The 144,179-nt window shown below is 42.1% G+C and overlaps 1 protein-coding gene and 1 pseudogene across 1 annotated transcript; one reads left to right on the forward strand and one right to left on the reverse strand.

Annotated features, from left to right (window-relative positions):
* Positions 1-47,077: 47,077 nt before the first annotated feature.
* On the reverse strand, positions 47,078-102,216 carry NDFIP1 (Nedd4 family interacting protein 1). The gene is made up of 8 exons (XM_044225468.1): positions 101,985-102,216; positions 69,953-70,040; positions 65,395-65,525; positions 61,453-61,540; positions 60,406-60,530; positions 58,316-58,382; positions 55,339-55,444; positions 47,078-48,138 (listed from the first exon to the last, which is right to left on the reverse strand). The coding sequence occupies exons 1-7, from the start codon at positions 102,045-102,047 to the stop codon at positions 55,341-55,343; spliced, it is 666 nt and encodes a 221-aa protein (XP_044081403.1). The 5' UTR covers positions 102,048-102,216; the 3' UTR covers positions 47,078-48,138; positions 55,339-55,340.
* LOC122889925 lies at positions 76,763-78,022 on the forward strand (annotated as a pseudogene).
* Positions 102,217-144,179: the final 41,963 nt, after the last annotated feature.

Consider the following 144,179-nt stretch of genomic DNA (forward strand, 5'->3'; position numbering starts at 1 on the left):
TTGGTGCAAGAAGCCTAGCTTTTGACCTATCTTGGCTTTGGTCATACCTTTCTCTTGAAGCTTAATCATTTCTAGCTTTTGATTTAAAGTGAAAGACATGCTACTCTTCTTTTCACTTGAATATTTAGAGGCCATTGTAGGGTTATTAATTGGCCTAATTTCAGTATTGCTATGTCTTGGGGAATAAGGAGGCTTGAGGAGTGGGAAAGAGATGGGTAAATGGCTGGTCTGGAGCAGTCAAAATACACACATTTATCCATTAAGTTATATGATTGTGGTTCCTGGAACACCAAAACAATTATAAGAGTAATATCAAAGACCACTGATAATAGATCACCATAACAAATATAATAATAAAGTTTGAAATATTGTGAGAATTACCAAAATGTGACACAAAGACACAAAGTGAGCAAATGCTGCTGGGAAAACGGTGCCAAGAGACTTACCTGTTCAAAAGTGGCAGGACTCAATTTGTGAAAAAAAAAAAAAAAATGCAGTAGCTGTGAAGTACAATATAGTGAAGCATAATAAAATGAGGTATGCCTATAACTGGACTCTGATACCTCCTAATAGGCTTCTCCTTCTCATGGGCATCCTCCCTTCCCACCCAAGTTCTGTCTTCCCATCTTCTCACATTTGGGTTCTCTCTGTACCACTTAGACACCTTCTTTACCCTTCAAAGGCTCTGATATCCCTCCTCTTTGGATGCCTTCTTGTCCCTTTGGGTTCTGACTCCCCATGCCAGTCTTTCTGCATAGACACATTCCTTAAGCCCCATTCAAACTCCAGCATCATTGTGAACCACAACTCCCCTGAGTGTGTCCCTTGCTTTGTCCCACCTGATGGCTTTAGAACCAATTTATTCATGAAGGGATGGGAAAATACAGGATGGCTAGGGAAGGGGACCCTGCCCATCTGGCTGCCAGGTGAAGAACAGACTATAGGAATGCATGAGTAGAAGGAAAGACACCAGTTGAGAGGTTATTACAACAATCCTACTGAGATCATAGAGACTCTGTAGTGGGGAAAGTGAGAAACAATCATATTCTAGATATATTCTAAAAGCAAAGCCAATAAGACATGCTGATGAAATACTTGGGAACTCAAACAAGTATTTATTTTTCATATTCCTTAATCAAGTTTCTCTAGTTGTAAGAAGCAGAAACCTATTCTAACTAGCTTAAGCAAAGAAGATGAATTTAGGGGCGCCTGGGTGGCTCAGTGGGTTAAGCCGCTGCCTTCGGCTCAGGTCATGATCTCACGTTTCTGGGATCAAGTCCTGCATCGGGCTCTCTGCTCAGCGGAGAGCCTGCTTCCCTCTCTCTCTCTCTCTGCCTCCCTCTCTGTCTACTTGTGATCTCTCTCTCTGTCAAATAAATAAATAAATAAATCTTTAAAAAAAAAAAAAAAGAAGAAGATGAATTTATAAGGATTTTAACTCTCTTAGGTCTATCTCTCAGAACCCAAAGGCAGAAGCAGCAGCCAGGCCTCATGACGGGCAGGAACCAAGACCTAGAGAGCCACTTGGAACCAGGGCAGGCACCCATCCTCTCTCTTTAGACACATGATCACTTGTGTACGCTCTTTTGTACACATCTTCTCCATCCTCTTCTCTTGGCAGATCTCCTTCCTCTGTTCTCCATGCACACAGAAGAAGACAGTGATGATGATTCTGAGCTCCTGTTTCACAGGCCCCATTCAAAAGTAATGGGAGGGACAACTGGGTGGCTCAGCTGGTTGGGCATCTGCCTCTGGCTCAGGTCATGGTCCCAGGGTCCTGGGATCGAGTTCCACATAGGGCTCCTTGCTTGGTGGAGAGCCTGCTTCTCCCTCTGCCTGTCGCTCTACCTGCTAGTTTTCTCTCTCTCTCTCTGTCTGACAAATAAATAAATAAAATCTTTAAAAAAAAAAAAAAAAAGTAATGGGAGCCGACTGTCTGGTTCCCAGTCCCAAATTCCCAGGGAAAGAAACTGAGTGGTTCACTGTGGGTTAGCAATCTATCTCTTATGGCCAGGGAAGCAGGGTTACAAAGTAAAAACTTGGCTCCTGGACTTATTCCTGATGGGGAAAGGGTCATTTCTTAGGGATTAGAGGTTAATGGGCAGGTCAGACACACCCCCAAATGTCACCTATTAATCTATCAAATGCAAAGGACTGAATAACTGCTGTGAGTTACACAGAAACAAGTCAGACACAACCTGTTTCTTCAAGCCAACAATCTCCAAAGAGAACTAAGATATGAAACCATAAGAAAATGATTCAAGACAGCTAGGTCATATGGCAGGAGCTCTGAGAAGCGCTGGTGGCCTTCAGAAACAGAAAAGCTCCCACCCATAGCAGGCTCTAATCAGCAGCATCTCAGTTACCAAAACTGAGGTCGGTGGGGAAAGAGAAAGGGAAGAGAAAAGTCTGTGGTTATTTGCACTGGACATGAGAGGCCTGGCAGAAGCCCTGTGAGCCATGCCGTCCTCTGATTCTGAAGGCAGTGGGCCTCTAACAAGACCTTGGATCCCCTCGCCACTGATTTATGGCTTGTGCAGCCAGCAAATTTATACCCTCTGTGGCTTTGTTTTTACAGCATTGCTTCTCCCAAGAGCTGGCTTCATACCTCAGACATATAAATCTGTTAGAGGGTGGTATATAGCCCAAGAGGTCTTTCCCAGGTAGGCAAGACTTTGTTCTCATCTATAGAGTCTTTCAGAGTCCTCTCAGGCTGACCCCCACCTCCACTCCCATGCATTCAGCCTATCTTTATTCACTGAAAAAGCCAACCCAATCTACAATCCCAGTGTCACTGGGAGATGAGGCCTAGCTCCCTCCTGAAGTTCTTAAATGGTCACTGAGCCCCCCAATTGTTTTTAGACCACAGGCTTGGAGAGTCAATCCAGTTTGCCATTTTGCTAATACCCACCTACTGTAGTTAGTTCTACCATCTCTAGGACCTTGGCTAAAGGGGCAACATGACAAAACAGAGGCAGAGTGCTGTTACAAGTAATTCCAGTTGTCATTCAAAACATACATGTTTAAAATCACATTTATAGGGTGCCTGGGTGGCTCAGTGGGTTAAGCCGCTGCCTTCAGCTCAGGTCATGATCTCAGGGTCCTGGGATCGAGTCCCGCATTGGGCTCTCTGCTCAGCAGGGAGCCTGCTTCCCTCTCTCTCTCTGCCTGCCTCTCTGCCTACTTGTGATCTCTCTCTGTCAAAAAATTAAATAAAATCTTTAAAAAAAAATAAAAATAAATCATATTTATACTCTAAAGCAACACAGTGCTAGGGCAAAAGAGGAAATGTTATGCAAATTCTTGATAAAGCTGTTCTTTTCCCCCTACCTTTTCCTTTTGGAATACTGCTTTGGTTGGAGGAAAGCTGTAGTGTTTGTTGTAGGGATGGGGGAGGCAGTGCTGACAAATATTTACTTATTCTGGATAAACAGACACTCCCCTCCACCACACACACACACCTCTAAGCCAAGAAGCACAACCCAACTACCTTCCTTAGGAGTGACCTGCTTCTGTCAGAGATAGAAGGAAGCTTGCGCTGGTTTGTGTGTTGGAGAGAACTTGCTAGAGCAGAAAAATAAAGCACTGCTACCCAGGCTCTCTGAGCACCATAGAAATTGCTCTGTTCTGAGGGCTCCCTTTTTGACTCAGTGACCATAGATTTCATTCACAAGGAAATACGAAGATAATAGGAGCTTCTTCTTGCCCTCTATATAGTTCAGTCTAGATCAGCTCTTTCTAGAGACTGTTCCATGCAACATCAGTCCCATGAAATGTTCATCGACATGTAAGCTTGGACAATACTATCTATCTCCAACAATACTATCTAACTCCAATCTGGGGTTAATACAGTGGTGCGCACTGTGGACGGTATAAAAAGCCCAACAGTTAAGAAGTCTAATGAACTCTGTTTAAGGAGCTTTCCAAACCTATTTGACCATGGAACACATACCACCTATCATTGTTCCCTCTTCAGTAACATCAGCTCTGAGGACACATTTCAGGAAATGATCCTTCTGACAGACCTCTCAGGTAGGATGCAATATATACTTATTTAGTTCCATCCATGAACCCGAACATTGTGGTCCTGAAAAATTATAGCTCTTTTAGTGAATGTGGCCTCTGCATCTCAAAAAAATGATGAAGACATACTTGAAAAATTAAGTGATTAAAAACATTTTAAACATCAACATAAGCCAATCTATTTAAATTGAGATTGAACATGACAAGCAAAACAATATCAAAGAAACATGTGGTAAATCTATAGAAGAAAAAAAAATCTAAAATTGGAAAAATCGGGGCATCTAGGTGGCTCAGTCATTAAGCATGTGCCTTTGGCTCCAGTCATGATCCCAGGATCCTGGGATCAAGCCCCACCTTGGGCTCCCCGCTCAGCGGGGAACCTGCTTCTCCCTCTCCCTCTGCTGCTCCCCCTGCTTGTGTGTTCCCACTCTCGCTGTCTCTCTAGCAAATAAATAAGTAAAAATCTTTTAAAAATATATAAATAAAATAAAATTGGAAAAATCACCTCAAATTCACAGTAATATTGACCATGACCTTCTTTTATAAGCCCAGCTCATTTTGATCTATTTAATAACTTAGGTTCTCTAAAGCTTTGGTTTACCCATTCACTTAACAAGGCTGTTGAAAGGCTCAGAATGGAGTACATACACGTTAACTTTTAATATACTGCAGTGCTCAAGACACCAGAGGTCAAATATGACTCTTAGGTCTTGGTTTTCTCAAAGGGTCCAGTGAGTGACAACAAAGCCATTTAATGCCAAGCATTCCTACATGCCAAAGTAGGGCACTAACCCACAAATTTGAGATTTCCAAGGGAGGTTATCAAAAATGATCTCTTAGGAAACATCCACTTTTTTTTTTTAAAGATTTTATTTATTTATTTGACAGACAGAGATCACAAGTAGGCAGAGAGGCAGGCAGAGAGAGATGGAGAAGCAGGCTCCCTGCTGAGCAGAGAGCCCGATGTGGGACTCCATCCCAGGACCCTGGGATCATGACCTGAGCCGAAGGCAGAGGCTTTAACCCACTGAGCCACCCAAGCACCTGGAAACATCCACTTTAAAAGCATAAAAGGAAAAGACTGAAGAAGTTAGAAATGACCATTCTTCTAGAGAAAATTACTAGGGTCCTGAGGTATCTCTGACTGCTGTTGGCCATTAGGATTTAGCCATGAGGCCGGAGTTAGGAAAACACACAGAATGTAGAGGAAGAAGGAAGTCCATTCCTTCTTACCCAAAGGAGTGTGGGAAAAGGACAGCAAACAGAAGAACTGAGAAGAAATGTAGGCGTGAAAGTCCTAATTTTCTCTCAGAGAGATGGAGCTAAGTCAGCGGAGGAGAAGACTGTGACAGGGAGATTCTTACCACACTTACAATGTGGCCTACAGAAGGGTACCAACGGGGCACAAAGTGCAGGAAAACAATAAGCCACGCAGTATGGCCAGGACGAGAGGGTCTGGAGTGCCATCAACAGCCAGAGGCCTCAAGTGAAACTCCTGCCCAGAGGCCAGAAGGAAGACCAGAGACATAAGAGGATCTACTGAGAGGGAAACAAGTCAGCAAGTATGTCCTACCAGATACCATCTGAGATGAGTAAGAATGGACTCAGATATACAGCAGATACGAGGATGGCCTAGAGACAGGAATGAGCCAACATTCTTTGAGACACCAGCCAGCTCACACCCAAGTACCAGTGCAAGGACAGAGGGACCCTTCTTCTGGACTATAAATTCTCCCACGCTCTTTCCATGCCAAATCTCTCAAACCAGAGAGAAGAGACCAAGTGAAAAATCAAGAGACTGTTTAGAAGATCAGACTATGTTGTAACGTGCACTAGACTGTATTGGCTTTTTGCCTGCCACCCAGTCTATAGGCATAGAGAGGGGCTTCTACCAGTTATACCCTTGAGTAAAGACACTATACTTTGCCTGAACATCTGAGACTGGTGTGAACACAATTTATGTTCCCACCACCAACTAATGGAGATGTTTCTTTTTATTAATGATAAGACCTCTTGATGGAACACAATGAGCTAACCCAGATTAGGCTCAGTAACAAGAACCTGTCTACTAGGAATCGAGATTTTCTTCCAGAAACAGTTAAATGCTCATTTAAAAAAATACTTTTATTTTGCAAGAAATTGCCAAAGGATGGGTCAGTGACTTCATAGTGCCAGGCAGGCAGTGGTTTTGCCATGGACCTTCATCAGAAGGAACCAAGTACGAACACTGAACACTAACATTGTGACCTCAAGCTGCCAACCCCTCCTGTGTCTGAGGCCAAGTACTCACCTCGGAAATGATCATGTCACTCAGCTCTACCTCACTGGGCCATTTTGAGGCATTGGTGAGGTAAAGCTTATAAGTATGGGAGACAGGGCCTGACCCCTGTGCACAGCAGTTAAGCAGTTATTATTTCTGCTCAGTCAGTAAGGATTATTATTATTATTACTATTACTAATATTATTTCCACATCTCTCTGCAGCATTGTAAGGCAAAAGACTGCACGGTGATTCTTCTTTTTTTAAACAAATAGAACAAAACTTGTATATCTAACATGAATGTCATTCATTCACAGTCATCTATATGGGACTGAGACCCACATAAGGCATTACGTTCCAATAACACCCATGCCCATTCCCCAGAGATTGCACTAAGCTATGCCAGGAAGGGAACTAAGCATTATTCATATTTATCCCCAGGGCCCAACGCAAGGCCTAGAACACGGTAAGGGTTACATCAATTCCTCCCTATTGGAGCCTTGCCCTTGTTTGTGATGTTTTTGGCCACTTCTTTCAGAAAGGCCTTCAGGTTCTGAGCCAGCAGCTTTGGTGTAAACCTTAATGATTACAAGTCTTCAACAATGAGGATGGGCTTTAGTTTTGGAAAGTGTGGGGCATATGCAGCTTGAATAGCCAATAAGGTAAAGGGGAACTGGTCAAATAATGTGAACCCATTTTTGGTCAAAGGAACTAGGAAGTCATTCAATATGCGGGACCTGTGGAGGAAGGAGCTCCAAGGGAGGATGACAAGCAGATGTGCATAATCCCCAGAACCAGGGAGCATTCACCAGGAGTCAACAGGTTCACTGATGGGAGGTCAGTTTCTTTAACTCTGTGGCCCGAATTTGGAGGCTCTGAAGTCACTGTGGTGGAAAATTCTAATTCTTTTATTCTAAAGAACCAATGAGTAAGTTGTCATTCGGCAATATGTATGTGGTATATTTCTCAATAAAAGAAGAGAGATGCTGGCTCAGTCGGTAGAGCATGTGACTACTGATCTCAGGGTTGTAAGATCAAGCCCCACCATGGAGCCCACTTACAAAAGAAAAAGAGAGAGAAAGAGAGATGGTATATGGGATCTCTCAGGAAGGATGCACTAGCAAGTGGTAACAGGGTCTGTCTTGGGTGCTGAGTAAAGAGGCCAGGGCAGAGGATTCATGAACAACAGACTCTCTGACACAGCATTTTGTGTCTTTTAGATTTTACACTATTTTCACTCTATTGCCTATTAAACAGCCAACAGCAACAAAACAGGAGAAGCTGGGGAAGGAGCAGCATTCCTTTTCTCTACGGTAAATATTTAACCTGAGTTTTCTCTAAAAAACAAAAACAAAAAAGTAAACCATGAAAGGATTAACAAGAGGCTCATGGTCTCATCACACCTGTTAGCCTGTCCCAGGGTTGTTTGCCGAGACTGGCAAAGGAAAACATTTTATTTCTACCAACTCCAGGTCTGTGGTTGAAGAAAATATGTACCCTTGATCTAAACCTGCACAGATAATTTGCAATAAAGATAATCAACTTTACAAAGACAAATTCTGTAACTGGTTTGTGAAAGGAAGCACTCACTCTCCACTAGCTCCTGCCCTCCCTCCCTTCTTGGCCTTTTCACCACTCAGACACTTTCCCTTAGGGCAAGAAGGCTGGTGATGGGTGGTGGGGTCACATCTGGCTTGTTCCTCATGCACTCAGTGAAAAGAGATAAGCAGACCATATAAGCCATGACTAAAGCCAGGCTCTGGAATTGTTTTTAACTGTTCTCAGACTATCTCGAGTTTTTCGGTTGCTACTGCTGGTCCTGGGATGAAGTGAATTAGCTTTACCTGAGGACGGGTTACACTCCCAAATCCCCTCACACACACGGTAGCTTTTATATCCTAAATCAATGACTATGTTATGTGCAACATGGAGAAGCCAGGGATAGTGATTTTCATCCCTGACCTCCCCAATGTCCTTTCCTCTGCCTTTAGGAAACAGCTCTCAGGGCTTGTCTGGTGTCCTTCCCTCCCCCATGCTCCAGGAGAGGTTCTAAAACTTAAGGCTCAGAGTGGAACCAACATCACATCCTGAGCCAGTCACTGTGCCAGATTCCCTGGGCCACAGGGCTTGTGTCAGAAGTGAGAAAATGGCCATGTGGGGGCCAGAGTCAGTGGGCCACAGAGGCCCTGCTGGGAATGCAGAGCCAGAGATAGGCACTCTGTCCAGCTGGACTCAGACCTCCAAGGATAAGGGGCCATAGGTCACCACTGTCTTGCTTCACTGTCTTGCCTCACTGTCTTGCCTCACAAGGTATGAGGAGATCTGAGAGAAAGTCTAGGGTTGAGGAGTGTCATCCTTCAGCCCAAATCCAACCCATTCCTATCTCTGCCCCTAGATATCTTGGTATGTGATCTAATAAATATATTGTATTTTCCTGCTTAAGCCAGAGTATAAGTTGGCTTTTCTGTCTCTTATAACCAAAACTGTCCTGCCTGACATGCTAGTGTGCCAAGTCTAGGAGACCAAAACTTGGATCCAAAGCTGGAATAACAGTGGGACCGACCTTGACCACTGAATGCCTTTGAAATAAACCCTGGATTATTCCATCAAAGGCATAATTTGCTATATCGTCTTATCTTCCTTTTGCGGGAATGTGGAAATACAAGAGGGAAAAGCCTGAAAAGCTTGTTAACAGATGGTCATTAAATGGACATTTTACTCCCTGATTCAGCCCACTCCTTCCTCATTCCTGCATGAGCTTTTCCAGCCCAGTGACTGGGCTCAGAGTTCAGAGCTGGTCTCACAATTCCAATGAAGTACAGACATCCTCTTACTGGGAATTACAGAGCCCTCTGAACACCCATCTAAGTAGATAATGAGCCCGAAGATTGTACAGGGTTAATAATTTGCTCACCCAGGGCTGTGAAAGCCTTTCCCTCACAGGCAGGTGACAAGCAGCAGAGCTAATGGATGAGGCCCTGAATCAGAGTCCTCATGTACCATATTTGCCCTTCCCACCCTCCCAACCATCACCCTGTTTCTTTGATGGTGCCATGAGCATAGCTGCAAACTACTGTCCAGTACAAAAAAGAACAAAAAAATTTTTTTAAACTTCTCAACCCTTCTCACAGTAAAAATAAGAAAACTTTTCACCTATCAGTTGACAAATATGAAAATAACTGATAACCAACCCCAATGAGGGTATGGAGAAATGAAAATTCTCTCACTGAAAAGAGTATGTGTGGGTTGAAGGCAATTTTGCAGTAGCTATCCAGATCAGAAGTGTGCACACTCTTTGAGCCAACAACTCTTAGGAATTAACCTACAGAAATACTTCTACCTGTTTACAAAGACGTATGAAGAGCAAGGGGACAGACACATGTAGACACACACACACACAAACACACACACTCTTACACATTTATGGCAGTCAGTCTCCCAAAATGGCCCCCAACAATTCCTACCCTCCCTGTACAGGCACACAAGCTGCTCCCACCTCAAAAAGTAGAGCTTGTCTCCCACCCACTTGAATCTGCACTTGCCATGTGACTGGATTTGATCAACAGAATGTGGCAGAAGTAGCATTGTAGAACCTAGTCCCATGAGAAACCCCAGCCATGTGTAGAAACCAGTTAGAGGAGAGCCAAGATGTTCCTCAAGACAGTCAGCCAGCACCAATGGCCAGTCACTAAACCGCCAGATCTCCAGTTCTGCCAACACTACACAAGGCAGAAGTACCACTCAACCAATCCAAGGAAACATGATAAATAATAAATCATTATTTTAAGCCATTAAGTTTTAAGGGCTTTCTTCCTCAGCAGTAAGTAAGAGAAATAAAATTCATTCCATCTTGTATGAAATAAAGAAAAACTGGAAACAACTTCAAAGGCCATCAAGAGGACAATGGTTACAGAAGTGAGGGTCCAGCTATACCAGGAACACTGTACAGCCACCAAGAAGAAAATCGAAGTAATTCTTAATAGAGAAAAGCCTCCAAGGTAGGTTAATGAAAAAACCTACCTTGTAATAGAGAAAAGCCTTGTAATAGAGAAAAGCCTCCAAGGTAGATTAATGAAAAAAACAATTTTTAGAACAATACACAAGTATAATTTTATGTAAAACACATATTATTTCAGTAAATGCATATACACCAAACCATCAGCAGTTATTTTTGGTGAGAACCATGGGTTTTGGTGGCAAAGAAGGATGTGAAACTTCCACTTTTTGATTTTTGCATGGATTTCTTTTTTTGAATTGATTGTGTATTCATGTATTCATTTTATAATCTAATAAAAGATGAAAAATGGACTTTAAAGCCTTTTTAGCCCTGTCTACTGACTTCCTGAGAATTTAGGAGAAGCCTAGATTCATGCTAGCTGTCCTTTCACTAGGCACTTAAAATAAACCAGGCAACCCATGTATTATATTACCTCTAAATTTCTAAACAAACCAGGCAGGTGGGCATTATTTTTCCTATTTCTGAAATGTGGACATAGAAGTTCAGAATGGATAAGCAGCTTTCCAAGTGTCACTCAAGTAAACGGCAGTCAGTGTGTGGACCTGGGCAGGGGGTGGCGGGGGATGTCCCACTCTAAAGCCTGTATACCTTTCCCGGTAAGACTGTAGTCAGCTCCAGTAAGTTGAAGGTCTGGCTGGGAAGCAGTACTCACACACTGAGGAAGCACTCATGGACCTGAGTTCAAATCCCAGCTTCACTCTTGACCATCTGTGAAGCTGTGGACAAGTGACAGTCTGCTGTATCTCACTCAACCTTCAAACAAGCATATACTGAATACTTCCTGGGTACGAGGTACTGCTCAGTCTAGGTCTCTAGCATTTCAGAAGGGAAATCCCTGCCATCGTGGAGCTTAGGATGTCATAAGAGAGCCAGATGTCAAACAAATTACTAAATAAACAAATTACGAAGTAAACACATAACGGAACCATAGAGAGTGATAAAAGGGGATAGTGAAATGCCTCAATTTCCATGTCTATAAAATGGCATACCAGTAGTGCCAACTCCATAGGACTCATGTGCTGAATAAAACATTTCTTTTAAAATGCTTACTGCCAAGCTGAATGCATACTGAATTCTAATAAATGGGAATTATTATTTATTATTATATGCAAAATTGTGTAGGTTGTGATAAAGGGTGCATGACAAATGGAAGCATGCCAAATATGTGTTAAATGAACAGAAGAGGGGCACTTGGGTGACTCTGTTAAGTATCTACCTTCAGCTCAGGTCATGGTCCCAGAGTGCTGGGATTGAGCCCTGCATCAGGCTCCCTGCCCAGTGGGGAGTCTCAGGAGGAGCCTGCTTCTCCCTCTCCCTCTGCTGTTCCCCCTGATTGTGCACATGTGCTTTCTCTCTCCCTCTCAAATAAGTAAACTCTTTTTTAAAAAAAATAAATGAACAGAACAGAACAGAGACAACCCACTGGGCTGTCTCAGTAAAGGAGGACTTCCCAGAGGAGGTGCCACAGGGGATTGTGCTCAAGAAGGGACCAAGCTTTGTTTGCAGGACAAATGCCTCTACCCTGCCCTAGAGGCTCTGGAGTAGCTAATAAGACAGAGAGAGGCAAGGTGACCTGTCTGCCCCCCTACAGTTTGGGCCTTAAACGCAGAGAGGAGCTGGGCCTCAAACACTTCATAGGGGCTGACCACAAGGCCTGCAGAGAAACCAGGCTGGGAATAAGCCTGCTGCTGCCACCACTGTGAGGGCAGTGGGGGTGGGGGTGCAGGAAGGCCTGGGGGAGCACTGAGTTATTTGTTATGGGGTGAAGAGGAAGCTATAAGTGGTCCTCTGTCCTCCATTAACAGCAGGATGGAGTCAGGCTGGAGCCGCCAGCTGCGGAATCAGCCTTGTTTTTTAAACACACATGGCTAGGCCAGGCCTTTTAACCCCCAAACACCCCAGGGTTCCTGCAGGAAGAAAACAGTAGCCTTTGGTCTAGAAACTCTACAGCTGGGGTGTAGCTTGGGGCATTTCTGTTCAGCTCAGAAACAAACAAAAGATAAGAATATTATGATAAAAAGAACTGTACTTTTATAATAGATTATTGAAAGTCAAGGAGTCTGGGCTGCTTATAATACTTTATACTTAAGACTCCTCACTGTACATCCTCAGAACAAAAAGTGAGTTATACAGATGGATTACTTCTGTCTGCAAAGAAATACAACTATTTTGTTTCTACCTTACCTACTCTTAGAAGAATGTTTCCCCACCTATCATCAAAAGTTACCTTTAAGTAGGACATCTACAAGTGTTTAAACAAGCTCCTCTGCGTCTCTGAACCTCATTCCCTACCGTATTCCATCCCCGCCTCATTCCACCTTATTTCTATAGCACCCTGTGACGAAGGGAAGAAGGGATTAAACCAATGATTAATGTTTTGGAGAAATCCAGATACCTTGGGAAGCTCATGAAGGCCTTGCACCCTCTCCCTAGAAAAACACATATGTACAAACCACACAGAACTGTGCAGCTTCAGGGTCCCAGACTCCCCTGCCCGCCAAGCATATTCTAACGCTCCAACAATCCCAGGTTCTGTCCTTCCCAGATCAGGCAGACTGGTACGTTTCCTTTTAGATCTTTCTCCAAGTCCTCTGACTTGATTCTACACATGAGGTAATCTTTAGCATAATCCTTCACAATCAGAGGCTCCTGGTAACAAAAAACCTCAATGGCTGAGAAACCACCAAGAGACTGCCAGAGCTCAGGTTAGCAAGGGGAGAACTGTTAGCTCCAGGGGGACCAGAGCCTTCAGGAAGGTCTGTGAGCAGCAGCTCCCAGCTACCACATGTGAGAGGGGTCCCTGAAACACATGAGGCCCAACAGGATTTCCATCTGCCTCAGAGAGCCCCTGCTAGGCTCAGGAGGAACCAATAAGGAGAAAGAGCTTCCCTAGTCCCCATTGCTTCCCTCCTCTCCAGTAGCTTGGATCCCCACACTCCATGATGCAGTCTGCAAACCTGTGCTGCTGAGCAGGGCCAGCCCTGCCTAAGAGGGCTGTTTGGTCCCCTAAGCCCCAGATAAATGGCAGAAAGTGAACATGCAAATTCACCGTGACTCTCATCCAGCCTTGATTAAGAACAAACGACTGTGTTTCAGCCCAACCCAACTGACTGTGATGGGGGGATGGTCTTTCCCTAAGCCTTCAGTCTTATCAAATCAGCAGTCCTGCTACCTGCCCCAGCACTGCTCCACAAGAACCATCCAAGACTTGCCAGAAAGAAGCATGTTAAGTCAAAACCACTGTCCCAAAGGCAGCCCCTTCAGAAACCAGGGTGATCAGGGCAAAGTAACTTACGTGAAACCAGAAATTAGGACCCATGAGCCTTTGGCTGGGCTCAATGGGAGCAAGCCAGTCCAAAATGCAGGAATGATTACTAACAGACCATGTCCCAACCTTACACATGTTCCATATCCACAAACTGGAAAAAATGTCAAATTAAATATGAAACAGGAAATAGAGATAAAGAGCTGGGCGCATGCACACACACGCCCGCGCGCACACACACACTCCTTCTCTCTCTCTCTCTCTCTCTCCCCTAGTTAGCATGGGGATGAAAGCCAGTGGCGGGGATTGTTAATTAGAAAGGAGGACTAATAGCCACCTCCCAAGATCAAGTCATTCATCTCTGAAGCAACAGGCCAGGGTTAACCATTGCAGCCCCAGGGTGAAGTGCCTTGCTATAAATGGCCCCACTTCTAGCTCCTCAGAAACTGAAGAATCATGAAGACAGACAAGGAAGAAGTGGTGGGGGGGGGCGAGGATAGGTTGAGGTCAAAGAGAAAAGCTGGACAGTATATGGTTGAAGGCACCTGCAGCCTGAGAGAAATGGGTTCAACTCCTAGCTCTTATATTTAACAGCTGCATGACTGTGGACGGCTTCCACTGGTTCTTTTGGTTTCAGTTTTCCTGCCCATCAAATGGAGAAGATAGTATGAACTTAACAGAGTGCTTTCAAGGATTAAATGAGATGATGTATGACAAGCACTAGCCTGGAACATTGTAAGTATTCAAAAACAATAGTGACTGCTACCATTCAATTAATTTTATTATAACTCTTTAGTCACCTTAACCTGTGTGAGGCAGCCATTTCCCCCATTTAAATACAAAGAGCTAAGCTTCCGCCTGCAGAGACTGATTTTTTTTTTTTTAAGGTTTTATTTATTTGACAGAGAGACACACACACAGAGAGAGGGAACACAGGCAGGAGGAGTGGAAGAGGGAGAAGCAGGCTCCCTGCTGAACAAGGAGCCCGATGTGGGTCTTGATCCCAGGACCCTGATATCATGACTAGAGCCAAAGGCAGACGCTTAACACTGAGCCACCCAGGCACCCCCAGAGATCAATTTCAAAGTGTGGGAGGCATAAGAAGGGAATAAGCAGTTGCTCATTTCAAAAACAGATCAATTCCCCCACCCCCATCCCATCATCTTCACTAAGAGTGAAACGTGGCCTCCTGAGTTGTAGAGTCCAGTAGGCTGTCCTTAAGGAAACAGACCTGGCCCCTCTTCCCAGCCCTGTCCCCACCCATCACTGCCCTAAACAGCATTTGATTTTAGAACAGACAACAATACAGGTCCCTGGATTTTCCACTTGTCTCTTTTTAAGTCCACATAAGCAGGAAAAAAGGGGCTTGCTCCTTTCCAATAGAAAAAAAAAAATCACTTAAAGGTAATTATCATAATCAGGAAAGAGCTCTTTGCATCTCAAAAGACCACTTAAACAGCTAGTGCACAGAACAGTGCTAGGCAAATAGAAGCAACACTCTGTTGAGTGGCCAAATGGATTAACGTGACCTGGTCCCCATGGGGGCTACTCTTGAGGCACTCCCACTCCACTGAAGGAGATATAAACAAAAAAATTGCCCCCCACACCTTACCAAGCTTCCAGACACAGGGACATCAAGGAATAACAAAAAGCAGTTAAATTATGACCTCCAAATATATTTCTGATTTTATAAAATTAGTTTTGGAAAGAACTGAGCTTTCTTCTCTCCTCTGTCTCCTCCTCGTCACCTTTAGCCACATATTGTTACTAACACACTGGATCCAAGACCTGGCATATAGCAGGTTCACAATAAACATCTGTGGGATAAAAAGTTAATTAAATGCATTTACTGCTATCAAGAGCCACACTGTTGCCCCAAAGCAACTGTCAGAGAAAGATGGTGGCAGAGCCCTGAGCAAGGCAGCCATGTGAGTTTTCTTCCTTCAGCATCCTGTTCCAGACAGTTTCCTCCTAAATGAGATCACAGGTCCAGACCTGCTGTGGGAGTGCAGCATTGCTGACTCACTCCAGCGATTCACACCATATGTTTTAGAAAAGAACAGTCCACTTTTATTAGTAGGAGAGCAGTGCCAATAGTTTACATTATATGAGCATTTATATGCCAGATCCCGAACTGGATGGTTTATATTCAATACACCCTTTAATTCTTACAACAAGCCTATGAAGTAGGTTATATTATCTCCATTGTATAGATAAAACAACTATGGCCGAGGAGTCAGTTTGTGACACTCCAGGAGGCTCTCTTAGCCCACCTCTCAGCATTGACTCTATGAAGTCCACCAGCTTCCTATCCCACCCAACTGTGTCCAATCCTCAAACACCTCTGACATTTGTTCGAGCACTTTCCTTGGCCTGAAAAGCCCTTCCTGACTTATCCACCATGTAAAGACTCCCCTCATCCTCCAAAACTGTGTTCAAATAATTTCTTTCTGAATCCTCCCTCCATCAACCCCCACTATCAAGGCAGAACAACGGCTCCCTTCTCTGTGTCTTCAGTTCACAGCACCATGCCACAAACCCACTGCACTCTTGGGACAGGTCAGGGTCCAGGGCCATGGCACCTCCAGCACCTAGCAAGGACACCTGCCTATCACACAGCAAATATCCCACAATTAAGTAAAATCAAGCACATCCTCCTCCGAATAACAAAACAGAGAAGTAAACCCCCCACCGACAAGCCCATTTTGGTCCCCTGTCTGCTCCCTAGGAAGTAGGGGATCAAAAAAGTGGCATGTGGGCAGAAAGATGAGAGAATGACACTCCCCAACAGTCCTGAGCATGGTCCAGGCCCAGCACGGGCCAGCAGGGAGCCTCATCTTCCCTCCTCAGGCCCTGTGGTGGGCAAGTTGCCCATCAAGCTCAGATGGTTAAAGGCCATCTGGGCTCTGGGTGATCACCACCGAGCTCTGCTACTTCTGTGGGCCCCTCATATTCCCTGGCCACCTTCTCTCTGTGGGATCTCCAGGATCCCACTTCTTTTTTACACAAGGAAGCCAGGAAAACAAGTTACCTCCTGGGCTTGTCTTCAGGCCCAAGGGCTTTCTCTCTGTCAGAACAAAGGCCATTCCCCCAGAAGTCCTAGCTTTTCTTATCTCTTACCAAGTAGTTCTAAGCAGAGAGATGTGTGTGTTTGGGGGGGAGTGGGGGAGATGGTGAGGAACATCTTTCCACTGAAACAACCTCAAAGGGCTGGGCCCAGGGCCTGTGAGGGAGGCCCTGGAATCTTCCTGTGGTGGAAGGGATGGAAGGGGGCGGCGGGGGGAAGGTGGGAGAGCTCTGCTTATTGCCTTCCAGCAGAAGAATGAACTAAGAGACATCTGGAAATCCCTTCCAGACCCCAAATTCTATGTTCTTTCTAGAGACTGAGTATATAGACCTGTGGTTCTGATAGCCATAATTTATAGTCCAGACCAAGAAACTTTGTAAAATGAAGAAGGATTGAATAGGCATAACTGGGCCTGCCCCTGGCAAACTGAGATGTCTAGTCTTTCAGCCTACAGGGCTGAGGACAGGAAACATTTCCCCAGAGTTCAAGTCTGTAAAACTTCAAACTTTTCCAAAAGAAATGGTCACTTCTCAAAGAGATTTTAGCAAACCACTTCTCTGAGTAACATAATAAGATACATGATAAGTCATAATATAATCTGTCTTTTGCCTAATGTATTCTGGTTCCTCCTGTAGATGCTAGGAATAGAGGTACATGCCTGGGGCCTCCTCTGAGCAGAGCAGACACTCCCAAAGGAGAGGATGAGATAACACTAAATGGCCTGCTCTACTGAATGGCTGAGAGCAGTACACCCTTTCTGAAGGGGGTGGGGGGAGGACTGGGGAGAGGCTGGGCTTTTAACAAGCTTTCCCAAGTAGGAAAGGGGAAGGAGTCTAGTTACTAAACACCAAGTAGAGTTGCTTTGGGTAACATACTTTGGGGTGCCCCTCCATGCCCCAAGAAGATGGGAATCAGACTAAGGTAGGGTGGTGCTTAATGTCCTTTCCCCAGCCTAGAAGGTGAGCCCAGACTCCTGGTTCCCCTTTCTTCCTTCCCTCTGGCCCTGCTGTGGGAGCACACTTGGCCCAGGATTTGGTTTCAGGGTTTGGGGACAAAAGGGCTGCCCACCAACACTTGCTCCATTACTTGGTGAGCCCAAAAAGATGGAGGGCTTCCCTTCTGGCTCTCCTATTCATTAGGGAAGGGGAAATCTGGGATAGGGCCTCACGTAAACTTCTATTACCTTGGAACATCAGGGGCAAATGACCAATGGTGACCAAGAGTCCTTGATCTCCCAGGATAGTTATTTCAGAGGTATGTGTGTGAAAGAGAGAGAGAAAGACAGAGACAGACAGAAAGGGAGAGACCAGAGATCAAAGAATCAGGTATTATGGGGAGTCCCCATAGGGAAGCAGGCTTCTCCAAACTTTAGTTAAGTTTTGCCCTGCACACACACCACCTGTACTCTTTTATTCTACATACTCCACCAAATCAAGTCCATTTTTAAACTTAAATATGTGATTTAGCCTTTACTAAAAATAAAAAATCTATAAAATAATGGATTTTACAAATATTTTGCTACATAAATAAGATATAAACATTAAATGTGTGGTATTTTATTATTTGACTATTAAACTTAAAAAAATTTTATCCACATGCCTCCTAAAGTCACCTCACAATTTGGGGAACACAGTTGTAAAGGAAAAGTGGTCTGGCCTCAGGGCACTGGTAAAAGAGGAGAGGAAGAGGGCAGAATGATGATGGGTATCCTTTCTCCCTGCTCCCTCCCTGCAGAGTCATCTTGGGCTGGCTGGTTCCTTCTGCCAAAGCCACAGCTCCTTTCAGGGAGCCCCTCCACATACCATCCCTTATCAGCTCTTGGTCTCAGCTCACTCTTTGCTTCTTAAGGCCTCAGACTGGTCAGGGTAGGCTGATGCTCAGACAGAGGGCTGTTCTATCCTTGTCAGTTCCCCAAACCCTGCCCACACCTTAAGACATTCCCGGTACTAAACTCTCTACAAAGCATCCAGCTGAGTTAGCCACCTATTTCTTGTCAAGGCCTGACTTACACACAAAGCATCTCCTAGGGGTGCTTGGGTGGCTCAATGGGTTAAGCCTCTGCCTTCAGCTCAGGTCATGATCTCAGGGTCCTGGGATGGAGCCCCACATCGAGCTCTATGCTCAGCAGGGAGCCTGCTTCCTCCTCTCTCTCTCTCTGGCTGGATCTCTGCTTACTTGTGATCTCTGTCAGTCAAATAAATAAATAAAATCTTAAAAAACACACGCACACACACACAAAAACTACTACAAAGATTCCAAGAAGTCACAGACAAAGCTTAGGAATAGGAAATTCATAAGAATAAAGATGAAATAGTAAACCAATGATGGGGAAGTATTCAAACTACCAGCAATCTGAGATATGTATAATAACAACGCTATGGAACAATGTTACACCTTTTAAAATTTATTTATTTATTTATTTTTAAAGATTTTTAAATGTTACACCTTTTAAGTCAGCAGAAAGTACGTCACAAGCCAAGAGACCACCCAGTGCTGGTTGCATTAGAGAAAAATTGCCACCTCACCCATGACTGGTAGCAATGAATGATGTATGGTTTTCCTGGAGAGACATTCAGCAACATGTGGCAAGTGCCCGAAAAAAATAAAATAAATTAAAAAAAAAATATTGAACCAGGTAACAAACTCCTGGGAGTTTTCCTTAGGAAATAAGTCACAAGAGGATAAAAAGAAAATTGCACAGAAAATCTCACTTCAGCTTTTTTAGATAACAAAACCTAGAAACTATCCAGATGAAACCCAAAAGACATCAGTAAGTAAATTATTCTTTATTCTTATTCCCCCAATGGAATATTGGCTAGTCTTAAAAACTAAAAATGTGGGGCACTTGGGTGGCTCAGTGGGTTAAAGCCTCTGCCTTCAGCTCAGGTCATGATCCCAGGGTCCTGGGATGGAGTCCCACATCGGGCTCTCTGCTCAGCAGGGAGCCTGCTTCTCCATCTCTCTCTGCCTGCCTCTCTGCCTGCCTCTCTGCCTATCTGTGATCTCTGTCTGTCAAATAAATAAATAAAATCTTTAAAAAAATAAAAAAATAATAAACTGAAAATGTGAAGACTTCATAAAAGTGTTTATAATGTGTATAAAGCCAAGCAAGAAAACATGAACTAGTATGTGCATTGTGATTAACAGTATGTAGGATTACTGTAGGAGCAAAGATTGGAAAAATATATATTTTTTAAAGATTTTATTTATTTATTTGACAGAGAGAATTCACAAGTAGATGGAGAGGCAGGCAGAGAGAGAGAGGGAAGCAGGCTTCCTGCTGAGCAGAGAGCCCGATTCGGGACTCGATCCCAGGACCCTGAGATCATGACCTGAGCCGAAGGCAGCGGCTTAACCCACTGAGCCACCCAGGCGCCCTGGAAAAATATTTTTAAAAACTGAAAGCACTTTAAAGTGGTGAGATTATAGGCCTATTTTATCCTATGAAGATTTTCGTGGGTGCCTGGGTGGCTCAGTCGCCTGAATGTCTGCCTTTGGCTCAGGTCACCATCCCAGGGTCCTGGGATGGAGCCCTGAGTTGAGCTCCCTGCTCAGTGGGGAGCCTACTTCTCCCTCACCCTCTGCCATTCACCCCACTTGTGCTCTCTGGGTCTATCTCTCTGTCAAATAAATAAATCTTTTTAAAAAGTTTTGCCTTACCACCATAATATATTTAATACATTGCTGGTACGTTATTGACAATTACATCTAAAAGGGAAGAATTAAATTTTCCCAAATCACAAATATCCTGTGGATAAAAACTATATTCAGTCTCCTACTGTCTCTAAATTCCTGTGGTCTCTAAACAACTGCAATAGACACCACGGTGTGATGAATGGAGTATGGGCTTTGAGACACACGGATCTGAGCTGTATGGACTGAAGAGCTGTGTGGTCTTGGCTAAGTTATGTAACCCCTCTGAGCTTGGACTTCCTCATCTAAAGCACTGAATAACATCTATTTTCCAGGGGCACCTGGGTGGCTCAGTGGGTTAAGCCTCTGCCTTCAGCTCAGGTCATGATCTCAGAGTCCTGGGATCGAGCCCTGCATCGGGCTCTCTGCTCAGCGGGGAGCTTGCTTTCCCTTCTCCCTCTCTGCCTGCCTCTCTGCCTACTTGTGATCTCTGTCTGTCAAATAAATAAATAAAATCTTAAAAAAAAAAAAAATCTCTTTTCCAGAGATTTTAAAGGTTAAGTGCCTAATACAGAATAAGTGTTCACTAAATAATCCCTATCAGGCCAGATAGTCTACTAGCATTTATTTTTATAGGTCTGTTTGGGCTGCCAGTGTTCTTTACTCCACTGCCCATGTGTGAATGCCCTCTCCCTCCAAACTAGACAGTGAGCTCCTTAAGGGGTGCCTTGCCTGGAGTTAACCCAAGGATGAAGCCAACAGATGACAGATGAAGCTCCATAAATATTAGATAAATGATGGATGGTTACCCATTTAGCCCAATGTTAACCATATGATGAATGGCAAAAGTAAATACTAGAAACACTTAGCCATTCAGGAAGAAGCTGGTAAAATCTATGATTTCCCATCAGCAGAGAGCCAGATGAAGAACCCCTGAGAGATAATGACACTCTTCCCTCTAAAGGCCCTCCCAGCTCATTACAAAAATGGAACAAACACAGGATCTGGAAATGAAGCTTACTGCTCTCTCCCCAATGCCCTCCTCTATCTCACCCAGAGAGCTCTCCTAGAATGAGAAAAAATTCTAAGTAGAGAGCTCCACTGCTGAGGAAGAGCTCCCAAACCCACACCTGGGGCTTCCAGTCCTCTTCTGTTCTGAAGAATGGGGGGAAGTCACAAGAAAAAGCACAGGAAACAAAGGAAAAGAAAAGCCTAACCCTTAGTCACATTCATGCTTCGGCTTCCTAAAGACCATACAATTTCAATTCTTAACTCTGAAAATAAGTAATGAAAAAGAAAGAATTCAGCCTTCTCCCACCTTTCCATGAGGAACTGTGTTTCAGGGTCATCAGTTCCAGGCAAACAGGACTAACTCCATATAAATTCTAGATAATAAATGTAGAAGAAACAAAAATTAGAAAATCAACTTTTTGCAACCCCCATGAAATAAATGACTCAGGCAAGAACATCAATGGGTGCACTGGTTTTGGGGGAATTGGATATTCTACATGGGACCAAAATATCACCTCACAAATTGTTCACTGGTAGCAGTGCAGAAAAGGAGAAGGTAACTTGACACTGGCAGAATCAGATAGGAACCAGGTACCCCCAGATCAACCTTGGGCCAAGGCACAGAGGGATCCATAGTGAGACCACCAGAAGAGATGGACTCCCTGATTTGGGGCAATAAAAGGTAGGCAGTGTCACCATACCTCAATCTAATCAAGTCTTAGGTCTAACTTCAGCTTATGGGAAATACAGCTGATAGGGAAAAGATTAAACACCACAAGTCAGCAATCAGACCAACCCAGAGGTGCATCTACAGGCAACCTACCTGGTTTCTTTGGTAAGCCCATGTCATGAGGGTGAGGAGAAGTGAAGAGGGAAGTTCTAGAATAAAAGTGTCTCAAAAAGCTTTAACAACCAGATACAGTATGTGGTCCTGATTTGAATAAACCAGTCAGATACTGTTAGGACAACCAGGGACATGTGAATATCGATTGCAATTCGATGACATTAAGGAATTAATGCAAATTTTTCAAGTTGTGATATAAAGTGTTGAGGTTATTTAGGAACACATTCTGATTTCTTAGAGGTTGTAATATTTAGGGAAATGTTGTGATGGTTCCAATATACTTTAAAATACATCAGTAAAAAAAGATCTGGCAAATATGACCAAATATTAGTGATTGTTAAATTTAGGTGGTGAACTTATGTAACGTACCTAGAATAGCTGGGTTCATAATAACGGTAAGTAGAAGGGGAGTTAACAGGGCTGGGGGCGAGGGTGGAATGGGGAGTTTGACAATTCATTAGTTGCATATAACACCCAGTGTTCATCAAAACACATGCCCCCCTTAACTCCCAACACTCTGTTATCCCATGCCCCCCATCCCTTCAGCTTGCTTCCCAAAGTCCAGAGTCCCTCAGGGTTCATCATCCTCTCTCATTTCTTCCCATTCAGTTTCCCTCCCTTCCCCTCTGGTCCTCCTTGGTATTCCTTATGTTCCACATATGAGTGAAACTGTATGGTAATTGTCTTTCTCTGCTTGACTTATTTCACTCAGCATAATCCCCTCCAGTTCCATCCACACTGATGCAAATGGTGGGTATTCATCCTTTTGGATAGCTGAGTAATAGTCCATTGTACATATGTACCCCATCTTCTTTATTCATTCATACGTTGAAGGGCATCTCAGCGCCTTGCACAGCTTGGCTATTGTGGACATCGCTGCTATGAATATTAGGGTCCATGTGCCCCTTCTTTTCACTACATCTGTATCTTTGGGGTAAATACTTAGTGGTGCAGTTACGGGGTTTTAGGGTAGCTCTATTTTCAACATCTTGTGGAACCTCCACGCTATCTTCCAGAGTGGCTGGACCAGCTTGCATTCCCACCAACAGCATAAGAGGGTTCCTCTTTCTCTGCATCTTTGCCTACATTTGTTATTTCCTGCCTTGTTAAATTTTGCCATTCTAACTGGCGTAAGGTGGTATTTCATTGTGGTTTTGATTTTTATTTCCCTAATGGCTAGTGATGTTGAACATTTTTTCATGTGTTTATTAGCCACTTGTATGTTTTCTTTGGAGAAGTGTCTGTTCATGTCTTCTGCCCATTTTTTTTTTAAAGATTTTATTTATTTATTTGAGAGAGAGTGAGAGAGAGCATGAGTGAGGAGAAGGTCAGAGAGCGAAGCAGACTCCCCATGGAGCTGGGAGCCTGATGTGGGACTCGATCCCAGGACTCCGGGATCATGACCTGAGCTGAAGGCAGTCGTCCAACCAACTGAGCCACTCAGGTGTCCCTCTTCTGCCCATTTTTTGACTTGATTATTTGTTTTGGGGCACTGAGTTTGAGAAGTTCTTTATAGATCTTGGATACCAGCCCTTTATCTGTAAAGTCATTTGTAAATATCTTCCCCCATTCTGTGGGTTGCCTCTTAGTTTTGTTGACTGTTTCCTTTGCCATTTAGAAGCTTTTTATCTTGATGAATTCCCAAAAGTTCATTTTTGCTTTTGTTTCCCTTGCCTTTGTAGACGTGTCTTGAAAGAAGTTGCTGTGGCCAATGTCACCATAAAAAAAAACTCAAGTTGTGGGTGTTCATTTTACTACTATTATTCTTTCCACCTTCTCATAATGAATGATTTTTTTAAGATTTTATTTATTTATTTGACGAGAAAAAGCAGAGAAAAAGCAGAAGCAGGGGGAGCAGCAGGTAGGGGGGGAAAAGCAGAAAGCAAGGGGAGCAGCAGGCAGGGGGAGAGGGAGAAGCAGGTTCCATGCTGAGCAGGGAGCCTGATGCAGGGCTTGATTCCAGGACTCTGGGATCATGACCTAAGCCAAAGGCAGAAGCTTAACGACTGAGCCACCCAGGTGCTCCTTTTTTTTTTCTTTTTAAGATTTTATTTATTTATTTGACAGAGTGATACCAAGAGAGGGAAACAAGCACAGGGAGCTGAAGAGGGAGAAGCAGGCTCCTTGCTCCCGAGCATAATGAGTAATTTTTTAAAAAGACTAAATACTGGGGTGCCTGGGTGGCTCAGTTAGTTGGGCACCCAACTCTTGATTTTGACTCAGGTCGTGATCTAGGGGTCCTGGGATCGAGCCTCACTTCAGGCTCTGCAGTCAGTGGGGAGTCTGCTTGAGGATTTCTCTCCCTCTCCTTCTGCCCCCCCCCAAAATTCTAAAAAAGAAATGAAAAAATCTAAAAAAAGACTAAATACTCCTCTGGTGACTCTGATGTCACATTGTCTTTTTTCTACTCCTAGTTATATGCTAAAGCTTTCAAACACCCAGCAGAAAGCCAAAGCACTTATTTTTTAAAATCCTCCTTTATTACTCAAAAGTGAATCTGAAGGACTAATCCTTTTCTGGACCTCTACAGAGTCTGGCTCAGAGCAGAATGGAGAAGGTCACTTCTAGTAAGAGCCAGTGCATGATGAAAGAAGATAAAGGTACTTAGATGGCTGGAGTCCTGAGAAGCCACACCTTGCGCTGAGTGCTCACTGCAGTCTGGCAGGATTCTAAGGCAGCCTCCAGATACCGTGAGGTCAGCAGCATCATCTGCTCTTCTAGCTAGGGAAACAGGCTCAGAGAAGTTAAGTAATTTACCCAAAGCTGTTCAGCTGATGTGTAATACATTTTTTAACAGGCAATTTAGAAAGCAGAGCCTGATTTAACCATCCTCCCCGGAACTCCAAACCTTTTCTGTCTCCTCCTCTAAAACGAGGGTGGGGCTATACTATTCAAACCTATCAATCCCCCCCCCACTGCTGCTGCAGGGTTCAAGGCTGGTTGATTAATCAGTTTAAAGGCACTGACCACTACCTACCATGGACTCTGAACTGTGTGAGGCTCAAGCAGGAGTCAGAGAAAGAATCTTGGTCTCTGGCCTAAAAGCAAATACAATCCATTCGTGGAGACAACACTAAGAAACGTAACTAGCAGAATAACATACTAGATTGTATGGCTCCTACACCAGCGCTACCTTCTGCATGGGGTTCTTCCTGCCCCTGTACCCACACTGCAGTGACGTACTTCAAGAGGATCTTCTGCCTTGGCAGTTTAGTGACAGCGGGCTCCTCAAGCTCAAGGTCTTATCTTGTTTTGATACACTCAACACCTAAAAGGCTGCCCAGGATAGACAGGGTGTGGGCAATACTGAATGCAGGTGGGAAAGCGAGTGACCAGATGTGCAGAGGAAATTATCCCAATCCTCACCTTATCTGCCCAGACCTACTCTTTCCTCTCCACCCACCAATCATTCCAGAATCCCTCCAGATGACCTGGATTCCCTCCACCCCAGCCCAGCTGGGAGAGAGGTGTTATTACTCCTGACAGAACCCTGCACACACATGCTAAGGGCTCTGCTGGAATCTGCAGGTCCTGGCCTGCCTAGCTGCTCTGTCTGTATACAGGTGGGTACCTTAGCAGTGCTAGTCCCCATTTTACCAAGTCCCTGGTTTCTAGTAAACCAATTTTCTTCATGGATGATGGCAAAATCATGAGGCAGAAGGCATCCACTGCCTAAATCCGACCCTGAGACCTGGGGAAGGGGACAACAATAGCACCACAATGCCCCTCAAATCAGGATAAAACTCTGGTTGTAGGTAGAGCAGAGCTGCTAAGACTACCTCCTGTGCCTGCTCTCTCAGCAAGGCCCCTGGGCTCTGGCAGGGCAAGACTGTGACACAAAGCTGGGTGCCAAGTACATGGGTTTCCCCAAGTGTCCCTAGGTGGCAAATCACCCTTTGCAGCCCTGGTACAACTGTCCTTCTGAGGAGGGGGAGGGTGGGAAAACTGGAGTCTTAGAAATAACAGCTGCTCCCAAGGAAACATCCACCCCCAACGTCTGTGTGTCTGTGGGCTGGGATTTTTCAGTGCGTGCAGCATGCTCATTGCCACATTTTCCTCCTTCCTTCCCAAAGATGGTACTGAAAATGCATGATTTCCAGGCTCCAACGTGGCTGTAATGACTCCACAGTTTTTTTTCCCCTGAATGCTATTCATTGACACAGTTTTTAGATCCTACAACATGCATTTGCTGCCAAGTACATTCTTGCCTTCCAAAGCCTTTTTTCATTTTGGTCAATCAGATCAAAATGATTAGCATCACAGGCAAAATTTGAAGGCTGAAAAAAATTTGGAAAGTACAAAACTGGACTTCTGTCCTAGCATGTGTGCATATGTTTTTTTTTGTTTTTTTTTGAGTGGAGAGAATCTTAAGCAGGCTCATACCCATTGTGGGACGTGATCTCACAACCCAGAGATCATGACCTGAGCCAAAAATGAAGAGTCAGATGCCCAACCAACTGAGCCACCCAGGCACCCCTGTCCTGGTGTGTTTTTACAATGATACTTCAACTTTTTGGAATGCATACTCAAAGTCTTGATTGAAGGTTATATATTTACATTCACTCAAGACATTCGAACTAAGAGATTCAGTTCATAACAGTACATATTTGAAACTGCATACTACTTCAAGATACACACACTTCAACATAGACCCCTTGGTCCTTCCTGCTGTGACAACTTCATACAAAGCCATGCAGACAAGGATGCTACCAGGACTTGCCCTCTCTGCCTACGACTGCACTCCCAGCTTTTTTACAAAGTAGATGGCTAGATACCATTGGAAAATGGCATTTTTTCCACAATGACCTTATTTTGTCCTGCCTGTTTACTATTAAATAATTCAAATATTAAATAATTAAGTTATGTGTATAAACCTGCCTAGCTAAACAGCTTTTATAATGCATCATAATGAGGTAGTGTGGCGTAATGGTTTGGGGCAGGTTTAAGAGTCAGACCTGGGCTGTAATCCCAGCTCTAGCTTCCCAGCTGTATGGCTGTGGGCAAGCGATTCAACACTTCTGTACATGAGGTTCCTCTCCTAGAAAATGGAGATGATAACTTGCCTCAGCCTGATACACAGTAGGTGCTCTGAACATGTGCACTGCTTATTTTGTTATTTGTCCTGACCCTGTGGTTTTCCCTAATTGCAACCCCCTGCTGCGATGTCGCAGAGAGAGAACACCGGGCAAAACAAACAGCCAGTTAGCATATCCTTGGGGTCAAAGTCACTGGTGATCCAACTACATTTTAGCATCACAAACTTTGATTTGACATGGACCCACCACTTAGGCCCAGAGGGTCAGTGACACCCATGAAGGGAATGAAGACTCTTCCTCTTCTTCAAAGCTCTCATGCAGTTCCACATTTCACTGCCCTCAGCAAAACACCACCTTGAAAACCATGTCATCCCAAATTAGCTTCAGCTTCCACAGCCAACATTTTCTGAGCACTAGAGAGGGACCTGCTTTGCCATTTCCCAAGGGTTAATCTCTATGTTGTTCTCAAGGAGCCTACCCAGTAAGGATACAACAGTACAGGAGAAACCTAAAGTCTCTTCCCTTCACCTCCCCAAAGCTGGGGGTAGGTGCAGCAAAGCTCACCTGGGCAGGCTTAAACCAAAAGACCCATAGTCAGGATCCTTCCACAATACAGCTTAATGGGAGACGGGAGCAACAGGAACTGGGATATGTAAGGGTCTGCCCCTCCCAGAGGAACTTGCTTGTGGACCCTGAATGTAAGGGTGGGGCAGACTGCGTGGAGACATCCAATCAGTAGGCCGTATGTATATCCGCTGGGAAGGTTGAAATTCAATTGGCCACCTGTGTAGGGGCGGGGCTCAACCACCCCCATAAAGGTTGCTCTGCCAGGCTGCCAAGGGGGGCTCCTGCAGGAGGGCCGGGGGCTGCTGCAGGAGAGCAGCGGCTGCTACAGGAGGGATGAAGTCGGCGGAGAGCGGTGAAGTCGGCGGAGAGCGGTGAAGTCGGCGGAGAGCGGTGAAGTCCGCGGAGAGCGGTGAAGTCCGCGGAGAGCGGTGAAGTGGAGCGGAGAGCAGTGGAAGTCGCAGAAGAGCAGGGGAGTCAACGGGGTGTATAGAAGAGCTGTAACAGCTCTTGTAAGAGCTATAACCGCGTTTGGCGGTCCAGCCTCCAGCCTCCGGCGGCGGCCCCGAGCGCCGCCGCCTGCAGCCTCCGGCGGCGGCCCCGAGCGCCGCCGCCTGCAGCCTCCGGCGGCGGCCCCGAGCGCCGCCGCCTGCACCCTCCGGCGGCGGCCCCGAGCGCCGCCGCCTGCACCCTCCGGCGGCGGCCCCGAGCGCCGCCGCCTGCACCCTCCGGCGGCGGCCCCGAGCGCCGCCGCCTGCAGCCTCCGGCGGCGGCCCCGAGCGCCGCCGCCTGCAGCCTCCGGCGGCGGCCCCGAGCGCCGCCGCCTGCACCCTCCGGCGGCGGCCCCGAGCGCCGCCGCCTGCACCCTCCGGCGGCGGCCCCGAGCGCCGCCGCCTGCACCCTCCGGCGGCCCCGAGCCACCGCCTGCAGCTTCCAGCCTCCGGCGGCGGCCCCGGGCGCCGCCGCCTGCAGCTTCCATCCTCCGGCGGCGGCCCCGAGCGCCACCGCCTGCAGCTTCCATCCTCCGGCGGCGGCCCCGAGCGCCGCCGCCTGCAGCCTCCGGCGGCCCAGCAGTCCAGTCGTCTGTGGTCCAGTTGTCAGCGGTCTCTCGACGCCTGCAGTCCTGAGACATCTGCGGTCCAGTTGTCAGCGGTCCCTCGACGCCTGCGGTCCTGAGACATCTGCGGTCCAGTTGTCAGCGTTCCCTCGACGCCTGCGGTCCTGAGACATCTGCGGTCCAGTTGTCAGCGGTCCCTCGACGCCTGCGGTCCTGAGACATCTGCGGTCCAGTTGTCAGCGGTCCCTCGACGCCTGCGGTCCTGAGACATCTGCGGTCCAGTTGTCAGCGGTCCCTCGACGCCTGCGGTCCTGAGACATCTGCGGTCCAGTTGTCAGCGGTCCCTCGACGCCTGCGGTGCCAGCAGCCCTGCCCCGCACTCCAGGACCCTCAGCAGTGACACAGTGAGAAACGACCTAGATGTCAGCAACCTCATTGGGAGTAGGCTCGCCGGGGTCAAAGTTGTCATCTTTTATAAAAGAAAGCCCTGACCGGTCAGTGCGATTCATGATGCTTGGCGCGAAATAAAGCTTTGCTTGACCTTCGCTTTGTATCAGTCTCGTTCCTTTGATCACGGACCCTAACAGGATACAGCCTACACATTCAATAATAGATGATTAAACTGTAGTGCTGTCAGGTGATGGAATACAATTCAACCACTTAAAATGATTGTTAACTCAAGACCCTGAAAAAAGACGCTCAGACAGATGGACACAAAAACCAGGCTAAAAATCGTTTGTACCGTGTAATGCGGTTTGAAAGTTTTAAAAAAATCCTTTCCCATGCATATGTATTTCTAGACCTGATATCAAAAACATGGAAGCAGACAGACCCAGATGTTGGCAGGGGCAATCCGAGCATGACGGAATTAGGGGCAAGTATCTCGTTGTTGGTTTTTCTCATCAACAGAATTTTCAATAACGTCCACGCATTACATTTGGAAAGAGGAGGAAATGAAAAGTCATTAAGAATGGCCTCACCTCTAGTGTCTCTCGGACTGGGTCACACCTTAGTGGGAAGAGACGAAGGTAGACGCCGCGACGGAGCTCCCCAAACTCGTCTTTCCTCATGCTTGCTTGTGTGCGGGCGCGCCTGCGTGTGTGCGTGCGTGTGTGCGTGCGTGCGTGCGTGCGTGCGTGCATGCGGGCCACTGATGTTCCTTCTCAGCGGCGGAGAATGCGTTTCTCCACAGCAGGGCAGGCCCGTCTCAGGGCCGGGACGGTCGTGGCAGGAGTCACTTTCTAACACGTCCCGACATGTGTTTCCAGTAACGCTGTTTGTGGCCGCTTTTTTCTCTTATCGCTCCTCCCGTGACCTTTGCTGGTTACAGGCTTACAGGCTGGAGCCAGGTGGATTTGTTTGATTTTTGTTGATGGTTATTAGGAAGAGGAAGTGCCAGAAGGGATTACCTCAAGTTTAAACCTATTTCCAGCAGAGTCCTGGGCCTTTAATTACACATCTCGGGTCTGTTTGGTAAAGAAGTGGTCAAAGATGTGCTTTTTATCTCCCTCGGAATCTCCTGTGACTGGCAGCATTCCATTTGTGCCTGGTGTTCCTGTAAACTCGAGACACAAGCTTCTGGTGAAGGAGGGGTAGGGGTGGAGAATGTGATATGAAGTTGAAAGCTGGCGAGAGACATTTTTAAAAGCACCCTACCTGGGAGTCTTGGGTCAGGCCCTATCATTTTGGAGGACAGACAGTAGGGAGAGATGAGGAGCTGGAATTTTGTTTTGGATACCAGACCTACTGCATCTCCTAGAGAAGTGTCCAGGGTCAGCTACTGCTGAACCACAAGGATGAGGATAGTCAAAATGCTCAATGTCCAGACCACTCCAAGAGCAGACTTTATTTCTTGTTGATTTTTTCTGACATCTTGGTATTGAAATACTAACAGCTGAAATCACCATGGGCAGGCAATTACTGAGTCTGGTATGATCAAGATAGCAAATCATCTGTGGGGCAGCTAAAGGTCACTTTTCTCCTACAGGTAGGTCTAGTCTGGGAAAGAACCTTTCCCATTCTGATTTCTCCAGGCCATTGAAAAAAGACAGACCAGGAATCCCTATTCCTCAGAGCATGAGTATGATGACATCCTTTGTCTTAGTTGGTGGTTAGAGAGATTGCCAGATTACAAAATTGCTAAAAATCCAAGACTGGGAAGTTTAACCCATAAAATGCAACTTTACTGGGACAAAAAATTGTGGGTGCTCACTCGGGGTCTTATTCCATTTTTCATATATATAGTGAAGTCAGGAAGTTAGGAATTATTCTTTAGCTGCTTGTATTAAAGACACAGTGATGTAGGTCAAATGTACACACAATTTCAGACAATAAAATTCCAAATCTCCCTTTAATATAGGCCCCAGAGGTTATGGGATTTAGGGAGGAACATCTGGTTAGGATGGAAATAGGAACAACTGAAGTTTAGTTAGAGGCCTTTCATTCTCAACTGGAACACTTTACCACCCAAACTCTGCCCATGGCAAAGCTGTGTCTTTCATAACCCCCAGTATCCCAGCAAATATCCTGCTTCAGCAGGAGCACCGCAATGGAATACAGATTCTGACCCCAGTCCCTGGAATCCTTAAACTCCCTGAAGCCTAACGAAGAAATAGTCTTTTTCTTGGCCCTATTGCTGACTTATTAGAGCCCTGAAAGACAGAGTGTGGTTTCCACCAGAAGAGTGCCTTCTGTGGGGTTGCCCAAGCTCCTTCCCCAGCAGCTCCCAGCACCACTCCCCATGAAGGGGGCCGAAGCCTGGGCAGGAAGGCTGCCTGTGGTGGGGATGTAGAGGTTACTTTAGTTTGCCCATAATTCTGTGGCAGTAAAGGCATGCAGCCTTGACATCTTACACCAGGACTGTTGAATGCACAGTACCAATACACTGATGGTGCCTTAAATGATGCTGGTAGGGCATAAATTTTTCATGTTAATAGTTATGTACTTATTTTACTGTGAACTCAAGAAAAATGAGATTAGCACATCAGTGATTATTTCATGGATATTGATTAGGATGAGGATAAGAAAACAAATTTAATAACATCTAATAAAAATGTTTAATTAAATAGTAATTCAATAATACAGGTGATATATAAATAGGGCAACATACATGAAGCTAATTTTTAGGTGGATGAAGTTTTGGACAATTCTGTGCCATTGGAGTTAACCAACATGTATGAAAAGCTCAGACATGTATATTAAAACACTTGAGATAGCTGTCCACAGTGCTAAGAGCTCTGGAATTAGAAAGCCCAGGTTCAGATGCTAGCTCTATCTTTAAGTTACCTCTGTGACCTTGGACACATCACGACTCTTTAAGCTTCAGTTTCTTCATCTGTAAAATAGAAATGATCATTCTTAATGCGATTGCTCTGAGAATTAAATGAGGTAATCCTTGTAAAGTGGCTAGCAGAGCACTTGGCATAGAGCAAGTTCCTGGGAGGAACAATGATTATAAATGGAAAGGACTAATTTCTAAAGCGGGCTTCCCTTATATCTGTCCTAAAGACTTCCTTCCAAGAAAAGGTAGCCCCAAAAGTACAGGAACACTTAGCCCTTTTGGTCATGGATCAGCTCCCAGGCAAATGTGTGCACACACACTTGCAAGTGCCAAAACTGTGTACAATTTTAGGTATTCACAATTGACACCTCCTTTAACCACTTCCTGAGTAGACTACAGCCCTGGGAAACAGACGGAGAGCCAGGCTAACAGGAAGTATCTCCACTACTTCTGCCACAGGGAGCCCTGGAGTCATCCTAGTTTCTGGAGTCATCCTAGTCATCTAAAGCAGACTCCGGTTCTGTCTGGTGACTCTTTTTTTTTTTTTTTTTTTTTTTTTTTAAAGATTTTATTTATTTATTTGACAGAGAGAGATCACAAGTAGGCAGAGAGGCAGGCAGAGAGAGAGGAGGAAGCAGGCTCCCTGCTGAGCAGAGAGCCCGATGCGGGACTCGATCCCAGGATCCTGAGATCATGACCTGAGCTGAAGGCAGAGGCTTAACCCACTGAGCCACCCAGGCGCCCCCTGTCTGGTGACTCTTAATACACAGACGAACACAGCTTCATTCTCTACATGGGCAGAATGCAAATAAGGTCCCAAGAACCCACACAAACCACTATACTCGGTAACTGGCTTTTTCATTTTCTCGTTACACAGCCTGGCCTTGCAATTTTTAACTCAGCACTGATGGGGCTGGGTAAATTCAAGTGACTAGCAAATGTACATGGAAAACTGTGAGTCCTGATAAGCTGCTGATATGGTGTGCCTGCGCTTCCGCCTGTTCTATTTAAACACTGATAGACCCTTTGGCAAACAAGAAACCTTTTGTATTCTGAGCATCTACAACTGCCATCCGGAGTCCATTCTGGACATGGCCAGAGCTCAGAGTAGGCCGAGTAGGGGTGGGAAAGAGGTAAACTTTTCCTGCACTCTATCAGATAAATGCACACAGGTATGACCACACTGATCTTCATTCCTGGGGTTCCAAATCTTTCTCCCTGTCCCCTGCCACACCTCACAGAGACCTCCCAAAAAGTGAGTGGAAGAACGTGTTTTTCTAGACAATTGACTGCATATCTTTCAAGCAGGACATATGGGCTGCTTCGAGCCATGACCCACACACATCACACCAGTAAGAGATGAATAACCCAGCTTACAAAGAAGCAATGAGAGGAAAGCCAGAGAGTTTATTGTATACACTAATATAAACCAAAAAGGGAGTCAAGGTCAGACCCAGAAAAACTCCACGAAAATCAGAATGCCATGGAGCCTGAGGACAGGTGTTGTTTCTAACAACTACTTGAGTTTTGGGTTATTTAGTAAGCAGTTTGCAATAGTTGAATTTGAATTTCTTTCTTGAATAGTAAGTGGGATTAGAGCCTCCTCGAAGCCTGGTTCTCCAGGATCAGCAGTTTGGGCGTCACCTGGAAGCTTGTTATAAATGCAGAACCTGGAGCCTCAGACTAGACTTCCTAAGCCAGAATCTACATTTTAACAAGATCCCTAGAAATTCATGTGCATGTTACAATCTGAAAAGCACTGGGTAGAGTATTTATGAAGCCTCTATAGAGGTCTATGAAAAGATAGTCAAAGATCATAGATTGTTTCCTCTCATGTTTGCAGCAGATTTAACTTAAACATCAAGTATTAAAAATTCATGTTCAATTTCAAAGGGTGAGATTAATAACAATAAAACTGTTAATATAATAAATTTTGCTTTCAATAATCAGTTCTCAAATCTAAGGGAAGAAATATTTCTCACGAATACCTCAATATATAAGACATCGCTTGGGCAATTTCAACCACCCTTCTCTGACACGAAGACAGAAGTATTTTTAGCCGTCCAAGACTATATACTCCTCCCATGAAGGTTCATAGCTGTGCACATGAGAATTAGTGCCATTTTAAGAGGTCAAAAAAGTACTCCAGATTTAGCACTATTGACAGAAGGCAGAATTTTAAAAATTGGCATTGAAATAGTTCTATCCTGAACATAGATCACCTGTGGGGACCAAAAAGGAGAAGGGGGAAGAAGCATCAATTAGTGGTCAGAATGTCTTGCATTATCTTCTATGTGACAATACCCAAGTCACTGGACCTCTCTGAGTCACCTCCCTCAGTACAAAATCAGGATAATAAAATAAAATGGGAATAACTTGTTGAATTTTTATAAGATTAAAGGATATAATTCATGACAGGCACTATAACAGCATTTGGACACAAAAGCACTAAAGAAATGTAAGCTACTAATAAGTTAGTAATGAAATATTGTCTCAAGATGTCCCTTTGCTTTACTGGAGAGAGCAAAGACCCCAGGATCTTGCCCCGTCTCTGTGCAGCACTTGTCTAAGGGCCTACAAAATCTTTTCATTTGAGCCATGGCTAGAAAGACTTGTATCATTAGCTAGGCCTGCTTTATTGGTTTCAAGGAAGAACAAAAAACTCTCTGGTATGAGCTGCGGAGGCTGAGGCCAAGGTCAGCATGTAAGGACCAGAGGACACCTCGGGCAGCTGTGGAAGGATGGCTGTTCTGGGCCTCCAGGCCAGAATCCCTCCTCTGTGACCCCCAGTGAAGCAAAGTTGGCAAGCTAGAGCCCTGGGGGAAGAGAAAATAAGAGTGGATTAAGAAGGAGCAGGAGAGGGGCGCCTGGGTGGCTCAGTGGGTTAAGCCGCTGCCTTCGGCTCAGGTCATGATCTCAGGGTCCTGGGATCGAGTCCCGCATCGGACTCTCTGCTCAGCAGGGAGCCTGCTTCCCTCTCTCTCTCTCTGCCTGCCTCTCCATCTACTTGTGATTTCTCTCTGTCAAATAAATAAATAAAATCTTTAAAAAAAAAAAAAAAAAGAAGGAGCAAGAGAATAAAAAGAGGGGACAGAAGCAGGTGTGGTCACAGGAGGGCCAGGTGTTAGTTCCATCACTGTTTGGCGTTCAGGCGCCCACAACACAAACCAAATTAGTCTCAGCTTCCCCACATAAGAGCTCCAAGGGGCGTGTCTGTTAACCTCCCTGAGCCTCCCTTTTTTTAACATATGAAATAAGAATAATAGTACAATCTACCTCAAAGCTTTAGGATGGCAATTAAATGAGCTAATGTGCATAAAGAGTGAAGCAGCAACTTGGCAAATGGTAAAAGCTCCATACATAGTCCCCGTTACTGTCTGTCTATGGTAGGCATCTGCAGGACAATAATATACATATTTACTCTAAGTTTAATCCGCGGACACAAAGAATTTGATTTGATGTGAATGTCAGATGTATAGAGAACTGGATCTCTTTTAGACACCCCATCAATGAAAGACAGTAAGTGTATAGGAAGCCTTTATTGTAACTGTTGCAAAAACCTAGTTATTCTCCTTAGCAAAAGAACAGTGGAAGGAAGTATTAGTTGACCTAAAACACACCACCATGGAGGTTTCTTTAGAACTAGATGACAAGGGGCACTTGGGTGGCTTAGTGGGTTAAGCTTCTGCCTTCTCCTCAGGTCATGATCTCAGGGTTCTGGGATCAAGCCCCGCATCGGGCTCTCTGCTCAGCGGGGAGCCTGCGTCTCCCTCTCTCTGCCTGCCTCTGCCTACTTGTGATCTCTCTGTCAAATAAATAGATGAAATCTTAAAACAAAAACAAAAAAAACCTAGCTGACAAGCAGGAAAAAGCACGAGAATCTCCAGGACAGAAAAAATTTAATGGCTGACATACGGAGAATGGCTTAATCCATGACCTCATCTCACTGGATGATACCAGGCTAGGACTACTCAAAATGTCAAAGTGATAAATAGACAAAAACAAGACTGAAGAAGAAAAACAAAACAAAACAAGTTGATTTGGGGGTGTAGTGAAGTACAAATGACTTTTAGATTTGTTGGTTATTTTTTGCAAAGTCAGGATATTTTTGAAACCCCCATAATATCAAGGTAGAAAAAAACAGTATGATGGTCCAACAGCTTCTGGCAAAGTGAGAGATGAGTTGGGGAGCTCACTGAGGGCAGTGGTTTTCCAACCTTTTCTTTCAGCTAGAGAACCTTTTTGTAAACAAAATCTTATTGATACCCCAGTCTATGAAGCAGATAAAATAGTGCTTCTATTCAATTTATTTATACGTTTCAATTTTAATCATTGTTCCACTTCGGTCTGTAAATGAGAGCACAAATATCTACACAGGCTGAATACACATTTGAATAAGGAACTTTTATTATTTTTTTAATGGTTAAAGATGTTTTTAGAAGATAAAATTCCAATTAGAAACTTGCAAGATATCAGTGTTTCCTAGAAGGTAGTTCGGAAACATCGACAGGATTCTAAAAACTGGGGTTAGCCCACCATCAGGTGCTCCTTCATATGGACCTAAAGCTCACCACAGCTTCCTGTAGCAGTCATTTGTGTTCCTGTCAAGTGGGAAAAAATAGTGAGCAGAGGACCTCGTTGTCTCCTATTTAATGACAAACCAAACTCACACAGAAGGGACATGAAAGTTGAGCCCATGGTTATTGTGACCAAGGCCACAGTAGTGAGAAGCTCCCCAAATCCCAAATAAGAGGACAAGACAGATAGGTTGTACCTCTGCTACCCAGGGGCATTTAGGAAAGAAATCAAAGCCCGTAACTTTCTGGCTAGGTGGGGCAGAGGTCAATGGCCAAGGCAGGCAAAAAGTAGCTAGGGTTGGTGTGGCCTAGGTAAGGCAGAGAAAAGGAGGCAGAAGATGGCTACAGCGAAAATGGCTTATCTATGGTTGTAGAAAGAGATGTGCAGGAATTTAGGACCAGAAAAGGCCAAGAGAAGTAGAGTCATGGAAGAAGTACTGGAAAGCTTGTAGGCGGAGGTGCAGGGAGACAGGCAGAGGGGATATGTGAAGAGTGGGGAAAGTAGCAAAGAATTTAAGGCAACTGCAGAAAGAAACAAGGAGAAGGATAAGAAGTTCAAAGGACGCTTTGAAGACCTAAATCCACACAAAGATAGTATATGGAGAATCTTGAAATGTAATACAAATGTCCCAAGAAAAAAGGAGGCCAGAATCTCAGCTTGTAGAACTCAGGAAAGGAAATAAGAATCAGAGTTTTATTGGATTTATAGAGTGTTTTGATGTGACTGAGTGTTGAAAGATTATTTGCCAGGGGGAAAGAGGTGTTTGGTTGCTTGGTGGCAAAGAATGCTCAATAATCCCTTTTATGGTAATCTGTGTGGATCAAATGAACATACATACAAACAGAACATCCTGCGTAAACACATGATGATATTACCAGAAAAGCAAGGGTAAGTTACATTCTCATCTGGGCAGCAGGAATTTAGGAAGGAAAAGAGTGGTCAGACTTATCAGGAATGGTCTAAGGACAGCCTTGAGGAAACAAAGAGTGAGAAAAGGCTGAATTTAGGGAAGCCACTGGTCCTGAGAAGGGAATGAATGCCCTTGGTTTGGATTAAAAGTTTGGGTTTTCCTGTCCTGCCTTTGGACCCAGTGCTGTAGTTGGTTGCAGAGCTCTGCGTGCTTTACCCACATTATCCCATTTAAAACTAAAAACAGCTTCGCAGGAAGATATTCTGGAACGCAGGTTAGGACAACAAAGCTTGGCTAGGGCAACCGAATTACCTAGATTGCACAGCTAGGAAGTGGGGAGTTTGGGTCCAAACCCTGGCCCCATGGATTTGGGCCTACACCTCCCCCAGCAGCTGGTTTTCCAGGTCCCTGCCAAAAACCCCCGACCCCATCCTTGTCCTCCACTCCATCCTTGTTCACTCTTTGGGTAGGGAGGGCTTCCCCAGGTGGAAGTTCTCTCTTCTTTCTTGGAGGGTATTTGGTTTCATTAAGATCTTTAGTGCCTTTCTGGTAAAAACAAAATTAGAGTCAGGTAAATGTAACTTGAAAAGTGTAAAAAACTTCTTCCACCACTATGCAAGTAAGGCAGAGAAAATGATGATGTATTGAGATTCCTGGATAGGAAAGCACTGTCTTGTGTCCTGCCCAGCCCTCACCCTCGACCAGAGGCTCCCTCCAGCCAGGGGCTCTCTTCTACAAAGCTTGCATATGTGACAGGCAGTAAAAGGTCATATACGTCATAATCAGCTAATAACTTTTTAGCCAATGAAGGCCTAAAACATCTATATCCAAGAAGCCAGAACAGTTCAGCTAGGGGAGGTGACTAAGCCCTAGCAGTCTACAGCATGGTGCCCAGCACTAACAACACTGAATCAATCGTGCACTTAAAATTTCGCTAAGAAGATAGATCTTAGGTTAAGTGCTATCAACAACAGCAAAACAAAAAACCAAAATCAAAAAGCAAAACCCAAAAAGGTGATGATGATAAAGAGGGCAAAAAAGAAACTTTGGGAGGCGCTGGATATATTTAGATATAGATTATAGATTATAATAATAGCAGGGCAGGAAGAAACTTTTGGAAATAACAGACGTTTATGGCATCTGAATGACCTCCTTCCAAACTCAAGTTGTAGACATTAAATATGTACAGCTTTTTGTATGTCAATCATATTGCAATAAAGTGGTTTACAACAAAAAGGCCAAGGTGCATGTATTTATATGCTATAAAAGAAGAACTTCTCCTGGGACGCCTGGGTGGCTCAGTTGGTTAAGCAGCTGCCTTCGGTTCAGGTCATGATCCCAGCGTCCTGGGATCGAGTCCCGCATCGGGCTCCTTGCTCTGCAGGGAGCCTGCTTCTCCCTCTGCCTCTGCCTGCCACTCTGTCTGCCTGTGCTTGCTCTCTCGCCCTCTCTCTCTGATACATAAATAAATAAAATCTAAAAAAAAAAAAAAAGAAGAACTTCTCTTTCAAAAGTACAGCTTTATCACTTCGAACACAGGGGACTGAATTTCACGCATCGTTCTCTCAGAGGGGATGAGAACACCATAGACGGAGGGGAAGCCAAGGCCGCTCGGAAAGCCAAGATGCAGGGAGGGAGTCTTGGCTTGTCTTCAGCTGTCTCATGTCACCCAAAGCAGTGCTCTGGAGGGCCAGCTTAGAGAAACTTATGACCTCTGTTTGGCCTTGTGTTTCTAAAAATTTAATGGGGAGGTCACTAATAAACTAAGTGTGTAAATGCTTCACCATCTAGTTAAAAAATAATAACTTCACTGCTACTGGGACTGATTTATACTACTTATTTTCTGCAGAACACATTTATTTACCTTTCCTTCTAATAAAATACACCTGGCAATAAATAAAAGGCAGTAAAAGTATCCATGGCTTGCTATTAAAACTTGATATGTTTTAATGACAATTTTTAGTATACTGTTTTTGGATGGATCAGTATTATTTGGTGAAAAAAAGCACCTAATTAGGAAATGATTGAGATTGGCACCAAGACACAAACACAATAACTTGTTCTAAGTACAGTGTCGGTACTCAGGTTAAATTCTCTGACCTTTAAATTACGTCTCCCCCTGTAAGATCAGATTGCGCTTTAAAATGGTCAATATACTTCCACCAATGAGTCACTTGTATAAAAATGCCATTATAAAACACATTAGTCTTTTTGGCTTTTTGGTGCTTTTGTTTTGTTTTTGTTTTTTTTTTTATGTAAACGACAGTCTAGTGAATTTAGTTCATCACATTTAAAAAAGAAAGGCTACTGTGAAGGGGAAAAGAGTCGTCGGAATTTCAGGGAGTTTTTTCTCTTTTTTTTGAGGAAAACCTCTCAAGAGGGTATCCAACCTAATCATATGTAAAGAAAAGTGACCTGAATAAAGGCGGAATTAAAAAAAATCCTTAGTCCCTCTTTAAGTTTATTCTTCAATGTAGGCCAATCCTCTTTTATAGGGCGCTTCTAGCAATTAGCTAGCAATTTTATCCTGTGAGTCTAAAGGATTAAAGCAGGACCAAAGAACAAAAGGAACTGATTTGCTACCCTCTTCCATCACTCCTTTCTTAACAAATCAGACTTCATTTCCTCTAGGGCCCTCCTTTCCCACCTAATCTGCTTTTTTTCTTCCTTCCCCGTCCCCTCAGGGGAAACATTCAGAAAGGTAACATTAGCTAATGCCACCTAAACAAAATTAAGAATATACAAAAGTTTGAAAATGGCTTCAGAAACTAGGGAGTGCTTGTTTCCTCATTTTGGAATTCTGAACAAAGTGTAACTTTTTTGATCACTGGATCTTAAAACAAGTACAGTAGTAGGTAATAAGCCTCTCAGGTTAGGTTTCCCAGAAGTTTAGACATACTCCTTTCCCTCTTACAGACTATTTATGACAGTGCTCCCATAAGGTCACCACATTAAAACAAGCACGGCCTGGGAACAGCAGACCTGACATCTGTCAAACTTATGGTTCCATCTGTCACTGACGTGGGCCACATACAAACCTCCTAAGCTCCTGGGGATTTTAAGGGGCCTGCTAATCTATTCCTTTTCCTTTATCCCTAAACCATTTCAAACAGATGAATATCCACTCTATTTTTATTTTTTAAAATTAATTAATTAATTTATTTATTTAACAGACAGAGATCACAAGTAGGTGGAGAGGCAGGCAGAGAGGGGGGGGTGGGAAGCAGGCTCCCTGCTCAGCAGAGAGCCCGATGTGGGACTCAATCCCAGGACCCTGGGACCATGACCTGAGCTGAAGGCAGAGGCGTAACCCACTGAGCCACCCAGGCGCCCCAATCCACTCTATTTTTAAAGACCTCCGAGGAAGAGTCCGCAATCATTCTTAACCAAATATTTAGAAATTAATTTCCCTATGGCCTTTCCCTGTTGCTCTGCAAACACACTCCTTCCCATAGTCCTGCTATGAAGAGGAAGTATTGTAGCCATGACCTTTGAAAAGACCTACAGACCCAATTGGAAGACAAAATAATTCTTAATTTTACCCAGCAAACAATGCTCTGAAAATGTTCTAATTAAAATTACCTCTTAAGTATGGGTATACAACTCTGCAAATTTCTCCCATCCAACCTTCTGTGGGAAGTGAAGACTTGAGACTAGTACTTACACATTATCCTTATTTGGAAGCTCTGTGGAACTGGTGCAGAAACCAAGTCTGACTATTTATAATTCCACAGGATGGATGTTAGAAAAATGTTTTTTTTTGTTTTAAGATTTTATTTATGAGAGAGAAGAGAAACAGCACGTGAGTGGGGGGGAAGGAAAAGCAGGCTCTCAGCTGAGCAGGGAGTCTAAAGCAGGATCCAGGGGGTCCTGGGATCATGACCTGAGCCCAAGGCAGACATTTAACCAACTGAGCCACCCAGGTACCCCTAGAAAAACAAGGTTTTGTTTCAATACTAAATCTAGGGAACTGCTAAATCACAGAAGGGCTTAAGGCCAAATACAGGTGGGAGACCTAAATACAGATTAAACCTCATTTCACACATATAGCCTCAGGGAAAACATATAACCATCCCCCAAAAAAGGTTTTTCTCATATACATGATGATGGACACACAGATATCCAGAGTCTGAGAGTCACTGAGTCAAACCTAGAAAAGCATGGACTAATTTTGCTCCACTTTTTAAAAACTATATACAGTACCAAATGATGTTAGCGATAAAAGGGTTTGTGAAAATATTGATCCAAAAAAGTGGCTCCCTTACTAATTTATTATCTGCAAATCCAGTCAAAATATGAACTAGAAATAAATCATTGATGTAAAAGTCCTTAAAGCTGGTAGAGAAGAAATGGAACATGCTCAAGTGACTAGAATGACGACTGAACCCAGCAACGGCCAAATACAGCCTATGAAATGTCCCATCAAAAGTAAGATGTGGGGACGCCTGGGTGGCTCAGTTGGTTAAAGCAGCTGCCTTCGGCTCAGATCATGATCCCAGCGTCCTGGGATCAAGTCCCACATCGGGCTCCTTGCTCAGCAGGGAGCCTGCTTCTCCCTCTGCCTCTGCCTGCCATTCTGTCTGCCTGTGCTCGCTCTCTCCCTCTCTCTCTGAGATAAATAAATAAAATCTTTAAAAAAAAAAAAGTAAGATGTGAAATCAGGAAGCAGATGGCACAATTCTAAAACCTCACATAAGGGGACATTTTAGGCATTTCTGACTGTTGTGCAAAAGAAAAGAAGGATGTTTCATCAAGCGTAACTCTAGCCAAGTTATGATAATAGGTTGCTCCAATCCTCCACTTGGCTCAGGAAGTTAACTGGCTTAAATGGGGGAAAGCAGCTCTCAGTAGGGGACATGAATGCAAACCCTAACTGTGCCAGGTGGAAAACCACTGCTGCTCTGGATGAATTTCAGAAGAATTAGGCTATTTCATGGGCAGAGGCAGCACTTCCTTAGTTGTATCATTTAGCTGATAATGCTTTGTGTCAGGAAATCACCTTTTCTATTTGAGATTCCTTTTGGGTTTTTGACCCATTTTCTTGTTTCCCAGGCTGCATATATCACTCTTGAAACTTCCCAGACAATGAATAACAATGAATACTGTCTTCTCAGTGCCTAGTACTCATCTTTTTAAGACTTGAAGGACAGATACCACTTTTCTCACTTTCGTGGTCTATAAACCCCAAATCACGTATGGATGGTGTTAAAGTTTGTGAAACACTTCATTTACCATATAAAAGTAAAAACAGGGGTGCCTGGGTGGCTTAGTGGGTTAAAGCCTCTGCCTTTGGCTCAGGTCACGATCCCAGGGTTCTAGGATAGAGTCCCACATCTGGCTCTCTGCTCAGCGGGGAGCCTGCTTCCTCCTCTCTGCCTGCCTGCCTCTCTGCCTACTTGTGGTCTCTGTCAAATAAATTAAAAAAAAAAAATCTGTTAAAAAAATAAAAGTAAAAATGGTGTATCTTTGTGGTGCAGTGGGTTAAGCCTCTGCCTTCAGCTCAGGTCATGATCCCGGGGTCCTGGGATCAAGCCCCACATAGGGCTCTCTGCTCAGTGGGGACCCTGCCTCTCTCTCTCTCTGCCTTCCTCTCTACCTACTTGTGATCTCTGTCTGTCAAATAAATAAAATCTTAAAAAAAAAAAAGTAAAAATGAATCACCTTTAGAGCATGGTGAATAATACACAAAGCAGGATTGGGAGAGGTCTATTTCACACAACTGCATCTCAGTTTCTGCCCTGGATGAAATCCTGCAAAATGCAAGAGAATTCTCTATGTTTCATATGTTCTATATTCAGAGTTAAGAGATTTGTTATTAAGTTTACATCTACTTCACCAATTGAACTTAAGAGTTAAAAACTCAAATATCAGAAAACAATGCTTTTTTGGTAAAGAAAGACTTTTAAGTTGAAACAGGTATTGAACAAAAACATGTAACATATTCTAAAAGTTTCATATTCTGAGAATAACTGGAGGATCTGAGGGGATTAAAATGCCATGTATTAGATGGTATTTCAAACTTATAGATAGGGAAACTGTCCTCAGGGGGACAGCTCTCCATTCACAGATTTCCAAGTCACAGGTGAGACAATGAACTGGGTTATAAAATAGCCTAGTTTTAGAATAGAGAGGATACAAAATCAGTTTCTGCAACTCTCTTTTCCTCCTGAAAACCTTTTACACTCAACCTAAACCTGTTCTCCCCTTCGGGAGTTTCTGGCGTATTTCTGTGAGTTGTTCTCCACTTCAGTGGCAGAGCCCACCAAAACATATTAAAAGAATCTCTGTCAAAGCACACTTTCACTCTTTGTGGGTGCTCTAAATGACCACAACCATACACGTATACAAAAGTATACAGGTATATGCAAAAGGAAGATAAACCAAGAGCACTTCAGTATCAGTTTAACAAACACTCTCTCAAATCCATTTTAATATCAGACTACAAATAATATTTAGGCATTAAAAATACACAAAACAAGACTTAAAAAATGCACAAACTGGGGCATCTGGGTGGCTCAGTGGGTTAAGCCTCTGCCTTTGGCTCGGGTCATGATCTCAGGGTCCGGGTTCGAGCCCCGCATCAGGCTCTTTGCTCAGCAGGGAGCCTGCTTCCCTTCCTCTCTCTGCCTGCCTCTCTGCCTACTTGTAATCACTGTCAAATAAATAATAAATAAAATCTTTTGAAAAAAATGCACAAACCATCTACAGAAGCTTCTCTGCATTTTGTTACACCTCTCATCATCTCTTAAAGTGTAAAAGGTAAAAATCCAAACAGCCAAAAAACAACAGCAGATTCTGAAAATTATTAAACTACATCTTGGGGCGCCCAGTGGCTCAGTGGGTTAAAGCCTCTGCCTTCGGCTCAGGTCATGATCCCCTGTCGGGCTCTCTGCTCAGCAGGGAGCCTGCTTCCCTCCCTCTCTCTCTCTCTGCCTGCCTCTCTACCTACTTGTGATCTCTGTCTGCCAAATAAATAAATAAAATCTTAAAAAAAAAAAAAACAGGGATGCCTGGGTGGCTCAGTTGGTTGGACGACTGCCTTCGGCTCAGGGCGTGATCCTGGAGTCCCGGGATCGAGTCCCACATCAGGCTCCCAGCTCCATGGGGAGTCTGCTTCGCTCTCTGACCTTCTCCTCGCTCATGCTCTCTCTCACTGTCTCTCTCTCTCAAATAAATAAATAAAATCTTAAAAAAAAAAAAAAAAAAAACCAACAACAACAACTACATCTTACCCATGACTTACCTGTGTCATCTCTGAGATTTCACCAAGGATATGATTCACATAGGGCACAAGGGCCACAGCTCCCTGTTCACAAAATATTCCCAAATCCTTCACATAAATGTACAGTTCTGTGTCTAGTCTTGGCATGTTTGAAGTTAAAATTTGATCACTGGTATTTCATGGAATCAGGGCCAGGTGCTTCTCTGGTATCTACCACATTACTCTTCAAGGTTAGACACAGAGAAGAGGCGGTAGGGTTGGATCCAAAACTAAGTAACATTCCATTCATGGGGTATATTTTTCTTGATTCTGACCTCAGTATCTTGCCACCTCAGCAGCTACTTGAACTGAATTATCACTTCTACTGGCCCTGGAACTCCCCATCAATGGTTATTTCTTCCTCTAAACCATTTACAGCTGTGGAATATATTCTACTCTAAGAATATATTGAAGGTCAAAAGACATTTCCTATGTGCTACCAATGACTCATGATAGGCCATAGCCCAAGTCAGATAATTTACACTTAACAAGAAAGCAACAAAAACAATTTAAAATATTATCACTTACTTCATTAAAAATCTTGTTTCTTTAAAACCCTAAACAAAATCGATCCCATTAGTAAAGATAGTCACTCATAATTTTTTAACAAGTACATTTTAATAACCTTTGATTCTCACACAAAGCAATCTAATTTTCTGAAAAAAGAATTGCTACACAGAATCCTTTAAACACAGTTTGTATCATTCCAAATGAACAGGTAAGAGGTGTGAGGGACCTCTGTGCTCATGGGTAAGCCCTAGTTGTCCCCTAGGTCAGGATCAAGACCAGTTTACTCCTTAACTTCAAGCAAGTAATAGTGGTTCCTCAGTATACCCTTACAAATAAACTATTATTCTTGATAATGAATCTACCAAAGGGAAACAGAAAAGAATGAGAGAGAAAACTGAAAAGTAAACGTACAGAAACATTCCCATCCTAAAAGTTAAGGACTCTAAGTAACAAATGGTACCAACTTTACATGTTTGAAAATACTTTAGTATGTAGAACATTTAAAAGAAAAAAGAGAAATCACCCTTCTAAGTACTTTGAAAGCATGTTACCCTGTTGGTTTACATGTGAGAAAGTCTTAAGGACCACCAAATATGTAGAAATAGGAATTCCAAGTATCTCAGTTCTCTGAATATACAAAACCAAATAAGGCACAAGGACCTAAAGAATAAACCCAAAGTGAGTTTATAATGTTTCAGTTTATGTGATTTAGGGCCCTTCTGTTTTGTCCTGTAAGATAATTTAAATAGTTCTCTCTGTTGAATGTGTCCAAATTTATTCAGACTGAGATACATTCATTCTGAAACTTTAGAACACAACAGGCTCTAAAATTTTCCAAATTCTATTGTTGGCATAATCTGATTCAAAATTTACAATCTCCAAAGAGACCCAAAGCAGGTTTCATTAAAACCGCCTGCTTATCTAACTGCAAATTCTAACCTGAAATATGAACTAGAACATATACTACTAGTTATAATAAATAAGTTAGAATGATCATTGGAATGTCCCTCCAGGAGGCCCTCAGTTTTCCTATTCATCTTTCAAACAACCTACCCTTCTGTGCATTACATACTGACACTCCTATAGAGACTCCCTAAGCTGATCCCAGATACTCACATGCAGCAGATAACTAACATTTGTAGCTATCATACTTCACTGGTGCTGGTTTGTGTAGTTATCTGACCATCTTGCTGCATTTGTTCTTTATATTTTATTTAAGTGGAGGAGGTTTAAAAAAAAAAAAATCAAATGGCTGACATGATACGAACCAATGGTCTTTAAATTAAACTCAAATGGGACAAGAATAGAAATCAGGAGGAATGAGTAATCTTTCACCTCAGCTGGGTACTCATAGGACTTAAACCAGTGGACTGTGTTAGAATGAGAAAAAGAGCAAAGGCAAGGAGGAACAAGCAGAAAATATTGGAAATAAATTATCTAAGATTATGTCTAAAAAATGAAGCAAAACTGGGAATTCTGGAATGATTTAGATCACTACAACTCCTCCCCATTTAGTCCATTAGGTTTTGCAGAACCATCTTCAAATACATCTTCAGCAATGTATTGTGTCTAAGAGAAAGGAACTTCTTGTGCTGGGGGGAAAAAAAAAGAAAAAAAGAAAAAAAATTGGCCCCAAACCAATTTTTTTTTGTATTTAGTGAATGATTCTGCATGAATCTGTATGAATAAAGATTAGAAAAAAATTGCCTTGGCAATGAAAAAATGCAAACCAAGAAATTAAACACTAATCTACAGCAAAAGTTGCTACACAAGAGACGTTTATTAATGTTCTGTTGTATTTACAGTTTTAACATAGCAAACCAAGGTGAATTACCACTTGGCAGAAAGCACATCATTCTACGTTTATAACTCATCGGTTTCTGCTAACACATTGTAAAAGCAAGTAGTACTACAGTATGTTAGGGATCATCTCAAAAGTTCCAAACTAATCCTTTCTTTGCTCCTAAGTACCTATTCTCCTCCCTACCCCAGCCCCTAGCCTAAGCATCAGGAGAACCCCCCCCACCTAAAAAAAGGAAAAAAGGGGGGGTAGGGACTCTAATCACACAAAAAGTGTCAAGAATTCCATCTTAGTAAATAAGCTGCATTTGTCCTTGCCCTTTTTATTTTATACAGTGACAACAACTTTACAATTTTTTAGGTTCATAACACAGAATAAGGGACTGCAAAATTTAGAATACAGACTATAAAAAATTAATGCTTATTTTTTTACCAATTAAGAACATATTCTTGACCACACCTTAAATGTATTTTGCACTATGATTTTGCTTCCAGGTCTTCACAGTACAAGTGAATAAATTTCTAGATTAATTTTAACAGCGAGTATGGATTATGTGCAGAAATGCAGTCAAAACAAAAGTTATAACTTTTGAGAAAACCCCCTTTAAAATGGCCAGCATTATACATATCTTACACTAAAATACTTAATTCCAAGTTCATTTTGAGATGGAGGATGAATGAAGCAAGACTGCCCCCTACTGACTACAGGGGCAAGGCTCATGCTATTTAAAATGACTACAAAGAATAGATAAGGCATTATTAATACATCACATACTTGATTGCGAGAGATTTTTCAAACATTAACCACTAATGATTCAATGATTACAGAATTTTGCATTAACTATTAAAATTTTACACCTAGGAACAAATAAAGAGAAATGATCTTTTTCAACAGTACTTTTATTTTTTTAAAGCAGGTGATTATTCCTCTGTGTTCTGCATCTTGATTCACTTCCTGCAGGTGTTCTCCTGCTTCTTCAGAGAGAATTCATAAATGCAGGAAGGCCTTTGCCAGAAAACATCTGCGAGAGAAGGATATTGAATATTGAAACTCTAGTTAGCTTGTTATTTTGGCCAAGAGAAGGATGTAGTCACAAAAGAAGGCAGGATGTTTGGAGACACCAGAAGTACATTTTAACATAGCTTTAAGATTACTATACACTGACATCATACTATTCAATAAACATCAAAATTTCAGTTCTTAAAGTTACCAAGGACTCTAGAACAAGGAAGAACGTGAATGCTTTCTCTAAAGCCCATGAGGCCAGGAATCTCTCTCTCCAAACTTCCTCACCAAAGAATGAAATGCAAATACCACTTCCTTCACCCTGCACCAAACTGCCACAGCAATGACTGTAACTTGGGGGCCAGGACACAGTAGAATCCAAGGGCAGAGGTGATTTTCCTGATACACCTAAAACTACTGTTTACCCTGCCAGTTCTGCTATATCTCACACAAAGATTTCTGATAAGGATGCCAATGATGTCATGCTGTACTATGTACTATGTACTTTGCGGCATGGCAAAGCTAAAAACAACTGTAAACTCACAGGTATCACAGATCCTTCTTTTTAATCAATTAGGAAAAGAGTATGTATTTGGGGGCACATATATCTGAAAAAAAGTTGATAAAATTTTTTTAAAGATTTATTTATTTATTTATTTGACAGAGAGACACAGAGAGAGAGAGAACACAAGCAGGGGGAGTGGGAGAGGGAGAAGCAGGCTTCCCGCTGAGCAGGGAGCCAGAACCCCAGGATCATGACTGGAGCCAAAGGCAGATGCTTAACGACTGAGCCACCCAGATGCCCCAATAAAACTAATTTTTAAAAAAAGGATATGGGGGCGCCTGGGTGGCTCAGTGGGTTAAGCCGCTGCCTTCGGCTCAGGTCATGATCTCAGGGTCCTGGGATCGAGGCCCACATCGGGCTCTCTGTTCAGCAGGGAGCCTGCGTCCTCCTCTCTCTGCCTGCCTCTCTGCCTGCTTGTGATCTCTCTCTGTCAAATAAATAAATAAAATCTTTAAAAAAAAAAATAAATAAAAATAAAAATAAAAAAAGGATATGAATGAAATAAACACTCTTAAAATAATGTCCATATACTGTAAAGTCCAGTTCTTATCCCACATTTTGAGGAATTTCTGTATTGGTCTAATTGTTTTGGTTTTCATGGAAATAATGGGGAAAGGACAAGGAACTCCCAATAGTCATGCTAAAGAAAACCACTAAAGAGATACATGCTACCAAATAAATATTTGAGAAAATACCTTGTGGTACCCTGCACCAAGGAAGAGTTGGATGGGTTACTATGTAGACCCTTAGCTTACTTCTCCACCTTTCCAAATTCCTGTAAAAGCTCCAAGTGGCCCTCTTCTATCTTTTCTGCTTAGACAACTGCAACAATCTTTAAAAGGCTGACAAAATGCAGAGGAGCTACAATAAAAGAGGAAATCAACATATACTTTCTTAAACTGTTAACATTCTCCCAGATCCCAAATTCAGTTGGTATTCAAGGAGACCAATACCACTGACATAAGAGCAACTTCTGTTTAGATTGAGAGAGCTCAAGATGTGCAGGGACAAAGACTTGTGAACACAAGGAACTCGAAAAACCAAGAAGCAAAAACACTTATCCGCAGACCGACATCAAATGGGAGGTTTCTACCAAAAGGCTAGACTTCCTACAAACTTAAGAAACTTCAGTTTTGGCTGTTTCCATTAACAGCTGAAAACTGATGTAATTGTTCCTATTCACCGCAACACTAGACTTTAAGAACACACAGTCCAGATAGCTATCCGGCCACTTTCCTTAGACCAGGCTGCTTCCACAGAGGTGAATTAGCTTTAATAGCTCTATCAAAGTCAGTGCCACCTAGCAAACATTCCAATTCCATTAAGAGTGCCTAGACAGGTTAGCAACGGGTGGTATCAATCACTGTACAGATTCCAGAGGAAAACGACCGCTAGAGAGGTGCTCACTGCTAAGAACCGGAGGCCTGTTCAGATGCTGGAGGCCTGTTCAGATGGACTTGACTCACAAGTTGTAACAGAAACAATGGTGGCACACAACTGGAGGACAGAAGGGTTTTAGGGACGGTGGGCTTTATTATGAAACCGTAGATCAGATCACTTCAGAAACCAAAGGGACCAAGAGACTACAGATCATTTAATTTCAAGAGGAAGACAAGTATTTCCTCCTGAACGTTATGTGAAATTTTTAAGCAAAAATTCCACTGAAATTTCCACTACCTTGCCACTTTCTAACACAGTCCAATAAACCAAACTTTAATTTGAGGTAAACTTCCTTTAGTAAATTGAGAGAGTTACTAAAGAGGAGGGGAAGATTCTATGATGAGACAAATCAAAGCACTTAACATCATATGGGGAAAAACTTAAGTATCTGGTGTTTAATAGGGACAGCTTACCAGGTCATAGGAATCATTTAATTATGAAGGCCTCTACCTCATTAATGTCAGGGCTTAAAAAGCTTTCTTTCCTCAGGGCGCCTGGGTGGCTCAGTCAGTTGACTCTGCCTTGGGCTCAGGTCATGATCCCAGGCTCCTGGGATTGAATCCCATATCATCAGGCTCCCTGCCCAGCTGGGAGTTTGCTCCTCCCTTTCCCTTTGCCCCTTGGCCAAAGGGTAAGAGCGCTTTCTCTCTCCAAAGCAAAACAAACAAAGCCCAAAACTTTCTTTCCTATTTCACAGGTGGTTAAAATAACAGAATTTAAAATCTACTTTGCCTATATATGCAAGTACTTTCAGAGCAGTGCTGGCTACAGTTAACTGCGTTACCACGTTCCAGCTACTGTAGTTAAACCCTCAACTACTTGACAGCATCACTGGAAGTGGTACTCCACATACATTTATCTTCCACGTAGCTGGTAAATACGAAAAAGTATGAACACCAAGCATTTTGACCATTTCAGATAAAGAGATTTCTGAAAGGGATGTTTCTTTTTAAACGCTACAGGAGCATTTGCATTTTGTTCGTTGCTTCCTTGAGGTCACACCCTTTGGGTGTTGCGAGCCCCACCTCTACAGTTCCTTTTGGCTCTTCTTGCTGTGGGGTAGGAAACCAGGTTTATAGGCTTAAATGCACTCCCAAAAGGGAACCTGAAAGCAGCCCCTGAGATAGTAGTACAGGAGCTTTAGTGTTTGCCTTTTGTAACAACTACTTTAGCTGAGTAGAAAGAGAGCTTCTGGGGTCATTTAAAGGTCTGTTTGCATGTACTGTATTTTGGGTAACCTGAAAAGAAAAGTCCCTCTTCTTATACCTTTTTCCAGTAAAATGCCAGATCTTAGGACCACATGGGAATTAAGTTATTCTTCTGTTACGGCAATGCTATTTTAAAAGTCCCTACCTGTGTCTTTCCGGCAAAAGGTAAACCTACAGCTAGCTTTCAAATAGCGACAGCTACATTAAATTAAGTAAGAAGTCTTGATGAAAGAAAATAAAATCTTCATTCTTCACAAGATGGTTTGCAAACATTCTACATTTGGATCTAGATGAACAGTTTTTATCCCTGTCAATGGACAAAGGAAATTCAGTCCCATGGGACATTACAGCTTTTCAGATTCACTCTGGGGATACTGACAATTAGTAAGGAAGTCATTAGAATTCTAAATGTTGCTTTAAGTCCCCAAACCCCTAATTTAGAGCTCTGAATTCTCTGGGCATGTCAGAAATGATTTTAAATCGACTAGAATAGCAAAGTCAGACAGAAAAGGAAAGAAACCTACTATGCCCTACATTGGGAGATGCCTGAAGTTTCTGACAACTCCTAAAGCACGATAAGCCTTCTAACTCCAAAACACAGAGAACTGCAGGCTTATCATGTCTCTTCACTGCTCCAGGAGCATTAGTACTAAGGGCTGCCTACTTTAAATCAAAACCCACCAAAAAAGACACTTTGCTTTACATTTATAATACTTCTAGAAAACATTTCAGAATTTTAAAAATCCAAACAGAACAGTAACAATTTTTAGAAACAGAAGCCCCTCAGGGCGCCTGGGTGGCTCAGTGGGTTAAAGCCTCTGCCTTAGGCCCAGGTCATGATCCCAGAGTCCTGGGATCAGCACCGCATCAGGGTCTCTGCTCAGCGGGGAGCCTGCTTCCTCCTCTCTCTCTCTCTGCCTACATGTGATCTCTGTCTGTCCAAAAAAAAAAAAAAGAAAAAAAGCCCCTCAATACAGTTTCCGATAATACAGGAAAACCAAGAAGTTCAGGCTTTTTCCTAACCAGGCTGTTACTTGTTGTGTATTAGAAACAAGATGAGAGGGGCGCCTGGGTGGCTCAGGGGGTTGAAGCCTCTGCCTTCAGCTCAGGTCATGATCCCAGAGTCCTGGGATCGAGCCCTGTATTGGGCTCTCTGCTTGGCAGGGAGCCTGCTTCCTTTCCTCTCTCTCTGTCTGCCTCTCTGCCTGCTTGTGATCTCTGTCTGTTAAATAAATAATTTTAAAAAATTAAAAAAAAAAAAAAGAAACAAGATGAGAAAGGGACACCTTTCTCTGCCTAGAGTGAGGTGGCTCAGTTGGTTAAGAGTCTGCCTTCAGCTCAAGTCGTGATCCCAGTGTCCTGGAATTGAACCCCGTATCGGGCTCCCTGCCTAGTAGGGAGCCTGCCTGTGCATGTGTTCTGTCAAATAAGTAAGTAAAATCTTTAAAAAAAAAAGGGGGGGGGGAAACAAGATGAGGAAGGTGTGCAATCCCCTACTAAATACTGAAACTTCCTTCTAACTGAAGAATGAAGAGAACAGACAGAGATGTCATCTCAGTCCATTCAGAAATTCAAAGCTACCACTTGACTAGACAATGGAATCTATTATTTTTAAAAAAGAGAAAGAAGGAGCACCTGGCTGGCTTAGTCAGTAGAGCATGTGAGTCGATCTTGGGGTTGTTAAGTTCAAGCCCCAATTTGTAGAGATTTAAAAATAATTTTAAAATATTAAAAGAGAGAGAGAGAGAGAGAAATCTGTCCCTCAGGATACTTCAGGCACCAAAAGATTAGGAGAAATCTATAGGTAATTTCGGCACTCTTTATAACAAGGAGAACCATGGCAACCCAAAAGAATAAACTTTTGAATCTTTGGTAGGTTAAGAGTTAAAGTTAAGGCTTAGAAATAATTACCAATTATAATGAGATGTGGAGAGGAAAGAAAAAAGATGACAACAGTAACTTCATAAAACTGCAGAGAATATCTGATAAGTCTCTTAAAGTTAGGATGTCCTAGACCCAAATCATTAAGGGCTAGGCTGACAATGTTAATGTCCACCTGTGTCCTAATTCAAATTCAGGATATGCCACACACTTCCAAACATGCAATAAAACATTCCCCTTCTCAAAAACAACAACAACAACACATAATACTCTTGATGATTACAATTTTCTTTCAAATAAAAGTACATACTCCCTTGAAGAACTTACTTTAACAACACAAGCTTAAGTTCTTTGTATGCTTTAACTTTTTTAAGAAATGCCTTATGAAGATACTCTGCTACCATGCAAATATCTGAACTTACCTATAACTGTCTGTTACTTACATAAGGATACTTAATATACATATAAACTGCTTAATGTAATATGCGATATACAGAAAACCTGAAAAATGTTATCATAATACCATGCTTGAAAATTTTATCATATTCAAGAAATTCTCATATTACTCTGCTGCTTACAAAATTTTAATGCTGTCCCCCATCACCTGGCAAATTAAATACGGTGGCTACTTTCTTTCCTAGAAGCATACATCCTGATACTACCATGAATCTTCAAAACTGGGAACTCCACTCTTAGTATATGATTACCTACACAAACTATGACTACCCTACAGAAAATACAGAACAAATTAATGTTCACGAAGGGTTAGCTTTGCATGAGCCAACATGTCACTGGTATTTAAGGCTGTTAAGAATTCTATAGTTCCACTGCAAATGGGCTTAGTACTCAGTACTTAGATACTTAGATATTTGAGAACACTGTCTCAACCTGCCTTTTCCTGCCTTGGCCTTCAACATTCCTTTATGCTATAATCAAACTGTTGTCCCTTGAGCAAGGTCCATTCTTCCTTGCCTCTATTTACATTCTTCACTCTGCTTCAAGTGACTCTGAAATCTTCCCCACCTTATACAATTTTCACTAGTAGAAATTCTACTACCACTTGTTATCTCAACCAGTATATCCTTTACAAAACCTTGCCTGCTCTTCAGGGGGCGGCTGGCTGGCTCAGTCAGTAGAGCATGCGACTCTTGATCTTGGGGTTTGAGTTCGAGCCCCACACTGGGTGCAGAGATTACTTTGAAATAAAATCTTAAATAAAAAAAGTCTTGCCTGATCTTCAACTAGCCTAGTCCCTAGATGTAACACAAGGCTCCCCTCCACGACCCACTCATCCCCAAAAGTCTTAAGTAACAATGAGCTAAGTTCAAGAAGTCCTGTATCTTGGTACCAGAGAGATCTCTCTCTCGTTTACTCTTTCCCAAGATTCCAGAGCTCTTCCTTTTTGTAGCTACTGATGGAAGATGGAACAAGCTCTGGGGAAAACTACATAGAAATCAAAGAGGTGCCTCAAATCAGGGCTTAGACCTTCTGTTCTAGCTAGGCAGAGGAAAAGGCCCTTTCCTCTTCCTTTCCTTGCATTTGACCCTCCTTACCACCAGAGTGGTAATATCAGGGTATGAACCTAAGGAAGGGCACCAGGAAAGTCTCCCTGACTAATTTTAAGAGATAGAAGCCTTGGTGAGCTTGTAAGTAAACTAGACAAAAGGCGTTTCTTCACACTGGAGCTCTGGGGTTTAGGGGATCTAATTAAAGCTTGGTGATTAGGCCTGAAAGGCTCCTTTCCCACTATTTTCCTTCAGAACTGGTACAACAATAAGTAGTGGCTTCAGGATTCAAGACTCAAAGATCTAGAACCCCAGAGTTGCAGCCAAATATCCTAGCTCCCTGATGACTAATAAGAGTCCGGCCTCTTCTCTACTGTCAGAATATGAGATGATGTCTTCTCCTATGGCAGTTTTTCTAACTTGCCCTTTCAATAGCTTTTTATGAAAACACCCCTTACTAAACTAGAAACTGCTAAAAGTCAAGGACTGTGGCTTCCTTACCTTCTCTGTATTTCCTACTACAGGGGGTATACTCTACTCTGAACCTGAACAGCAATCTGCAATGTATTATGTGATTATTCTGGGACTAAAACAAACTTTTGTGTTTTTTTTAATACCTTTAATAAATAAAGAGAACTCTGGTCCTGGGGAGATTTGAGAAAGTTTCTGGCATCTTCCGAACCTTTGCATAATTGATAAATCCTCTGAGAAACAGGAGAAAGCCTGATTTAAAAAAGAAAAGTCAAGAATGAATGTATAGTTTCCTTATTAAGTCCCCTCCCCAGAAACATCCCTCTTGACAGCACTACTTCATTGTTTTTCTGCTAAAAGCTATCAAAACATGAGTAATTTTCTCCAAAAATTTTCAAATATTTCCATTTTTCAATGAGAAGACATAATCTCAAGAGCCCAAATGAAAGTCTTTTTGCATGTTAAGAACCTAAGTCTAAAAGGGAAATAAAAAATAAGATGGAGTTAAACATGTACATTTGGCAACTTGACATGCATCATCAAAACCTACCTTGTGGGTTCCCAAAAAGTATTTCAAGATAATTAACCCCCCACCCTGACCCCTGCCAAAAAGAACAGGTTATAAAATACTTTTCTGAAGTAAAAAGAGAAAAAAAACCCATCCCTTCCTGTCATATCGTTTTTTTCTGTCAACTGTACATATGCAGTCCACTAGATGTCAGGATGCCCTTATCTACTAAAGTTCTTTTTTTTTCCCTTGACACCAATTCTTGTATTCTCAACTCTGAACTCCATTTCTCTATTCTTAAAAAATATAGACAAGTAGGGTACACCTGGCCATTTATTTACCAGGCACTAAGTGAGTAAGACTAATTCTGTGCGTCTATGCCAGCAGCTATCCATTCACAGTTGGCACCTCCTCTAACAATTTGTGGGGAAGGTGATGGGCCCCTCCTATGACACCTCACTCGCTCTTGGTCCTCCTCCATTAGAGCTAGTCCCTGAGTCTTAAGGGACTTTTTAAAAGCAGCGTTATGGTGATGTAATTCACACAGCATAAATTTCACTCATGCAATGTACACAGTTTACTGGCTTTAATTTTAGTATAGTTATGGAGCTATACAACCAAGAACTATTATCTTTATTTTAGAACATTTTTAGTACCCCTAAAAAACTTGGTACCCATTCAGTAATCACTCCTCATTCCCATTCTGTTCAGCACCAAAAGCAGTAAGTGACTATAGAGTAGGGGTCCCTGAATCCTAGCAAAATGGAGACCACACCTAACCTATATAGAGGGGACACCTACAGCTCCACTCCAGTAAAAGGGTGGGTGCCATGCAGAAATAGAGGTCTGTTTTGCTAGATATTCCAATTTTTAAGGAAAGAAAAAAAAAATCACACCTTTTACATGGAAACTCTTGATTTTTAAATGATGACAGCTAATTAAAAAACCTCTGAAATAACTGTGTAACAAACCTCTGAAATAACTGTGTAACAAACTAACTACAACTACTGGCTAGGCATAGCTCATGGGCTGCCAGCTTCAGAGTTCTTGTGTGTACCTACTGCAACAAAACACCCCAAAAATTTCTGCAAGAGAAATTCCAAAAATGACCCAAACACTGGGTTCAAATGCACAAATGATATCTGAAGCCTCACCATTTTTTGCTTACTAGTAAATAATTAGAAAGATTAATTACAAGCATTACAAATTCATTTCCCATGAAACTTTAATATAGGCAGACAATCAATTCATTAAGTTTCTTTAAGTTATCTGTGTTGTCAACAATCAACACAGAAAATACTGTGAAAACACTGAAAATATGCTTAATGGCTGGTCCATTCAGGATCTGCTTGGATTTAGGCTTGGCGGGGGTGGGGGAGGACAATCAGCCTTTTTCTTAAAAATACAATTCTGAGAATAAGCAAACCAAGAAAATATTCCTCCAAGGTAACTCTTCTTTGGGGCACTTTTATCATTAAGTATCTCAGTAATTAAGCGGGGGGGTGGCGGGAATCATGACTTCTCTTTCCGTGGAATTCTAATGACCAACCGCAGAATAGATGGTATCATTGGAGAGGCTGGGGGTAGTGTGATGTAAGACCCGTATTTTCCAAGTAAAATATAGATTCAGCAATGCATGGTCTATCACCATAGGCAAAGCAGGTAGCTCCTGAATGTACTAAGCAACTCTTGGGTATGTGTGCTACAATGTACTCATTAGACCCATTAGCACCATTGCCACCAAGGATCTTAAGGTGGCAACAAGAAGTCCCAAGATGGGACAGGAGAAAAGTAGTATCACAGAAGCCGGGAGAGGCAATTATACCATCTTCAACAGCTACAGGATGGCCCTGCTATAATTCTGTAGAAATGACAGCAGTGATGGTGGTCTGTTATTGTATCATACAATATTCTTTATACAAAGAATGAAGAAACCAGTATTATTCACCCCAATGTTCATTTCTTTGCTTTAAAGTGTCTTGAAAGAAAAGATTTTAAAATAAATACTTTATAATAAAAAGGATAATCCTTATTAAGATGAAAACCTGAAATTGCCTAGCACTTTTTTTTTTTTTTAAAGGTCTCCTCCTTATTGCTAAATAATTCTTATTCTCATCAGTATTGAACCAAGAATTCTGGAAACCCAATAATGATTCCTCTAGAAGTTATGTCTAGCAAGGCTATACATTTTGTTTCCTGCTGATAGATCCAACTGAATAGTGGCCACATACACTCCTGAGTAGGTCAACTGGTTACAATATCCCTGTAAACAATTCAGGGTGGAGTTTGTGAACCCTTCTGTGGTGATACTTCTCCAGGGGAAAAAACTCATAGAGTCATCTTATTAGTGTGTCCCCCTGGTCACACGGGAAACCTGAGAAGTATATATGAATGGGTTAGGAAAAACTGACCCCCACTAAGAGATATTTTATTAATATGCACGTTCCTCTAGTGGTGATGAAAAACTAATCTTTAAGAAATATTTTAAAAATTATACTTATATTGCTAATAATATTACTGTATTGTAAGCAAGATGAGGTGTTACTAAAAGTAATTTTACTTCTAAAATTTAACAATGATCTTTTCTCTCCTTTGTCTATGTTAAAAGCACTTACCTAAAACCAGGAACACCCACCAGAGCCAGTATTGACCATCAAAATATCCAGGGAAATAGGTGGAAAACTGAAAAATAAAGCAAATTAGTTTAAAGTAGCTTAGCAGGTAGAATTTCATATTTTAATTTAAGGGCACACAAAACAAACTTTTTGTAAACTAATGCTATCATTTAGCTCTCACAATTTTTTAAAGTGAAAATATTTTATATATTACTGACTTGAAATGATTATCATATACACAGATGTATTTCCTTTCATGGAAAGTCAATCTTGAAATACGATTTTGGCTTTATAGACTTTGTTTTGAAATACTCAAGTCTGTTTATTTTTTTAAAAGATCTTCCCCATACAATATTCATCTTTCTAGAAATATGTGGATTTTCTTTAAATATTTTATTTATTAATTTGACAGAAAGAGAGAGCACAAGTAGGGGAAGGCGCAGGAAGAGGGAGAAGCAGGCTTCCTGCTGAGCAGGGGGTCTAACACAGGGCGCAGGGCTCCATTACAGGACCCTGGAATCATGAACAGAGCTGAAGGCAGTCACTTAACGACTAAGCCACCCAGGTGCACCTAAAAATATGTTTTGATGATACTTTTACTTTGTCTACCCAGTGCCAAAACCAATAATTTTGTTCCTATTGTTCCGGGTACGCCTTAAATTTGGAAGCTTTACATCACAATAATCCCATTCCTTTACCAAATAATGGAACACTCTGGCCAATGGGAAGTCAGGGCTGCTGAAGTTTTCTTGTACTTGGAGAGAGCAAAGGAAGAGAATAGTTTTCTTTCTTCTGTTAAGCATGGCTGTGCTTCTGATGTGATGCCTGAAACCGCCAGAGCTGTTAGAACTCTGACAGAGCAGCTGTACCAACATGCTGAGCCAGGCGTCAACTGTCCCTAATGATGTCAATGAATTCACTGATTTCACGATCTTCCACAGTAGGACTTGTTTTCATGGGAAATAAATTCTCCCCACTGTTTTCTAAGCCATTCTGAGCTCAGTTTTCTATTACTCCCAGACAAGGATATCCTGATATGAGGTGATTCCTTTGATTCCGTTTTAACATTTCAGTCAGCTTAGTGAAAATTTTAGTTAAAAACTAATGTTATATGCTTTCTATTGAGGGCTTTTATATTCAAGAGTTTAACACAGTTTGAGCTTTAAAATACAGCATTTTATTTCTTAAGAAAATAACAATTTAAGATTTAGAGAAGGAATGAAAAACCTCTTTAGGGCTTGGGTTCTTCACCTAAGCCCATCACTTAGCTGAATATGTATTAGCTGCCTCTGGGAAAAAAGTCCAAAACTTTTAATAGATTTTCAAAGGAACTCAAGATCCTAAAAATGTTAACAACTGGTTAGATCAATGAATTTGAAAAAGTCCAGTGGTCAGTCAACACCAATTAGTTAATAATGCCTATTCATGAGGAATACATTGATTTTATCCATCAAGTTGACAAAAGCAATAAACTTACCTGAAATCACAGTACTTTAAGAGACTAGATCTTTTCAAGTATAAATTACTACAGCAATCCTGACTACCTAATAACTCCCAAATCACTAAAGATGTCTCTCTAATATACTTTAGAGATAAGGCCCCTTAATGGAATAGCACTTGTTAAACCATTTCGGCTCCCATTTTGCCATAACCAATGATTACTGGAGGGAAGAAAGAGGAAGAAACAAGAGAAGGAAAGAGGGAAGAAGACAGACCAAAACTTTAGCAGGATTAATGTGAGGAATGCCTGTTTTTGATGAGACACCAAAGAAGTGGTATCTTTCTTTTTATTACAAAAAGAACTAATTTTAAAACAAAAACACATATTATCATAAACATTAAAAGCAACTTGTGAACAACCTGTAGGATAGATGCCTTGGGACCACCAATATTCACTAGATTTAACTGTAACTTTCATACATCAACCACCGGCAAATGCTTTTGGTTCAACTTCATGAAACCAGAAGAAAGACAAACCTAAAATCATTTTAAACGTAAAAATAATGTTAAAAAAAAAAAAAGTCAAATATTCCAAGTTTTTCTACTTATTGTTGTGCTACAGGGTCTATCTCTTCTGGTATACAACTTACCCTGACAATCAGGATCCACTTAATTAGAGAGAGACCAAATCCTGAAATGGCCCCATATCTTCCTGCAGCTGAGGTGGTCAGGCAAAAAGACAGAAAAAATCCAATCCAGTTGAAGAGGAATGCCACTGTAAAGGCAGAAAAGAAAAAAACCGGGTCAGACATGTCAAACCCAAGATGTGTCAAACCCAAGAAGCAAGAGTGCTCTCTATACTTGCTTTTGCTTAAATGGCTTTTTCCAAGGATAAAAGATAGTCCGCTCACCCACCATAACCATTGCCCTACTTCCCCAAAACATCCATTCTGTCTTCTTCCCCCCTAAGAAAAGCAAGAAACCATCTGCTCTGAATATCAGGTATTATACTGTTATGTCTGCTGCTATTCACTTTCAAAAATGCCTTAACATTCACCAAACTGTATACTTATGACTTGTACCCTTCATATATTACACTTCAGTAAATAAAATCTGATTCAAATTATTCATCCCCCTACTTCTATGAATTTTGAGAGCTTACATTAAGGTTACCTCTAAAAAGCACTGTTTCCTTTATATATTTTTATTATAGGAAATTTTAAAATGGCTGCTCACTTCTAAGTGACACTCACGGAAAGTTGAATGCAAAATAACACCAAGTTAGGGAAAAAAAAAATTCAGTTGACTTTCATATGCCAGAAAATAGAAACATTAAAAAAAAAAAACCCATCAGACTAAGGTCTTCTGAATTCCTACTCAACAGGGTCAGGTATGAGTAGGAGCAATGTTAAGAGTCTTTGCAAACCTAAAAGATGGGACTCAGTTTATGTAAAAATATGGCATCCTTAAAATTGCTTCTTTTTGTATTTTCTATAGCTACTTGTAGAAAAAGCAGATAAACACAAAGGATATTAAGATAAAAGTAAACTAAGCTCTGAACATCTCAGTAAAAGGCATCAAACAAACACAATGTATTAAAATATTAGCTCAACTACTCATTTTAATTCAGTCAGATTCACCCACAATTCAAAGCACTCCAGTCTGTGGGAGGTTTTTTGCTATGCGTAGTTACTTACTGAAAAAAGTTAACATGAAAATCCCATCATTTCCTATCCTCAGCTGGTCAGCATCATCGAAGTCATCTCGACCCACAAAATCCTCATCCTAAGTGAAAAGAAAAAGATTAAGTTAAATTCACAATGAATTAGTCATAGGCAAACAAAAGTCATCAAGAAAAATAAGGAAGGGGATAAAAATGAGTACCAGGAGAAATTTTACTGCTTTGGCTCAATTCAAAACTATAAGCATTGGGCTCAGTATGTGTTAAAAATTTCATTTTGTCATTTATGTAAAAGATATAATTAGTGAAAAAATAAATATTTCTTCCATCCCTAAAGTTTTTTAAATGAATCATTCATTTTATCATCCAAGTTCTTTAACAATGAGCTTCAAAAATTATAAAGTTCAGGGGTGCCTGGGTGGCTCAGTGGGTTAAGCCTCTCTCTGCCTTCTGCTCAGGTCATTATCTCAGGGTCCTGGGATTGAGCCTCGCATGGGGCTCTCTGCTCAGCAGGGAGCCTATTCCCCACCCCTTCTGCCTGCCTCTCTGTCTACCTGTGATCTCTCTATCTAAATAAATAAATAAATAAATAAACAAATTATAAAGTTCAATGAAATGTATTAATTCATATGTGTCTAAAGCAAAAAAAGATACACATTTGGCTTACATTCTAAAACCACTAACCCAGGGGCAATTGGGTGGCTCAGTGGGTTAAGCCTCTGCCTTTGGCTCAGGTCATGATCTCGGGGTCCTAGGATTGAGCCCCTCATTGGGCTCTCTGCTTGGCAGGGAGTCTGCTTCCCTCTCTCCCTCTGCCTGCCTCTCTGCCTACTTGTGATCTCTGTCTGTCAAATAAATAAAATCTTAAAAAAAAATATATATATATAGGGGCGCCTGGGTGGCTCAGTGGGTTAGGCCACTGCCTTCGGCTCAGGTCATGATCTCAGGGTCCTGGGATCGAGTCCCGCGTCGGGCTCTCTGCTCAGCAGGGGGCCTTCTTCCCTTCCTCTCTCTCTGCCTGCCTCTCTGCCTACTTGTGATCTCTCTCTGTCAAATGAATAAATAAAATCTTTAAAAAAAAAATAAATAAAACCACTAACCCAGGGTCTTCTGGGGGCCCATAACATTATTATTCCAGGACCTATTAAGGAGCTCAAATGCTTTATGAGACCTGGGAGAAAAAGGAGAGCATGATTTCACATGAAGAGGCCACAGGGCTACCCACTGCTCAACTCCATAACTATTTGTTCAGATTAGCATATAGGTCTGAAACAGGGGCACCTGGGTGGCTCAGTGGGTTAAGGTCTGAAACAACCTCACTTCCATGCTTACTGGCAGATAGGATCCTTTCCATCCTACCCTGAAAACATAATACTCCAAGTCTAGAAGGAACACAATCCTCACCAATATTAATGCCCATATATGTGGCCCACCTTTTCAACTGATGTAGGTTATGTGTTGAAATACTGAAAAATACATGAATACACACTTAAAAGTAAAACTTAGATTTGTACACAGTCCAGTGAAGGTTCCCCAAATGAACACAAAAACAAAAAAAAACTTTAGCGACAACAGAAACTCTCTCTACACAGAGAGAAATGGGGCTGGGAATTCCATGACAGGCCTGGGGAGGGAATATTAGAGAAAGGAAAGGTATCAGTGGCAGCTTCCATTTCTAACATTTCTTCTCCTGTTAGAAAATTCTTAAAATGTGTTTATGTTTTTTAAAATACTAAATACCCAGTTTCTGACTTCATATTAGGAAAAATAAGGCTTTGTGCCTAATTAGACAGTAACAGGTTTTTTTCATAAAAAATCAAAGATATACTACAAAAGGACATGGAAATATTTTCTAGTAATATCACAGGTGCCTTCTAACTGTTCTTCCTATTCTTGGTCTCTCTACTACCAGATTTCTCCTACAAATTGCTGCTGGGTTAACGTTTCGAAAACACCATTCTTGTCTTACCATATCCCTGCTGAAAAACTTTGACTAAAAGAGTCTGTGTGACCTATGCTTAAGTCTAAATGCCTCAGCTTAGCATTCAAAACATACTATAACCTATAGTGTGGTCACAAACTCTTTGCTCAAGAAAAATCAATTACTACATTCACAGACCCCACCCCATACCAGGCTGGATTCACATCTGCTTTCTGCCCTTTTCCCTCTGGAATGTTCTTATCCATCAAATCTCAGAGTCTACTTCAGATCCCATCTTCCCCACAATCACACAGTAAAAAGTCACAGTTCTTAATGCTCACTGCACTTGTACTGCTGTTTAGATACTGGTATTTGTGGGCCTTTCCCCAGCTATATTTAAGTGCTTATACTGTAGGAATATTCCCTTATTCAAAGTTTTCTACCCACCCATTGCAAAATACATAGCACACTGTGTAAGAAAGTGGTCTACACATGCTTGCTAAATACTGTTTAACAGGTTCTTAAATATGTATACTCATCAAATAAAAGTATTCTAAGAAGCTCTGCTATTAATCAGAGCTAACCACTGCATCTATTTCCATGGGACAGTTACCACAGAGTCTAACATGACTACAGATTACACACAGAATTTTAGAGTCTAGAATATCTGGGTGTGACTCTCACCTATGCTACTTAGCTGAATGACTCTGGGCAAATTACTTACTTAATCTCTCTGGGCCTCAATTTTTGCATCTGTAAAATGGGGATAATATAATCTCAACCTTGCAAGGTTATCATGAGGACTTAAAATAACATACTGGAAACTGAGCATAGTACCAACCATGCCATTTGCTTCCAATAGAAGATTATTACCCTAAGACTGTTCTGCCCTTAGACCATAAGCTCCTTGAAGGTTGCTAGTTTCTTCCGGCACCTGCAAGAAACAAGCCCATACTACCATATGGAATCAGCCTAGACTGGCCTTATAAACTATTATTTCTGTCAAGCAGTGGTTTCAGAAGCCCCACCACTCATAGTAGGTGTGGTCTGTAAATAGTCCACTACTCTAAGTCCTGAACTTCTGAGGCCTATACCACTGCATTGCCCAGGCTAAACTTCTGTTTTTATTTTTATCGTTCTCTCTGGTTTCCTTTCAGGACTGGAGTCTGGAACCCTGACTGCCCCTATTCTTAGGGAATGGATCCTACTCCATCATTTCCCAATATCTGGCCTAAGACCCCACCTACATCACCTTCAACCTAGATGAATATTTATGAACCACATCTAGTCACTTGCAGATCTGACATCAAGAACAAAGTGTGTCCCAAAGTCTCCTGGCTTTCATCACACCCGATGTCTCCTACTGTGAATCACCATCAGGCTAGATGGGATCTGAATTCACTATATCCCCTCAAATGGAGTGGTCTGGAATGCAGTTGGCATGAGGTTCATCGAGACAATTGCCGTGGCCCTTTTATAAGTTTAATTCTATAAAGTTGAACTTACTCTTTCTATAGATCTGCCCAGCAGCTATCTACCTAACACCAAGTAGACGGAGAGGCAGGCAGAGAGAGAGAGAGAGGGAAGCAGGCTCCCTGCCGAGCAGAGAGCCTGATGCAGGACTCAATCCCAGGACCCTGAGATCATGACCTGAGCTGAAGGCAGTGGCCCACTGAGCCACCCAGGCGCCCCTTAAGTATGTAGAGATTTAAGGCAAAGTCAGTGTATTTGCTAAATCAGCCCCTGCTCTGAGACATTTCAGTCATGGCAGGAAAGCTGAGAAAATGGTGGTAAGAGTAGAGACACAGGGAAAATAAGCTGGTCTGATTAGTGATTTTCTGCTGATTTGTACCTTTTACTGCATCGTTTCCCATATGAGTAAGATTTATTATCTCAGAAGAAAATGTGCTTGTTTTCAAAAATTAGCTGTACTTTTTACTAATCAGTACAATCATAAGGAATACATCAAAAGTAAGTAACGAAAAGAACCTAATTTCCATAAAGCAGCCAGCAATTAACATGGTAAATTGGACTTACTCTTCCAGGAACCAAGGGGATAGTAGCTTCAGCCTTGGTTCTCTCAGCTTCATCGTAGCTGGGCAGCGTCGTCGCCACATTATAGGAAGGAGGCTTTGGAAATCCACACTCATCTTTGTAGTCAAAATATGCTGCAGAATAAAAAGGAAGTCACCATTATCTGACCATTAGCTGACCTGAGGAAAAAGAAGATTTCCACTAAGTCTGGCAAACAAAGAAACAGCCATTCCTCTAAGAGTACATATAGAATAATTGACTTGAGGGTTGCCTGGGTGGCTTAGTCATCAGGTGTCTGCCTTCGGCTCGGGTCGTGATCTCGGAGTCCTGGGATCGAGCCCCACACTGTGCTCCCTGCTCTGTGGGAAGCCTGCTTCTCCCTCTCCTACTTCCCCCGCTTGTGTTCCTTCTCTCGTTAAGTCTACCTCTGTCAAATAAATAAATAAAATCTTTAAAAAAAGGAATAATTTATTGAAATGTTTATGTATGAATACGCGATTGAGAATGATTTTTAAATTCATCCACCTTTGAATTATTTAAATTTATTCATGTAAATCATTCTGCCTTCCCTTCCAAATGTCCTTAAACACTTTTTCAATTGTTACATGGTACGTTCAAAAAAGCATTTAATATTAATAGTGGCATAAAGACAACATTTAAGCCAAAAATACCTCACCTCTCTATTGTAAGATGTACCATGGTTTCCTCCCATTTATAAACAGGTAAACCAACTTAATAAAAAAGTCACAGCGTGGGTGCCTGGATGGCTCAGTCCTTAAGAGTCTGCCTTCGTCCCAGGTCATGATCCCAGGGTCCTGAGATCAAGCCCAGCATGGGGCTACCTGCTCAGCGGCAAGCCTGCTTCTTCCTCTCCCACTCCCCCTCATGTTCCCTCTCTCGCTGTGTCTCTTTCTGTCAAATAAATAAAACCTTTAAAAAAATTAAAAAAAAAAAAAGATAAAATAAAAACATCAAAAACCAATGCCTTTAAAAAAAAGTCACAATATTTTAGCATTTTGATTCTTACACATTCGTTTTACCGTGTACTGGTTTGTATGATGTGCCTAAGGTAACTAATTCAGTTACAAAGCCATTATTTATTTGAGTTAAATTTTTTATTTTCTCTTTTTAATGCTGCATCTTCATTCTCATTAACTCCTATTATAAGAAACTCAATATTTATTAGAAAAGAGCTATTAAAAATGTATTAAATTTCTGCACAATTTTTAAAAAAACAAACATCTTGGGAAAAAAAGTCTTATTGTTCATCAAGATTAACATTTTTCTCTTTTTCCTCTGGTTAATTGTAATAAACTTCCAATTTTACTGTAATATATTACTGAAATCATGAATCAATACAATTCACCTCATTAACAATGTGAAGAAAATTCTATTGTATTCGCACGGGCAGAAAAAGCATTTTATTAAATTTAACACGTTGCCAATAATAAAAACCCTTAGCAAATTAGGAGTAAGAGAAAATATCTTTAATCTGATCATAAGTATCTATGAACAACCCAAGTAAATATCATAATTGTAAATGTTTTTTTCCCCTAAAATTAGAGATTTTAGACAAAAATGTCCCTAAACTTAGAGATTTAGACAAAAATGTCTTAACATTACCTTAAAGGTCCTACTAGTTGATGTAATATGGCAAGAAAAGGAAATTCAAAATATAAGTATTAGAAGGGACAAAATAACTGTCCTTAATCATGGATGACATGATTATAGATATATCAAATCCAAGAGTATCTACAGACAGAATTAATATATGAATTTATTAGCAAAGACTCTACATTCAAAATCTCTGGATGGATATAAACCACTAAGGGTACTTCCATTTGCCAGCAACAAATAGAAAATAAAATTATATATGGAACATTTTTTATAACAGGATGAGGAATAAATCCAGTAATAAATATGCAGGTCCCCAATATTGAAACCCACAAAAAACTATTGAGAGGATTAAAGAAGAAGATCTTTTTTTTTTTTTTTTTTAAAGATTTTATTTATTTATTTGACAGAACGAGATCACAAGCAGGCAGAGAGGCAGGCAGAGAGAGAGGAGGAAGCAGGCTCCCTGCTGAGCAGAGAGCCCGATGTGGGCCTCGATCCCAGGACCCTGAGATCATGACCTGAGCCGAAGGCAGCGGCTTAACCCACTGAGCCACCCAGGCGCCCAAAGAAGATCTTAATTAGATGGAGAGATATGTCATGTTTACAAACTGGAAGCAGTATTATAAAGATGTTAATTCTCTTCAAACTGATCCCCAGATTCAGGACAATTTCAACTACAATTCCAGTTTTTGTTTGTTTTGTTACATTTTACAGAAATTGACAAGCTAATTGTAAAATGTATATGGAAATGCAAAGGCCAAAAAAACCCAAAGCAATCTTGAACAACAAAAGGTCTGAATGACCTATATTGCCAGATATAATTAAAACGGTAGGGGATGGGCATAAAGATAAATAAATAGACCAAAGAACAGTATACTGAAACCAGAAACAGATCCACTCATATATGGCCACCTGATTTACAATAAAGGTGACACTGTGGGGGCTCCTGGGTGGCTCAGTGGGTTAAAGCCTCTGCCTTCAGCTCGGGTCATGATCCCAGGACCTCAAGCCCCACATCCAGCTCTCTACTCAGCAGGGAGCCTGTTTCCTCCTCTCTCTCTCTCTCTCTCTCTCTCTGCCTGCCTCTCTGACTACTTGTGATCTCTATCAAATAAATAAATAAAATCTTTTTAAAAAAATGACACTGTGAAGCAGTGGAGAAAGAACAGTGTTTTCAATAAATGGTAATGTAAGAACTGGTTATCCATACAGAAAAACAAATTGATCTTGACCACTACCTTACAGTACACAGAAAAAAAAAAAAAAAAAATACCAGATGGAATAGAAATCTAAACGTGAAAAATAAAATACCACAGCTTTTAGAAAATATACGAAAATGTGTTATAAACTAAAGAGGCCACCTAATCCAAATTAAAGAATTTGTTTTTTTCCAAGTCAAATTGCTATTTTACATACATGCATACACATGTATATATACCTGGTACAAACCAATGCATCATTTTCTATCAAGTCTCTTTATTTTTCATCAAATCAAACTAAGTCATTACAACTTGAAATGTACAATATAAATTAGCCCACTGCCATTAATTCTGAATACATGAATAAAACTGATACCTACCACTATCTTAAGTTGAAGAAAATCAACATGTGTATTTCCCTATTTCCAAAGATTTTTTAAATGGGATCCATCAATATAGATACTCATATACTTTTAAGTTTCAATCAAAAGTCTAACGACAATCTTTCAAGTTTATGTAATACATTCAGAACAACCAAAAAGCCCAATACTTCTTGGACTGTTCAACTTAATATACCACTAATTAAAACAGTTATGCAAAATAATTTGTGCTTTTTTTCCCTACCAATATGCATGTGTCTTTTTGTTTCTAACCACTTTTCTCATAAATGGACTAACTGGTACCTACAGTCAGCATTTATCTAAAAAAAATAAGCAATGTTAATTTAACAACAAGGAGTGGGTAAGGCCATTTAAGCCGTTTTAGAGCTTTCCTTAAAAAGTACGAGTTTTAGATGCTTTTAAATAAAATTAATACAAGGAGACAGGGTTCAAAGGTTGAAGTCAGAGTGGAGGCAAAGAACTTTCTGACCCATGTTCTTCTTCATTATAATGGCAGAGACCAACAGGGACCAACAAATTTAATCCCACATCAACTGACAATAGCCACCCCGAGTGCTGTATTGAAAAGGATTCTGAGCCTGTGTCTGGGATAAATGGTGTCAACTTGCTTATCTATGCTGGGAGGAGGATGGGTTCAGTGGAAGCACCATGGGCCATATACTTGACACTCTGCCACACTTCTCCTTTAGAGAAAATGGAAGATGGCCCATCACAACCAGTCAATTTTCAGCAACTAAAGCAGCGCTGCTCATTAGGCAGCTTGAAGCTACCCAAAGATCTCAATTGTTGATATTTTTTCTCTCTCTTCCCCATCCCTTCTACATAAACATGTGAAAATGTAAAAGACAGTCTGGCATAAGATGTGAAGATGAAAGACTGTTAAAGGAGGGCTTAACTATGAGGAACACCATGAAAGATCTGAGAGACTTCCACCCTTTTTTTATTAAGAATTTACTAGCACAAAATAAATCAAATGTACTAAGTTCCAGGTCCCTGGTCATAGGCACTAGAATCACAAAGAACAAAACAATAAGGAAGCTACAGAAAGAATAAAAATCAGATGATCACCTGGTTGTTGAATTTCTTCCTTTATATTCTGTTGGAATGAAACTGAGTTCCATTAAAAACACACACACACACACACACAATGAAATGGAGTTTTAAGTGTTTTTCAGAATAGTAACATGGTTTTTTTTTTCCCACTTTGGGCAATAAACTACAAAAAACATCAAAGACTTCTTGGGGAAAGCTAAAGCAAAGACAAAAGATGAGTAAACCATGCTGGCCGAGTCTCTGGCCAAGTGCATTTCGAGAGTCTAAGAGTTCCCTTGCCCAGTTACCTACCTGCACTCTCTGCAGAGATGCTGCTGTAAGGTGGAGGGGCGTCGCCTACAGCCTGTTCTGGCTCTCCGGGCTCTTCCTCATTCTGCAACTAAATAAACATTCCACATTTTAATCCAAGTATAAAGCCGATTAGACAGAGAAGACCTGAAAACTAGAAGAGCCCTTCTGGAAAATTATTTGGTAACATGTTTCAAAAGGCTTAAAATGTGTAACTGCTTTACACAGTATTCTGCTCTCAGGAATTTATCCTAAAGAAATAGAGGCAAAAAAAGTAGATATAAAAGTTACTGCAGCAAAAAATAGAAACAACCTAAATTCCACCCACAGGGGACTTATTAAAGAAATTATAGTTCATCTCACAAAGGATCACTAAGCATCCATAAAAATGAAAATAAAGAAAATGAGATGACTTGAACAGATATTTATGCTGTATTGTTACACGAAAAAAGCAAAATTTACCAAATAGTATGCATAATATATTCTGGTTGTGATAGACCGATATGTGAAGGTCTAGAATGAGAGACATCTACAGTTACAATGTTTACTTCTAGCTGATACAATCATAGGGAATTTTATTTTGTTGTTTATATGTGTATTTGAATTTTTTTTAGTGAACATTTAGCACTTGTATAACTTTTTAAGTTGGAAAAATAGTCCAATAATAATCTGTTAAAGATAAATCATACAAACCAAGGTGTGCCACTATATTTATTTTGCACAGAGAAACTGAATCTTAACTGAGACACTTCCAAAAACATAAAATTCAACATAATTCTACATATATAACCTGTTAACAAATCTCCCTCTTCCCTATCTCAGCCATTTCTCCGTCAAATCTACAACCCCAGTTACTTTAAATAACTCACACTGAAAAGTGTGTCTTTCTGCGACTGCCAGTCTGTCTAGTCTACCCAACTCATCTTCACAGAACAAAAACATCTGATTTAACTTTTCTAGTGTGACAATTAACTACAGCTCATTTAAAAAGGTTAATTGGGGGGTGTCTGGGTGGCTTAGGGGGTTGGGCCTCTGCCTTCGGCTCAGGTTGTGGTCCTGGGGTCCTGGGATGGAGCCCTGCGTTGGGCTCTCTGCTCAGCGGGGAGGCCGCTTCCTACCCCCCCACCCCACCCCCGCCTGCTGCTCTGCCTACTTGTGATCTCTGTCAAGTTAATAAATAAAATCTGTAAAAAGAAAAAAAAAAAGGTTAATTGGCTGAGAATGGGAGTCCATCTGTAAAGTAATAAGAGTATTTATCGACATAAATAACTTGGGGGCCTGGGTCCTGCCATATGCCATCATAATACACAGAGGCACAAGAGCCACTTGTAAAATACACACCTCCCTTAAACTTACTGCTACAGACAACTCGATCTTGAACTGAGACAGGAAGACAGAGAGCTAGACTTCCTGTAACATGAAGCAGAGCTCCCTAATTCCTTAAATTTTTAATTAACCATCTCAGTCTCTATCCCTATTCTATTCAAAATCAGAAACCAACAAAACTTTTCTGATGAACACTGCAATATACCAAATTTCAAAGGAATTCTTGTGCCAAATTATCATCAACATCTACCACCTGAGCACATTTTTCTGAACCCTAGAACTCTAATGCTAAACTTAGGGCACTCCCAAAAGAACTGTATTGTAACCTAAGATAAATTTCCTCTTAAAGAGACATATAGTGCAAAATAGCTATAGTAAAGCCACATGTTCCTGGGACACCAAATCAGTTAATTATTTAAATAGACTTCCTGGAGCCATGGTTCACTTGTAATTCTTTCAACATTATAAGAAGTTCTAGACAGGGTATTTTCAGCCTACTCCCACCTAACCACTCTTGTGCTCTGAGAATGTCACAGAAGAGTCAGCAGCAAAAACAGAGGCAAATACGGACTTTATAAGAATCCTACCTCAATATACTGCAGCCAGTCATGTTCTTTATCTAAACCAGCCTGGAATTTTTGACCCATTTTAGATTTCCTGAGCTTGGTCAAATAATCACGTTACCTCTGCATAATTTAGGGTTTAGAAAGGAAGTGTGACAATTCTGAGAAATACAGAAGTCCAGAGAATAAAGAGGTCTTATGTGCCAGCATCTATGAGATAGGTTGCCTGTCTCCTAGCAACCTGGAGATGTGCAATTTGATCATCCCACGCCAAGGTAAGAGATAACAGAGCAAGAAATTCCAACTGTCTCAGAAACCCCCATTTTTTCTTCGGTGAGGGAAAAAACATTTCCAGATCAAGTTTTTTCCCTCCATTAAACTTCAACACTTTACAATCATGTACTATTTCTAACTGAAAACAAAAACAAAAACAAAGATGATTAAAAAACAAACAAACAAACAAACCCACTATGATTCTGGAGGTTCCACATACTGGGATGATCCCAGGACCCACTTTACAGGCTTCCCAACAATGCCCTATTTTCTACATGCTGGTTATAAGTTTAGGCTCCACCAAGAAATGTGTTGAAATAAAATACTACCAGGTGGGGGAAAAAAGAAAGAGGCACCACCTGCAGCAAGTATCTAGTGACCACCCCTAAGTGCCACCCCTAAGCATACATCTTTTTACACTTGGGGGCCATCTATGGCCATTAATTTGGCTTTGCCCACCAAACAAATCAGGTACTCATTAACAAGGCTGGGGGCAGGGGGCTGGCAGAAATGCACACCAGAACTACAGTTGGACATATCTATCTCTAAGGTTATAAAGTTGGTTAGTTGAATTCAAAATGTAATTTTAATGTTCCCTTTTCTGTCCTTGGGAATCTTTCCTGTGCAATCCTCCTGCCACATCTCTGAGGCTCAGGCTCTCTCCTGAGACTCTCTCAGAGAAATAGGATCATTGTCACTTTGGGGCTGGTGTTGGAAAGATGCCCAGCCTCTCCTGTCAAGAAGGTCGGTGGGAGCATGAGTCCAACCTGTTACAGAATCCTGGCTGTAGGGGACAGTGTGAGAGGCAGGGATGGAAAGAGGTGAGAACTGCTGCTCTCTTCCCTGCTGTGGTCTTAGCTGTGGTAGGTGGGGAGAATCCTTTGATTTTATCTACAACATAATAAATACCCACTGGGGACTGATTTCTTTTCTGCCATGTAACTTCTCTTAACCATTCTGATCAACTTCACTTATCTCTAGTAAGATTTAAATGTGATTTTTTTTTTCAAAATAGTAATTAATTACACAATTACCTATGCATGCCATATAAAGTACTGAGTTTAGTATAAAATCACCTAAAATTACCCAGGTCTCCATCCCTGAAATAGGAATAACCCAATCATCTGAAAATCTGTTTGACCTTTCTCTTCACCACACCCCCACCGTACTTTAACCCCTACTTTCCTGATTACTGATGTTCCACTCTACACTCTGAGTAGACCCTGTCACGGCTCTCTAGAAGAACCCTAAAACCCTCCCCCTTTTCCACTTTGCATATCACAACTGCTATGGTACCTCTTGGCCTTGATCACTTCCAATTTTTTTTATTATTATTTACCTACAAACAGATGTTAATAATGTCTTGTCCTCTAGATTTAGCCAGTGAAAGACAGCACATCTAAAATAAAGGACGTTACTCCTTACTACATTTCCTCTGTGTCCTATCAATACTGTTGCTATTAGAATCAAATACATGACGTTTTACCTAAACAACAGTTTAACGAATCTCCCATACAGAAATCATACATAGTTCTAGTTCTAATAAAAGCAAACTAGATTTTAATAAGTTTAAGGACACTTATACCCTGCAGGTTTAAATTCTTAAATTTGAGTTCCCACCCCAGCAAGAAGGCCTCATCACTCCTCTGTCCTAAGTAGTTCTAAAGATGGTCTTCCATTTGGAAATGAGCTGTTTTTAATCAAGAACAGAGCCAGGACTAGGATTAGGCCTAAATTAAGAGCTAACATTTACAACTGTTGGATGGCAGGACCTAAGGCTCTTACAAGTCATTCTTGGATTCTATTTACTAAGACTGGGAGAACAAAAAACCCTATTAAAGAACAAAGAGAAAAACAAAAAATCCATAAAGCGTTATACATGACAAGAGGTACCAAAACATACCTCACAATTCACACAAACACAACAAGCATGTGGAAAATAATGTTGAACTATCCAATAAATCCATAAAGTTACAAGTATTCACACCATTCATTTTTTTTCTTGGTTGGGTCCTATTTAAACAGCAGGAGACCATGTAAATTTTAAATCCCTTCTTTAGTTATTAACAATAAGTCTCAAAAAAAATCCTGGATAGATGCCTGAACTCTTGCTTTAAATGTTATTTACCACTTATAATTTTAGAGTTAAATCCTAAATCTTTTACCTTATAATGCAATGTTTAAACCTCTCATTACCAACCCACTACTTCTGCATACTCTTTAAATCCCACCAAATGAGACAGTATAATTACCAGAAAGTAAACACACACACTTCCTTAGGTTAACAACCAAGTGTACATTTTACTCTCATTCAGAAATAACCAGTCTGTGAGGACTGTGTATTTTCTTTTCTTTTTTTTTTTTTAAGTAGTAACCTTTATTTTATGGGGCTTTTTTTTTTTGTAAGACTTTATTTATTTGACAGAGAGAGAGAGGGGGCACAAGCAGAGGGAACAGCAGGCAGAGGGAGAGGGAGAGGAAGAGGGAGAAGCAGGCTCCCCACTGAGCACAGAGCCTGATGCAGGGCTCGATTCCAAGACCCTAGGATCAAGACCCAAGCCAAAGGCAGACACTTAAACAACTCAACCACCCAGATGCCCTGAGAACTGTGTATTTTCTATTGTATATAACCTGAAGGTTTTTAATTGTATACTGAATATAAATTGTGTTATTCTAACATCACCAAATTCTTTACATTCAAGGACAATTATCTATTATATTGCTTTTAATTAGAGGATGACATTTAAAATAAGGTAAATAATTCTGACAGAGAGAAACTCACCAATTAAAAAAAAAATCTAATTTAAAAAGGGCAGGGATGCCTGGGTGGCTCAGTCAGTTAAGCCGCTGCCTTCGGCTCAGGTCATGATCCCAGAGTCCTGGGATAGAGTCCTACATCAGGCTCCTTGCTCAGCAGGAGCCTGCTTCTCTCTCTGCCTCGGCCTGCCACTCTGCCTGCTTGTGCATGTGCTTGCTCTCTTTCTCTTTCTTGTTCTCTCTCTCTCTCTGATAAATAAATAAATAATCTTTTTAAAAATAATTTTTTTTTTTAAATATGGGCAAGAGGGGCACCTGGGTGGCTCAGTCAGTTAAGCGTCTGCCTTCCACTCAGGTCATGATCTCAGGGTCCTGGGATCGAGGCTGTGGCAGGCTCCCTGCTCAGTGGGGAGTCTGTTTTTCCCTCTTGCTCTGTGCTCTCTCTTGCTTGCTCCTCAAATAAATTTTAAAAATCTTAAAAATAAAAATAAAAATGGGTGAAGAATTTTAATAGACATTTCTCTAAAGAAGATATACAAATGGGCAGTATACACAAGATGTTCAACATCAGCAGTCACAGCAGAAAGGCAAAATCAAACCAAGAGATATCACTTCAAACCCTCTAATATGGCCATAAGAAAATAAAAAAGGAGTATGTTTTTGAGTATGCAGAGAAATTGGAACTCTCACACACTGCCAGCAGGAATGTAAGATTGCGACTGCGGAAAAGTTTGGCAGTTCCTCAAAAACAAGTTAAACAGAGAGTTATAAAAAGATCCAGCAATTCCACTCCTAAGTATATATTCGAGAGAAGTGAAAACATAGTTTCACGGAAAAACTTGCATGCGAATGTTCATGGCAACATTACTTATAATAGTCAAAATGTTCATCAACTGATGAATGGATAAACAAAATATGGTATAACCATACAAAAGGATGGCTAAGAATAATCCATTCTATAAAAAAAAGGGGGGGGGAATGAAGTACCAATACATACTCCATTGCAGATGAAGCTTGAAAGCAATATGCTAAGTGAAAGAACCCAGTCACAAAAGACCATATATTTTATGATTCCATTTATATAAAATAACCAGAAACAGCAAATCCAAGAGATACAGAAAGACTGGTAGTTGCCAGGTGCTGGGGAAGGGAGGAGGAGAGAGTAACTGACTGCTAAAGGATCCAGGTTTCTTTTGGGGTGATAAAAATGTTCCGCCGTTAATACAGTAGTAATGGTTCCAAACCTCGTGAATACAGTAAAAATTACTACAGTAAAAATTACTAAATTGCTAATTACTAAACTAGCACTTTTTTAAAAGGGTGAATTTCATGGTATGTGAATTGTATCTCAAAAAAAGCATTTTCTAATTTTGAAAACATAAACCTAGATTATGGGAATTTTTAGTTAAAACAAAACTGAAGAGAGGCGCCTGGGTAGTGCTTAGTCAGATGTGGGACTCTTTTTTTTTTTTTTTTTTTTAAATTTATTTGACAGATAGAGATCACAAGCAGGCAGAGAGGCAGGCAGAGGCGGGGGTTGGGGGGTGGGTGTGGAAAGCAGGCTCTCCGCTGAGCAGAGAGTCCAACGTGGGGCTCAATCCCAAGACCCTGGGATCATGACCCGAGCCAAAGGCAGAGGCTTTAACCCACTGAGCCACCCAGGCGCCCCAGGTGTGGGACTCTTGATCTCATCTCCCGTCTTGATCTCAGGATCTCCAGTTCAGGCCCTGTGTTGGGCTCCATGGTGGGCGTGGAGCCTACTTCAAAAAACAAACAACACACCAAAAAACTCAAACAAACAAATGGAAGAGCACTCTGCATACCCACTCCTGGGCTCTTGTGTCAGTGTATCCTTCCACCCTCAGCGGTGGCAGGACGCCACCACCACCAGGCCCGCCAATGCAACAACCAGATCGTCACCAAGTTCTGGGAGGTCATCAGACTAGCAGGGCAGTGACATTACAGGCACTTACCACAACGACATCAACCTGCAGCTGGAGTGGATAAATCTGTACTACCACCAGGCCAATGGTGGCAAGTACACTTCACACGCTGTGCTCGTGGGCCTGGAGCTGGGCACCACAGACTGTGCACTTGGGACCCTCTGGGCAAATCTTCAGTCCAGACAACTTTGTCTTACATCAAAGTGGTGCTGGGAACACCTGGGCCAAGGCACACTACACAGAAGGTACAGGGCTGGTCGCCTGGGTGCTGGATATAATGAAGAAGGAAGCTGAAAGCTGTGACTGAGTACAAGGCTTCCAGCGAACCCACTCCCTGGGTTGAGGGCCTGGGTCTAGGATGGGTACCCTCCCCATCCGCAAGATCTCGGAGGAGCACTGAGACAGGATCATGAACACATTCAGTGGTAGAACCCTACAAGGTCACCCTCCCAGTCCAACAGCTGGTAAAAAAAACACAGATGAAACCTACTGCATTGATAATGAGACCCCTATAACATCTGCTTCAGAACCCTAAAATCGACCACACCCACCAATCGGGACCTCAACTGCCTGATGTCAGCCATCATGAATGGGTCACCACCTGCCTGGGCTTTCCTGGCCAGCTCAATGCTGACCTGTTCACACTAGCTGTCAACAAGGTTCTCTTTCCTCACCTGCACTTCTTCATGCCCAGCTTCACTCCCACGACCGGTGGAGGCAGCCACAGTACTAAGCCCTGACGGTGCCAGACCTCACCCAGCAGATATCTGCTGCCAAGAATAAGATGGCAGCCTGTGACCCCTGCCACAGCCACTCCCTGACTGTGGCCCCAGGGTCCGAGGGCTCCATGAAGGTGGATGCACAGATAATTTTTAACATCCCAAACAAGAAGAGCAGCAACTTGGTGGAGTGGATCCCCAACCACAGAAGAACAGCTGGGACATCCCACCCCACGAGCATGTCTGCCACCTTCATCAGCAATACCACGGCCACTCAGGAGCTGTTCAAAGCATATCTCAGAGCAGTTCACAGCCAAGCTCTGGAGCAAGCCCTCTCTGCACTGGTACACGGGAAAGGGCATGGACGAGATGGACTTTACCAAGGCCGAGAGCAACAAAAATGACCTGGTGTCTGACTACCAGCAGGACCAGGACACCACGGCCAAGGAGGAGGGTGAGTCTGAGCAGGAGGCAGAGAAAGAGGTGGCTTAGAGCTGCTAGCCAGTAAAGCACAGAAGCTGTGTGAGCTCTTTAGCCATGTCTCTGTGCACACTTGCTCTTGTTCCTATTGTGACGTTGCACACTGTGCAAGACGTTACCTTTAAAGCATTTTTATAGGGGGTGGGAACCCTGAAAATTCACTGCTCCAAATCATCATTCTCTTGCTAAATCAATGTCTATGCCCCTTAATGTGAAAGAATGGTCTTCATCCCACCAGTATCCTTAGGGCTTAACATGGAACACTACTTGCAAATGGACAAAAATAAGGAAAAATAACACACTGAATTGCAAACTAATTCCAGTAAAAAAAAAAAAAAATCCTTCATATTCTCCCCTACTGATGAGAAGAATATTAGGATCCAGAAATCAAAATAGTTTGGCTAATGACCTATTTTAAAAGCTGAGCATAGCACATTAATTTAAATTTTTCTACTTCAAAAGCTTCCCTAAAGATAATTTTAAAAATAAACCACCAGGATTAGACTTTCCCCAACAATATGTCTCATGTCAGAAGAAAAAATTAAATGCAAATCCTCTTAATACCAGAATGAAAACACGATTAAAAGTCAAAATTCACCAAAACAAAAGAAATCAGAATGCCTTAAAAAGTCAATGCAGTAACAGATGAAAAGAAAACTCTAATACCACAGCAAATCCCCTTAGAAAAGGCCATCAGTTTACAAAGCTTTTTCAAGATTTTTGTGGTTACCACAGTTAAACACATAACACAATTCATGAATAAAATTTGGTTTGGAAGGAGAAAAATACTTGCAGTATTTATTTTAATCCTTAGAAATGAGAGCAAATGCTATAAACTATGATTACCAACCTGATGTGTTTTCTTACTTCTTCACCTGAGATCCAAGTAACAAGGAATACCATCCAGAGAGAGAAGAGGAAGGCAAGATAGTAGCCACTCATCTCCAACTTCAATTTTCCTAAGCCAAGGTGCTCAGAGAAATCACTCCACCACAGATAAACTAAATGAGCCAACCATGGCTATGAGAGCAGCACTGTGAGATTTTTGGGTGGGACCAGAAAACTGTCATCAACCTGCCAACTCCCAGGGATCCATGCACTATGTTCAAGTCCTTGCCAAGCAAGGAGCCTGATGTGGGACTCGATCCCAGGACCCTAGGATCATGACCTGAGCCGAAGGCAGGTGCCTAACTGACTGAGCCACCCAGGTGCCCCAAAACTTAATAAATAAATAAATAAATAAATAAAATGTAAACACTATTAATGTAGATATGTAACCTGGAGGAGTATAATCAAATGTAAATATATTGTGATTCAAGCTTTCCATTCTCTCCATTGCTTTTTCTTCTGCCATAGCCCACAACTTTTCTCAGAGATAGTCAGAAATTTGAATATTTCATTCAAAAAAATTTTATCAGGCACTAACACATGCCAGCATAATGTCAATTTTTGATTATTTTTCCTTTAATGCTCTTGAAAGAACATTTCCATTTTTTCCATCAACTAGAAGACTGGTTGTTAGCAGAAGCCATAATAATACTATTTAGGCTAATGATTTTGGATATTAAAAAGTTAATTTGATATTTATTAAATGTTGCTTTATGTACAATTATTAAGATCAAGATCTGTCAACAAGGACAAAATAACTGTTTCATTAAATCTGTTGACAGAAGCACTATTCTTATAATATCTCATTATACTAAAATAACAAAAGAAGTCGTTTCTTAGGTACAGTACCTGGTTTCTTCCAAGCTATACTTGTTTTGTGCATGTCAATATTCTCTACCCTATGATTATCTTCATGCTTGGGTCATCACAGGGGACAGCATATTTTTATCAGCAATTTTCTACAGAAGTAGGAAATATCCATCTTACTGCTGTTCTTCAAAAGCAGACTATCAGGGATGCCTGGGTGGCTCAGTCGGTTAAGCGCTGCCTTTGGCTCAGGTCACCAGGATTCTGGGATCCAGTCCCACATTGGACTTCTTTTTTTAAAGATTTTTTTTTTCATCTGACAGAGAGAGATCATAAGTAGGCAGAGAGGCAGGCAGAGAGAGGGGGGAAGCAGGCTCCCTGCTGAGCAGAGAGCCAGATGCGGAGCTCAATCCCAGGATGCTGGGATCACGACCAGAGCCTAAGGCAGAGGCCTCAACCCACTAAGCCACCTAGCTACCCCCCATATGGGACTTCTTGCCTGCTTCTCCCCTCTGCCTGCTCTCCTGTTCTGCCTGCAGCTCTATGTACTTCTGCTCTCTCTGACAAATAAATAAAATCTTAAAAAAAAAAGTAGACTATCAGTTTCTTTCTTTATGGTTAGCTGTTTTATGTCTAAGGACATGAAGATGCCCACCAACATGTGCTTCTCATATTAAGAACTTTGACACCATTAAGAGAATGAACTTTCCCCAGAGTGGGGAAAAGATACATTTTTCAGACTAAAGACTCATAACCAGCATATATAAAGAACTTCTTAAAAAACAAAAACAAAAACAAAAAAAACCAGTAAGGAAAAAGGGAAAAAAAAGAAAAAGGAAACCACCTGACTGAAACATAGGCAGAAGACCTGAACAGACATTTCACAAGTTACCAAATGGCCAATAAACTTATTAAAAAGGGTTCCATTTCATTAGTCAGCACAGAGATGCAAACTAAAACCACAGATGATATTTTAAAAGCAGAAAATACCAAATGCTGATGAAGGTATATAATGACAAGAACTCTCAAACTGGAATTGTAAATTTCTGCAACCACTTTATTTTTTTAAAGATTTTATTCATTTAGTTGACAGAGGGATATAGCAAGAGAAGGAACACAAGCAGGGGGAGTGGGAGAGGGAGAAGGAAACCTCCTGCCAAGCAGGGAGCCCACTGTAGGGCTCAACCCTAGGACCCCGGGACCATGCCCTGAGCTGAAGGCAGACGCTTAACAAATGAGCCACCCAGGTGCCCCATGTACAACCACTTTAGAAAACTGCTCAGCATTTATTAAAGATGAATTTATAAATACTCTATGGCCCCACAATTCCATTCTAGTTACATATCCAACAGAAACACATATGTTCACCAAAAGACACACCAGGATGTTTAAAGCAACACTATTAATTAAACTGGAAACTACCTAAATGCCCATCAACAATAGCAGAATGAATAACTAATTTTGTGGTATCTCCATATGATAGAGTACTACACAGCAATGTGAATAAACTACGACAACATACAATGCATGAGTGAATCTCACCAAAAAAATGCTGAGCAGAAGAAGCCAGAAACAAGAGCATTCACTGTATGATTATATTTATACAAAGATCAAAGCTAGATGAACCTCATATGCCTGTCAGTGGTTACCCTGGGGAAGGCGTAACTGGAAGGGCAGGTGAAGGGGGCTTTTCTGAGTGCTGGTCCTTTTGTTTCTTGACCTGGGTACTAGTCAGAAGTACATGTCCAACTTTTGAATATTCACTAAGCTGCGCATCTATGATTTTTGTTGGTTTTGTACATAAATTACACTTCACTAACAATTCAGGAAGAGGAGAAAAGGAGACTGGAAGAGTATTGGTGACACACAGGGACGTTTGCATGCTGCATCGCTGTCTTCACCTCAGCACACAACAGTGAGTGGCCCAGCAGGTTGCCTTATTAGCATGTGCTGACTCAAGCAGGCATGGAGGTGTAGCTTTAACAGAAATCTACCTGAAGAAACGGGTGGCTTATCTTAATGCCGTCTAAACCTACCAGTTCACACTTACCTCGAGTATTCACCTAACTTTACAAATCATCAAATCCCTGTACAGGCAAGGCATGTAGCCCCATGCAGATGAGTGCCGACTCTGTGGGACAGTGATGAGGGTCCATGAGTGAGCATTAGCAGCAGGTGGCATCCCTAGGACTACTTAACACCAAGAATACATCAACATGAAGAAAACGGATGAGAAACTAGGCTTTACAAAGCAACAGAAACAAAGCTTACTCTTTCTTACTGACTGGTCCGAAAGCAAGGAGGGGTGAGAAACCACCCCCCCCATAAAAACCAACTTTCAGAAACTCATAGTTACTTGATTTATGAGCAGGCTTTATAAACTTATGTATTACATGTATTCCTTGTGTATACATCATGTATTTCATAACAAAAATTAAAAGAACATTATGATTCTATAATTACCAATTTTCAAATAAATGGCAACAAAAGCTTAAGAAGCACAAAGGAGAAACAGACATCTTCAACCTTTATCTCCTGAGAAACAACAAACATTTAACATTTAGTATTCAACCTATAACACTGAGCATAGTACACTAGGTATAAATAGGTGTTCAATAAAGCTGGTACATATGAAGGAAAATTAGTGTCTTTTTTAAAGATTTTATTTATTTATTTGACAGAGATCACAAGTAGGCAGAGAGGCAGGCAGAGAGGAGGAAGCAGGCCCCCTGCTGAGCAGAGAGCCCGATGTGGGGCTCCATTCCAGGTCACTGGGATCATGACCTGAGCCAAAGGCAGAGGCTTTAATCCACCGAGCCACCCAGGCGTCTTGGAAAATTAGTACTTTAATCACACCGTAATTCCTTGAATGTTTTCTTTTCTTTTAAAAACAACCAAATGGGGGCACCTGGGTGGTTTAGTTGGTCCCTTTGGCTTGGGTCATGGTCCCACAGTCATGGGGTCCTGGAATCAAGCCCTGGGTTGGACTCCCTGTTCAGTGCAGAATCTGCTTCTCCCTCTCCCTCTGTAATCCCTCCACCCTGCCATGCTCTCTTTCTCTCTCAAATGGAGAAATAAAATCTTAAAGGAAAAAAAAAGTTAAAAATAAATAAATAATAACAACCAAACAGTATATCCAAGAAATGGCACAGTCTACATTAAAAACCCAGTAAAGTCAATGTCCAGATACCAAAAGTGAAAGACGTGCCTAGAAGCCAGGAACGAGCACAGACTACAGCCTGCTTGGCTCTGCTAGCCCCATGAGCAACCACACCTCCCTCAGGCTGAGAAGTTCCAAAAGCTATGCCTGCTTATTACTATATTATTATTAGGCCTGGAGTGGCGCAAACTACGGCAGAGATTATGGACGGGAAAAAGTATTCAAGTGAATCTGCCTTAACTTAGGTTTGATCATGAAGTCCCCTTCTCCCTCAAGAACAATGTGAGCTAAGAAAGAGAGATACATTAAGCATCTCGTATCTTTCCCTCCATCCCACCATCACAGAATGTTCCATTATACAAGTGTTTAACTGCTAGATTAATTTAACATCACTCAATGGAACAAATAAGGCCATGCCTGGTATCGGATAAAGGAGTCAACAGTAAAGGTGACTGGTGTTTTTAACCTAAGTCTGTAGTTTACCAAAGAAAAGGCAATCAAAAGAATTAAATGCAATTTTAATTCTTCATTTAAAGATTAAACACACACAATTACTTCTTATCCCTTCCAAAGCCATCTTAAACCGTAAATGTCAGTACGGAGTTTTTTGTTTTTCAGATTTTATTTATTTATTTGAGAGCAAGTGAATGAGAGAGAGACCAAGCCCCAGGGCAGGGGAGGGGATAGAGGGAAAAACAGACTCCCCACTGAGCAGGGACCCCCCCCCCATATGGGACCAGATCTGGGGACTCTGGGATCATGACCTGAGCGGAAGGTAGATGCTTAACTGACTGAGCACCCAGGTTTTTTTTTTTTTTTTTAAAGATTTTTTTTTTTTATGTATTTATTTGACAGAGAGAAACCACAAGTAGATGGAGAGGCAGGCAGAGAGAGAGAGGGAAGCAGGCTCCCTGCTGAGCAGAGAGCCCGATGCGGGACTCGATCCCAGGACCCTGAGATCATGACCTGAGCCGAAGGCAGCGGCTTAACCCACTGAGCCACCCAGGCGCCCCGAGCACCCAGGTTTTTAATTTTAAGGCAAAAAAACTACAGAGCCAAGCACCAGGACAGGAAGCAGCAGTAAAATCCTGAAAGCCAGGAGCAGAATGACAGGTGTCAACTACCACAGCTGACCCAAGAAAACTGAAGCCTGAACCAGAAAGCAGAAAAGCAACCTGTTTTGCCCTATATCTTCAAAAGGCTCAAGTGGTAGCAGCAGGTACTGGTGAAGTAAGAATGACAATGAAATTTAAAAGCAGAAAGGTTGCTGATGTAGCCAGAAACACACAGCTACTAAGATCCCCATCAGAAGACTAGAGATTTCTTCTCTGGAGAGTGTAAAACAGAGTTTTGGGCTGGAGACACAGAGTTTAGGAGAAAGAGTAGCATATCAGAAATAAGTGATTAAGAGAGAGGTTTATCGGGGCACCTGGGTGGCTCAGTGGATTAAAGCCTCTGCCTTTGGCTCAGGTCATGATCCCAGGGTCCTGGAATGAGCCCCACATCACGCTCTCTGCTCAGCAGGCAGCCTGCTCTTACCACCCCCCTAACCCCCTGCTGCCTGCCTCTCAGCCTACTTGTGATCTCTGTCTGTCAAATAAATAAAATCTTAAAAAAAAAAAAAAAAAAAAGACTGAAAGATTGTACATGACTGACCTGCCTGGGTGGCTCAGTTGGTTAATCGTCTGCCTTCAGCTCAGATCATGATCCAGCCCCGCATTTAACCCACATCAGGCTCCCTCCCTCAGTGGAGGAGGGGCTGCTTCTCCCTCTGCCATTTACCCCCTGGTTTGTACTCTCTGGCTCTCTCGGTCCAATAAATAAATAAAATCTTTAAAAAAAAAGAGAGAGGTTTATGTACTCCATTTTGAGATCTCCCAGCCTTCTTCCTCCCATTCAGCTCCCTTCTTACCAGCAGCCAGGCCTATTCTGTGGGGGAAATGGAGCAACCCAAGAGAAGAGACCTAAAGACAATGTCACTCAAAGCAACAGCCTAGTCAGCTTCAACAAGAAACTCCACCAAGCATACTGAGCTTCTGAACTGCTTTACTGATTATGCACTCTGAACCAAGCAGGTGAAGACCACCACACACCTAATGAAAGCTTCTAACAGTCGCAAAACACCAAAACAAAGAGAATAGATGCAATGTGGAGGAAATAAGTAGGCAGGAGGATGAAAACTTAGAAGAAAGGAAAAAGTTTTCAGTAATTTCAGAGAAGAGAGAAAAACATCAGAACCATGAAACAAGGATGGTGTGTTATAAAGAAAAAAAGAGAAGGGGAGATTAGAGTTTTTGAACATTAAAACTAACAGATTAAACTTTTATCAAAGAGCTAGAATCTAATACTGAGAAATCTCAGGGCGCCTGGCTGGCTCAGTGGGAAGAGCAACGAACTCTTAATCTCAGGGTCATAAATTTGAGCCCCCGTTAGGCAGAGATTATGTAAATAAATAAAATTTTTTTTAAAAAATTTAAAATTGAGAAATCTCATAGAAAGTAGAAAAAAAAGATGAAAAATATGAGGCTTAAAAACATTTTAAAGAATCAGTACAAGTAGGTACTAGATCCAAAGAGGGGGAAAAAAAAAATAAACAAAGCAGAGAAAAATCAAACAAAAACTTTTTATTTTTTTCTTTTAAAATTTTTATTTAAGCTCTAGTTAGTTAATATATAGTGCAATGTTGGTTTCAGGAGTAGAAATGAGTGATTCATCACTTACATATAACAACCGTAGTTCTCATAAGTGCCCTCCTTAATGTCTATCCCTCCCCGCACTTACCTCCGTCACCCCTCAGTTTGTTCTCTTATTATCATTAAAAGTCTCTTATCGTTTCAAAAAAAAAAAGGAACCACTTAAAATTTCTCTCTCCTCCCCACATATGTTCATCTCTTTAATTTCTTAAACTCCACATATGAGTGAAATCATACAGTACCTGTCTTTCTCTGATTGACTTATTTCGCTTAGCATAATACACTCTAGTCCCATTGATGTCTTCGCAAATGGCAAGATTTCACTCTTTTTGATGTTTGAGTAATACTGCACTGTGTGTGTACACCACACCTTCTTTATCCATTCATCAGTCAATGGGACATCTGGGCTCTTTCCATAGTATGGAAATAAAAACTTTTTTTTTTAAAGACTATTTATTTGACAGACAGAGATCACAAGTAGGCAGACAGGCAGGCAGGAGAAGGGGAGAAAGCAGAGAGCCTAATGTGGGGTTTGATCCCAGGACCCCAGGATCGTGACCTGAGCCAAAGGCAGAGAGACTCAACCCACTGTGCCGCCCAGGCACCTGTAAACAAAAACTTTTTAAATTTACTAGAACTGACGGATATGGGCATCCAGACCAAAAGGACTCTCTGAATGCCTGGCACAATGGATGAAAGTAATCTCAAGATACAACACAGTGAAATGTAGAATAGTAGCAGGGACAAAAAGAAGCTCCTAAAAACTTCCAAGAGTATGAGACAGAGAGCTACAAAAAGCAGACCCCATCTGAAGAATCAGACATCAAAACTGGCTTCATGTTCTAAGAGCACAACAGTGGAACTCAGAAGGCAACGGAGTAAATGCCTTCAAAATTCTAAAGGAAAATGTTTCTGGACCAAAAGTCTAAGTAACTTTTAGAAGGTAACATAAGAGTCTTCACTATGGTGATTGCTGTGAAGTGGGTAAACCTGGTGATTCACAGACCTGAACCCCTGGGGCTAATAATACATTATATGTTAATAAAAAAATAAAAATTTTTTTAAAAAGTCTTCAATGTACAAAGTCTCAAAAAACAGAGGCAGGGGGTTTAACTTCCCATGCATTCTTCCTCAGAAGGATACTGAAGGCTGTGTTCTAGGAATATGAGGCAATAAACCAAGGAGAAAACTGAATCAAAGAAAGGGGCTTCAATTAAAAACACAGGGAAAGGAACCCCCCGGGATGGTAGCTGAACAGCAGACCTTGGGAGCAATCTTCTAAAATGGGTCAAAAGGCCAGGAAAGACCCCTTCCCACCCTCGATGACATCAATAAAATACCTGATATATCTGAATATATTAAAAAAAAACATGAGGTAGTACTAGTTTTAAGAGCCTGAGGATGAATTGGTGTTACTAGCAATATATGATATGTACACAGAAATTAAGTAAACAAAAAATAATTACTTTTTAAAATTTATTTTAATTCCAGTACAGTTAACATACAGTGTAATATTAGTTTCAGGTGTACAATATGGTGACTCAACACTTCCATAAATGACCTCATACTTGTCACAGTGCATGCTTTAATCCCCATCACCTATTTTACCTAATTCCCTACCCTCAAAATAATTATTAACTTCAGGGAAAACAAAGTACAATTAAGGCAACGACAAGAAACCACAGGACACCAAATTCTCAGCTGTGAACAGTATTTATTACTTTTAATTACTATAAATCCTGACTATTGATCTAACCACATAACGGATACAATTGTATCAGAAAAGTGAAGAGACAGAGTAGGAGTATATGCAGCTAGGGTAGGGAGGTAAAAGACAAATCCGTACACTCCATAGTGATAAAATCAATTTTTTTCCAATGACAAAAACTGAAAAATCAAGACATAGCACACTATAAAATGTTCTTTAGCTATAAGGGTAACAATAAAAAAGCAAAAGAAACAGCTAAAAGAGCTAAGAAGCAGGCAAGTAAACAGACTACTGTTTTTAGTAATAAGCCTGTAAGGTTTATTTGACTCTAACCTATATGCATGTATAATTTTGATATAAAAACTGAACTACAAGTTAAAAAAAAATAAAACCTGATTACAAAATGTGTCGTAAAAGAGGAATCTCACTGTGCTCAGGGGAAACTGACCCAATTGGAGGGGGGAGGTTACTGAAACTCCCCTTAGGACAGACTACCTAAACTAAGAAGGGGGCTAGGAGGGAGAAAGCATTCCTGGGAGATGGACATAGGGAGACAAGGCCTCCAGACCAGAGAGGGTGATGTGCTCTAGGTCCTGGCCCTGACACATGTTTCCTATTGGAAACAAGTCATAAGAGTTCACCCTTCCCCCAAATCCCTCTCCCTCACTATCTTGCTCATCCTTCAAGGCCAAGCTATTCATCTTCTCAAAAGCTTCCTACCTGGAACCAGGTGAGCTCTTTCATCTTAAAATTATGTCTTTTCAATTACCGTATGATCAGGATGCCTGGGTGGTTCAGTCGGTTAGGCGGCTGCCTTCAGCTCAGGTCATGATCCCAGAGTCCTGGGATCAAATCCCGCATTGGGTTCCTTTCTCAGCAGGGAGCCTGCTTCTCTCTCTGCCTCTGCCTGCCAGTCTGCCTGTGTGCTCTCTCTCTCTCTGACAAATAAATAAATAAAATCTTAAAAAAAAATTATCATATGATCTCCTGATATGAGGAATTTGAGAGGCAGAGTGGGGGATTTAGCGGGTAGGGAAGGAAAAAAATAAAACAAGATGGGATCAGGAGGGAGAGAAACCGTAAGAGACTCTTAATCTCACAAAACAAACTGAGGGTTGGGGGTGGGGATAGGGAGAGGGTGGTTGGGTTATAGACACTGGGGAAGATATGTGCTATGGTGAGTGCTATGAAGTGTGTAAGACTAACAATTCACAGACCTGTACCCCTGGGGCTAATAATACATTTTATGTTAATAAAATGTTTTTTAAAAATGTATCTTTTATCTGCGATCTCTTTCTCTGAATTAATATAATTCATATTATATCAAGACCATAAAACATTCTCTTGAATCACTCAATAGGCAAAAATATAGAGAAGAAAATAAAAACCACCAATCCAATCTTTCAAATAGCCTTCTAGACTTTTGAGTGAATACAAATAACTGAATAACCTTTTCACTAACTGCATGGTGGAATTTTCCTTCATTAAATAACCTATTATAATAACACTGCAGTATCTGAAAGTCAGTCTTAATTTTTTAAAGTAAAAAAAAAAGTTCCTTTCTCAGAAGTATCTACAGCATTAACCAGGGACAATTAAATAATAAAGCAATCTGCTAAGAGAAATGCAAAATCAGTGTTAGAAGGCATGCCCCAGTAATTGTTGAGACCTTTTAAACACAATCACAGATTCTTACTTTACTATTTCACTGAAATAGGAAATTAAACTTAAAATGGCATTTGGATTATATCAAACCTGATACATGAAAAGATATTTTAACCTTCCAAATAATAGCTGATGCTAATATAATAAGCCAATGATTACCTTTCATGCCCCCCACAAACCTTCTCCCTTTCTACTCAGCTGGTCATCTGAAAGTTGCCACTGAAAGGTGGCAAGATGGCTGTGAAACTCACAAGATCACATAACTCTTATCACCTCACTTAGCTACCTAAAATGAAACCAGGCCAAAAGGTCTAAGAGAATTAATGCTGCCTACCCTCACATTTATGACTGAGTAGAACTGATTTTAAGTACAGTTTAAAATGCTACATTTGGGGGGTACCTGGGTGGCTCAGTGGGTTAAGCCTCTGCCTTCGGCTCGGGTCGTGATCTCAGGGTTCTGGAATGGAGCCCCGCATCAGGCTCTCTGCTCAGCAGGGAGCCTGCTTCCTCCTCTCTCTCTGCCTGCCTGCCTACTTGTGATCTCTGTCAAATAAATAAATAAAATCTTTAAAAAAAAAAATGCTACATCTGGGGCACCTGGGTGGCTCAGTGGGTTAAAGCCTCTGCCTTTGGCTCAGGTCATGATCCCAGTGTCAGGGGATGAAGTCCCACATCAGGCTCTCTGCTCAGCGGGAAGCCTGCTTCCTCCTCTCTGTCTGCCTGCCTCTCTGCCTACTTGTGATCTCTGCCTATCAAATAAATAAATAAAATCTTGAAAAATATATATTAAAAAAAATAATAAAAAAATAAAATGCTACATCTGAAAATTCAATTCAGCCATAGGAGGACAAACCATTGAAAAGAATCTAGTATCACCCATCAATCATGTATAAGACCCTCAACTGCAGATTACCCTCAAATCATACTTCTTACTCTGTTTCAAGAGTTACATGAGAATTTCAATTACATGAGAATTTCATGCAGATTACCCTCAAATCATACTTCTTACTCTGTTTCAAGAGTTAAATGAGAATTTCAAAACTTGTGAAAATCCAACTACTAAAAAGCAGTTAATAAGAATACTAGAGCTCAAAGAGCCAGCTTTAAAAAAAAAAAAAAAAAGCTACAAAACTTTTAAAATTACTATTTTCTCACTTTTACAAGGACTTTATTACAACATCTAATCAGGGGCACCTGGCTGGTCCAGTTGATACAGCGTGTGACTCGAGATCTTGGGGTTTTGAGTTCCAGTCCCACATTGGGTACGGAGGTTACTTAAAAATAAAAATCTTTAAAAACAAATAAACAAACAAAAAGTCATCTAACCAGTAATAGTCCAGCTTCTGTCATGAAGTAATAAAATTATGTGACAGTGGATGATCATTTTATAGTGAACCTAAAACTGCTCTAAAAAAATAAAGTTCATTCGGGTGCCTGGGTGGCTCAGTTGGTTAAGCATCCTCTCTTGATTTCAGATAGGATCCCATGATCTGAGGGTCATGGGATCAAGCCCCATGTCAGGCTCTGTGCTTGGTGTGGAGCCTGCTTGGGATTCTCTTTCCCTCTGCCCCCACACCTACCCCCCAAAAAAGTACATTTGAAAAAGTTGTAATTATTTTTTTTGAAGATTTTATTTACTTGACAGAGAGACAGCACAAGCAGGTGGAGTGAGAGAGAGAAGTAGTCTCCCTGCTGAGCAAGGAGCCTGATGTGGGACTTGATCCCAGGATCATGACCTGAGCCACCTAGGCGTCCCGAAAAAGTTGCAATTATTGATTACTTTTCCTGATTTCTAAAAGCATTATTAATTTTTTCCTATGATATAAAATGTTTGACGCTGATGATGAGAATGGAAAGACTCAAAACTAGTACTGAAAAATTACAAAATAGTATTCTGTCCTCAGTGACCCATTTTTTTGAAAATATACTATTAAAAAGACATTTTCTATATTTTTGAACAATGCGTAATTTCTTTTATCTTTTAGCATACATTCACCATCTATATTTACTGACATCACTTTTAAAAATTATTCATCATGAAAGAAATTTGCTAAATCATGAAGAGAATGCCATCTCTTCAGATCAAAGCCACAAGCTTCTACATACAAAAACAATTATAAAGTTGGAAGGAATCAAAGTGATATAGTCCAACTACTTCATTTTACAAAAGAAAAAATAAGGCTAGAAAGAGGTTAAAATTCTCACCCACAGTCACATAAACTCTTACTTCATGACAGAAGATGGACTATTACTGATTAGATGGGGTTTTTAAAAAATTTTTTAAAAGATTTTATTTATTTATTTGACAGACAGAGATCTCAAGTAGGCAGTGAGGCAGGCAGAGAGAGAGAGAGAGGAGGAAGCAGACTCCCCGCTGAGCAGAGCAGCCGACACAGGACTCAATCCCACGACCCTAGAATCATGACCTGAGCCAAAGGCAGAGGCTCAACCCAGTGAGCCACCCAGATGCCCCCTGATTAGATGTTTTAATAAAGTCCTTTTACATTCTCCTGAATCAGTCTCTATGTCCAAAGTGAACCTTCCAGATAGTGAGGCCTACACTACAAGCTTCAAACTGCTTATTGGGACACCTGGCTGGCTCAGGTGGTAGAGCATGCAACTCTTGATCTCAGGGTCATGAGTTTGAGCCCCATGCTGGGGACAGATTACTGTACAAAACAAAACAAACCCTGCTTATTAACGCAAAGTTGTATGAAAAGTTTGGATGCTATAAAATAAAACTCCTAAAACAAAAGCTTCAAAATACTAAGAACACCATATTCCTGATAGCCTAGTCCATAAAATTTCAGCTAAATTTCACAAGGACATAATAAGTTAAAAATAATTTATTAACAAGCACCTGGGAGGCTTAGTTGCTTAAGCGACTGCCTTTGGCTCAGGTCCGATCCTGGAGTCCTGGGACAGAGTCCCTAATCTGTTCTCTACTCAGCAGGGAGTCTGCTTCTCCCTCTGACCCTCCTTTCTTGTGCTCTCTCTCTCTTCTCACTCAAATAAATAAAATCTTTAAAAAAAATAATTTAACAAAATAAATTGCAAAACAAGCACATAATTCTACAGAGAAAGAACTGTGAGGTTAAAGTGACTTGGATTTTACAAACCATAAGAGACTCTTAATTTCAGGAAACAAACTGAGGGTTGCTGGAGGGGTGGGGGGTGGCAGGGATGATGTGGTTGGGTTATGGACATTGCAGAGGGTATGTGCAATGATGAGTGCTGTGAATTGTGTAAGACTAATGATTCACAGACCTGTACCCCTGGGGCAAATAATACATTACATGTTAATTTTTTTAAAAAGGAACTTGGGTTTTTACTGATAGTATTTTCAATTTTTATAGCACTGTATTTCATTGTTAATCAGACCCTCATGTTTGAGGTGAATGTGAACAATAAATATATGGGTGTTATTTTATACTATCCCTGCAACTTGTAAGTTGAAACTTTAACAAACAAGAAAGTTTGTAAGAAATTATTTAAAAGGCAAAACATGATTATTAACAGCAACTTTGGGGGGAAAAAAGAGAAATCACTCCAACCATTCTTCTTAACAATCTAACTACTGTTAAGTTTCAAACAACTCCACTAAAGAAGGTGAGGAAAAAGGTGCTTAGGTTAGCAACTTTGGAAACCAGTAAGACTAAAAGCAACTGTAAGACTAAAAGCAAAAGAAATTGTGTAAATGTTTTATCCTCTAGTTGATACAAGTGTTTCCCACAGAGGTGTAGGGTAACAATTCTGACACCACTACACATGTGTATTAGAACTGAAGAATTAAGTAAATGGATGGTGGGTGGTGGGAGCAAGGATTCTCACTGCTGAAGTGGGAGCTTCCAGAAAGGCCAAGGCAGTAGGCTAGAGTTATCCATGTAGTAATGGGTCAGAGTTGGTTAGTTTAATACAGATACAGGTGATTACATATAGAAATGCTTACAGATGGGTACACCCACTTGTATTTCTTTACTCTGTTAACTTAGAAGGCCTAGAATCAGTGTCTTCCTAGTAGCAACGTGCGCAGATCTTGGTTTCTAGTATCGTTGTTCAAAAAAAAGGAGCAAGTCTCCTTGGAGAAATAGCTGATTCCACGACAGCGCAGGAAATATACACAATGAGCCTTGTGCCAAAAGTAAGTGCTTCAAAAAACCCAAAATGATGGAATCCTGTCAGAGGGACACAAGTGCCAAATGAAAGAGTTCCACTGGCCAAAAGTGCAAAAATCTGAGCCACAAAATAAATAAGAATGGGATTATAACCCAAAGAATAAAATAAATGAGTCCATCCTGGTACCACTGAATAAATAAATTCACAGGAAGAGACAACTATCCCGTGCAGAAAAATTCTGAGTAATTTATGTTGATACCCTGCCCTCCACAAGGTGGAGCATAACTCTTTAATTTTTGAGTGTATATTGTACATAGATAGTGACTTCCTTCCAAAGAGCTCAGTACGAAGGGGGGGAGGGTAATTTTACAGTAGAAAAACATCACAAATACTACTTCAACCAGGTGATTAAGGTCAACACCAACAGTGTTACATTGGTTGTACGCTTTCCTGGTATGATGTGATGGAAATGGCACTTTACTTCTGTGGTCTTCCTCACTAAAACCAACAACCCCAGTATGATCATGAAAAAAGATTCAGACAAATCCAACTGACTGTATGAGCAGAGGAATGATGGGTAAATCTACTGCAATCAGTTCACAATATATGTAAATTAAACCACAATGCTGTAAGCCTTAAACTTATTCAGTGATGTATGTCAATTATTTCTCAATAAAACTGCACACACACAAAAAAATCCCATTTGAGGGACAGTCTACAAACACCTGATCAAAACTCCTCAAAACTGGGGCACCTGGGTGGCTCAGTGGGTTAAGCCGCTGCCTTCGGCTCGGGTCATGATCTCAAGAGTCCTGGGATCGAGCCCCGCATCGGGCTCTCTGCTCAGCAGGGAGCCTGTTTCCTCCTCTCTCTCTGCCTGCCTCTCTGCCTGCTTGAGATCTCTCTCTGTCAAATAAATAAATAAAATCTTTAAAAAAAAACCAAAAACAAAAAACTCAAAACTGTCAAGGTCATCAAAAACCAGGAAAATGTGAGAAACTATTACAGCCAAGAAGACCCTAAAGTAACATGACAACCAAATGTTATGTGGTAACCTGTATGGGATTGTGGAACACAAAAAAAAGGACATTAGATTAAAAGACAAAAATCTGGGGTGCCCGGGTGGCTCAGTGGGTTAAAGCCTGTGCCTTTGAGTGGTGATGCAACATGGGGGCTTAAGTGGGTAGGAGAAGAATAAATGAAACAAGATGGGATTGGGAGGGAGACAAACCATAAATGACTCTTAATCTCACAAAACAAACTGAGGGTTGCTGGGGGGAGGGGGGTTGGGAGAAGGGGGGTGGGGTTATGGACATTGGGGAGGGTATGTGCTTTGGTGAGTGCTGTGAAGTGTGTAAACCTGGAGATTCACAGACCTGTACCCCTGGGGATAAAAATATATGTTTATAATAAATAAAAAATTTAAAAAAAAATGCCTGTGCCTTTGGCACAGGTCATGGTCCCAGGGTCCTGGGATCAAGCCCCACATCGGGCTCTCTGCTCGGCGGGGAGCCGGTTTCCCCCTCTCTCTCTCTGCCTGCCTCTCTGCCTACTTGTGATCTCTGTCTGTCAAATAAATAAATAAAATCTTAAAAAAAAAAAAGTTGTATTAAAAAAATAAAAACAAAAATGTGAATAAAGTATGGAGTTTAGTTAATAATAAAGTATCAGTACTGGTTCATTAGTATCATAAATGTATCATGCTAATTTAAGATGTTAACAGAGAAAACTGGATCTGGGGAATACAGAAACTACTATCTTCTCAATGTTTCTGAAAGTTTAATAATGTTACAAATATTAAAGGTTATTTTTAAATATTAAAAGGAAAGGGAAAAAATTATTAAGGCCTGAAGAATGCACACCAACTTGAGCACTTACACCTGAGAAGAGACTGGAAAGGAAGAGAAATCAAGCTTTCCTTTACAAGTATACTGTTTTGGGACGCCTGGGTGACTCAGTTGGTTAAGCAGCTGCCTTCAGCTCAGGTCATGATCCCACCGTCCTGGGATCGAGTCCCACATCGGGCTCCTTGCTCAGCGGGGAGCCTGCTTCTCCCTCTGCCTCTGCCTGCCATTCTGTCTGCCTGTGCTCGCTCTCTCCCCCCCCCCCCCTGATAAATAAATAAATAATAAAAAAAAAACAAGTATACTGTTTTGACTTGAATATATGAAGAGTATCTGTATACTAATGCCTAACAAGTTTAATTTTAAATGTCACAATTAAGCACTAAATAATAAATAAAATCAAACTGTTATTAAACAGAAATTGTTCCCTAAACCTGTATATTTCTTTTCATAAACTATCCAACTTCCAGAAAAACCTCCAAATCACATTCAAGCATCTCATTATCTAGTAACTGATATTAGTATAATATGTGAATTAAAAGAAAAAAAGGCAATATTCAATTGCTAAGGGAGATAAGAAACATACATGTGAAAGGAACTGTTTCAATCAGTAAGAAAATATTTGACCAGAAACATTCTTAAATTTGAACAGTACTGAGACCCAGTATGTATAACTTTTAATAAACTGTTTTATACAAGGAGACAAATGAGTCATCCTAATTTCAACAGTAGGAAGTGCTAAATGATGCCTAATAACACTCACTTTATTACTACACTTGGTGAAGGTGAAACAACACATCCTGCACTTCTATCTAGACAGCCACTAGAATCAACTACAACTGGATTATGTAAAGCTCAAAATTCAATGTATGGTATTTACCAATAGCCTATATTGGCAAAAATAATTTGAGAACAAAGATAAGACATCAATCTTATTATCAGCATCAGTCTCTAATTAAACTGTTAGAAGCTGCTTTATCTAAATTGGGCACCATCCACTACTACGAGAATATGTTCTACTAAACATAGGTACTCATTTTTTTTAAGAATTTATTTATTTGAAATAGACAGTGAGCGATGGAGGGAGAGGGGGGAGAGAGACGGAGAGAGAGAGTGCGTGCACAAGAAAGGGGTAGGGGTAGCGGGAGAGGAAGAAGCAGGCTCTCCACTGATCAGGGAGCCCAACAGGGCGCTGGGTCCCAGGATCCTTAACCCACTGAGCCATCCAGGTGCCCCATAAATAGCTGTACTTGTTCAAAGACAACACAAAAGTAAATTCTTAAGAAACCGAAGTAATTATTTTAAAGCCCTAAGGACAGATAAATCAGAAGATGGCACTTGGGGCACCTGGGTGGCTCAGTGGGTTAAGCTTCTGCCTTCCACTCAGGTCATGATCTCAGGGTCCTGGGATAGAGCCCCATATCAGGCTGAGCAGAGAGCCTGCCTCTCCCTCTCTCTTTCTGCCTGCCTCTCTGCTTGTGATCTCTCTGTCAAATAAACAAATAAAATCTTTAAAAAAAAAAAAAAAAAAAAAGATGGCACTTGAACCTCTTCAAGCCTTTCCTTTTTTTTTATTTGTAAGAATACAAAGTCACTCTCACAGAAGGATTTATTTTATAATGTAATTTTATGTAAAGTGATGTGACATAATCAGTATCTAGCAGAAAATAATTTGAAGTTATGAGCAGGCAAACCAGTGGGTGGCATCAGCTGAGATGATGCCAGGATTTCCTCAACTGGGCATTAGTCTCTACCCAAACTAAGGAGGTCTGCCCTGTTTTCAGTGCAAAGAGAGCATGATAAAACCAACTAAATCTCCCCTAACAAGTGGTCACCAGTAGGAACAGGCAAGAAAATTAATGGATCAGCAAGAATCCAATCACTGCTACAAAAAATAGTCACAGCTTACCAAGAGGGAGTAAAAAAAGAATCACAGTTGCAGATCTACAGCTCCTGACACTCACAAATTGTTTCCATATTCATAACAGCTTATAAAAGGGGGTCTCATGATTTATTTCTTATGTAATACCAAGTGCTTATAACATCTTTTAGAGTTACACACAAAAATATTTATGGATGTAGTAACATGGTTTTTTTTTTTAAGATTTTTTATTTTTTATTTGCTGAGATCACAAGCAGACAGAGAGACAGGCAGAAACAGAGGGGGAAGCAGGCTTCCCGCTGAACAGAGAGCCCCATGTGGGGCTCAATACCAGGACCCTGGGATCACTACCTGAGCCGAAGGCAGAGGCTTTAACCTACTGAGCCACCAAGGCGCCCAAGGATGTAATAACATGATTTCTAAGACTTGCTTCAAAATAATGGTGGGAAGTATAAATGAAACAACATTACCCATTTGTTGATCACTGTTTGAGTGATGAGTATTTTCTATGAATTATACCATATTTTAGTATACATTTGGAATTTTCATAGTAAAAAGTTAAAAATGTAAATAAATATTAACAAATGACTCTACTCCTACAACTCAACAAAAAGCAAAGAACCCAATTCAAAAATGGGTAAAGGACTTGAACATTCATTTCTCCAAAGAAGATTTACAGATGACCAATAAGCACATGAACAAATTCGCAATATCACTAATCATTAGGGAAATGTAAATCAAAACCACAATGAGCTACAACTTCATGCCCATTAGGATGGCTTTATCAAAAAATAACAAGTGTTGATGAGGATGTTAAAAACTGAAACTCTTACCCACCCACCCCCTGCAAAACTGGAACTCTTAACCCACTGCTGGTAGAAATATAAAGTAGTATAGGTACTATGGAAAAGTATTTTTTTAATCAAAACATTTTAAGGGCGCCTGGGTGGCTCAGTTGTTAAGTCTGCCTTCGGCTCGGGTCGTGATTCCAGGGTACTGGGATTGAGCCCCACATCAGGCTCCCTGCTCGGCAGAGAGCCTCCTTCTCCCTCTCCCACTCTCCCTGCTTGTGTTCCCTCTCTCACTGTCTCTGTCAAATAAAAAAAAAATTTTTTTTAATTTTAAAAAAATTTTAAAAAGCAGTACCATATGAAGCAGCAATTTTACTTCTGAATAAAAAGAACTGAAAGCTGGGACTCAAAAGACACACATACGCCCATATTCACAGCAGCATTATTCACACTGGTCAAGGGGCAGAAGCACCCCAACTGTGCATCAATGTACGAATGGATAAACAAACTTAGAATTCTGACACAGGGTACAACATGGATAAAGCCGGAGGATATGAAGTTAAGTGAAATAAGCCAGTCACAAAAGGACAAATACTACATAATTCCACTTACATGAAGTATTAGAGTAATCAAATTCATAGAAAATAGAAAAATGGTTGTAGGTCTGGGAAAGAGGGGAGATTGTTTAATTGGTATGGAGTTTCAGCTGGAGAAGATAAAAAAGCTCTATACACTGATGGCAGCGTTTGCCCAACAATGTGAACGTATTTAATGCCATTGAACTGTACGCTTAAAAATGGTCAAAATGGTAAATTATATATATATATTCTTTTACCACGATTTTTTAAAAGTTTTTTTAAAATACAATTCTACCCATCTCAGTATTTTTGGAAAAACTTTCTTTGATCATTGGACATATAGGCCACAAATACAGCAAAATAACCTTAAAATCTTGATGTAACATTCTAAGGGACACTCTAAGATATAATTACTTTTCAAACTAAAAAAAAAATAAAACCACATGGGCACTTTTCGCCCCTTCCTCCAGGATCGTGACTTCATTTAACACTTTAGCATGAACATGGTTTGGCCTGGCAGAGATGAAATTCTTTCCCTGATCTATCAAACCCTTCCTCCAGAATCCTGAGAGAATTTATCCAAAAAGGTTTCATTCCCAAAGCAGCTCTACAATGTCATCAGACCGCATTACAAACTTATTAGTGATACTTACAAATGGGCAACTTCCTTAGCAGCCAGTAAGCCTAGAACTAAACATTCTGCAGTCTATTTGTAAGCCTACATGGCAGTGTCATTGTTGCCTCCCTAGATTAGATTCCAAATCCAAAGCTCTGAAAACATTTCAGGAAGTATTTGGCGAAATTCCTAAAACAGGCAAAGATATATTCCACTGAGGCAAAGAGGGCTTAGAACGAACAGGAATAAATGTCTTCAGAGAGAGCTACGTATTACAAATTTCATGACACTGGACCTCTCTACACCTTTCTGAAGCTTCTGAAGGCTTGGATATACAATCTCACCTTCAAAATGCAAAAAGGGCAAAAAAAAAAAAAAAAAAAAACCAAAAAAAAACCAACCACAGGGAACCTGTGAGACTAGGCTTTCTGTGCGGTCTGTCATAATGCTAAATTCAAGTTGTGCACACACTGCACTACCAATAAAAAAACCATAAAGGCAAACTTGTGTTTGTATTTAGTAAAGAATCATACAGTCTTTCATTGCATTTATTTTACTACAGAACCAGCTCTATGTGATTAACCAGATCAAACAGAAGTCAGAACTACCTTTTGTCACAACCAGAGTATCATCCTCCTATCAAGTTGCCTGGACAATTCGCTGATATTCTATAATGCAAAAGCCTTTTAAATATGTATACTCCCTGACCAAGCGTTTCCACATCTGAAAATTTATACTAAGGAAAAGAGATGAAGATGTATGTAAATGACATATGTAAGATGTATGTAAACTTCAGTGAAGAAAAAAAATTATGAACATACTTAGTGACCAACAGGCAACTGACTTGAACTATAGTACAACCAGAGTTACATGCTATGCAGACATGAAAATAATAACCTACCTTATACAGCTATATTGTTTACCTTTGTACATACATGTGAACAAATACACATACACAAATGCACATGTGTGAGAACAAGATACACATGGGCATAGTGGGTGTGTAAACATACATATGTACACATATGCACCAAATGTGTACAAATAATCAGAGGCCCATGGAATGGTACATGTGTACAAAGATGTGCCTGTATATGTATGTATGAGAAAATACATAGGCACATATATCTCTGTTAATGCATATGCCTATATTTGGAACGTGAGCCTGTGTTTTAAGTAGGTGAGTGTGTATTTATCCTTGTAATCACTACTTAGAGGCTGTGACCTTGAGTAAGTTAATGAGCCTCTTGGACTCTTGACTTTGTCATCTATACAGTAATACCAAACCCTGCCTCATGGGGGTTTTATGAGGATTAATGAAATAATGGATATAAAGCACTAAGTACCGTGACTGGCACATAGTAAATGCTCAGTCAATATTAGCTTTCCTTATCTGTACCCATGTATACTAATTTATACTTATGTATATTTACATACCTATAAGTCCACAAAGATACACATCAAAATATTAACTTTGATTACCTATGAGTGATAGATTTTTACTGTCGGGCTTTTTAGGGGGAGAGCCGGCTTACATATTTTGCAATTTTTCTAGGAAGATTCTTTTTTCGCCCCCATGTTTTTTGGAGGTTACTTCTAAAACACAATGATTTTTAAAAATAAAAATGACCTGTCCCTGACATACCTCAACTCTGCTTTTTAAAAACTATTAACTACTTCACGAAGGAATACATAGTTTCAATACTCCACCAAATTTTTTGTATTCCAGCAATATGTCAGCATTACCTGATAGCTCAAGAAGATGACAGTACAAAGAAAAGCCACAGCTTTTTGCTTGTTTGCCTTATCCAAAGCAGGATGAAAAGAATGAATCAGATCACAGTGTGGGGTATGTGTGGTTTCTGAACACTGTGAAGAGAGTTAAGTGACTTAAGTGACACCTGTCATTTGTGTTTTATTAAAGCAGGGAGGAACCTAGAGTCTGGCCCAAGGTCATACAAAAAATCATGTGCCAGACCCCAGGCTGTGAGAGATCTGAGGACTAGACTGCATTGCCACAGTTTGGGTGTGTTTATGAAACCAAGAAGCTAAATTCTTAACCAGTCATTTCAGAAGTCCACTGGAGAAGAGAGGAAATTACAACACAGGCCTGATGACAGCAAAACAAACTGGTAACTGGCTGTACTGGGTTAATCTAGATGTTTTAATCATACTGCTTTTCTTTATTTCTAAAATAAAAACTTTAGCTCATCAATGATAGGACACTTAAATTTCATAAAAGCACGCCTGACATATGTATAAAAATTCTATCAAAACGTCTGAAACGACAAAACGCTAGCAGTTATCTGCGGTTCCAATCAACACTAGTTCCCATCTGGCTTAATTCCCACAATTATGATGTATTAGGTTAAATACCACTAAACCCCCTGCAGATTGTCTCTGAATTTCCAAGGGGAACCCAGCTACAGAGACAGGCAAGTAAAACAAGCAGCTCTTTTCCCCAGGGCCTCAATTTATAAATTATAACCAGGATAATACTTCTATACATTTCCTCCCCAGCCATGCTATTAAATCTCCTTAAACGTCATTTCCAAGCTTTTAAAACACACACCGAGGCACACGCCCTGCAAGCTCGACATTTTGGGGGCATCGCCCCAATTAAAGATCGCCTTTCCGAAACCTACTGCAAACTGCGGACTTGCCTCTCGTCTCATTTTTTTGACTTCTGTCTTAAAACGGAGGCGAACGGAGGCGAGGTGGATGGGTTTCGACAAACAGACTAGGCTCTGAAACCCTGAGCAATCCTCTCGTCGCGGGGAGCTCTCGGCCGCAGTAGCAGCGATTTTAATCTTTTCTCTCCACCTCGTTTCCTTTCCCACCTCATGCTTGCCTTCCCCCCCCCCTTTCCAATGACATCAAACCAAAAGCGGGGCAAGAAAAACTGAATGCCCCCGGGTCGCTGACTCCCGAGGGTGGCGCCTTTCTGCCTCGGGGACCCGCCCGCCGCGGGAACTGCGGGAAACGCTGCGGGGTAAAGGTTTTTCGCCGCCCCGGTGCCGCCCCAGGTCGCGGAGGGATGGGCCGGGCCCGCGGCGGCCTCGAATCTGAGCGCGGGGCTCGCCCGGCCCGCCCAGGCCCCGCGCGGCCTGTCCAGCCGCGGCGTCGCGTCCGCCACAGGCTGGGCCAGAGACGCGCGAAGCGGCCGGCAGGGGAGGGTCGGGGCCCGGGGCCAGAGGCCGGGGGGGCGGGACTCTGCGCTGCTCACCTGCTGGTACCGGCTGCCGCAGGCCGGCTCCACCGCCGCCAGCGCCGCCAACGCCAACGCCATGGCGCAGCCGGCCGCAGGGAAGGAATGCGAGCGAGCGAGCTAAAGGGGCGCGGGCGCTGCGGCCTGGGAGCCCCGGGAGACCAAGGGAGACGCGCCTCGGGTGGGTCTCGATGGCCGCCGCCGATTCCAGGCAAGCCGCTTTCCTCGGGCCGTGCGCGCCGCCGCCGCCGCCGCCGCCGCCGCCGCCGCCAAGGCTCCGACGCGGCCCCTGGGGAGGAGGCGGAGACGCCGACGACGACGCTGCGCTGCCGCCCCGCCCTCGACTCGCGCCGCGCCGCGCCGCCCGGCCAGGCCTCGCCCCGCGCCGCGCCTTGAGTCCCGCGGAGCCGCCGCCCGGGGTGGGGTCGGCCGCTCGTCGGCCCTGCGGCCCGGGGCTGCGGCCCGGGGCCTGAAGCCTTCCGCGGAGAGGCCGCTGAAAACGAATTACCCACTGAGGAGCACCTCATGAAAGAAAGCTTTGAGCTTTCTACATGTGTTCTCTTCTAACCCTCGTCTCACACCCCGACCTAGGGGCCACGGCCCCATCTAAGAGGTCGTTGGCGCGCAGGGAGGTTGACAGCCTGGCACGGCAGCCATCTGATCCCTGGTACCTGCTGCCCGATCTCGGTTCTTTTCCGGGTCCCTTCTTGGTCTGCGGTCTTCGTGGATCAGGGGGTCTGTCGACCGCAGGGCAGAGGCCAAATACCGTCCAGTGGCAGTGGAAAGTGTAAGAAATTCACGTTTTGTTGTCCATGCCGTTCCCATTTGTTGAGCACGGCTCATAAATCCTCTTACCTGCTATTCGGCCATTACAGAAAAGTTTCCTAACCTACATCCTCCAGAACTCCTTAGATCTCAAACAAACCCTAGGATGGATGATAATAATAGCATCTTCCTTTTAAAACAGCCTTCAGTATTTTAACACCCTCATCTGTAGATAAAGACATGCTATTTTTCTGTCTTATACATATATGTATATATATTCTGATATACATAATATATAATTATAAAATAATTATATTTTAATTTGTAATTATAATTACTATTTATTTATATATTTAAAGAAGGCTCCACCCAGCGTGGAGTCCAACCTGGGGCTTGAACTCAGGACCCTGAGATCAACACCCAAGCTGAAAACAAGAGTTGGGCTGTTAACCACTGAGCCACCCAGGAGCCTGTGCATGATATTTTTCTTTTTTGGTGGGCAGCAAAGCAAAGTTTATTAAGTGATAGCAAAGTGATAATACAAAGCTCTGGAAGAGGGAGGAGACCCCAGAGGGTTACTCCACTCCATGATATTTTTCTGAACCAAAGCTCTCTGAAGAGGGGACATGAAGGGCCAAAATCCAAAGATTCAGCCATGCTGAGAGCTTTTCTGATAGCAGGAACATTTGCAAAGGCTGACAGGAGTGAGAGCTTGCCTTGCGGAAAAACTGAAAGGAAGCAGGCAGAATTGCCATATAGGCGGTACAATTACCAATGTTTCCCACATGAGGACATTAAGCTTGAAGAGATTAAATATCTCACCCAAGGCTAGTGAAGGTGAAAGCTGGAATGTAAACCCATTAAACCAGCATTGTTCACCATTACTGTGCAACTAAATTATAAACTCTGTGAAGATGAAAGTATGTATCGCTTAAATATTTTTATATCTCCTATAGCATCTAGCACAGCACACATATGAGGTCTGCTGTTTCCTTCTGTCATACCCAGCCACCTGGAATTGCTTCTACCCACAAGTCCAACACGGGGTTGGGGGGAAGGGTGGGGGGAGGGGTGGGAAGGATATTTGAAGCTTTTTGCAATTTCCATTTCTTCTTGATTGCCTTTCCAAGTTAGTCATCTAGAGTTGGCGTTAATACAATTATTGTTTTAGCCTCTGATTTTCAAGTTTAGTTAACTACATGTTTTTTCACCGTAGTTGTGTTTTGAAGCTACCCTGAGGTTTCTGCATACATGAGCTAATTGTAATCAATAAAAAATCTTAGATATTTATCTTCCTCACTTTAAGTTCTCCACCAGTTTCCAAACTCCTACATGTCTGTCCCAAAATCCAAGTGTTAGCCTCACATATTTTCACTTTGGAGAAGCGAACAAATCCAGCAAGATGCCAGTCTGAGAGTCCCAAAGTGGTATACTCCTTACTCTGCCCCTTAACTGCTTTTAATCCAGAGAAACCACCTTTAAATGTAACAAGGTAGAGTCAACCATTCTACACATAATGTCCTACCTTGTGGTCTTATATGAGGGGAAAAAAATGTCAAATTTGAAATGCTTTAAAATCTCACCAGTAAAAAGTAGAAATCCAGATATCTTTGCCCAAATATCTAAATTTACGTGTAAGGAGGAATAAAAAAAAGTCTGTGCTGCCGCATATGGCTATGGGAGCAACAGCTGCCATCTTTACACACGTCGGCGGCATGGTGACGTTTGTGGAAAAGATGTTGTTACCCTTACCATCTACTTCTTTCCTAAATTACTTTCTCCCTCAATAGCAATACACTCCCTGCTTATGAACATAATATAAATACTGGGCTTTCTCCCTGAAATATTTTCTCTTGAAAGAAAAAATAATTCATCTGCAGCTTCCAGTCTCCCTTTCCTACTCCTTTTCTGATACCCCGAACCAAATTGTTTTGTGTTCACAGTGAAGTCTTGGTCCTTCTCTCTCTCTCTCTCTCTCTCTGAGTTCCCCGCAAAGCCTTTATTAAACAAATGGAGATGATTTGTGTTGATTCAATGGATGGGAAAATTGGGAAGTTGAGAAACTGAGTCACCGCTGTATAAGGTCTCCAGTTGGCAAGCAAACTGTACAGTGAAGGGGAAAACTGAATTTCTGACTCACATAGCCATGCCTGCTGCAAGCCAAGCAGACAGCAAAGATAATCCAAGGCTATAAAAATTGCACTCTTTGGCTTCATCTGAAGATGTTGTCAAAGAGAGTTTCCACAGAGAAAGTTATTAATTTCAGATTGCTGCACTTAGAAACTTATTTCCCCACAGAATAGCAGTAATACTTTCCATGTGCAATACTCTTTATGTGAATTGCTGACTCTGAATCATCCATCGTGAGAGAGAAGAGAAATATTATGGAAAGTAAGAGCATAGCTCATGTCCGTTTCTCTACTCCCCTCACCCCCTTTAGATAAAAATCTCCTCCAGAGTAGATGTAGTCTTCAGTCTTTCACATCCACCTGAGGCATGTCCTCGGCAGTACTGAGCTCAATAAGTAACCAAAAAGGGTTTGTTAAATTTTAAACAAAGCTTCATTGGTCTAATATCTCATTTCAGGCCCTGAATGTCTCCTGCTAATCTTTTTTTTTTTTTTTTTTTTTTATTTATTTGATGGAGAGATAGAGAGCACAAGTTAGCAGAACAGCAGGCAGAGGGAGAGAGAGAAGCAGGCTCTCTGCTGAGCAGGGACCCCATTGTGAGGCTCCATCCCAGGACTCTGGAATTATGACCTAAGCTGAAAGCAGCCATTTAACCATTTGAGCCACCCAGGCACCCCTGTCTCCAGCTAATCTTTACAGAGCTCCCACCAAATCATGCATTTCCATTTCCACCTACTTATTCCTTCGTTTAATTCTCATTACATTACTATGAGTTTCATTAAAGGCAAGGTGATATCTTCATATTACAAATAAAGAAATTTTTTAAAAAAACAAATAAAGAAATTATCTACTGATAATTACTACTGTTTGTGAAGCACCTTCTGGATCTTGGACCCTTCCACCTGTCGTCTCCTTAATTCTCAAAACAAACCCAGTCTGCAGCAAAGAAATTCAGGAGATTACATCACTGGCTCAGCTAGTGATGGTGGAACCAGAATGCAAACCTAGATCTGTCTGATAACAAAACTTGAAGACTGCTATATGTAGAGGAGAGTATAAGATATAGAAGAACCGGCCTCATCCTTAGAGTCTCTGCAGTGAAATAGAGAAGATAGTCAACACAGACTCAAGACATTTTTTCAACTATAAAAACTGCAATTAGAGGCTCAGTGGGTTAAGCCTCTGCCTTCGGCTCAGGTCATGATCCCAGGGTCTGGAATCAAGCCCCGCATCGGGCTCTCTGCTCTTCGGGGAGCCTGCTTTCCCCTCCCCCTCTGCCTGCCTCTCTGCCTACTTGTGATCTCTCTCTCTCTGTCAAATAAATATAAATAAAATCTTTTTAAAAAAAAACCCTGAAATTTAATTACTGCTGTTTTGGGTTATATTAACTAAAGATGATGAAGAGAATCATGTGATCATGTATGATAATCAGGTAAGGATTGAAGAGAGGTTTTTTTTAAAAAATATTTTATTTATTTATTTGATAGAGAGAGAGAGACAGCGAGAGAGAGAACACAAGCAGGGGGAGTGGGAGAGGGAGAAGCAGGCTTTCCAGCAGAGCAGGGAGCCCAATGCGGGGCTCAATCCCAGGATCCCAGGATCATGACCCGAGCCCAAAGCAGATGCTTAATGACTGAGCCACCTAGGCACCCCAAAGAGAAAGGGTTTTGAATGAGAAAAAGGTTTTGCCATGAATGGAAAGAGGGGAAGGCACATCCAGTCATGATTATGCTTGTACAAAAGCTTAGAACAGGGGTAGATAGTATTGGAAATATTTTGGAGTTTGTGGGCCACAAGTTTTCTGTCACAACTACTCTACTTTGCCACTATATCACCAACCTGGCCATAGATAATATCAAGCAAATTGGATGACTGTGTTCCAATAGCACTTTATTTATCGACACTGAAATTTGAATTTCTTATTTTCAAATGTCATGACATAATTATGTTTCTCTTGATTTTTTTTCCAACTATATAAGAATGTAAAAATTAAGGTTAACTCTCAGGTCATACAAAACCAGGCAGTATGCTAGATTTGGCCCCCAAGCAGAAGATGGCCAACCCCTAGCTTCCTGACAGGACAAAAAAAGTTTATGTACTAAGAGCTTGAGTAGGAATTTTAAACCACAGAGTAATACAGAATGCCTAATGGACAGGCAAGGGACACAGAGAAGAGGATAGGAACTTAGAAAAGATCTTAAAATACAAGTGGCTTCTGCATAAAAGTAAGTCAGAAAAAAATTATTAGTCAGTTAAGGATTCATCATGAGATTTCTGATTCCTTGACTTATCTTCTTGCGCCTGCAATGCAATTGGTTTATTCGTTCAACAAGTATTAATTGAGCACCAATCTGGGCAATTGCTGTGGCTTTCAGCCTAAAACCTGGAACTACAAAAGAATAGTTTCTTGTTTATTCTCCAAAATGAAATTAAGAAATGCTAAGTGTGGGTATTTAACATACCATAAGATTTGGTATGCTATGTCTTCATGTTTATTCATTTCTAACTATTTTCTAACTTCACTTGTGATTTCTTAGACCCACTGGTTACTCAGCAGTGTGTGGCCTCATTTTGACTTACCATGCATTCCCCAAATTTCTTTCTGTCATTGATTGCTAATTTCATTCCACCGTGATTGGAGAACATTCTTTGTATTTTTTTCAACCCTTTTAAATGTATTGAGGTTTGCTTTATGCCCTAGCCTATGGTTTACCCTGGAGAATGTTCCATGTTCACCTGAAAAGAATGTCTATTCTGCTGTTGTTGGGTGGAGTGTTCTCTAGATGTGTCTATTGAGTCTAGTTAGCTTGTAGTATAATTCAAGTCTTCTATTTCCTTGTTGATCTTCTGGCTAACCATTATTGAAAGTGGATTATTGCAGTCTCCCACCTTTAACTATAGAACCGTCTATTTCTTCCTCCACTGGTGTCAGTTTTGCTTCATATAGTGTAGTGCTTTACAGTTAGGTACATATACATTTATAGTATTTACTTATTTTATACACTGTCATGATCCAAAAAGGATTTAAGAGACTGGAGTATAGCAAAGAAATCACAGATTAGAAGTAGATGAGAAAGAAAAAGCAGAACAAAAATAGCAACATGAAATAAGACCTTGCCTTCTTGTTCACCGTTATCTCCATATGAACACAGCCTGGCATATAATAGGCCCTTGTAGGATTGAAAGAACATCAGGAATGAGTTTAACACAAAAATGAAGTTATACATGTTAAAAGTGCACCGATGAAATGGAGACCTGATTGGTTATACAACTGACAGGGAACCTGGGCTAAATAAAATAGGATACCAAGACCAACAGAGAAATTTCTTCCAAGAGTCCTCAGTAACATTTAATTATAAAGATGCTGAACTGACCCATTGGTCCTAAATGGAATACATGCTTTAAATTTGGGGGAGCCCAGCCCCCGCCAGGAGAGATGCTGTAACTTGGTCTTTCGTGTATTGACTGCCACATTTTATTGTATAAATTGTACATTGAGACAGTTCAGGGATAACCAGACCATTATAGTCTATGCAAACAACACTCCCCCGACCCTGATTTGGGCAACAAACAACCTATCCAACCACAGGAGGTGTCCCCATAAAATCTTTAAGTGATCCCCCTCCCAACAAATGGCTCACAATATATTTAGAGGTGGCAAAGGAATGAGGAACGAAGAACAGCGACATGTCCACAAGGAAATCGAGCATCTAATTCTCATCTTTGACCCAGCGTACCAACCAATTGCTTTAACTAAGTGTCTTGAACACAAAAACAAGGTAAGTAGGGAAAGTGCCATCTCAAGCTGATTTCTAAGACAAGAAAAGGGTTTCTCACATTTCCCCAACAGGTAATTTTCTCCCTATGTTCAAGGAGTATCATGAGAAACAGGATTACACGAGGGAAATACTAAAACTGCACTGCCTGCTCTGTGTTGGGGGAGATAATACTTATGCTAATTATGACAACAAAGACGCGCCCTCCCCCACCAACCCCCCCCCCCACAGGGGCCCCCAATGGAAGAAGCTGATGATGTTGGCTTAAACTCAGCCATAGCTTGTAGGCACATAGGGAACTCTGCCCTGGTGACTCAGAACAGCCCTTAGGCAAAGGAGAAGGGAGACTCTCCAGTTCTAAATAACAATACGTGAAGACCAGGAAATCATATCTTAGTTTTATTTTTTTAATTTCTTTTGAAGATTTTATTTATTTATTTGACAGAGAGAGAGAGAGCACAAGCGGGGGAATAGGCAGAGGGGAAGAAAGCTCCCTGCTGAGCAAGGAGCCTGATGCGGGGCTATGATCCCCAATGCAGGGATCATGACCTGAGCTGAAGGCAGACGCTTAACCAACTAAGCCACCCAGGTGCCCCCATACCTTAGTTTTAAAGCAGTGTTGAAATCTTATTTATTCAGGAGCTCCTCTAACATTATCCCTGTGTGGGGCTCTCCCTCATTCACATTTTCAGTACCTGAAGCCCACAGATGGAGCAAAGACAAGCCCCCCTCTACACCAAATTCCTCTCCTGGAGTCAGCCATGCCATGACAGAGTAATGGTACAAGTTGGGATGGCACCTGGCACACAGCCTTTCCAGAACTGATGGCGACAAAACAGATTTCAGTTTTAAATAGTAATTGGCCACTGGCTCAGGGGCTAAATGGAAGTTGTATTCTTCGCTTCTGAAACATCATTCTCTTGTCTCAACTTTCCTTTACCTGTTAAGCCAGTGTCACTCTGTAAGCAGACATGGCCAACATACTAGTCTACAGGTCTTCCAGAACATTGGCTTAAATTGCCACTGATGTTTCTCACTGTAAACATTTAAAGATGCATTTTTTTATCATTCACTGACCTAAAAAAGGTTCATCTGATATCACTGCCCCGAAGACCACTACTTTAATTATCACACATACTGAGCACTTACTTTATGCCAGGAACTGAGCCAAGCAAGAAACACATGAGGTAGAATCTATTTTATGCCTACCCTCTGGATGAGGGAACAAGTTGCATGATGATAATTATCTTGCCTATGTATGTGTGTGTCATAGAAGACAAGAGCTATAAGGGTTTTTGAGATCATTTGGTTTGATCCTTCATTTGACAGATGAGGAAACTGAGCTCAGAAAGGTTAAGTCATATGCCTGTGATCACACAGCCAGGATATGGTGGAGCTGCTATGGAACATAAGGTTCCTTCCATCCCTGAACCAGACAATCTACCACTTTGGGTTAACACACATCACCCCGGCCTCCTGTACTCTGAGAGCATGTGGCCCAAGCTTTTGTGATTTGAGGATTTGTTCCATCCCCAATGTGCTGTCCTCATGCAACCAAACTAGGGTTCAGAAGAAAGGGGAGAGGCTGTATTGTGCTCTCTCTGCTACCAATAGATGATGAAGTCAAGCTACATGACTCAGAACATGCTGAAGCTCTTGGCCCTTCACAACTTTCCCCACAGGAAACCCACCAGGTTCTTGGTTACCTTCCGAGTGTTTCGTGGGTGGCACAGAACACATCCAAAAATAGATCTGTCTCCAGCTCTCCCAGAAGAGACTTGCAGCCTAAAAATGTCACTCCCTCTCCCTTTCAAAACAGACATCACTGCCTGGGGCTTAGCCCTTCCTTCCCAACCTGGCAGCTGCCTAAGGATAAGCTTTCCTCCCACCTGCAAACTAGACTTACTTCTTAGGGAGTGGAGAGAAATGCCAATTGTCAGTAGGAAAAAAAGACCTTTCATAAGTTCTTGGGCAACAGTTGCTCTTCTGAGGCAGATTGATTTCAAGCAAAAAGTCTGGTCTCTTAACTCCTGAAGACCAACTAATTGGGACAATGCAGGTAAAAGTACTTTGTAAACTGCGGATACCACATACCTTTGCATGTGTTCCCTGAATCTTCAAAACTGAGGAAGTGGAATGGATGAATTAGCTAGTGATCCCCCTGATGACACAGATTTTCCAGCCACAGAGAACCAGGAAGTTTTCCTGGGCAGGGCGTTCTGTGGATAACTCCTTGTGTGCTGACATGAGATTAGGATGACTGCAAAAGCCGCTCTGAGGCTGGGTTCATGCAGGCTCCAGGAGGGTGCTGGGTGCTTGAATGAGGCAGAAAGAGTTGCAATCGGTCAGCAGAACTGAGGAAACAGGGAGACAGCCTCATCTGACTGTGGGAGGATCTCCCAGTGGAGTCTCTGCCACTGTGTTGACCTGGAGCTTGTCTTAATACAAAGAATGTTTACTAGCTTCTTATCGGGTGCATAAGCTACTTGAGCTCCCTAGAACATCTTGTCATGGAACAGAGGTGTTAGCAGGTCTTTGATTTTATTCATGCAATCACTCATTCAGTAAATGCATATTTAATTCTTACTCTACAGGCAGCTTCCTGTTTAAAAAAAGAAACAAAAAAACAAAAACTCCGGTTTTCTGCCCACATGTAAAGCCCATGTAAAATATATAGTGAGTATAACCTGTAGATAAATATGTTTTATTTAAAGAAGAAAAGTAGAGAAGAGCCATTTTCCCATTGCATCCACTCCCTGCCATCTCCAAGCCCCACACCATAAATTAGAGGTCGCTTTTGGGATACTGTCTGTTCCTGGGAACTATTGTGCTCCTGGAAATCACTCATTTCAGGGCTTTGGGTGTTTATAATGGGATGTCCAAAGGCAGGGGAGATGTGTCTGACTCATGCTACCTTTCCCATGTGCAGAACAGAGAGCAGTAATCTATCACAACCCTCCCACTGAGGTCAGATGCAAGTAAGAATTCTTTTTTTTTTTTTAATATTTTATCTATTTATTTGTCAGATAGAGAGAGAACACAAGCAGGGGAGCAGCAGGCAGAGGGAGAAGCAGGCACAGGGAGAAACAGCCTCCCCACTGAGCAAGGAGCCTGATGCAGAACTTGATCCCAGATACCTAAGATCACGACCTGAGCTGGAGGCAGGCATTTAGCTGACTGAGCCACCCAGGCATCCCGATGCTGGTAAGAATTCTAACACAGGGTTCTGAGAAATCACTGCCATGTATCTGGAGCTGGCAGGTAAATTCTAATCCATCGACCTCCTCTTTCCATCTGTGTATTTTTGACCAAGTTCAAGAGAAGTTCAGGAAAGTAAGAAATGGTCATAGGTGCAGGAGTGGATGGGAAATATGCCATAGAGGAAGGCAACTTTAGCTTTATCCTGTAGGATCCATCAAAAATGGGTAGAGTGGGCACATAGGGAAAAGGAGAGAGGAAGACTGTTTGCTGTGCTGAAGTTTTGTGCAGTTTAAAAAAGTGTAGTCAAATCTATGTCTCCCTTCTTCTTTTTTGTAATGACTCTTGCCTATAAATTACAAAGACCCTCCTCATCCCTAAGATCATGAAAACATTTACCTACATTTTCTCCTAGTACTTTTTTTCTTACATGGACATATCTGATCAAGTTCAGTTTATTTTGGGGTAAGGAATATGATAGGAATCCAGGGTTGTGGTTTTTTTTTTTTTAAATGGGTAGATAGATCTCATACCATTTGTGGAATAATCATTTAAGAAGTGTACATCATGGGCGCCTGGGTGGCTCAGTGGGTTAAGCCGCTGCCTTCGGCTCAGGTCATGATCTCAGGGTCCTGGGATCGAGTCCCGCATCAGGCTCTCTGCTCAGCAGGGAGCCTGCTTCCCTCTCTCTCTCTCTCTGCCTGTTTCTCTGTCTACTTGTGATCTCTGTCTGTCAAATAAACAAATTAAAAAAAAAAAGTGTACATCATATACAAAATCCCCTTACATTTATGAGCTTATTTCTGGAACTCTGATTCTTTTGTCACTCATCTATTATGAGTCCTTGCTTTTTAGAAAACTCAATTCACAAAATTCTCACATACAAATTCAATCTAAAGAAATAGAATTCTCCAGGCTGCTGCCCTAACTGTCCTGAAATGACTCAATTTCAAGAGCTTAAATATATATGTATTTATACACACACATACACACCTTTTTAAAGAGAATGAGAGACAGAATGTGTACATGCATGTTGGGAGGGATGGAGAGGGAGAGAGAATCTTTTTTTTTTTTTAATTAATTAATTTATTTATTTGACAGAGAGAAATCACAAGTAGACAGAGAGGCAGGCAGAGAGAGAGGAGGAAGCAGGCTCCCTGCTGAGCAGAGAGCCCGATGTGGGACTCGATCCCAGGACCCTGAGACCATGACCTGAGCCGAAGGCAGCGGCTTAACCCACTGAGCCACCCAGGCGTCCCAGGGAGAGAGAATCTTAAGCAGGCTTCAAGTTTGCTGCAGAGCCCAACCTGGGGCTCTATTCCACAACCCCAAGATTAGGACCTGAGTCAAAATCAAGAGTTGGGCGCTCAACAGACAGACTCACCTAGGGCGCCCTTGCATACCTTTTTTATATAACAGGTTAATGGACATATAACTTTTATTCTATACAATTAATCCATTTAAAATGCACAATTCAGTAGTTTTTCTGTATATTTGCAATGTGCCACAGTCAATTTTAGAACACCTTCTTCACCCCAAAAAGAAACCCTGTATCCATTCGTAGTCATTCCTCATTTCCTCCCAACTGGGGGACCCTCACAGCTCCTAGCAACCACTAACCAACTTTCTGTCCCTACAGATTTGCCTAGCCGGGTCATTTCATGTAAATAGAATCGTACAGTTTGTGACCTTTTCTGTCTGGCTTCTTTCACTTGGCAGAATTTTTTCAAAGTTCAGCTATATAATAGCCTGGATATCTATACTTCATCTCTTTCTATTGTTGAATAATCCATGGTATTGATGTACTATGCCATGTATATATGTGTAACCATTTACCAAGTGATGGATATTTTGGTCATTTCCACGTTTTGCCTATTATGACTAATATCATTGCGAACACTCGTGTACAAGTTTTTATGTGGATTATAAACTCCTTTTAAAAGGAGAACTATCTTAAAAAAAATAAAATAAGGGCACCTGGGTGGCTCAGTGGGTTGAGGCCTCTGCCTTCCGCTCGGGTTGTGATCCCGGGTCCTGAGATCAAGCCCTGCATTGGGCTCCCTGCTTAGCAGGGAGCCTGCTTCCCCCTCTCTCTCTGCCTGCCTCTCTGCCTATTTGTGATCTCTGTCTGTCAAATAAATAAACCTTTTTTAAAAATAAAATAAAATAAGATAAAAAGGAGCATTATCTTTTGCCTAAAGTTATATACTTCTTTGCAAGACTAGACCGCTGAGGCATCTTTTTAGGATGATTCAAAAGTTTCCTTCCTCACACTCTTATTTCTTTAGAGCCAAATGTAATTTTACTTGTGGAGGCCTTCATCCTGTCAGTCTATGCTGATTTGAACCACCATGAAGTCAAATTAATGGAAAAATCCATTAAGAAAACTCCAGTCCAGTAAAGAACATGACTGGTGGGTGCTGCAAAGCATCCAATGATAAAGATGGAAGTGTTGCTGAAGCAAAATGTACAAAATCACTAATATCACTTTTTATTTTTTTTTTAATTTAAAGTTTTTTTTTTTTAAAGATTTTATTTATTTGTCAGAGAGAGGGAGAGAGAGCGAGCACAGGCAGACAGAGAGGCAGGCAGAGGCAGAGGGAGAAGCAGGCTCCCCGCCGAGCAAGGAGCCCCATGTGGGACTCGATCCCAGGACACTGGGATCATGACCTGAGCCGAAGGCAGCTGCTTAACCAACTGAGCCACCCAGGCGTCCCACTAATATCACTTTTTAAAGTTCTTCTCTTTACGGGGTGCTTAGCTGGCTCAGGCTGGTAGAGTGTACAACTCTGGATCTCAGAGTCATGTACTCAAATCTTACATTGAGGGGTAGAGTTTATTGAAATAAATAATAGGGATGCCTGGGTGGCTCAGTCAGTTAAGTGTCCAACTCTTGGTTTCAGCTCAGGTCATGAGCTCAGGGTCATGGGATCAAGCCCCATGTGGAACTCTGCACTCAGAAGGGAGTCTGGGATTCTCTGCCTCTCCTTCTGTCCCTCCCCCTGCTTATGCTGTCTCTCTCTCTCTGTCCTCTCCCTAAAATAAATAAAATATTTACATAAATAATAAAATAAAAATATTTTAAAATAACGTTATTTTCTTGGAAAGAATAGGATCCAGATAATTTAATTCATTTACTCACGAACTAGAGGTTCAATTTTTTTTTAGGTTTAATTTTTATTCTTTTTGTTTTAAAAACATTTAATTTATTTATTTGACAGACAGCCAGAGCAGGAACACAAGCAGGGGGAGAGGGAGAGGGAGAGCAGGCTTCCTGCCCAGCAGAGAGCCCAATGTGGGGCTCGATCCCAGGACCCTAGGATCATGACCTGAGCCGAAGGCAAATCCTTAAGGACTGAGCCACTCAGGCGCCCCTCAATTTTTGTTCTTTTTTAAAGATCCTATTTATGGGATGCCTGGGTGGTTCAATCGGTTAAGCATCTGCCTTTGGCTTGGGTCATGACCCCAGTCCTGGAATCGATTCCCACATCAGTCTCCTTGCTCAACAGAGAGACTGCTTCTCTATCTGCCTGTCGCTCCCCCTACTTGTGCTTGCTCGCTCTCTCTCTGACAAATGAATAAATAAAATCTTAAAAAAAATAAAGATCCCATTTATTTATTTTAGGGAAGAGGGGAGGGGCAGAGGAAGAAAGAGAACCTTGAGCCAACTTCAGCGTGAGTAGGAGCCCCACGTGGGGTTCCATTCCACCATCCAGAGATCATGACCTGAGCCGAAATCAAGAGTCTGTCATTTAACTGACTGAACCACCCAGGCGCTCCAAGGCTCAATTTTTAAACTAGCTTAAACATTCAATAAATTTTCTCTGTTAATCCTGCCATTAGCAGGCTTACCACTGACAAGTTTCAGTGAAATAAATCAAAGCAAAACAAACAGACATAGATTAACAGATCCTACTCCCCAGCTAGACTCTAAATTCTTAAGAACAAAGACTGCATCTTTGTTTAAGGTAGGCACACCATAAATATACTATATTTGTTTAGTATAGGAATGAGGGAAGGGGTATCCAGAATCAGATTTCTGGCCCTTACCCCAGCCACCTGCTCCCACTCTGCTGTTTATATTCCCCTAGAGATCCGGGCTTCACCCAGTTCTAAGGGACATAGCAGGGTTTACCTAAGGCAGGCATGGTTTCAAGACTGTTTTTAGCATTTTTGAGGAAGGGAAGGGGCCACATCAACTAGAAAACCAGATGGATCCTGTTTGGTTATATCCTTTATCTGCCAATTTTGAAAGGACAGAAGTTTCTTCGCACTTTGTGGACTTTGTACCAGAAAACAAAAATGAAAACACAGAAAAGAATTCAAATACTAAATCACATTGGCTTGACCAAATCCAAAAGGGGACTGTAGAAGCGAACGGACCTTACGATGTAAGCCTCACACCCTCCTCACAGGGCTCCCTCCTGACTTCTCTGTGGCGTTTCATTGCAGCTTGGGGACAAATAGAATAAGCAGACCTTTCAATGTAGCTATTTTCAGCACCAAGTCCAGGTAGCCCATGCTGATAGCCCACATTGAGTAAGAAGCCCCTTCATGGCCCAGGCAGCCATGGACTTTGCCAGACACGTGGAGGGCAAACAGCAGGGATGTCCAAAAAGCCCCTTTCAGGCAAAGGCCTCTTTGCTTCTCCTTACTTCAACCTTGCTAGACATGCCACACCACAGGTGAAATCTTTTACCTAGAAGTGCCTAGAAAATTCCACGGGGCTTGGAGAAACTCAGGCCCGACCAGAAACAGCTATTTGCAGACATGCCTACAGTTGGCTCCTTGGTATTACTCGATAATCAGTTTAGATGTCACCTCCCCTGAGGGGACCACCCTAGCCCTTCACCGAGACCTTGAGGCCCTAGAGATGAAGCTGCTATCAGTCTCAGCCCACACAGTGCCCCAGTTCTCTCTCCTTAGCTACAGAAGCTCACTAAGGATGAAGAAGGGGCAGAGCCACCATCTGAAAAGGTGGTGGTGCTGGTTCTTTTGATCAGTTGGTTAGTCTTTGCATTTTTCCCCCTGGTTTTATCTTCTACTCTGATGAAATGGTTGTGATTTCCACCCTGTCCCAGAACAAACAGAGCTGTGACTTATGTTTCCCAGTGTTTGCTGTTAATTTCATGCACCATCAGAATGTGTGTCCTTTTGTGTTTGCATTAAAACTTGTTTCCCCCTCTGGGATGCTGGAACATTGTGAATAGCATATTGCCATGTGTTGGCATGCTGGGGGTTGCAGGGAGGCTAGGGCTAACTTGGGGGGAACTTGTCCCTTGGTGACACCAACCCACATGGAGCCTGCTCCCCAGACTCCCCCACCTCACACTGGGGCAGCCATGGCTCACCAATTGCAGCTAAACCCAGAAACAGCCTCCCGGCTCTTCTCAAGAGCAGTCTGGGCAGCCATCACCAACTGAACTTAATTGGTGCTATTTGGCAGTCCTGCCTGATTTATTACGATAATTGAAAAAGAAGAAATAAATCTGTTCCCAAACTGGATTCAGTTATACTGTTGCTCAGATCATGTTCCCAGTACACAGAGGGCTATTTTAGCACCAAAAGTCTATAAGGTGAGAGGACCCCTTGTTCTTTTTAAGGAGGAAGGGACTCTCTCTGAAAACATCTTTTTAAAAATAAGTTTTAATGTTTTTAAAGCATGGAGAAGTACAGAGAAGAAAATATTTAATGGCTCATGTTCTCATTGCCCAGATCATTCCCATCAATATTAGATAATTTAACATTAGAATAGTAGTACATGAGGGACGCCTGGGTGGCTCAGTTGGTTGGACGACTGCCTTCGGCTCAGGGCGTGATCCTGGAGTCCCGGGATCGAGTCCCGCATCGGGCTCCCAGCTCCATGGGGAGTCTGCTTCGCTCTCTGACCTTCTCCTCGCTCGTGCTCTCTCTCACTGTCTCTCTCTCTCAAATAAATAAATAAAATCTTTAAAAAAAAAAAGAATAGTAGTACATGAATAAAGTTTGAAATTTTAATCATTAAAGTATCAAATAACAAGTGATAACTTCTGTTCCTGCCCTTCTGAATGGTAACAACTACTATTTATTAATAGTTCTTTCTTTACGGGTCCTCCCAGAAAAAGTATATACCTATGCATATATATATTTTATGAAAAAAGGGGTGCCTTGTGACTCAGTCAGTCAAGCATCTGACTCTTGGTTTCAGCTTAGGTCATGGTCTTGATGGGTTGTGAGACAGAGCCCCATGTTGGTCTCCCACACTAAGCATGGGGTCTGCTTGAGACTCTCTCTGCTTTTCCTTCTGCCCCTCCACTCCCAATAAATAATCTTTTAAAAACATAAATAAAATAAAATTCACCAAAAAAAAAAAATTACCAAGAAAAGAAAGTGAGGTCATGCTCTACATCATGTTCCGCACCTTGCTTTCTTTTCTTCTTACCACATAATACATCTTGCCATTCCTCCTTGATCCACCTTGTTCCTTTTATCAGCACATGGGTTTTCAATATCGGGAGGTGCCATAATTTATTTAATCAGTACCCTATTCACGGCAAAGCAATTTTTAAAGACTTCAAGGGGCCCCTTGGCAGTTAACATACTACTTACCAGCAAGAGAGTAGAGACCCCCCACTTAATTCATTCACTCAAAAACCTACAGCTCCAAAGATTCTTCAGCTTGGTCCACAACATCTGGCAGATAGAACTACAAAGCAAAGCATCAGCAGAGCTGGGGCTGGACGTGTGGTATAACAAAAGACCTTTGCAATGCATCAGAATGAAGATCACTTGCAATGATGTAAACACTGACAGTGAGCCTTTGGCTCAGGTCACGATCCCTGGGATCAAGCCCCACATTGGGCTCCCTGCTCCATGGGAAGCCTGTTTCTCCCTCTCCTGCTTTCCCTGCTTGTATTCCCTCTCTCACTGTCTCTCTCTCTCTGTCAAATAAATAAATAAAATTTTTAAAAACAAAACAAAATAAAACAAAAAAACACTGACAGCTCCCAGAGACTCAGGCATGTGATGGGGCCAGGGGGTGTTGTCCTGGGTGACATCAATGCAGCAACACTTCACACAGACTTCAGAAGAACAATGTCTCTGAAGGCCTACAGCACAGAAGATGGCTTATTTTATTCAGAATGGGTATATTCTCTAGAGCTGCTGAGTCCACACAGACAGCTATGCTTTCCTATCACTGAGGTGCCTAGATAGTAGAACCATCTTTTATTTATGAGTGGTGTGTGTGTGTGTGTGTGTGTGTGTGTTTTAATTCTCCAGGGAAAGAGACCTTTGTTTTGTCCAATTCTAATTCTTCCAAGGAACTGGGGTGATCATTTTAGGTAAAAATGAAACCAAACTCATATGACCACTTGTTAACAGTATGTCTTAGGCATGCCACTTAACTATTCTAAACCTATAAAATGGCACAAATAATGCCTACCCCATAGGGATGTTGGAATGATTAGCTGGACAATTTATGTCCACAGGAAACATAAGGCATGCTCCCACTTGTGTATTTAAACACACATCTAATACATTGATCTGCAAGGAGAGATGTCTGAGAAGATGTTCGCCAAAATGGTAATCCTAGTTGTCTCTAAGGTGGGATTTCTGGAGGTTTTTTCCTTTGTTTTTTCTATACTGCTTGGTTTGTTTATTTGGGGGATTTAAAAATTTTTGCAATGATCAGGAAAGATCTTTACAAAAACATAAAGCCATTTTCAAAGTGAGACAATGTATATAAAGAAAATCATACACAGTAAGTGTTCAATCAGTGGTAGATGTTATTACTGTGAAAACTTAAGAAACGATGGGTTATTCGATCCCAGAAAATCACCATTTAACTATATTTTAGACCCACAAAGCCCAATCCTTAAGAATATGGTCTTTGAATAGTATTAGAATTCTTAGCCTCAGCAATCAGACAACAAAAAGAAATAAAAGGCATCCAAATCAGCAAAGAAGTCAAACTCTCCCTCTTTGCAGATGATATGATACTTTATATGGGAAACCCAAAAGACTCCACTCTCAAACTGCTAGAACTCATATAGGAATTCGGTAGTGTCAGGATATAAAATCAGTGCACAGAAATCTGTTGCATTTCTATACACCAACAACAAGACAGAAGAAAGAGAAATTAAGGAGTCGATCCCATTTACAATTGTACCCCAAACCAAAAGACACTTATCTAACCAAATCTAACCAAAGAGGCAAAGAATCTGTACTAAGAAAACTATAGAATACTCATGAAAGAAACTGAGGAAGACATAAAGAAAAAGAAAACATTCCATGCTCATGGATTGGAAGAACAAATATTGTGAAAGTGTCTGTGCCACCTACAGCAATCTACACATTTAATGTAATCCCTATCAAAATATCATCAACTTTTTTCAAAGAAATGAAACAAATAATCCTAAAATTTATATGGAACCAGAAAAAAAACCTGAATAGCCAGAAGAATGTTGAAAAAGAAAACCAAAACTGGTGGCATCACAATTCCAGACTTCAAGCTCTATTACAAACCTGTCATCATCAAGACAGCATGGTACTGGCACAAAAACAGACACATAGATCAATGGAACAGAATAGAAAGCCCAGAAATGGACCCTCAACTCTATGGTCAACTAATCTTAGACAAAGCAGGGAAGAATGTCCAATGGAAAAAAGACAGTCTCTTCAACAAATGGTGTTGGGAAAATTGGACAGCCACATTCAGAAGAATGAAATTGGACCATTTCCTTATACCACACCTAAAAATTGACTCATAATGGATGAAAGACCTCAATGTGAGACAGGAATCCATCAAAATCCTTGAGGAGAACACAGGCAGCAACCTCTTCGACCTCAGCTGCAGCAACTTCTTCCTAGACACATCACTAAAGGCAAGGGAAGCAAGGGCAAAAATGAACTATTGGGATTTCATCAAGATAAAAAGCTTTTGCACAGCAAAGGAAACAGTCAACAAAACCAAAAGACAACCAACAGAATGGGAGAAAATATTTGCAAATGACATATCAGATAAAGAACTAGTATCCAAAATCTGCAAAGAACTTATCAAACTCAACAACCAAAGAACAAATATTCCAATCAAGAAATGGGCAGAAGACATGAACGGACATTTCTGCAAAGAGGACATCCAGATGGCTAACAGACACATGAAAAAGTGCTCCACATCACTTGTCATTGAGGAAATACTAATCAAAACCACAATGAGATACCACCTCACAGCAGTCAGAATAGCTAAAATTAACAAGTCAGGAAATGACAGATGTTGGCGAGGATGCGGAGAAAGGGGAACCTTCCTACACTGTTGGTGCGAATGCAGGCTGGTGCAGCCACTCTGGAAAACACTATGGAGGTTCCTCAAAAAGTTGAAAATAGAGCTACCGTATGACCCAGCAATCACACTACTGGGTATTTACCCTAAAGTTACAAATGTAGTGATCCAAAGGGGCCTGTGCACCAAATGTTTATAGCATCAATGTCCATAATAGCCAAACTATAGAAAGAGCCTAGATGTCCATCAGCAGACGAATGGATAGAGAAGATGTGGCATATATATACAATAGAATACTATGCAGCCATCAAAACCCCCAAAATCTTGCCATTTGCAACAATGTGGATGGAACTAGAGGGTATTATGCTAAGCGAAATAAGTCAATAAGAGAAAGACAATTATCATATGATCTCACTGATATGAGGAATTTGAGAAACAAGACAGAGGGTCATAAGGGAAGGGAGGGAAAAATGAAACAAGAGAAAACCAGAGAGGCGGACAAACCATAAGAGATTCTAAATCTCAGGAAAAAAACTGAGGGTTGCTGGAGGGGAGAGGGGGTGGGAGGGATAAAGTAGCTGGGTGATGGACACTGGGGAGGGTATGTGCTATGGTGAGTGCCATGAATTGTGTAAGACTGATGAATCACAGACTTGTATCCCTGAAACAATACATTATATGTTAATAAAATTTTTTTTAAAAGATATGATCCAAAAAAAAAAAAAAGAATATGATCTTTGTATTAGACAGTTCTGGGCTTAAATTCCAGTTCTGTATCTTTTTTCCCTTGTCAATCTTTTTTAGATGCCACATTTTTAGCAAAACACTTTATCACTTACTGCTTTGATTCCCCATCTGTAAAATGAAATGCTTTTTCCCTCATCCAATCACCTAAATCCTACACAACGTTCAGAGCCTTCAGTGTTTCTGGCTGCCCTGAACACATGGAATTTCTGGAATACTTGAAGACTTGGTCATTTTGGGGGGGTCCTGGATTTAATCATGGAACCTGGTCACAGCCAACATAGCTAATTCCTTACACAATATCTATTCTTTCCTCTCTCTTTACCAACAGAACTTAAATTTTATGCAAGGCAGCAATGTGCCCAATTAAAAATACTCACCTCCCAGACTTCATTGCAGTTAGGGGTGGTCATGTAGTCCAGTGTGACCAGTGAAATATAAGCAGTATCCTTGTATACTACAAGAGCCTTCCAAGAAAATTGTATCCCTGATCACAATGGATATGTTCAGCTTTCATATATTCTTTGCCTTTACCTCTTTCCCCTGTTCCTGTTTAAAGCAAGACAATGACACTTAGAGAGTCAGTAGTCATTTTTACAATTATAAGAACCACCCACCAAGAGTGACAGAGCAAGCAAGCAGAAGTCAGGTCTTTGATGACTTCACAGAGATAATAAACAGATCCTGGGACACATACCCATCTTTACCAGGTTAATCAACTGTTGTCTAGATTCTGTCACATGCAACCAAAGGCAGTCCCAAGTGAATACATTACTTTATATGGTTGCTGTGAGGATTCAAATAAAATGATTGTTAAGAACTTAGCCTAGTGCCTGGAACATAGGAATAACTTAACGAATTATTTGTTGATGAGTTCTAATTTTCTTCCTAGTAAGAGGGAATCAGGAGTTGAAAATAGAGTCTATGGCATGGACTGTAACAGAGTTGGGAATGTTATTTATTCATCATTTGTAACGTTCTTAGACTCATGCCCTGCAGACAAGAAGCACTTTATAAATATTTGATAAATAAATAAAATCCTAACAAATGTTTACTAAATGCACACAATGTGTCAGGCACTGTTCTAGATGCTGGGATTACAGCAGCAAGCAAGACAGGATTCCTGCCCTTCAAGCACTTGCATTTGAGAAAGAGCAGGAGGAAAGGAACAATAAGCAAATAAATGAATACACAGGGAATTTCATGAAAATAAAAGAGGACAATGTGATAGAGACACAGAACTCCCTGGGTGGGCTCTCCAGGGAAGGCATCTTGGAGGTGGTGGTGACACCAAAGGTAAGACCTGATCCATAAGAAGCAGCCAGCTCTGTTAAGGAAGAACACTGCAAGCAAAGGCAAAGCGAGGTTTGCCAAAGGTCCTAAGAAGGTAGGTATGAGTTTGTTGTTATGAAGGAATAGCGTTCCTAAAATCACCAAAGGGTTGCATTTGCAAGCACAGAGAGGAATGCATACAGAGGGTAAATCCACATTTTATACTGCCTGAAACGTATACAGTTTGGGGGATCCTCTTCAAGGAAAAGAATATTAATTTAAGTACAACTATAATGTGGGGTTTTGGAAGGGAGGTTTGCAAGTGAGTGAATGGTTCTAAGGCTTAAGCTTCACGAACTTCAAAAGAAATCTATTTCAGGTTGGACCTGGGCTGATAGAGAAAAGTAGATTTAACATATAAATTCCTCAGACTCTTTTTTGGTAGTCACAGACCCATCTGAGGTAGATGGAATGAAAAAGCTGGCATTTATGAGAAGGATCCAGAATACATCACAGGACCCGGGGATGAGAACCTAGCTGGGCCAAATACATATTGCAACCAGAGTCTCAAACACAAGCAGGACTCCCCATGTTTTATCTCTCTCTAATCAACACACGTGCTTCATTCTTATCTTTCTCTTTGAAGATCAGCTCCATGTGCTTTTCTGACACATGGAACAGGAAACTGTGGCTGCCCAGTTACACGCTGCAGCTCCCAGCTCCGGCTCCCAGGCCAGCTTCCCAGGGAAGCGGTGTGACCCACAGATTTGAGTTGGGCATCCATCTTTGTGTCAAAAAAACCCAGCATGATGGCAATGAGGAGACCACTCAGCCATGAAGACAGGGACAAAAGCAGTCGCCTGAAAAGAGGAATTGTCATGAGCGGTGGAGCAATTCAGAGATGGTGTCTGCCTCACTTGTGAGCCTCTGACTATACAGTGGCACCGTCCAACAGAAACACAACAATACACGCCCATGTGAGCCACATATGTCATTTAATATTTTTCCAGCAGGTGCATTACAGGAATACAAAGAAACAGATTAAATTAATTTCAGTAATCTATTTTCTTGAACTCAACATAGCCAAAAAAGCATTACTTTAACATATGCGATATACAAATATCTTGCATTCTTTTCTACATGCGATGTCTTAGAAATCCAACTTTGAAGATCTATATTTACAGCACATCTCAGTGTGGGCCAGCCACATTTTAAGCGCTCCAAAGACACAGGCGGCTAGCGGCTTCCATGCTGGGCAGGCAGGCCAAGATTTCTTGGCTGAGACCTGGTTGAGGCTGCTATCCGTGTACATCCCAGCAGGCCCAAGTCCGTAATGATCAAACGACATTCTCTTGCCTGACGCAGTTGTCATTACTGTGCTTCGGCTCTCGGGCTCTGATAAATGTGCAGGATTACTCATCACTGGCTTTCAGAGCACACAGAGCACAAGCACATTTGGTGAATTGCAATTAGAGTTCTTTCTTTGATGGATCTAGAGTTTAATGTCTTTGCACTTCCCTTATTCCAGAAATGAGATTAAAGCCACACACACACACACACACACACGGCCCACAGAAATCTACAGCTCCATCAGCAAATTGTTCAGCCTTGGTAGGAAGGTCATTAGAATGGTTTTATGGAGAGTCCATAAAGCATCGGGAAAACAGATAAATGTCAAACTCCTGGTTGCTCAGCTGCCCTTCAGCTCAGTCTCCCAAAGGTAATAAATGCATCTCTCCAAAGAATATCTGCTTTCTCTTCAGTTCGTTGCATCCAGGTAAATAAGCAGTTCAAGGCATATTTCTTTTTCATTACATGTATTTTTTTCCCTTCAGGTTCTAGCCAACACAGATGGATACGGGTTAGATCTGCTCCATCTCTCTTGGAGAGGCTGGTTTCTCTCCTGGCTATTGATTTTTCAGATGACTTCGGTTGAAAAGACAAGATGTGACTGGTTTAGAAGTCTCTTATTTTTTTGTCGGGAGGCAATTTGTGATGGCTGCCTCCCCTTCTTGTAGAGGAGGAAACTGAGGTTTGACAAATGTTAAGTGACTTGCCTGAAGTCACATGGCTAACTAGTAATAAATCCAAGATTTGAACCCAGGTTGCCTGACACCAAATCTTCAGCTGCTAAGGTCTGCATATTGGTTTGGGGTAATTTCTGAAACAGAAGGCCATCCAAGTCTCTAGGGACCAGAACTTTGGCCTGAAAGCTTCTTGCGGCAAAGTGTCTGAGAAGAGAGGTTAGTGGAATGAGGTCATCAGCGGGCAAGGCTGCAAGGTGGCAAAATGGAGCTCCTTTTAAATGGGAAAAATAGAGTACCTGGGTGGCTCAGTGGGTTAAAACCTCTGTCTTCGGCTCAGGTCATGATCCCAGGATCCTGGCATTGAGCCCCGCATCGGGCTCTCTGCTCAGCAGGGAGCCTGTCTACCCTGGCCCTGCCTGCCTCTCTGCCTACTTGTGCGCTCTCTCTCTCGCTCTCTCTCTCTCTGTGTCAAAAAAATAAATAAAGTCTTTAAAAAAATAAATGAGAAAAATAAAGACAGATATGCAAATGTCTGGGGAGGAAACAGTTGACCAACCCTGACAAAGAAAGGCTGGATTCTCCTCTGCCCCCAGTGTAAACCAGCTCTGACCTTATTCAGCAATCTTGAACCAGCCACCTGGATTCAGTAATGTAAAGATAATGGCTCTTCCAGTACTCCTTGGGGGCCTATTTGGATTAACTAGTTAATGGTTATATACTAGTTTGAGAAGGCAAAGGGCCCAATAAAATCTTTACTCAAGCCTTTTTAGCACAGAACTGAGCCCCTGTTGATGATAAATGTTAAAGGAACATCAAGCCCTCTTCAGTTTTATTGCTTCAATAAAAGCCATTTGGCAGTACGAGGACAGTCAAAAAAATAATAGCATGCCCACATTAATGAGCCTACTTGACTCTGAGAGATGACACTGGTAATGTTCTTAGCTAGGACCTGAATTTAATGTTGGTAAGCTCAAGTGGAGGGCTGACATTGGATAAATGTTTGTTGAATTACTAACAGCACAAATTTGAAGTTTACTCGAGCACCTACTATGTGCCCAACAGTGGACTGCAAATATCAGGCTTTATTTTTTTTTAAGATTTTATTTATTTATCTTACAGAGGGAGAGATAAGTAGGCAGAGAGGCAGGCAGAGAGAGAGGGGGAAGCAGGCTCACTGCTGAGCAGAGAGCCTGATGCAGGGCTCGATCCCAGGACCCTGAGATCATGACCTGAGCCGAAACCAGAGGCTTAACCCATAGAGCCACCCAGACACCCCAAATATCAGGCTTTATAAAGCCACCTTTCTAATGAAAATATTTTGCCTGGAGATTGGGAATGTTACTGTATCACACCTATCACACCGAATATAGATTCTTCCACCAGTAAGTTTCTGCCCAATCAGCAGTAGAGCAAACTATCAAAGCACTCAACAATCCTACTTGACAGCAAATTACCAAAAAATTCCTCATAGCAAAGAGAAATTGAAAATTCAATAGTAGCTCTCTTGGCAGAATGGCCCTGGGAGACAGAAATCTTCATTTGCCAAAGCCAGGAAAAACAAGAGAATCTGCAAGAGCTATTCTGATAACAGCTATAAATTTTAAAATATGCAGAATATTTTCATGCTTTAAAGGACCACATCAACTCAGATTTCCACAAGCAAGAGTATGTAAATTCCCAGTTAGAGGTACAAGTCAATCTCAATTACATAACATCCTCCTGTCAATTCCTACCTGTTTGGAAAAATGTGAAATGTGCAAGTTTCCAAAGAAATAACCAGGCAATTGTCCAGCTGGTTTCAAAGTGGCTAAACCCTGTTAATCATTTAATACCTTACGTTATGTGAGATAAACATAAGATAAGTCACTGCCAGGCTACGGTCTTTTCTCAAATCCTCATTTGTTCATACATTCTTTTATTCACTCTACTAAAATGAACTGAGGGTCTACTCTATGGCAGGTATTGCTCCAGCCATGAGTGAAGCAAGCTGCCATGAACAAACCAAGATTACCTGTCCTCCTAGAATCTAAGTTTTTTTTTTTATTTACTTATTTTTCAAGATTTTATTTATTTGTCAGAGAGAGAGAGCACAAAGCAGGGGGATCGGCAGGCAAAGGGAGAAAAAGGCTCCCTGCTGAGCAAGGATAGCCCCCACCATGCAGGACTCAATCCCAGGATCCTGGGATTGTGAACTGAGCCAAAGGTAGCCACTTAACCAACTGAGCTACCCAGGGACCCTAGAATCTACATTTTAGCAACTGCTTTCAATTCCCAATAGAACCCATGTATGCTTGAATTTGTAGTTTAACAAAACGAAATAGCCTTTTGGGCTAGTCCTTAGACTTCCTGATGTCGATTCATTCTTTCAGCAAATACTAACTCCTGGGCTACTCTGAAACAATACAAGTATCTATCCAGATGGCAGCCATGTTTTCAGCAGAGTTCAGTGTCCAAATGGAAACACAAGGCATTTACAACAACAACAACTATAACAATAACAATAACAACAACAACAAGACCCCAACACTAGAAGGTGTTAAATGCCATGACCAAAGCAGATAGAATGTTGTGAAAATTCAGAGAAGAAAATTCATCTTCAAGGGGAAGGTAACTTGGAGGCACCTGATTTAGGATTTAAAAGATGAGCGATACCTGCGTGGCTCAGTTGGTTAAGTGTCTGACTTCCATTTCAGGTCATGATCTCAGGGTTGCAAGAAGGAGCCTGAGTTAGGCTCTGACCTGGATATGGAGCCTGCTTAAGATTCCCTCTCCCTCTGTCCCTCCCCACCTCCCTCTTTAAAAAAAAAAAGGGTGGGGGGCAGGAAGGATGAAAGGAAAGAATTTAAAGGATGAGTATGATTTGCACATGTAAAATGAGAGGAAGGTGGGGCATACAAGGATGAAGGACCCTCTGTAAATGATCAAAAGTAGCATCTTAGTTTCTTAAATACACGTTGGTAAAACAAATCTCTGAAAGCTACTATGGGCTGAGTGTTTGTGTTTCTGCAGAATTTCTTTGTTGAAGCTCTAATCCCCAGTGGTACTGGAGGTACCACTGGAGGCCTTTGGGAGGTAATTAGGTCATGAAAGTAGAACCCTCATGATGGGATTCGTGCCTTTACAAGCAGAGTCAGGAGAGACAATCTTTCTCTCTGCCACTCTCTCTCTTTCTCTGCCATGGGAGGATAGAGCAAGCAGGTGTCATCTGTAAACCAGAAAGAGGGCTTGCACCAGAACCCTACCATGCCTGCACCCTGGTCCTGAACTTGAAGCTTCCAGAACTCTGAGACATAAACGGCTGATGCTTAAGCCACCTCCTCTCTGATATCCTGGCAAACTTTGCTTTCAAACTTTTTTTTTTTATCTTAATGAAGTTTAGAGCAGCTATTACCCTCAATTCAACTGGATCCTCAAGGTCAGCCTACAATAAAAAGTCAAAAGAGTGGAAACTCAGTTTCATTTCACATGCCCATGATGGAAATGGCAGCTTGAAGTGTTGTGTTGCAAATAATTCTGAGGCATCATTAAGGTTCAGCAGGAAAAGGCCCGGGATCGATTAGTTATGTCTGCCACAGGCACAGGCTTCATATGTAGTGGGTGATCATTTGCCATCCCTATGTTAAGGTCAGACCTCTGAATTGCCCAGGGAAGAAGGCTGTACCATTGTGTGTGTGGTGTGTGTGTGTTTAAGGTTTTCTTTTCTTTCTTTCAGAGCGCTCATGGGTGCCAGCATGAGCAGGGGGAGAGGGAGGGTCAGAGCGAAAGGGAAAGGGGCTAGCAGCCTCTTTACTGAGCCCCAGCTGGAGGACGTCTCCATGGGGGGAAGCTTGATCCCAGGACTGAGATCATGACCTGAACCAAAGTAAGATGCCTAACTGATTGAGCCACCCAGGCTCCCCACCATGCCGGTTTTTAAACTGTTTTAGTAGCAAGACCCTTTGTTTAGATAAACTCTTACTCAAATTCCAATACTTTGAAAAGCAGAGCTGTCCTGTTGAACAGGGGAATGGGATGCCTGAGGTGCCCCCCATCACCCACCCTTTTACCATGGCACCGGGAGCACAGCCTGAAGATCACCACTTTAAGAGACTGTTGCTTTCCGTGTTGCAAGAACAGCATTTAATAATTTGTTTGGTTCCTGTTCAGTTCCACAAGAAGGATGATAATCACTCTTTTACAGATGCAAAGTCTGAGGTCCCAAGAGGTCCAATGATAAGCCCGAGCCTGACAACAGAAGGCTGGTGAGGAAGTCAAGACTAGAAGCAGGGCCTCCCACTTCCACAGGGCAGGGCATCACATGCCTCTAGGGCCTCTAGGCTGCAGTTCCACCAGACCCTGCCAGGAGCTGAACACCGGGGACCTCTCCAGAAGCAAGCTGGGTGGGGTTCGAATAAACACGAGGAAACACTCTCTATCTGAAATTCTGCCCTGCTCTGCCCTCCCCTACATACCTTTTCACAAGCCCCGTAGTCCCCGACACCTTAGAGGTCCCGGGGACTCAAGGGCTCAGGTTTCCTCCTTGTGCAGGAGAGATGGCAACCTAAACACGACCCCTCCTCCTCTTCCTCAGCTCTTTCTACGGGGAGCCGGCAACCCGGCCTGGACTGAGTGGCCAGGGGCTGAGGTCCAGCAGCCACAGTGAGTCTCCACTAAGGCCTTTTACAAAGTCTACAGTGCTTTTATCATGTCACCAAACCCACAGCGCTCCGCCCCTCATCACCACCCTGCTTGCAACCTGGAACACTGCGGCAGCCTCCCCTCCCATCTCTTCCCCACTCCTCAGGTCTGGCCTCACCTGGTTACTTCTGACCTTTCAACATTCTGCACTGCAGGAAGCCATCTTTGCATCATGCGGATCTGATCTGGTCACTCCTCTGCTTAAAGCCCTTCAACAGCTTCCCATTGCCCTTAGCTCCCGGGAAATAGCATTTCATGGTGAAAAAAACATGTGTCCCATGTGCACGGACACTCTCACAAAGGAGGTGGTTTGTGATACTTAAACTGGACTACGACAGTACTATAGGCTCCCTGGGGTTCACCGCAAAGTATTTATTTAGGTCCTGCCTCATTCCCCAAAGGAGCTGGAGCACTTTGAGGAGATGATCTATCTCCTGGGCAAGCAACAACAGGATGCTTTCTCAGCTATGCTTCGGAAGAAGCATCAGTCCTGTGGTATGAACCAGCCATAGTGTAAAATAAAAATAAATCTGTATTTTATTATCCTGAAAACTCTGAAAAGGAACTAAGGGACAGGTGGTGGCAGAGGCGCTCCACCCCAACATCGAGGTGATTTCTGGATCACTGAAAGGGCATTCCGAGGTGTATTAGGAGAAACAATTATTACATCACACAGTAGCCTGTGTGTCAGTATTACCCCAGCACGCCTAGGTCCAAAGTCAAGGGGGCTTCCCCCAATCACGTCCTCATAATTTAGAAAGAAGGCCCCTTCCGATAGCTTTTCCTTTGTGGCTCAATATATTTCTTTCTTTCTTTCTTTTTTTTTAAATGTATTTTGGGGTACCTGGCTAGCTCAGTTGGTAGAGCATGTGACACTTGATCTCACACTGAGTTCCAGCCCCATGCTGGGGGCAGAGATTACTTTTTAAAAAATTAAAACAAATAAAAAACTTAAAAAATATGTATTTTAAATAATTATTTTTTGAGAAAGAAGAACAAAGCCAGAAACATAATAGTCCCTGGTTTATTTATGTATTTGTATTTACTTATTTAAAGATTTTATTTACTTATTTTGAGAGAGAGAGAGAGAGCTCACAAGTATGGGGGAGGGGCAGAGAGAGAGGGGAAGAAGCAGAATACCCACTGAGAAGATAGGCTGATGTGGGACTCCATCCCAAGGTCCTAGGGTCATGACTGTTATGCCCCAATAATGGGTCTGTGATTAAAGGAGCAAGACTGATACAAAGCGAAGGTCAAGCAAAGCTTTATTTCACGCCAAGCATCAAGAATCTAACCGAACCTTTGGGGACGCACCTCTTACAAGAGAGGGCGACCCTTCTCTGTTTCACAGACTAGCTTTTAAGGGCAAAGGCCATGCGGTGAGGCCTGGCCACACACAGGTGGCCAGTGAGATTGTAACACACACAGGAAACTCCACAGTGATACTAGGTGACCAACTGAGTTACGATTTACCCTAGTAGACATTTGAACCAGCCTATTACACCTTGATTGGGATAGGCGCCCAAAGGGCGGGGCCCATACTCCTTGGTAACCAGGGAGACAGTATGCATCCCCCCAATGATCGGATGTCTCCACCTGGCCTGACCCATCTTTGTATCTGGGCTTTGTTACCTGAAGCTGGTTTCCTGGACTTGTCTCCAAGTAAATCCCCTGGGGGAAGGGAGCAAGGACAGTTTCTAAATAGGTCGTTACAATGACCTGAGCCAAAGGCAGATGCTTAACCAACTGAGCCACCCAGATGCCCCTCCCTGATTGTAAACAATATTATAAAGCTATAATAATCAAAGTAGTATGGTATTGGCATTAAAACAGACACGCAGGGAGGAAAAAAGGCATCTAGATTAATCAAACAGAATAGAGAGCCCAGAAATAAACCCAATGTGTACAGTCAATTGATTTACAACAAAAGAGCCAAGACTATACACAGAGGAAAAGACAGTCTCTTCAATAAATCATGCTGGGAAAACTGGACAGTCACATGCAAAAGAATGAAACTGGGTGGCTATCTTATGCCATATTCAAAAACTAAGTCAAAATGAATTAAAGACTTAAATATAAGACCTGAAACCGTAAAATTCTTACAAGAAAACACAGTCTGGGAAAAAAAAAAGAGAGAGAAAGAAAGAAAGGAAATAAAGAAAGAAAACACAATTCGTAAGTGCCTTGACATTAGTGTTAGCAGTGTTTTGGATCTGACACCAAAAGCAAAGTCAACAAAAACAAAAATTAACAAGTGGGACAATATCAAACTGAAAAGCTTCTGTACAGCAAAAGAAATCATCAAGGAAATGGAAAGGCAACTCATTGAATGGGAGAAAATATTTGCAAATCATATATATGACAAAGGACTGATATCCAAAACATACAAGGAATACATGCAACTCAAGAGCAGAAAAAAAAAGAAAAGAAAAAAGAAATAGGGAAAGGATCTGAATAGACATTTTCCAAAGAAGACATACAGATGGCCAACAGGTCCATGAAAAGGTGTTCAACATCACGCATTATCAGGGAAAAGCCACAATGGGATATCTTTTCATATGTGTTAGAAGGACTATTATCAAAAAGACAAGAAATAGTAAGTGTTGACAAGGATGTGGGAAAAAGGGAACCCTTGTGCAATATTGCTAGAAATGAAAACTGGTACAGCCACTAAAGAAAACAGTGTGGGAGTTCCTCAAAAAAATTAAAAATAGAATCACCATAGGATCCAGCAATTCCACTTCTGGGTATTTATCAGAAGAAAATGAAAACACTAACTCGTGTCCATTGCGGTATTATCTGCAATAACCAAGAAATGGAAACAGCCCAGTGTCTGTGGATGGATGAATGGATAGAGAAAAAGAATGCTTTTGTGTGGAATATTATTCAACCATAAGAAAGTACGAAATCTTGCCATTTGCCACAACATGAATGGACCTTGAGGGCATTACGCTAAGTGAAACAAGCCAGTCAGGGAAAGACAAATACCATTTGTATATGCTCTCATTTATATATGGAATCTAAATGAAACAGAACAAAAAAACCCAAGTTCAGGGGCACCTGGGTGGCTCGGTGGTTATATCCTCTGCTCAGGTCATGATCTCAGGGTTCTGGGATCGGGCCCCACATCGGGCTCTCTGCTCAGCAGCGAGCCTGCTTCCTCCTCTCTCTCTGCCTGCCTCTCTGCCTACTTGTGATCTCTGCCTGTCAAATAAATAAATAAAATATTTAAAAAAAAAAAAAAACAAGTTCACAGATAAAAAAGAATAATCAGGGGCGCCTGGGTGGCTCAGTGGGTTAAGCCGCTGCCTTCGGCTCAGGTCATGATCTCAGGGTCCTGGGATCGAGTCCCGCATCGGGCTCTCTGCTCGGCAGGGAGCCTGCTTCCCTCTCTCTCTCTGCCTGCCTCTCCATCTACTTGTGATTTCTCTCTGTCAAATAAATAAATAAAATCTTTAAAAAAAAAAAAAAAAGAATAATCATTGCCAGAGGTGGGAGGTGGGAGGTGGCAAAAAGGGTGAAGGGGGTCAAGAGGTATAAACTTCTAGGGGGGAAAAAAAGCACTTAACTTTAAATTAGGTAACACATAATATTTCAAAATTCCAAAGGTACAGAAATACCTGTAATAAAGGTTCCTTCCCACCCCGGTCTTTCAGCCATCCTGCCCATCACTGTTAAGAAGCCATCACTGTTACTAGTTTCTAAAAGTAATCTATGCATGCATAAGCCTGTTTTATTTTCATTCAAATAGTGGAATTATATTCCCAGTGTCCTTTGCCTTGCCTTCCCCCCCCCCACCTTACTGTTTCACTCAATAATTTATCCTGAGGTCCAGTTTCATTACACGTGACTGCCATGAACTGTGGCTGGGCTGTGTCCTTGGGATTCTTCGTGGGCGTGGGAGGTTTTTGTCCCCGCTAAAACAAAACTGTCTGACTTGGGGCTGGGAAGTTGGGCCCATATTTACTCATATTTACTGACCCTGGAGCTCATCACCTGGAGAAGGGCAGCTGGTGCTCAGGACCAACTGGGCAGTACCTGCGGTCAGACAACCAGCAATCCTTTGCACATCACTCAGGGATCTTTGTTTCTTCTTAGAGCTTTTAAGTCATTTTTAATTACATAGGAAATACATGAATATATCTCTGCAAGAAAAAGAAAAAAAGGTTGACTAATTCAGTTGAAGTAAAAATCCCCTTCAATTCCCCAAACCAACCCATGTCAACTCTCTAATTAGAAGTGTCTACTGTAGCTTGGGTATTTTTAAGCCTTTTGTTTTGTGGGGAAGGTTGTTGTGTTTTCCTACCTGGGATCATATTCTTCGTACAACTTCGTACAACTATACAACTTGCTTTTCTCATTTAACATTTTGTCTTGGCCCTCTGTCCACTTCAGGGTACAGAGTGAGTACTTTGTCCTTTGTATCCATCCCATTACGATTCTGTTGTATGGATGTGCCATAGTTTATGCAAGGATCTTCTTCTTGATGAGCACTTAGGCTGTTCCTAATCTTTCAACAGCCAAATAAACTGGCTTCTTTTCCCTTGTCACAGTAGATGGCAAGAAAGCTCCCTTCCCAGGATTTCTGTAGATTCCAAGGTTGCTTACATTTTCCTGGTCACATCCTGTTCCTGTCCTGTTCTTGAATCCATTAGGGGCTTCTCTATTCTCACCTCTCTCCCCATGCTCATCATTGCAACTCTTCCTTCTATATTCTTTCAAAACCAATGATTTCACTGAGATTTGTGGGTGAAGAAAAGGGGTTATAGCACTCTCCCCTTCCCCCACACTTAGGTGCCCAGCAAGTCCATTTGGGATGACCTACCATCCCAGTACTGATGAGGAACAGAGGCAAGCTGAGGACAAAGCAGAAGCTGACAGTCCGCAACCCCCACCCCCCACCCTCCATGGGATATATATGACATTCCTCAGGCATTCCTGGCTGCCCTAAAGGAAAAACAAATAGTTAAGTTGTAGATACCACAATCCGGCAAGACCTGAGTCTCCCTCAATTTACAAATGTCCTAGTGATTTACAAGGAAGAGGCTTTCTTATCTATAGCCTAACTTCCAAAGACCCATAACTCAGTTCCTGAAGCCCTAATATCATCCTCCCCTCCATAAAACTGAGGGAGGCTGAGGCACAGGAAAATGTAAATAAAGTTAAATTTCTTCTAAACCTAAAGCTCATTGATAAGGACATGTGATAGTAGGAGTATGACATTCCTCCAGGAAGCACTCAACTATCTTACTGTTAATACCTTACTGAAAGAAAAAACAACCTTAACTAGACAAATAGCAAAGCCTCCGGTATCCTGTGTGTCTTCTTCTTTCAAACCCTCCCTTTTCCTTACCTCCCCCAACACCATAGTGTGTAATCAGCCACCCCTCACAACCCGGGGCAGCAGCTCTTTCTGCCCACGGGTCCTGACCCTATGCTTTAATAAACCACCATTTTGCACCAAAGATGTCTCAAGAATTCTTTCTTGGTCATGGGCTTTGGACTTCACCCCACTGAACCTCACTTATATTCTAAAACTTCATCAGTATCCAGGTGAGGCCACCAGGAGCTCCCACCCGGGCCCCTATGGCAGTCTCCTGGTTGGGCCCCTGCTTCCACCCCTGCCTTCCTACAGCCCATCATCCAGCATGCCAGCAGAGGCCTTGGAAAACAAACCAGATCACTTCCCTCTCCTGCTTAAAACCCATCAGTGCTTCCTGTTGCCTTCTTCAGAGTGAAACCCAGGCTCCATGGCAAAGCTGACAAGACTCTGTCCAATCCCCTCCTGCCGCTTCTCCAGCTCCATCTTCTGTGTCCTCACAACTCCCCTCCCCTCCTTCTCCTCCTTGAACCACCAGGCCACCTGCCCCAGGCCTCTGCTCTGGCTCTTCCCTGGGGCACTCCTCACACCTACAGCAGCTGCAGGGGCTCCTTGGCTTTCCCCTTGATGTGCAGCAAGGCCTTTCTGATGACCCCACCCTTCCAATTTCTCTGGCGCATACCACACCCTGGTTATGTTTACTGTCTGTGCCCCACAAAACTGTAAGTTCCACATGGGCAGGCACTTTGTCTCGTTCGCTGCTCTGCACCTGGCCCCTTGCACAGGAGATGCACAGAACCCAAAGGCTGAACAAATGAACAGACCACATCTACCAAAAAAAAAATAAATAAATAAAGGAAGGGGGCGCCTGGGTGGCTCAGTGGGTTAAAGCCTCTGCCTTCGGCTCAGGTCATGATCCCAGGGTCCTGGGATCGAGCCCCACATCGGGCTCTCTGCTCTGCAAGGAGCCTGCTTCCTCCTCTCTCTCTCTCTCTCTGCCTGCCTCTCTACCTACTTGTGATCTCTGTCTGTCAAATAAATAAATAAAATCTTAAAAAAAATAAAATAAAATAAAGGAGGAAACCTCCAGAGGAATGTGAGATCAGAAGACACACTCCAAGTGAGGGTCCCAAGGGAGCTCTCTCTGCATACAGGAGCCTGGTTCCTCACTGAGACCCGCTGGAGCCAGGAGGGAGGTCCCAGAGTCCCAGGGCCTCCCAGGGCCACCTGAGATGGGAGAGAGAAAGTCTCAGCAATGCCTTGACTGCCACAGCACAAGGACAAAGCTGCTGCCTCCGATGCTGATTTCCAGGCTGCTGCTGCCCTTCTTCCACCCACCAGAGAGCCCACTGAGTTGCCATAGCAACAGAGGATAGCACCAGGGTCCAAATAGGGGTGTCTGCATCTCCCAGCACTTCTGTGAGGACGAAGAAAAGGGGGGGGGGCTCAGTCCAGAGTTGTGCCTCTGGTCTGTCCCCATCTAAGCAGAGGGCCCTCCTTAGCCCCTCCAGCCCTACCTCACAGGAACATGGGAAGAAGCCCTCCCTTCAGAGTAGTCTCCTCTGTTTTCTCTCTCCCGCTGTGGAAGGAAGGCCTCAACTTCCGTATCCTGTCCAGGCCAACAAATTGGCCAGAAGAACAAAGGAGAAGGATTCCCTGATGCCGCACAGCTCTCAAAACAGCCTGAAGAATGTTTTCTTTTTAGATACAACTTTGTTAGTCTGAATGGTCATCTCCTGGAGTTTTTGAGTCTCTGTTGGCTGTCTTTTGGGTCCCTTTAAAGAAGCCAAACCTGGCTTTTAATCCCCAAAGCTAAGAGCTCTTTGAGACAGCTGCTGGGAAGCCATTTGTATCATCTGTCAAAACAACGACAGGAGTATTTACTACTCTCTAAATGAATATGTGGCGGGCCTCACCTGTCTCAACCCTGACAATCACCCCAAAGAAAGTTTGGATCATCCCTCTGTCCATGTAAGGAAACTGAGGCCTAATGGCTCCCAGGGCCCTGCAGCTGCCAGGAAGCCAAGCTGCCATCGGAACACCGAGCTCTCAGACCCAGATTCGCAAGCCACTGGCCATGGCTCTGCCTCAGGAGGCATAGACTGCCCGCCGGGGCGACACATTTTGCTTCTCCAAGCCCAGCCAGCCCCTCGAGGCCTCACGTGGCCCCCTCCTGGCCACCGTGGCCAGCAGTTGTTGGCTCTGGCCCCACGCCACATCACCCCCACAGCGATCTGACAGCAAGTAGTTCAGAGTGGGAACAAAGGCAGCTTTTTTAGCCCCTTCTTTAGAAACCTTGACTCTTCGCCACCACAGAAGAGGCTCCTCGGATTGGTTGCTACCATGGCAACGGGCTGCTGGTCTCTGTCCAATTATGTCAGTCCAGGACTGCAGTGCCTCCGTGTCCATTTCCGGCCCCAGCTCCCAGCCTGCCAGTGCAGCCCTTCTGACCTCCAGGCAATTGTGAATGCCTACGCTTTCTAATTACAGCTGCCTTTCAATTCCCTGCTCCCTACGAAACCTTTGTAATCTGCATCGAACTTCTCCCAGCAGCCCCTCGTCACATTCGCCTGCGGGCTTTTTGTCTGTGGTTTATGAAGCCCTGATTATGTATCCAGCCTTGGCGCCCCGCCCCCCGCCCCTGCATACTTGTGCACCCTGCTGGGCGGATAACTTGAACACGCCAATTTCAGACATCCGGAACCCAGAGTCTGGCGCTGAGATCTTTTCGCTGTAATTGTGACCTCGGAGGTGGTCTACGGAGGCCTGATTTTAAGCCTCATTTCTTCCTTCAGTGACTCAGGAGCACCTACTATATTCCAGGCGCTAGAGACACCGCATTAAATAAGCCAGCCTGGAACTTTACGTTTTCCTAGTGGAGGAGGGTGGTAAAAGTAAACGGACAAACAAACATGATTTGGGGAATGGTAAGTGTGGAGAAGATAAAGGAGCTGAGGAGCTCTGATGCTAGGAGGGACATTTTCCTGTTCTCATCCAAGTGCCTCACTTCCGGAAGGAGGGGCACATAGAGGAAGTGGGGGAGGAAGTGGTGCTTGCTGCCCAGTGGGCCCTTCTAGATGCAAGTGGTAGAGGCTAAACTTAGGGAAAAGGATCTTCAGGCAGTGATGCATTGGGGGTCTGAGGCCTGATAGTCATCAGGACTCCATCAGCTCCTCTTCCCCTCCCTGGCCGTCAGCTTCCTTCTTTCCTTCCTTCCTTCCTTCCTTCCTTCCTTTCTTCCTTCCTTCTCCTTCCAGTGGCTTCACCCACAAGAACAGGCAGCATGGCTACTGACAGACCCTGTGAGTTTTATTTTTCCAGGCTGCAGTCATGGAAGTCAGCCTGACGTCAAGCATTCTCCCATTCTAAGGCCACATTCCAAAGGAAGCCACGGGTTGGCCCAGGACAGTTCCCAGCTGGACTAACCAGTAAAGGCCAGGGATGAGGTCAGAGGACTAATAAGGAGGCTCCTGAGTTCCCAGAAGTTCTTTGTCGTTGGGAAAGGCAGGCATTTCCAGGATCCAGACCACCCTTACAGAGGGAGACCCATCTAAGTGTGTGTTTCTCCACCCCTCGCCTTCATCCCAACCCACCCACACAACTGCTTTCTTACTTCTGTGGTCTCAGTTCTGTTCCTGAAACCTGGCCCTATGCCCTAGTTCAGTCCCAACTCAAGGTCACCCTCTGCTCTGGAGACTTCTGCCAACCTCACCTATGTCACCCTCATGTGTAGTCCCACCTACCCCATGCACGACTCAAAGTTTTTGAGTACAGCAGCTTTTATGAAGATCTAGGGGGTGACAGATGGGGAACATGCCATAGCTCAGAAGACGACCATGGTGTATGCTCCACATATAGAAACAATTCTCACTGCCTTCTATCCTTAGTGTTCACTGTAAGGAAATCACATGGTTTCCCTCCCTCCTTGACCTTTCTCTTGGAGCTCCCAGCAGGAACCGTGAAATTCCTTGCTACTTTCTAATGCAGAAGTATCTAGCTTTCCACCTCCACTCAAATCAGATTCCTGAGCCTACCCTGGCATATCCTAAAAACACATAAAGGTGTTTTGCTAAATAAAAGAACCTTCCTTCTGAGCCTACAGAAGTTAGGAGAAGCTATGGCACTGTAGTCACGTGCTTAACTTATTCACTATCAAATTCTTAGGGCTCCTATTCCCACCAACCAGAGCGAGGACAGGAAGTGGGGATGAAGGGGTCCATGCACAGACTCCTCTCTGGCCCAAGGATAATGTATCGTCCCCTTCAGTGTTGAGATCTTGTAAGGTCAGGAAAATGTGAACATGGTATATCCCAGTACATCTCTTCTGACATTAGATGGGGTCTCGTGATTCAGTCCCTGAGACTTCTTTTGAGGGATGGGCTCAGCAGATCACACACTAGCCCAAAACCCAGGGTACCACAGAGGGAGAATGAATGGCTCCCAGACTGTAGAGGTTGGTGATACCTCAGCAAGGGACACAAGATCTCATTCTGAGAAGAGAAGGGGTAATGTGGACCCTCTCAGCTACGCCCACTGTCAGCTATATTTTCCAGCTGAGAAAGCTCAAGTCAGTGTTTGCATCCCAAGGCCTGCCCTTTTTACTCTCACTGTGGTGGGAATCAGCAAATGCTAGACTTCTGACAGAGTTGCCGCTTCTGAATGTCCCTACTGGGATTGTAAAGACTCAAAGATGACAGTCATTTGGGAAGCCATGCCCTTACATGTTGCCTGCTGCCTGAAGCTATTTCTGTGAACAATCAGAGCTCTCTTTTTCTACCACCTCTAAAAACTTATGCACAGGTAGACTGCCCACATAGGGCGCTCATGTAGCATGGCTCTAGCACCTTCTATTAGAAGTCATTTTCAATGTTCTGGAGGGTGGGAGCCAGAGATGGGGAAAAGAGCTGTCCCTTCTGCTTCTGTCCTCTTCTGTATCCAAAGATGTCATATAAGGAGAGCTACAAAGATCTTGGTGTTTGCTCCTGAGAAGTCTGGTTCCTTCTTATTACCTCAGATTTCCCGGAGCCTGGACCTATTAATGGATTTCTTCTGCCTTTGTGGTCTGATCAAACTGCAGGCTATTTCTGCAAATGCACTGGACTTTGAATCTAGGGGCTAGGCTCCAGGGTCACTGACATCCCTTCCCCTTCTTACAAAAGGAAGTAATAGGTTAGTGGAATGAGCACTGGGCCAGGAACCAGGTGAGTTTGGGGATCTGGTCCTAGCTCTGATGAAGTGTGACTTTGTGCAAGTAACGTGCGTCTTGGGGCCTTGGGTTTTCATCCATCAAAGGCATGGTTCGACAGAGGCAATTTTCTAAATCTTGGTAGCTCATCTGTATCTCTAAACACCCTGTGTATACCTATACTATGTACTTAACATTTTTCTGAAAACTGAATTACCTTTTTGACTTGGCTTCATGATAAGCAACATATCCATGAAATCACATATTTAATGTGCTGGCTTTATTGTTTTTCTACTTATTTTTAATTTTACTCATCTGTATAATCCCTGAAACCATCCTGAGTACCATAAACCTATACTACCCTTAGGGAAACACTGAATTAGAGCACCACTTTTGTTCCCAAATGTCTTCATCCCTATTGTGAAATTCTAATAATTCCCCAAAGGAAAAACAATTTCATAAAAAAAATATATATGTATCATTCTTGAGCCAAGAACCAGCATGACCCTTCGAATAAAATGGTTGTGTCTTGACAACTTTTGCTTCCCCAACTCTGATTCCAATTTCTTGAGCCTGACGAGCCTACACAGGGCTCTGCCACAGCTCTTCCCTTGGTGTTGTACGTGGTCTACCAAAGACCTCAGTTCCAAAGTGCCCAGGCTTGCCCCATGTCCGGTGGTGGAACTGTCTATATCAGGTGGTGGTCCGCTGGAAACAGCTAATCCTTCCAAGTGACTGGAGGGTTAGCTTTTCATCCCAAGCAAGCAATCCCTAGGTTAGAGCAAGTCTGACCAATAGGCAGCCTCCTCTTGTTCCCTTCACCCACACTGCTTCCTGGAACTATTTGGATGACGTAATTCAAGAGACTCATGGGGATCTTGGCTAAGAACTCTCTTCTCTGGTACGGTACTGGCAAGCAAGAGAGACAAGAGTTGGGCTTCTCAGGGGAGAGAGAGAGACAGAACAGATAACGTTTCCCTGGTAAAAGAAGGACACCTGTATAGTGAGATAAAAACTGAACAAATCATTAATCATCAGGGTTGATCATCCCCTTCTCAGGAATTCCCAAATCTGGGTGATCATCAACATCACATGAAGGGCTTTTATAAATAAAATTAAACACATCCCTATGCTATTACACAGCATTCCCACCCTTGGTATTTGACCATAATAAATGAAAATACCAGGGGCACCTGGGTGGCTCAGTTGGTTGAGCAGCTGATTCTTGATTTCAGCTCAGGTCATGATCTCAGGGTAGTGGGATCGAGCCCTACCTCAAACTCTGCGCTCAGCAGGGAGCTAAGCGCGAGATTCTTTCTCCCTCTGCTCCCACCCCGCTTGCTCACTTGCTCTCTCTCTCTCACTCTAAAATAAATTCAAAAATCTTAAAAAAATAAATAAAAACAAATTTATGGCAATTTTATTCATATTTGCCAAATCAACACTTAAAGACCCATTTATGGGTAAAGAGAGAAAACAAACTAAGGTATAGCCACAGGGTGGAGTATTACTCAGCAATAAAAAGTAATGAACTATGGACATGATACATGCAACAACACGGATAGATCCCCAAAACTTCTTTTTTTTTTTTAAAGATTTTATTCATTTATTTGACAGAGAGAGAGAGACCACAAGTAGGCAGAGACGCAGGCAGAGGCAGGCAGAGAGAGCCAGATGCAGGGCTCAATCCCAGGACCCTAAGACCACGACCTGAGCCAAAGGCAGAGGCTTAACCCACTGAGCCACCCAGGCGCCCCCCAAAAACTTCTTGAGAGGCAAAAGAAAAAAAGAAACAGGACACATCCATTGATAGGACATCCAAGAACAGGAAAGACCCATCTATGGTGATAGAAATCAGAAGAGGGGTGATCTATCAATATAGGGTGGGGATTGATTTGACTTTCTGGGGCCATGAAAATGTTCTATACCCACACATTTGCCAGAATGCACCCAACTACGCTGTGAAGATTGCATTTCCCTGTAGGTACATTTTACTTTAACTTAAAAACAAAACCAAGGGGCGCCTGGGTGGCTCAGTTGATTGAACAACTGACTCTTGGTTTTGGCTCAGTTCATGATCTCAGGGTCATGAGACCAAGTCCTGCATTGGAGTCCACACTCAGTACAGAGCCTGCTTGCCCTTCTCCCACCCATGCGTGAGAGCACATCTGCACTAGCTCTCTCTCTCAAATTGATGAATAAAGCTTAGAAAAACAAAAACAAAAACAAAAAACAAAAAATATATGTTCTCTGGCCCCATCCTATTGCTACTAAATCAGAATCTCCAGAGGCAGAATCTGGAAATATGTATTTAAAAAAAAAAAACAAACCCTGTAGGTGATTCCAATCCACACTCAGGTGTGGGAACCTTTGGATCCTAAGAAAGGTTTGGCTGTTTCTCTATTGTTTACTAGACGTGGGAAGTTACAGGACTGCTAGTAGAAAGACTAAAGAACAGCTACTGCTTATTGAACACTTATAATTATGTCTTCAAATTCTTTCAAAAACCCCACAAAGCTCCATCTTACAGATGAAAAAACAACAATAATAATGAGGGCAAGGCACTTGCCTAAATCACACAGCTGGTAAACAGCAAAACTACTTGGCCCAGGTCTTCTTTACCACAGAGGTCTAATTCTTTCCATCATCCATTCACTCAAATAACCCAAACCAAGTAAATATTGTATGCCTTCTCTGAGCCAGGCACTCTGCTGGGCATTATGCCATGCCCACCGCCCTGAGAAGATAGGAAGGAAGACTGATGGGTGAACAAGATGAAAATCCATAAGGCAGCATTTACCTTTGCTGTGTAGACTCAGGGAGGAAAGGGTTCCCAGGCCTCTTTTCGTTTTAATTATTCAGGTGGTTTGGGGAAAGGCAGGAGGCTTATGGTTATAGAAGCATAGCTAAAGAAAGCTTCTCTGCTGCTTACCTTGGGAACTTTCCAGAAGCTCACACCAATAGCAGGTAATGTTAAAAATGGGTTAAAATCATTATGGGATTATGAATAATTCACAGGCACCCCCTGTTACCCATTACATTTTGTTCTACATAATTGCTTCCTGGAAATCTGCTCCCAGGGCAGGGAATTGGGAGTATGCATGAAATTGAATATTTCTGTCTTTGACAAGTAAATTTAAACAAAATTGTGAATTAGTTTCAGTCCCCTGCTGCCTATCCCCTTTGAGTTGATAAGACTGGTCCTTTATCCAACAAAATAACTGTGCAAGAAAAAGAGTCTAGCTCCTTAGAAAGAGAAGTGAGCCCCAGTTCCGTTTCTTGTACTAGGAAGTGTTCTAGGGGTTCTAAATATTGTGGAGGATTTGGGGTGGGATGGGGGACTAGAAGAGGGATGTCTGGGGGAGAATCAGAGTCAAACCACAAAATGTACTCTGGATGGTATGATATAAAGATGGGAATGACCTGGATAAAAGTAATCCTACTTTTTGGGGCACCTGGGTGGCTCAGTGGGTTAAAGCCTCTGCCTTCAGCTCAGGTCATGATCCCGGGGTCCTGGGATCAAGCCCCCCATCGGACTCTCTGCTTTTCGGGGAGCCTGCTTCCTCCTCTCTCTTTCTGCCTGCCTTTCTGCCTACTTGTGATCTCCGTCTGTCAAATAAATAAATAAAATCTTTAAAAAAAAAAGTAATCCTACTTTTTAAATGGAGATGTAATTCACAGACCAAAAATTCGTCATTTTTTATTTTTATTTTTTTATTAAAGATTTTATTTTTAAGTAATTCTTGCACCCAACGGGGTGCTTGAACTTACAACCACAAGTTCAAGGGTCACATGCTCTAGAGACTGAGATAGCCAGGCACCCCAAAAATTCACCTTTTTTTTTTGGTTCTTGGGAAAAAA

Source organism: Neovison vison, chromosome 1, assembly GCF_020171115.1.
Source record: "Neovison vison isolate M4711 chromosome 1, ASM_NN_V1, whole genome shotgun sequence".
NCBI classification, from domain to species: Eukaryota; Metazoa; Chordata; class Mammalia; order Carnivora; family Mustelidae; genus Neogale; species Neogale vison.

What these genes read in the sequence shown, in the direction of transcription:
- NDFIP1 (XM_044225468.1), bottom strand. Translation starts at nt 102,047, where the DNA reads ATGGCGTTGGCGTTGGCGGCGCTGGCGGCGGTGGAGCCGGCCTGCGGC. An exon ending in TCCCCTTGGTTCCTGGAAGA is followed by an intron (nt 61,541 to 65,394) that starts GTAAGTCCAATT and finishes CTTTTCACTTAG; the next exon opens with GATGAGGATTTTGTGGGTCG. An exon ending in TTTCATGTTAACTTTTTTCA is followed by an intron (nt 60,531 to 61,452) that starts GTAAGTAACTAC and finishes CTGCCTTTACAG; the next exon opens with TGGCATTCCTCTTCAACTGG.